We start from the raw sequence: 132,757 nt of genomic DNA, 5'->3' as shown, positions 1-132,757 counted from the left end.
TGTGAGTGAGCTGTCAGTCTGGCCAGGGGAAGCAGGAAGTGCTGGGTACTTGCTGGAGAAGCCTGCTGCTCGAGTCACTTAGCAAGTCAGGACGGAGCCCACCACACACGTCTGGTCTGGGAGGGCTTGGGGATGTTCTTCACTCCCGATGCTACCGATAAGGGTCCTTTGGTCCAGTTTTGTTGGTACAACAAAGACAATAAACAAACAAATGTTTTTTAGAAATAGTTGGGGGGGGCACGCCTGGGTGGTTCAGTCATTAAGCATCTGCCTTCGGTCCAGGTCATGATCCCGGGGACCTGGGATCGAGTCCTGCATGGGGCTTCCTGCTCTGCGGGAAGCCTGCTTCTCCCTCTGCCACTCCCTCTGCTTGTGTTCCCTCTCTCACTGTCTCTCTCTCTCTGTCAAATAAATAAATAAAATCTGAAAAAAGAAGAAAAGAAATAGTTGGGGGACATAATTAGGAAAGAAACAACCAAATTGTCTATATCACTGAACCTTTTCAAGGAAAGCCCTAGTGTTATTTTCAGATAAGCTACGGATGCTAACCAAGACTGAGCTCCTGTGTGTGCCCAGGCTGGGGTCCCTGCGGCTCCTGCTTCTCCAGTAGGTACCAGATCGAAGTCAAAAGTCGTTGCTCAGAGTTTATAAGCTAATTTGCACGGTTTGCTTAATAAGCACATTTGCCCAGTTTAAATGGTTTCCAAAGGACTTGAAAGCACTTTGGGTTCTTAACAAAGTTATAGAATTCCCTGCCATCTCATTTGCCCTGTGAATTGGTTCTGCAAACCATGTTTTTGTTTTGTTTTTGAAATCACGATCAGATGTTTATGTTTAGACTGCTGGCTCCAGTTAAAGACAGGCTTTTCGACTTCTCTGCCCAGCGTTGCTGTTGGGGGTGGGAAGGGGGGTTCTGGCCAGACTGGAGCCCTGTCCCCGGGGCCCTCCCCTGAGCTGCCTCCAGCGACTGGCTGCTCCCTTTACAGTCTCCTGTGGGGGAGGGGGCGGCCTTCTGGAAGGAAGGGAGTGGACTTCCTGGGCCAGTCTGCGAGGCCTCAAACTAGCCCTCTTCTTGTCCTGCTTGCGGGGTCCTGGCCTACTGGCTGAGGAGGCTAGAGAGAGGGAGAGAAGGAGGGTCCGCACGCCCAGCACTGTGCCCCACCCACAGAGACGCTCAGCAAATGCGTGCTTCCTGCTTTTCCTTCAAGCTTCCTAGAATTCCCAATCCAGGCTTCCCTACCCTCTTCCGGTCCAGAGGGTATGGCTCAGTGAGTACCCCTAGTTCCAGCCCCTGAAGAGCACTGTGCAGCCTGTGGGACTCACTTCCAAATGCCAAGGAGAGCAGAGGGCGTGGCCAGGGTCTCAGAGAACTTGCAGTGCAGAACTGACCAGGGCAGAGGGAGCCCTGAGGAAAAGGGGGGATCCCCCCATGGGAGGAAAGGAGAGATTTAGGGGGACGGGTACGGCCTCAGGTCTGGGTCTGCGGCAGCCAAGGGGCTTGTACCCAGGGAAGGCAGACTGGGAGGGGAGGCCTGGGGGCCGGTGCAGGACGTGTACTCTGGACCACTGGTAGCCCAGCCCGTGGTTCGAATCTTACCCTTCCCAACATTGTGGACAAGTTACCACACCTTCCTCAGACTCAGTTTCCTTATCTGTGAAGTGGGGCTCCTGGGAAAGCAAAATTAAATAATGCATGTTTACATGGGGCCTGCCCCATCTCGGGCACTTGAGTCGTGGTGGGTGAAGGTGAAAAACAGAAACCCCTAGAGTCCCAGACTCACCCTGGTGTTTACTAGGTGTTTGCACCCCTGGTGCCCCTATGCCTAAGGCCAGGGGCAGCTTGGCTGGCTCTGGGGGGTCCCTTTCTCCAAGTATATCAGTTTCCCACACCATCGAGGGGCAGTGGGGAGCCTGCTTCTCTGCCAGGGGAAGCCCCAGCGGGTGAAGATGGAGGAAGGCTTGGCTTTCTCTCCAACTAGCCCAGCCGCAGCCTTCCTTATCTGCTCTCTCGGGAGCTGGGCTCCAGGGCTCCTGTCTCAGCCACCCCCAGCTCGTAGTCCTTTGGGGGCAGAGATGCATGTCAACATGTGTCCACTCCCCAGTGTTTATTGAGTAACTACTATATGCCAGGTGCATATGAGGGGCTATGAAACCAGTTAGGATAAGACAGAGCGACTTGGCACACTAGGCCAGGGAATCTCGCCACCGAGGAACAGGTGCCCACCCACCCAGCTTTCTGCTCCTGCCCCTGCCCATTGGGGCTCCATGTTCTGTAGGGCGAAGGCAGAGTGGTGGGCAGAGCTGGGCCTGGAAAAGGTTGGTGTGGCCGTGGTCCTGCCATGAGTGTGAGGATGGTCTCCCCATGGCTGGACAGCTGAGCTGGATCTTTGCTCAAGTCCTGGTTTGAACAAAGGAAGGTCAGGGCAGACAATGGCGAAGAAGCTGGTGGCACGCTGTGGAGACAATTTGACAGTTTCTCAAAAGACTAAATGTAGAAATATCCATAGGACTCAGCAATTCCACTCCTCGGTAAACATCAAAAGAAGTGAAAACAGGGACTCAAACAGATACTTGCACCCCAATGTCATAGCAGTGTTGTTCACAGCAGTCAAAAAGCGGAAATGATCCAAGTGTCTGTCGACAGACGGCCGGATAAACAAAGTGAGAGGCACATAGGATGGAAAATTGTTCAGCTACATGAGGAGCTACAAGAGGTGCCCGACAGGCACCGTAATGTGGATGGATGTGGGAAACACTGCACTTAGCGAGAGAAGCCAGGCACAGGGGACAAACGTACGATCCCATTTGCGGGAGGCACCTAGAACAGGCAAATTCACAGTCAGAAAATTGAGTAGGGGTTACAGAGGCTGGGGGAGGGCAGAGGGGGAGTTACTGCTCACTGGGCACCGAGTTTTTGTTGGAGATACTGGAAAAGTTCCAAGCATAAATAGGAGTGAGGCTTATGGACACTGGGAATGTATTTAAAGCCACGGAACTGGGGCACCTCGGTGGCTCCGTGGGTTAAGTCTCTGCCTCTGGCTCAGGTCATGATCCCAGGGTCCTGAGAATGAGCCCTGCATCGGGCTCCCTGTTCAGCAGGGAGCCTGCTTCTCCCTCTCCCTCTGCCCCCTCCCCCAGCTCATGTGTGTGCGTGCGCGCTTTCTCTCCCTCTCAGATAACTCTCTCTCTCTCTCAAATAACTAAAGAAATAACATCTTTATAAAAAATAAATAAAGCCACAGAACTGTGCATTTACAAATGGTTAAAGTGTTAATACTATGCTACATATATTTTATGACCTTTCTAAAAAACCAGCAGCAGCATAGAGAGATTCCTCCCCCTGCGAGGACCCCCCCCCCCAAAGTGGGTCCCCTTCAGCCGCTCGGAGGCATGGAGATGGTCCTGAAGACTAGGAGGGGGCCACAGTGCAGACTCAGGAGTCGGACAGGGGCATGAGCGGAGAAGTTCGGATCGAAGGGGGCGGGCCTCAGCTTTCTGGGAGATGTCATTTCTAAAATGGGGCTAAGTCCGTCCCCCACCTGGGTTGCTGGGCAGATTAAATGCACCAACACATGTCTGGTCCTTCGGACACTACAGTAAGTGGCCCAGAAATGTTGTTTGTTAGCATTTCATTTGTGGCGTTGGTGGGGGGAAAGAATGGAAGGGAGGAGGCAAGGAGAGGCAGCGAGTCTCTCAATGCCTCCAGCTGGGAAAAATGCTTCGCAGAGTGAAATCATACCCTGTCCCCCATTCCCGTGGGAGAGGAGTAGGCGTGGATGGCACGATGTCCCTGCTGTCTCACTGCCTTGGGCAAAGGTCCTCCGTCCTAGAGGGGCTGATTCCTGCGAATACGGACAAAAGGTGGGGGGCAAAGACGTGTCCCGGGGTTGGGGGGGAGGTCAGTCTCATGGCAGGATGGTTGAGTCTCATGGGGAGTCTGGGTTTCCCAGAGGGAAAAGCCGGTGTCCTGCCAGCGAGCTGACGTCACTGCCCTTTTAAAAGGAAGCTGCGAACCAGCTGTTGTGCAGATTCACTGTGAGTCCAGATGTGCAGTGGGAGCCCTGCGGCACACAGATTCCGATACAACCCGCAAAACACTAGCAGCTGCCGTGAATCTGGCCGGCCAGGCTGTGTGTCTGGGCCTTTAGAAAGAGGAAGGCAAGCCGGGCCGGGCGGGGCTCCTTCGAGCATGGGGAGGCGCTGGTGCTCAGGGGGCACTCCCCAGGCACAGGGGGGCGGGGGGGGGGTGTTGGGCCCATCCGGCCACACCCATCGAGGGCCAAGGCCCAGCCCCTCCCTGCTGGAAAGTGGGGCAGAAATCAGGGTTCTAGTCCCTGTTTTGTAGCTGGGAACCATGGGATCCTGCAGGGGAGGGGGTTGCGTGATTGCAGGGAACTACGGAGAGCTCACTGAGGTTGAGACTCAATCTTGGCTCAAAATCAAGGTTCATATGATACGTCTCTGGCTAGTCTGGGCGAATGTGTGGCCAGGCTCAATTCATTTGTGGCCTGGCTTGGCTGGCAGTCCGTGGCTCTCAAGGGTCCTATCTGTGATGGGGGTTGATCACTTCTTTGTGGGTGACACTAACCCTAACCACCTGGTGAGAATCTCAGCGGCACCAGACCCATTCCCCACCCCATCCTGCATGGCATGAGGCTGGGCAGCTGCTCGGTCTGGTCCTGCCTGTGTGTGTGTGTGTGTGTGTGTGTGTGTGTGTGTGTGGCTGCTGGGGCTACGGAAGCCTTAGCTGGAAATGGCCTCATCAGGCAGCAGGGTTGGGAGCGTGGGGAGGGATCCCCGGAGCAGGTTAAGGGGGCGGGCCTGTCCTCCTGGGGTCACAACTTTCCTAGGCCAAGTGGGTACCTGTTGAGCTCAGAGGAAGAGCTGTCCCCCAGTTGGAACGTGCCCGGGCCATTGATAAGTGAGAGGTCGGGACCATCCGTCCCCATCCCCATCCATGAGAGGCTCTCGTTTCTATTTTCAGTGATAGAAAGGCAGCGGCCGGGCCAGCCCCTCCACCCGGCCCTGTGTGCTCCTTTGTGGCATTCTCCCAGAGGGAGGTGTGAGGGCAGCCGTGACTGGCACTGGAGTCAGCCCGGTGGTCTTTCTGCCCAACCCAGTGGCGGACGGGACGGGAGATTTAGATACACATAGGCCCTGATCTGCTGGTAGGGCTGCATGCTCTGAGAAGGCAGGTTCCTGTGTCACCTGATGGCTTGCTGTGAGAGCCCATCACAGACAAAAGAGCAACCTCGCAAGGTAAGGAGCCCCCTGCCTGTGGGAGAGTTGGAGAACAGGCTGGAAAGAGTCTTCGGTGGATTCCATTCATTCATTTATCCGTTACCCCTCTAATCACTCATCCAGCATTTTTCTTTCTTTCTTTCTTTCTTTCTTTCTTTCTTTTTTTTTTTAAAAAGATTTTATTTATTTATTTGAGAGAAAGAGAGAGACAGAGAAATAGAGCACAAGCAGGTGGAGGGGCAGAGGGAGAGAGAGAAGCAAACTCCCCATTGACCAGGGAGCCGGATGACATGGGACTTGATTCCAGGACCCCGGGACCATGATCAGAGCTGAAGGCAGGTGCTCAACTGACTGAGCCACCCTGCTGCCCCTCATCCAATATTTTTCAAGCGGCGAACTTATGCCAGGGGCTGGACTATTGATTCCACTCTGACTAAGATAGAAGTGGCCCTTGGCCTGACAGTGGGTCGTGACCTCAACTGGGAAATCAGGGAAGGCTTCCTGGAGGAAGCTGTCTTGGAAACTGAGGCCTGAAGGCTGAGGAGGACTTAGAGTGGTGGAGAAAAGTTGCAGAAAGAGGAGGTGACATGTGGGAGGGGCAAGAGAGACTGTGACCAGCAGAGGAGCCAGTAAGCTCGGTGAGGCAGGGTTTGGTGAGGTGCAGAGCTGAGTGCGAGGTCAGCACGTGGGTCACATTACAGGGTCTGAGCATTATCCCGGAAGCCACAAGAAACCAGTAAAGAGTTTTAAGCAATGACATAGTTGTGTGTCTTAGCTGATTTCTCCAGAAGTAAAGCTTGAGACAGGCGTTCACAAGCAGGTAGTTTCTGTGGAGGTTGATTACAGAAAATACCAGTAGGGGCGTGAGGGAATGAGACCAAAACGGAGGCCAGCCAAGAGAGCACGTGTGTTCAAACACGTGTGGTCACCTATGGGCACGGGAGCTTCACCCTGCTGGGGAACCCTGGGTGTCAGGGTTGAATATGTCTGTCCGAGTTATTCCCCCGATGGGAAGGAGCTGGAGGGCTTATGCGCCACCCGCCTCCCTTAGGCCATTGGGTGAAGGCGGTCCGGGATGGGTGGGGCGCGGACACTACGGCCTGGCTCTCCTGGCTTCCCGTGGGGGCAGGCAGAGCAGGCCTAGCTTAGGCCCCCGGGCAGTGATGTGGGGACCAGCTCAGAGAGGGCGGTGATGTGGGGGCCAGCTTGGAGTGGGCCAAGGGAAGGTGGGCTGGTGAGGCACAGAGAAGCAGACAGGTGCCCAGGGATCCATGAAGAGCCCACAAGAAGACATGTCTGGGAGATGTTGCTGTCCCAGGGAGGCTGTGGTTATGAGCAGAAGGGGACAGATTTGGGGTACAGAAATGCCTGGGCTGGATGACAGATGCAGGGGAATCAGGAGCACTGTGGAGAGCATGCACAGTCCCCCCAAAGCTACAAGGGCCTCTGTGCTCCCCAGAGGGCTCTCCCTGCCCCCACACTGCCTGTTCTCCAGCAGGTACCCCTCTGCAGCCTCTAGGACAGCGGGGGCACACCCCAGGGATCACTCAGTGTGTTTGAAGGGAGATGAAGGTGCGTGAAAAGGAACTGCGCAGTGCTGGCCCCAGGTCTGAGGAGAGAGCATCTGGACCTAGGATAGCGGATGAGAGAAAGGCAATGCAGCCGAGACTCCCCCATCCTGAATGCCTGCCGCTCCCCCCCCCCCACCTTATTCCCAGGGGGAGGCTGCCAGAGGGCAGGTGCTTATAACCATCTGGTATACAGCAGGTGCTTATAACCATCTGTTCAAGGATGGAACCTGTGAACGGTCCCAGTCATTCTGTGCTCTGTGCACCTGGGAAGGGGGTGCTGCTGGGGATAAGTGAACAGTGCTTCTAAGGACAGATGGGGGTGGAGGGACGGTTGGGAAAGGGGACAGAGTGTTGAAGTAGGGAGGGAGAAGGTGGGATGGTGTCATCAAGCCAGGGTTTTTATTTGCCAGAAAGAGAAGGCAAGTCTGGATCAAATCAGTCAAAAAAGAATGTAGCTCTAACCAGGAGGGGCCATACTGGCACCCGCTCCCCCCAGGCTGAGCTGGGGTAACTCTGAGGTACCAGTACTGTGTTCTTCGCTGGCTCTGGAGACTTGCTGAATGGCGGGCCACCATCCCTTCCCTGTCTCACTCGTCCCCTCCCCCGATGGGCTTTCTGGGATTGCCTCTCACATAAATCACTGTCCTTGAACCTTGAGCTTACCTCTGCTCTGGAACGGACCCCATACCGGGGGCAGGGGCCTCCCGTGGATGGAGCCCGGCACGTGTCCTTTCCAAGTTTCAGGGAAGGACGGGGAAGCAAGAGTTGGGCATTTCCAGCTGCTGGGGGTGGGGTGGGGGGTGTGTGGCTCTGCCTTCCACTGGGACTCAGGTGGTGTTGTCCCTATCGTTCCTTTGGGGCTGGTAGAACAAAATACCACAGACTGGGTGGCTTACACACAGGAGAAATACATTCCTCTCAGTTTTGGAGGCAGGAAGTCCCAGGTCAGGTGTCGGTGGATTCAGGGGCCTGTTTTCTGTTTGTAGAGTGCACCATCCCATGGGTCCTCCTACGGTGGAAGGGGCCTGGGATCTGTCTGGGGCCTCATTCGTGATGGCACTAATCCCGCTTACGTGCCCTCCCACAGCATCCCCTCCTGAGGCGATCGCCTTGGGGGTTACGATTCCAGCCTATGAATTTTGAGGGGACACAAACATCCAGGCCATAGCAGAAGCCAAGGGCGTATTTAAATGGTAACAATTTCGGGAAGGGTTGTTTATAAAGGGCCTGTGTGCAAAGGTGTGGGGGGGCTATGGAGAAACACAGGGGGAACGCGGTAACTCGGGATCAGTACAGTGAAGCTCCTACCATCCCTGAGTCTGAAGGGGTGAGAGGGGGCAGTTGCCTGGAGAGAGATTGGCAGAGGCCCCCTGGGGAGGAGCGGTGACCCAGCTAGACACGGCCACCTCACTGAGAGACCAGAGGGGAGCAAACGCTCTATCTCTGAAACTGCCCCCTACCCCATCTCCTGCCCCCTGACAGCGGGGGGCAGACAGGTCAGCCCCCAGGCCAGAGCAGGGTGCGACAGGGTGAGGACAGAACCTGAGGAGGGCCACTGGAGGCGACCTGGCCCAGGAGCGAGCTCCCCGAGCAAACAAGGGGCCTCGGGCTGACAGTCTTCCAATGTCTGTGTGGGGCGCAAGGGAAAATGTCACACTGGGTCTCGACTTAGGGCTGAGGGCAAGCTGTCCCTCAGCAGCATCGGCCCGTTCCTCCTCCTCCTTGGCCATCCCACGCCTTTTCACCCAAGGGCCGTTTTCTCTAGAATCCTGTTGGTCTCTCCAGCTTTGGGCCTTGGAGTGGCGTGCCCAGGACTCAGAGACCTGGCTCTGCCAGAAACTTCTGCAACCACAGTTACATCCTCTGGGTCCCGGCTTCCCTAGGTGGAGCACCAGGCGGGGTAACAAGATGACCTTTCAGTACCTTTTACGGAGCACTGACCTTCTAGAAAGCCTTGTGGCCCCCTTCCAAACAGTCCTGAAAAGGGAGAAAAACGAAGAGTATCCTTTTGGGGAAACCAAGGCCCAGGGAACAAGGCGATTGCCGGAGGTCACTGATCCTGTGGGCCCTTAAACGAGGCTCCCCTCTTTGGTCAGAGTGGCCCCCCGAGCCAGGCCTGCTTTCCCAGAGGGGTATGGCCCACACCCATGTTTATTTTCAATTAGTGCAGCAGCCAGCGTGACCTTTCAAGATTTTTCTTGTGCTCTTGTTTGTGCGCGTGGCTGTGAAGGGAAAGGTGTAAGAACATTGGCTTCAACCGGCCTTTTAGATTCGGGGTCAGTGTAATATGACTCCTGGGCTTTGAGAGTATGGGTCCACACAAACCTCCAAGGCCTTAATTTGCAGGGACTTTCAAAGGGAGTCAGGAAGCCAGGCCAGCAACTCTGAGCTCCTCTGACTTGGCAACCCTGCACCAATCCTGCCAGTTGGAGGAGGCTGCCTGGATCGTGCCGCCCACCCCCGTGGGCCTGTGTCCCAAACATACGAAACAAGGACCATTTCATTTGACCACAGAACTCAAAGACAGGAAGCCTCAGACACCCCCTTGTTGGAGCCACTGCCTTCCCCCCCTCCAACTGTGGGGGACAGGGGAGAGCTCTTCAGCCTGCCACATGGGTTCTGTTGAAATGACAGCTTCCTAGCCGTTGGCTGTGGATTGATTATGGCCTGTGCACACCTTCTCTTTGACTTGCACATAGGTTTATTTTTACAAAGTGAACTTCCTTGCCAACAATTAGAGAAGTTAATTTGGGGTTTCTAGCTACTTCCAGAAATTCTGAGCCCCGCCAGCCCTCCTGCCTGGGAGTGCTTCGTGGGGGCAGAGCTGCAGCCCCCACTTCCCCCCATCTAGGTAAATCACGTGTCCTTCAGCTCCCCATAGTCCTCACCATTCCCTGTGGCCACACGGCTGGGAGCTAAAAGTCTGTTGCCTTTGGTCCCCGAGTTGGTGCTGCTGGGTGTTGAATCAAGAGTTACGAGGGAAGTAAAATATTTTGGGTCCCCACGTTTCCAACAAAAGTAGAATGCCAGTTTGTTGATTCCTGGCCCGCTCCGGGGTGAGTCGCGAGTCCTACTGTATAGGGTTGCTGATGTAGATGTCGGTCTCTAGGACAGCGTTTGGTCCCGGCCCTCTCCCCGGCCACAACCACCACCATGATGGTCACCATCACAGCACACGTATCAGTCCTCTGTCAGGCTGGGCACCCACGAGGCCAATCCAGACGGTCCCTGATTTGGCTGAGGGGCAAAGCTGGGCAAAGAAGAGAGAGCAAGCAGAGCAGCTGGGACAGACAGGGTTGGACCCAGTGGGGTGAAGAAGTCCCCATGCTGGTAAAGGCTGCAGGGAAAGCAGCTTGTTTCCAGGACTCGAGAGTATCAGAGAGCTGCGGCAGTTTGGACAGCAGACTCAGGGCTGGCCTATAAATTCAGCTACTTCATTGGAAAAAAAAAATAAGCCTCAGTTTTCCATCTGTCTAATGGGAATATGAAGATAGGCCATGGGTCCCTCTGTGAGAACCCCATTCATTCCGGGCTCCCTAGTCCTCTCGAGCAAGGCCCACCGCGCTTACCACACTGGCCCGCTCCGGTTCCCCGGAGGCGCCCCCAGAAGGCCGTGGGGGGCGTACTGCTGGCAGGTGGCCCCCTCCAGGTGAGGCAAGCACTTGGCGTGGTAGGAGAATCTCAGGTGGCCGTGGTTCAGGTTGCACTTCACCTCGTGTGAGCCAGACTGCGCTTTCTGGTCACAGGTGCCGAGGAGGTCATCATCCCAGCCATGGTCTTCGTCCCATACCTGCACCCTCAGGGGCCCCCCCGTGGACAGGAGCACATCTCCGAAGTCCAGCCGCTCCGCCCACTTGGGGTGGTTGCTGTTCCACACCGTGCTGGTTCTCAGCTCCTGGCCTCCGAAGAAGACCTTCAGGTAGGCGTCCGTGGCTGTGATGCGGTCTCCCCACAGGCCTGTCGCCTGGAAGTTCATCACCTCCAAGTGGGCCAGGCCCCTCTGCCGGGGACAGCAGTCCTGGTTGGTGACCGCTGAGCTGTGGCACACACACTGGCACGGGTTGTGGGGGTTCTTGTGCTGCCCCGGGGGGCAGGGCCTGCCGCAGTCCTTCCACCGGGCCTTGTCCATCACGTACTTGCTCACGGCCTGCCTCAGCGCCTCCCGCCGTGGGTCCCGGCTCTCCACCAGCACGTGCAGAGGCTCCAAGGTGTAGTCCACCAGGCCGGGCCTGTCCAGCAGGGAGTTCATCCAGGTGGAGAACTGCTCTGGCCTGGCCCCGTCCCCAAACAGCAGGTCGCCCACCGCGGTGTGGTGACCACCGACTATCTGGGAAAAGCGTTCCCGGTAGGACTGGTGGAAGGAAGCCTCCATCTTGTGCTGCTTCTTCTTCTCCTCACACGCCTTGAATTTTGAGGAAAGGCTAGCTTGGCTGTTGATGCTGACCTGGGCCTCGACGTTCAGGCAGTCCTCCACCTCGTTGGCCGTGAGCCCGTTCAGGGCCAGCTCACAGGTGCGCAGGGCAGTGAGGGCCGAGACCCGGCCGCCCAGCTCCATGGACCGGATGAAGTGGGTGCCGTAGTTGGAGATGAGCCTGACGTACTCGGCCTCTGTAGAGGTGTTGAAGTCGGGGGGCAGGTCGCTGACAGCCTTCTGGAAGTTGGGGTGGAGTGGGGGAGAGTGTACCACGTGAAAACTGAAAGGGGAGAGAAACATCAGATGGGCCAGCCGTGGTTGGTTTTCCCCATTCAGCCATCCCTCAGGGTCGACCAAGGTCACATGTAAGTGATAGAGAACTTGAACCCAGGTGGCCTGGCTCCAGGCCCATAGCTCTGGCCTGTTGGGGAAACCTATTCTGTCTGTTGCTCCTTGGTGAACTAAGCATGATGAATTTCTGCTTTTCCTTTGCCAAGTATTTTCTTTTCTTCCTTCCTTCCTCTCTCTCTCTCTCTCTCTCTTTCTTTTAAAGATTTTATTTATTTATTTGACAGAGAGAGAGAGAGAGACAGTGAGAGAGGGAACACAAGCAGGGGGAGTAGGAGAGGGAGAAGCAGGCTTTCTACTCAGCAGTGACCCTGATGCGGGGCTTGATCCCAGGACTCTGGGATCATGACCTGAGCTGAAGGCTGATGCTTAATGACTGAGCCACCCAGGGGCCCCTCCTTTTTATTTTCTAATTATAAAAGTGATGATACGACATAGATAGTGACCGTCTCGCTTTGGAAACCAGTCCCGTGGCCTTGTCCGTCTGTCCCCTAGATTGGGCTCCTGACAGCTCTGGCCACAAGGCAGGAAGCGCCCTGTCTCACTGTGGGGGATGTCAGGGTGGGTGACTTGGGTCCTCCGTGGAGACCATGTGTTTCTGGGGTGTGGGACCCAGGTCCCTGAGGAGAGGGGTGTGGCTGCTGCTGTCTAGCTCTGTAGCCCTAATTCCCAGCACAGAGGCTGCTACATGACGGACACGATTGTGGTCGGACGTGTGAACGAGTCCAAGTGATGGGAAGTCTCCTGCCCACAGGACAGGGGGACTGGGCACTCAGTAGATCGAAATGGCATCATGTCGGGGTTCTCAGCACAGCCTTGCTCATTTCTCCTCCACCTGTTCTCTCCTGGGGCTCTTCCCTTTCAGGGGCCCCGGGGAGAAGGCCTGAGGGCACCACACCACCCAGCCTATGAGAACCAGTGCTGTGTATCCTCCTGGTGGACTCAGCCTCCAAGTCCCCGCCCTGCCATCTGAGCGCTCCTGACCACACCAAGTTTCCCAGCCCTTTCTCTGAGCTCCTCCTCCCCGACCCGCGGTGCTCACCTGTAGAAGCGACACTCCACCAAGTCAGTGCTGAAGCTGTATTGGTCCTGGTGGGTCTTTTGGGCAGCGAAGTTGGCCATCTTGGAGTGCGAGCCGGCCATGGTCACATGCACCTCGGCGCTGGGTTTGGGAGACACATCCAGCCCCACCTGCCAGTCGTTGCGGATATGGCTGGCTGCCTCCTTGGCCACGCCCTCAGTGGAGGTGGCCTTGGCCCTGACCACTTGGCGCTGGCAGCCTGAGCCCTGGGCGCGCCAGTGGGTCAGTGCCAGGGGCAGACGCTGGAGGGCGCCCTCCTGCAGGGAGTTCTGGCAGAGGGTGCAGGTGCCGTCCGGCCGCAGGTAGCTCTCTATGTCCACAGGGAAGGAGCCCGAGCGCTTGAGGCTGGTCACGTCCACGCCCTCCCCCGCTAGTGCCGCGCCAGGCACGAACCCTTGGTTGTGCCGGCACTCATTGCGGGTGCCTGTGCGGCAGGGGGCTGGGGTGGGCGTGGGCAGCAGCAGCAGCAGGAGGCCCAGGAAGAACAGGTGGGCACCCATGGAGCTGCGGAGGCACGGGGGCGTTTGGGCTCCGGAAGCTGTGGGCAGAGGAACGGAGGATGAACCATTGTGGCATACGGAATGGAGAGGGAACGAGATGTGCCGTTAGTCTCTGAAAGTCAGAGCGGCAGTGGCCTTTACAAATCTGGCCCATCCCCCCACCTGTACAAATGGGCCCAAGGATGGGAAGTGACTTGCCCAGGGTCACACAGCCAGGTGGATCCCCTTGCTAGGATTTCACTATTTATTTGTTTGTTTGTTTATTTGCTTATTTTTTAAAGATTTTATTTATTTATTTGACAGAGAGTAACACAGCCAGAGAGGGAACACAAGCAGGGGGAGTGGGAGAGGGAGAAGCAGGCTTCCCGCTGAGCAAGGAGCTCAGTGCAGGGCTCAATCCCAGGACCCTGGGGTCGTGACCTGAGCTGAAGGTAGATGCTTAATGACTGAGCCACCTAGGTGCCCCTAAGATTTCATTATTTAAGGCCTAATGGGGACCCAGACTGATGGCTTTGAACCCGGGACCATAGCTGCTACCGGTGGGGAAGGGGCTCTGCACACAGAAGAGGAGGCAGAGTGCACATAGAGCAAATTTGGGGAGGGATCTGGGACTCTAGAGAATCCTGGATTCTAGGGAATTATCAGTTTGGGCCTCAGAACAAGCCAGGCTTTTCCCACCCCACCTCTCTCATTCTGTATCTGTCTGGCCGTCTCCCATGAAGCCCTTAACAGAATTGGGAAAGAAATAACTTATTGCCCTTATGGTCCCCACCTTCCTGTTGGGCCCGCTCTCTGAGCCTTGTGGGAGAACAACCCGCATTCCAAACTCGAAGCTGCGCACGTGCCTCTGCCCTTACACCCTGTGTGGGGAGGCCTTTAGGTCCCCTCTCGGGATCTCCCGATGCCCACACCTGCTCTGCCATCCTCTGCCGTGCTCTGCAGAATTCCAGCAGCGCCACGAGCTACCTGTTGCCTACTGTTGGGCAACCATGGGCTAGAAATTTCTTTCCTATTTTGAGGTGGCTTCAAAACAGGGACCTGTTTAGAATCTGGAGTCTCCACACTCTCCCCCTATCTGAAGTGGACTCCTTGGAGGCTTGCCCCTTCCAGCATCTGCCAGGGGCCACAGCCTCTCTGGAGAAAAGCCCGTGGGTCATCCTACTTGGGAGGCCGGCACAGCTGACAACGTCAAACCACAGAGTTCCATCTCTAGCCTGGGCCTCATTAGGCTCCCTGAACTCCCAGGGAGCCCATTTCCAGTTTTCTTAAAGTTTTCCCTGTCAGCCTCTGAAGGGGCCTTACAGACAATGCCCTATAACGTTTCCCCTTTCTTTGTGAGGACGTTGAGACGCAGAGCGGGCATGAGGCCACCCAGTGAGTCGGTGACAGAGCATTCTCACGGGTCACAGCACTTCCTGTTCCATCAGGCTCTTCCCTGGATGGAGCAGCCCCACTCCCAGGCCTTCCTGTCCCCACCCGGGGGCTCACAGCCTCCCCGACGCCCGCCTTCCTCCCTACCTGGAGTCCTATGCGCAGACGCTCTACACAGACATTCTCTCCCCACAGGAGATGCTCCTGAAATGGTGCTGTCAGCCCCCAGCAGGCTCACCACACAGCTCATCACCCCGGCCACCGTTCACATCACTTCTGCTTCCTGTCCCGCCCCTCCAGCTGTGGTCATGGGTCCCCTCGGCTCTCCCCCTCCCACCAGCACCCATCCTGTCCTCACCTCCTCATCCGGGCCTTCTGACAGCCCTCCAGGAAGCAAAGCTATGAGGGCCAGCGTCTCCTCCCCCAGCAGAGGTGCCTGGGGCCCAGGGGCCCAGGCTGACAGGTGAGGCTTGGTGTGGAGCACACCCAGGGGCCTGGGGACTTTGGGATTCAACTCTGGGGTTGAGGAGCGGGCCAGCAAGGGGAATCCCCCTGCTTCTGATCTACAGCATCACGTGTTTGAGACCTAGGAGGGGGCACAGTATAGGAGCTCACCACAGGGTCTCTGGCTGTGTGACCTGGCAAGCTTCTTTAGCCTCTCTGGGCCTCAGTTTTCTCAGCTAAAAAGGGAGATAATAATAGTGTGGACCCTACAGATTGTGAAGAACGGGAGAGTCACTATGTGTGAAGTGCTTAGAACAGTGTCTGGTTCTCAGCAAATGTGAACTCCCGTGACCATTCCCCCCCTCCCCAGGCAGTGGGGAGAAATTAGCCTCCTGGCCCTCTTCCTACCCACACCTGCTTCCCAACCCGGCCCAGGCTCTAGACCCCAAACGATGTACCCCAGGACACACTTACCTGTTCCCCCTTTTGTGAGGAGAACCAGCAGCCACACTGGTCCGCAGCCCCTCCCCAACCCTGGCCTGAGGTTGCAGCCACGGAGTGGGTGGGTAGACAAAGGGGGAGAGAGATGTGGGTGGGACCAGAGGCCCAGGGTCTTCACCCTTTGTCTTACCTGAGGTCAGGGTGGGGTGAGGTTTCCATGGGTTGAGTGACTCATGGGGTGACTTCTGGGGGGCCAAAATCACACTGGTTTGAGGTGAGGACAGCTGGGTAAGTGGGGGGCTGTTTTCAAGAGTTCACACTCCAACTGGTGTACGTGACGGGAACAAATAGCCACAGGCCCCAGACCACGTGTGACACCATGGGGTGGCTCATCCCTTGAGTCTGTGTACCCCCCCCACCCCCCCGTGAGGGCCTTGCTATTACGGGAACAGGGGCTTAGGTTGCCTTCTGGGAACCTGGATGCAATCTCCTCCCCGCGGTGCCCCCCCACCCCGTCTGTGCCTAGTTTTGTCACATGGGCATAAACAAGAGTTGGGTCATTGTTTGCATGGCAGCACGATGACGTATATTAAAATCTTTGGAACTTTCCAGAGACTGTTACCAGGTAAGTGCTCTGTGTGCATTCGTATTTCTGGAGCGGCATTCCGAGAAATTTGTTTCATTTTTACAAGATTTACAAGGGAACCCGATTAAAATAGGTCGATACATCTCAACACCAGCTTCTCGAAACAAAATTCAGTTTAAACAGGGAGGAAAAGGCCCTACATGTCCAATAGTGTTGGTACCATCGCATGAATAAAATTACGTCTCTGCGTTTAAGGAAAGGGTAGGGACACGCCGTGTTTCCTTCAGGAACAGAAAACATATTTCCTTCAGGAACAGAAAACAGAATCTAGTCTGATTCAAAACGTGTCTGTTGAATGCCCATGTTACTGCTGCTGCCACCTTTGGACATAAAAATCATCTGTAAATAACTAAAAGGAAAAAAGAGGTCAGGTGGCCGAGGCTGTGAGTTTAGTTCTGGAGGAAGTGACAGGTGAGGGAGAGGGAACAGGCTGTAGACTCAGCTTGTGGGACACTTACTGAGTTTGAACCCATTCCCAGGCTAGTTTGCTCATTCTTAACATCCAACGGAGGACTTTGGGACTTCTAACAGTCCTTGGATTCTTTCTTTCTTTCTTTCTTTTTTTTTTTTTTAAGATTTATTTATTTATTTGACAGACAGAGATCACAAGTAGGCAGAGAGGCAGGCAGAGAGAGAGGAGGAAGCAGGCTCCCTGCTGAGCAAAGAGCCTGATGCGGAGCTCGATCCCAGGACCCTGGGATCATGACCTGAGCCGAAGGCAGAGGCTTTAACCCACTGAGCCACGCAGGCACCCCAGTCCTTGGATTCTTGAGGAAATGTGCATTTAACACTTTCCAAGTGTCATGTGAAGTCGCTACAGTCCAAGGATTCCTGGGGGTGGGGCGTGTGACCCATTAAAGAGCGAGGATGACATCGAGGTCTACGACGACCTTTTTTGACCCTTGTGCCTGTGACAGCTGTTCTTTCCGGGTGACATTTAGCACTTCAGAAGAGAGTTACACACACCTTTTCGTCTGAGATGTAAGTTTTCACAGTGTGTTCAATTGCCAGACGCCCCCTATATGGTTTATGAGTAGTCCCTTTGTTGAAATAGAACTCACATGTAATTCACGCATTGGAAGCATACAATTCAGGGATGCCTGGGTGGCTCCGTCAGTTAAGCGTCTGCCTTCGGCTCAGGTCAGGATCCCAGGGTCCTGGGATCGAGACCCGCATTGGGCTCCCTGCTCAGCGGGAGTCTGCTTCTTCCTCGGTCTCTCCCCCTGCTTGTAGTGTCTCTCTCGCTCACTCTCTCTCTCAAAAAAATTAGAGTGTACAGTTCAGTGGTTTTTAGTATATTCACAGAGTTGCGTACCCACCACCAGATCAATTTTCCAATGTGTTCATCACTCTGAAAAAGAAAGCCCATATCCATCAGTGGTCACTGTTCTTTTCACTAGACACTGATCTACTTTCCGTCTCTATGGATGGAAGACAGAAAGTGGAGGATATTTCGTATCAATGGAGTCATGCAAGAGGTGACCTATGTGTCTGGCTTATTTCATATAACATCATATTTCCAAGGTTTATCCAAGTTGTACCCTGTACCAGTCCTTTGTTCCTTTTCCTGGCTGGAGCACAGTCCCTTGTATGGAGTCACCACATTTTATTCATTCATTCATTGTGGCCATTGAGTTGTTTCCACTTTGGGGCTGTTAGGAGTAATGCTGCTATGAACAGTTGTGTACAAGTTTTTGTGTGGACCTGGGTTTTCATTTCTCTTGGATATATACCTAATCATGGAATTGCTGGGTCATAGGGTAACTCTACATTTAACTTTCCAGGAATTGTTTTCCTATGGGGTGGCACCATTTTACTTTGCCACCAGCAGTGTAGGATGCTTCTAACTTCTCCACATTGTTGTTGCTATTGGATGTTTTAATTACAGCCATTCTCGTCGATGTGAAGTGGTATCTCAGGGTGGTTTTGATTTGGATTTCCCCACTGGCTAAGGATGGTGAGCTTCTTCTCATTTGCTTATAGGTCATTTGTGGATGTTCTTTGGAGAAATGTCAGTTCAAGTCCTTTGCCAATTTTTGAATTGTGTTATTTGTCTTTTTGTTGTTGATTTGTAATAGCTCTTTATATATTTTGGATTTGAGACCCTTTTCAGATAGATGACTTACAAACATTTTCTCCTATTCTGGGTTATCTTTTCACTTCTTCTTTTTTTTTTTAAAGATTTTTATTTATTTATTTGAGAGAGGGACAGTGAGAGAGAGCATGAGAGGGGGAAGGTCAGAGGAAGAGACAGAATCCCCGTGGAGCTGGGAGCCTGATGAGGGACTCAATCCCGAAATCCCGGGATCATGACCTGAGCTGAAGGCAGTTGCTTAACCAACTGAGCCACCCAGGTGCCCATGTTTTCACTTCTTAAGGTTGTCCTTGGAAGCCCAAAATGTTTTTTGTTTTTGTTTTTTTTAATTTATTTATTTGTTTGACAGACAGATTACAAGTAGGCAGAGAGGCAGGCAGAGAGAGAGAGAGAGAGAGAGGAGGAGGCAGGCTCCCCACTGAGCAGGGAGCCCGTTGCGGGACTCGATCCCAGGACCCTGGGACCATGACCTGAGCAGAAGGCAGAGGCTTTAATCCACTGAGCCACCCAGGTGCCCCCCAAAACGTTTTAAACTTTAATGTAGCCCAAAGTATTTGTTTGTCACTTTGTTGCTTATATATATTTTAATGTCATACTTGAGAGGTCTTTGCCTAACCCAAGATCATAAAGATTTACTCCTGTACTTTCTTCTAAGAGTCTCCTGGTTCTATCTCTTACATTTAGGTATGCTCCACCTAGAGTTAATTTTTGTGTTCGGAAAGGGGTCCAACTTCATTCTTTGGCATGTGGATATGGTTTTGACGTCTGTTTTCCTAAGGTTACTACATATTTACCCTTGACAGAAAAGCTCCAAGGATACTCCATGCAGTACGCATGAAGAAACTCTGGGTCCTGATTTCATCTACTTACATAAACCCTCCCTACTCTACATGCTACACAGCTGAACCATAATCAGAGAGGTGCTTCGACAAAACAGACATGTAAATTGCAGTTGTGTCTATTTTGAAAATACCTAAGACAGTGACAGTAGCATTCCCTTTATCCTGTGATTTTTCTTGGTTCCCTCTTCCTCTGGGGTTCTTCATGGAAAGACCCAGGGAGTCTTTCCTCTTTTTCCATTCTATGGGACGCCGGCACCCAGTTTTTATACTCAGATTTTTAACACTGAGCCCATATCTTCAGCAGTGATGGCTCTATTCGGATTTTCTGGCTTTTTTTTTTTTTTTCTGGTATCAGTTTTGGCAAATTACATTTTTCTAGGAAAATTTCCAATCTGTCTGAAATTTCACTGTTGCAGCCATAAAGTTATATATAGCAGTCTCTCTTTCTCTCTCTCCTGCTCTTAGGAAAAATATCTTTCTGAATCCATTAGCAATGCCCTCTTTTTGATCATAGTTTTTTATCATTGTTTCTTTCTTTTTTTTTCTAGATCAGTCTCACTAAAGGTTTTTCTATTTTTAATTTTTTTTTCAAAGAACCTGTTCTTGGCTTTATTAATCCTTTCTACTGAATCATTATTTCCTATTTGATCAATTTCATTCTTACCTTTTCATTTCCTTCCCTTTTCCCGTATTCTTTGGGCTCCTATTGTACTTCTACTAACTTTTTATTTTTATTTTTTAAAAATTTTTTTTAAAAGATTTTATTTATTTGTTTGACAGATCACAAATAGGCAGAGAGGCAGGCAGAGAGACAGGAGGAAGCTGGTCCCTGCTGAGCAGAGAGCCCCATTCGGGGCTCGATCCCAGGACCCCAGGATCACGACCCGAGCCGAAGACAGAGGCTTTAACCCACTGAGCCACCCAGGCGCCCCTCTACTTTTTTTTTTTTTCCCCTCTACTAACTTTTTAATAAAAGATTTTATTTATCTATTTTAGAGAGAGCATGAGCAGGGGAAGGGGCAGGGGGAGAGAAAGTCTAAAGTAGACTCCATGTTGAGCATGGAGGCCCACACAGGGCTCAATCCCAAGACCGTGAGATCATGACCTGAACGGGCCACCCAGGCGCCCCTTACTAACTTCTTAAGTTAAGCCCTTAGCTCGTTAATTTTCATTTCCCTTCCTCTTTTTTTTTTTTTTTAAGATTTTATTTATTTATTTGTCAAAGAGAGAGAGAGAGCGAGCACAGGCAGACAGAATGGCAGCAGAGGCAGAGGGAGAAGCAGGCTCCCTGCCGAGCAAGGAGCTGGATGTGGGACTCGATCCCAGGACGCTGGGATCAGGACCTGAGCGAAGGCAGCCGCTTAACCAACTGAGCCACCCAGGTGTCCCTCCCTTCCTTTTTAATGTAAACACTTAAGGCTCTACATTGCCCTAAAAATCTTTTAAACTGCCTCTCTATAGTTTTGGTAGGAAGTCTTTCTTCATTACTCCCTGGTTTCTTAACACTTTCCAAATGTCCTGATGATTTTTTCTTTAACCTGTGAATTATTTAAAAGGATACTTTCTACATTTTCAGGAAAATGGGTTTTTTTTCTACATTTTCAGGAAAATGGGGTTTTACCATCACTTGGCTAGTGATTTCTAATATAGTCACACTGTAGCAGGACATGTCTGGATGAAAGCCATTCTTCGATGCTAGTTGAAATTTTCTCTGTGGTTTACTAAATGATTTCATAAATGTTCCTGTGTACGTGAGAAGAATACTTGTTGGCTGATTTTTTTTTTTTTTGATGCAAGTTGCTATGTTCAAACCTACAGTCTCGTGATATATTAACTACTAAGGAAATCATGTTAAAGTCTCACACTGGGAAGACAGATTGTTCAAGACCTATAGATTTTCTCCTGCAATGAGAGTTCTGTCAACTTTGGCTTTGTATGTTTAAGGCTATTTTATTAAACAAGTTTAGCATCGCTTTGTCTTCCTGGTGAATTAAATTCTTTAAATCTTCCCAAAGGATGCTTCTCCCCACAAAGATCAATTTAGTCTGATATTAATAGAGCTATTCCGATTTTCTTTTTTTAATATAATTATTTTTGATTGTGGTAAAATACACATAATGTGAGGTCTACCATCTAGACCATTGTCAATCTGCCAACCTTCTTTTGATTAGTCCTCATGGGAGATCTTCCATCTTCCTTTTAAATTCCCTTTGTTTTTATGTTACAGGTAGGTCTCTGTTAAACATAGTGCATTGGGTTTTGTGATGTCTCCCAGTCTGGGTAGCTGACAGTGTATCCTTGAATTAGGTCCATTGACATTTACTGTTCTGTGAGAGTTTATTTCTACTGGCATGTGTTTGATCAATTTCCTGCTTTCCGTGCTTTCTCCTCTCTTTTCCTGCCTTTTTCTTCTAAGATTTTATCTATGTATTGAGAGAGAGCACGCAAAAGCTGGGGGGAGTGGCAGAGGGAGAGGGCGAAGCAGGCTCCCCGCTGAGCGGAGAGACCCATATGGGGCTTGATCCCAGGAGTCTGGGATCATGACCTGAGCTGAAGGCAGACGCTGAACTGACTGAGCCACCCAGATGCCCCTTCTCCTGCCTATAGATTGACTAAACTTTTGAAAAGTCACATTCTTTTCTCTGTGCCGGTTGACTCTCAGAGCCTTTCTGATTCTTCAGTGGTTACCCATGAAAACGCTACCATGCATCCTTAGCAAGGTTGAAGTTTTCTCGTCGTTCTCCCTTCTAGGGATTTCGTGACCTTAGAATGCTGTCAACTAAAATCACCCTTTCTCATCCTCAGGGGTATTGTCGTCTGGGACTTTTGTTCGTTCTTCCTTTTCCTGTACGGACTTAGTCACGGGTGCCATCCCTGGATGCCGTCAACATTTGCTTATATTTATTCACACATTTGTCAATTTCTTTGCTCCTTAGTCTTTCATCCCCGAGCTTCCTGGATTGGTTTTTTGTTTTTTGGTTTTGTTTTTTTTTCCCTCTTAAAGTGCTATGCACTAGAAGTGCCTTTGGCAGCACCCGCTATCAGTTTCTGTTTGCTTGAAACGTCTTTATTGGTTTTGAATCATAATTTTAGCGAGTTGACACTTTGAAGTCCCTGATGGTTGACACCTCTCGGCATTTTGAGGTCATTTCACTGTTCCTGGCTTTCGTCATTGCTGTTGTTTACCTGTTATTCTGTGTAGTGAATTCATCTATTGGGGGCGGGGAGGAAGGACTGTTTCTAAGATCTTCTCATTTTTTATTTTTTGAAAGCTTGCTACAAAGTATGGATCTAGATATGACTTTCTTCTTAATTTATCCTTTTCAGGGTTTGTTCTTCCAGAATCTGAGGACTCACATCTTTCTAGATGCATATCCTGTCGCCCTGGCTCTCTCTAGTTTTGCCTTGTGGTCCATCCGGCAGGAATGCAACAAGACCCCCTCACTCTCTCCTCCTTGTCTGTTACGCTCTTTTTCTTGCTTCCTACTTTTTGTGTGTCTCTATGGTGTGCTCCTTGGTTTTTCTCCACTTCTTTGTTCCAGTTCCCTAATGCTTGTTTTCTCTGTGTTGAATCTGTGATTTAATCCATCCACGGAGTTTTTAGATGAGCTCATGCATCTAACAAGATGCAAACATCCAAACAATGTAAAAACATATTTAGTAAATAACTTCCTTCCTGGGGCACCTGGGTGGCTCAGTGGGTTAAGCCTCTGCCTTCGGCTCGGGTCATGATCTCAGGGTCCTGGGATTGAGCCCTGCATTGGGCGCTCTGCTTAGCAGGGAGCCTGCTTCTCTGCACTCCCCCCCCCCCCCCGGCCTGCCTCTCTGCCTACTTGTGATCTTTCTCTCTGTCAAATAAATAAATAAAATCTTAAAAAAAAAATAACCTCCCTCTTGCCCCCTTCCAATCTACCTCCTCAGGTGCCACTTTTTTCTCTTTTTTAGTTTCTTTGATGTCTTCTCAGAGTTATTCCCCCCATAAAAATATAAGTAAATACTAGTAAAAATATTTTCTTATTTTCTCCCTTCCTTATATAAAATGAAGCATGTTATACATCTTGCTTCGTGCTTTATTTTGTTTTAATATGGTATACTTCAGAGATATTTTCTTATCAAAATTAGGGAGTTTCCTCATTCTCTTATTTTTTAAATGGTTGCATAGTACTTCTTTTTTTTTTAGTTAACATATAATGTGTTATTTGTTTCAGGGGTACAGGTCTTTGATTCATCAGTCTAGTGTTTCATTCATCGAAGAAACATAATATATTTGACCAGCCTCCCACTGACGGCCCTTTGAGTTATTTAGTCTTTTGCTCTTAAAAACAATGTTGCAGTTGAGTAACTCATACATAAGGCATTTGCTGGATCAGAACACTATGAGTATTCAATTTTGTTGTGCATAAGACATATAAAAGTACACACACACAGGGGCACTTGGGTGGCTCAGTTGATTAAGCGTCTGACTCTTGATCTCAGCTCAGGTCTTGATCTCAGGGTCATGAGTTCAAGCCCCACATTGGGCTCCATGCTGGTTGCAGAGCCTACATAAAAATACACACACACACACACACACAATTTACATATATATATATATATATATAAATTTACATATATATATATACACACGCACACATGCGTATCTATACATACTTTACACATACACATATATAGTGTAAATATACATGCATATAGAAGAGTGTCTCTGTCCATACACACACACAAAACAGACACTCTCCATAGGGCTGGCATTCAATTTTCACTCTACCAGCAGTTCATGAGTGAGTTGGTTTTCCCTCCATCTTACCTTCAGAATGTGTGGTCTTCTAGATTTTTCTTCCATTAATTTTGACTTACAGTGATGTATTTTTTATTCACAAGATCTCTGTTTCACTCAGTTCCACATTGGTGATTCTGTTTTCATTCTGTTCTCAATTCTGTGATTATGCGTTGTGATTATATTCTTTAAAAAGTTTTAAAACATTCAAACACACTTATTTAAAATTTTACATCTAGGCATGCCATATCCGAAGACTTTGGTGCATCTGATTCTTTATCTTGTTGTATCAATGGACTCTGCCCTCCTGGTGGCTTGTATACCTGGGTGTTTTGCCTGGAGTTTGGGCTGCGTGCTCCTGCGTGGCTGCTCTTTATCTGTGGGAATCCTGCAAAGCCCCGGCTAAGAATATTCTTTTAAAGCAGGTTTGGACTTGCTTATTGAGACACCTCCCAGCTTCCCCCACCCACCTGTTTATGTTTATTTGTTGGCATGGCATAGTTTGCCCTATACCAGCAGTGTAAATTTGAGCCACAAATGTAGGGAAGGGAGGTCTGTGGTTATTAGGTTTTAAGAGAGTCTCTGTCCTTCTACTCAGATTTGTGACTGACACAAACAAATGTCTTTCTTGATTCCTTTTCCTAGTAAATAGATCTTTTTTTCTAGTCTACGCTTTCACTGACATTATTAGCCCATGGAGAATTTATTTAAGTTTTATGTGGGGTGATCTCAGCTCCCATTGCCCTTCCCCTCTCCCAAGACATTATTGCCTTTTCCTTCTGTGGTCATTATAACCGGGATCTGGTTTCCCTGGGTTGGCGTGTGCTTCAGGATATCCACGGCCGGTCAGCCTGCTTTTCTCTCTAGTTCTTATTTCTTCAGTTTTTGACCTCTTGGGATAGTTCTTACTTATTTTCAATTTCATCTGTGCTTTCGGATACGTGTCATACTCAACTCAGCCTTTCTAGGTGTTTTTGCAGCAGGGTAGATTTTAGGAAGAATTATTCTCTAATATTTGATCTCACAAAATATTATTTATTCAATAAATATTTCATTCAATAGCATTGAATGAAATAAACGTTTATTAATCACCTACTATGTGCTAGACTAACTATTCTATTCTATTTCATTCTAAAAGATTCAGAACACTGATTAAGTATAGCAACTACCAGTAAATTCACACACCATTAGATGAAGGGGAAATTTCTTCCTGTTTTAACAAAGAAGTCTTTAACCCATGGTGGATGATGGCTATGATCCATGTGGTGGTTACATGCTGACATTTAAAAAAAAAAAAGATTTATTTTTATTTGAGAGAGAGGGAGTGAAAGAGAATGCGTGAGCAATTTTATTTTATTTTATTTTATTTTTATTTAGATGGGGAGAAGGGCAGAGGAAGAGAATCTCAGGCAGACTCCCCACTGAGCGTGGAGTCCCATGCTGGGCTCCATCTCACAATCCTGAGATCAATTCCAGAGTCGAAAACAAAGGTTGGTCGCTTAACCGACTGTGCCACCCAGGCACCCCGACAACATTTTTATGTGAGATTGACCCTACCTAAGTGGCACTAAGAAGGCATTGGTCATACTCTTGGTTTGCAGTTTATCCCACCACATTAATCTCTATTGACTCATAGAACAAGACTCTAGATTACTAACATGCATGTCATGGAAATGAATGGTAGGAGTCAAATCTCTTGCTTTTAAAAAATCAATGAAAATAACAAGGTTGCTATAAGGGGAGCCTACTGTGGAAATCTCCCAGTGCCCGCATTCTGGGAAAGACATCAGGCTCCTCACTCCTCCTGTCCATTCTGTATTTCTCTTTCAGATGACATTGCCTTCCTCTCCTTTTCTTTCTCTGCTCCATTCTTCCCTTTTACCAGGCTGCCTTCTTGGCTCACCCATCAGCTTCAACGGTCCCATCATGGCTGTTGGAAAATGGCAGCGCAGCCTTTCCAATCGGCTCCAAGGCTTACCCTCGTGACTTTGTATGGCACAGACTTTTTAGCTTACAAAGACCTTCACATGCATTATTTTGTCTATGCCTAACAATGTTGTGATATGAACAGAATGTTGTTACCCCTGACACACACCCCTGATTATTTTTTAAATGAAAAAAGAAGAGAACCCACAAGAAGGGGTACTTGCCCAACATGACATAGCCAACAAGTGGCAGAGCAGGGACCAAACTCTGGTTTTCTGGCTCAAGGCCAACGCTTTCTAAGGAGCCCAGCTCACGTACAGCTGCCTAGTAAATCCACATCCAAGTGAAATTCCAACGTCTGGAAAAATTGGTTTCTAACTCATCAGTGAGTGTTCAATTTTCTGATATTTCTATTAAAGAACAGTTGGTCTGGGATTTCTCTGTGAGAGTGGTGGCTTCAGATAACAGAGCTCAGAAAGCTGGTGTGACTTTCGTGAATGTTCTCAGGGCTATGCCTGGCCATGTCTGGGAGTTTTGCGATGAGTTATTAGCAGCCAAGGGTTTGTGAAAACATAAACATCTCACTGAGCTCAAACCTGAATGGAAAAAAGAAAAAAAAAAAGAAATTCTGAGTAAGAGTCTGACTAATGACTTTTTGGAAGAAATTGAGCAGTGTCTGAGACTTTTCCATCTGCCTTTCAGCTAGAAAAGTTTCTTCCTAAAACCCCATGGCCCTGTGCATTTATGCAGCACAATGTACAATGCACATTCACCTACTGTGGTCAACGATGAAGTCTTTGCTGAGCACCTACTGTGTGCCAGGTGCTGCTGGAAACTGATGATTTACAAAGGCATATAAGCCAGGACTCCATCCTTGTTTTTTTTAAATTTTATTTATTTATTTGACAGAGAGTGATCACAAGTAGGCAGAGAGGCAGGCAGAGAGAGAGAGAGAGGGAAGCAGGCTCCCTGCTGAGCAGAGAGCCCGATGCGGGACTCAATCCCAGGATCCTAGGATCATGACCCGAGCCAAAGGCAGAGGCTTTAATCCACTGAGCCACCCAGGCACCCCCAGGACTCCATCCTTAATGGAGACTACAATCCATAAAGTTGTAACACTGTGATCATCTTATCATCTTGGGCATCAGAAAGTCTGGTCAAAACACCTGTTTTAGCACAACCAACAATCAACCTTGGGATAAGTATCTAATCTCTTTCAACCCCTGTGTCCATATATGTAAAAAAAGACCAATAATTTATCTACCCAATTAGGCCTATAATCAGGGTTTTGCTGTGGCGATTAAGAGGTAATATATGTGGTGTCGAATGAAAAATCTAAGTGAAAGTTAGGGCATTGGCATAAAATCTTAGACGAGGTTTGGGATGTGTGTCTTAGAAATGAGGAGCTGCTGTGGTCCAGAGTGGGAGCAGGGTCCAGATAGCCCACTCCTATAACCAGAATAGGATGCTCTGGAAGGATTGACAGGTGACCGAGATTGTGCAGAAGTTTTTCAGGGAAAGGAATAGCAGGAGCAGAGGCATGGAAGTGAGAAAGAGAGAGTGTTTAGGGGTAGGTGTGTTTAGGGGTAGGACTAGCATGTATGGTGCAAGGGGGTATGCATTAATAATTGTAACTATTATAAATATCCTATGTCTAATACCACCTGCCAGGCACCTTGGGGAGTGCTTTACAATCATGATGTAAATTAGTCCTCCCAAGAGCACATGCCATGCCCCCTATGAAATGTTGAAACTCATCAGCCAAATATCTCTTCTAGAACAAAGCCCTACACTGAGGGGAAATGGCTGGAAGTAAACAAGAAGACAGGGCAGAGCCAAGTAGGGAGAAGATCCAGATAAGTAGGAGACCCCAGTTTCTGTGAACACCTGCACGTACAATGCGCGCGCGCACACACACACACACACACACACACACAGTAGGGGAGAGTAACAGAGGAAACAGTTCGCAAGCTCCTCTGAAGCCCATCTCAAAGACATTTTTCAGTACAACAGAAGATGGAGCCCTAGAGTCATGAATCTTGGCCAAGAAATCCTCTCCCATTCTCCCCACTTCAGAGTACAAGGAAGCCTATCTCACTTAAACATGAGCAACAGAACAGGACTGCAGAGAAGGAACCCAGCTCCATTCAGAGTTCTTATAAGAAAAGAGATGAATGAGCATAATAATAGGCCATCAGATCATGATGGCCCCTAGAAAGACTTGCTCACAAAACAAATGAAATTTTTAATTTAATATTTCAAAATGAGCTAAAAGAATTTTTTTAATGATGGAAGCTATGAAATCAAAGCTTAACTCAGGATTATAAAAATTCATAAATGAGGTGATTGAACAAAAAGAAGACTTGAAAAGAGCTCACATATAATTAAGAAAGACAATCTTTCTTTTCTAAAAAGAAAAACCATTTCAGAAATGAAAAAAAAATGAGTAAATACAAGAGCAAAAAAATAACACAAATAATATCATAACAGAAGTAGATGAAAAGGAGGAAAATTAAAAAGCAATAAAAATAAACTGGGAAGTGAAAAAGAAAAGATATGGGAGAAAGTGATAGATATGGAAGACAGAGAAGATCCTACCTCCATGTAAAAGAGAACCTAAAGAAGAAAACTGAAGAAGTGGGACAGAGTAAATACCCGATCACAGTGAAACACTTTACCCTCCGTCTCTCTGTGACTGATGAAGTAAGTAGACAATAAAATCGGTGTTGATATAGAAGATTTGAACAACGTGATTGATAAGCATGACCTATTGAGGTGTATAGAGCATTGCATCCATGTGCTAAAGAAATACATCTTCTTTTCCAGTGCACATTAAGTATTTCTCTAAATTGGCCATATAATGGGCCATAAAATAAGTCTAGAAAATGAATTCAATTTCAAAAGATTGAAATTTTATAGACAGTATTCTATGACTCAGTGGATTAAGCTAGAATCAATTCTATGAACAAAATACAAAAGAAAATTCCCAAATGTTTGGGAATTAAATTCTTTTAAAATAACCCCAGTCAAGGAATAAATTGAAAAATACTTTCAACTGGATGATAATAATAACAGGACATACCAAAATATATGGGATGCAGTTAACATCATGCTTAGAGGAAAATTTATAGCCATAAATGCATACATCAAAAAAGGAGAGAAATATTTACTATCAATAATCAAAATAACCATTTCCAGGTGTTAAAAAGGACAACAGATTAAATCCAAACAGTGTGGGAAGGAAATAATGAAGAGAAGAAATTAATGAAACAGAAAGAAAATATACAATAAGAAAACCAATAGTCATAGCTTGGTTTTCAAAATGTTAAATAAAATTTATGAACCCTTAGCCAGACTAATATAGACAAAGAGAGGGAAAAGGCACAACTCGACGACATCAGGAATGAAAAAGTGCTATTGGTACAGAGCCGACATACATTAAAACAATCATAAGTTATTATGAATAACTGTATACCAATAAATTTGACAATATAAATAAAATCAATACATTTCCTTAAAGTAATATCTTACCAAAATTAACATGGAAAGAAATAAAATGTCTGAATAATCCCAAACCTAGAAAAAAATGTTTTTCCTTTTATTGTTGTTGTTGTATAAAATATTGTCTTTATATAGAAATCAACTGTTTTATTCCAGGTCAGTGTCTCCAATGTTATGCCTTCCTGAGAGATTTTAAAGAATAATTTGGATTATAAATCAATTTAACTCTACATAACAGCTGTAAATCTGTTTTTGATTTTTTTAAATTAAGATATACAAACCATAAAAGTCACTTTTTTAAAGTGTAAAATTTAGTAGTCTTAAGTACATGCACTATGTTGTGCAACCATCACTGCTATCTTGTGTCAGAACATTTTCATTACCCCAAAAGAAACTTCATATCTATTAACAGTCACTCCCCATTCTCTCCTCCCTTCCCTGTGCCAGTCCCTGGCAACAACTGATCCACTTTCCCTCTCTATGGGTTTGCCTATTCTGGAAATTTCATGCAAATGGAATCATATGACAAGTATGTGTATTCTTGTGTGTCCCAGGACATTTAATTAGCACAGGCTTTCAAAGTTTGTCCATGTAGTAACACTTATTAGTACTGTATTCTTTTTATGTCTAAATAATATTCCACTGTATAATTATACCACATTTTGTTCATTTAATTATCAGTTGATCAATTGTTTCTGCTTTTTGACTACTATGAACAATGGAGCTATCAGCATTCCTGTACAAGTTTTTGTGTGGATCTACATTTTCACTCCTTGTGGGTGTGGAATTGCTGGGTCATATGGTAACTCCAGGTTTAACTTTTTGAGGAATTGCCCAACCATTTTCCAAAGTAGTTGCACCATTTTACATTCCCACCAACACTATATGAATGTTCCAATTTCTCTACAACCTAGTCAACATTTGTAGCCATTTGTCATTTTGATTATACCATCCTAGTGCATGTGAAATGGCCTCTCATCGTGGTTTTGATTTGCATTTTACTAAGGTCTAATGATGTTGAACATCTTTTCATGTGCTTATTGGTCATTGTGTATACTTTCTTTGGAAAAATGTCTATTCAAGTACTTTGCCTCTTTAAAAAGTAAGTTATTTTTCTTATTGTTGGGTTGTAAAAGTTGTTTATATATTCTGGATAATAGACCCATTTTAGGTATATGAAAAGCACTTGATGCAATTTAATACCCATTCATGATAAAAACTCTTAATAATCTAAAAATAGATGAGATATACACCTGTCATCATACTTAATGGTGACATAGTAAAAGCTTTTCCTTGGAAAATGGGAACAAGACAAGTGTGTTTCCTTTCACTAACTTTGTTCAGCATTATATTGGAGGTTGTAGTTAGTACAGTAAGCAGGAAAAGGAAATAAAGGCATATGGTTGGAAAAAAAGAAAAATTATCACTTTATGAAAATGATGTATTGAGTACATTGAATATTGAAAAGACTCTAATCAATAAAATATTGGATTAACAATAAATTAGCAATGTCCCTGGATTCCAAGTCAGCGTACCTGCAATGATTATAAAATAAATTTTAAAAAATGATTCAATTTAACATAACATCATAGTACATCAAATTCCTAGGAAAAAGTTTAATGAAGTACAAAAACCTTCAAAAACAGTACTGAGGTAAATAATGTAATGGAAGGATATACCATGTTCATGAATTAGAAGAGTCAAGGTTGTAGAGGAGTCATTGCTTCCCAGTTTGATCTATAGATAAAATGCAATTCTACAAAATCCTGTTTTAATATGGAAATTTATGGGCCAACTCTAAAATCTATATGGAAATGCAAAAGGCCAAGGATAGTCAACAATATATAGAGGAAGAACAAAGCTGGAATGGAAAATTTTTACCACCAAATATAAAGTCTTACTGTAAAGCTATAGTAATGGAATCAATAAGGTGTTGTCATACATACAGAAAAATAGACCAATGGACAGAACAGGGTCCAGAAACAGACACACATATATGATCACCAGTTTCCAAGAAATGCGTCACTGAAATACAGTGAAAGAATGTTCTTCTCAATAAATGATATATGAAATTTGAATACCCATGTAGGAAAGACATGCATGTTGAATCTTACTGTACCTCATGTAAAAATAAATTCTAGATGTAGGTAGAATTAAATGAAAAAAATAGTAAGGCTTCTAAAAGACAACATAAGATATTATCTGTAAGACCTTGGTGAGGGAAAGATTTATTAAGTATGATTTAAAAAGGTTTACTAAAGGAAAAATGGATAAATTAGAGTTTATGAAAATGAAGAATTTCTGTTCATGAAGAGATATGAAGAGAGTAAAGAGCAAGAGACAGTAAAGCAGGAGAAATCCTTTTTTTTTTTTTTTTTTTTTAAATTTTTTAAGTAGGCTCCAAGCCCAGCATGGAGTCCAACATGGGGCTTGAATTCAACCCTGAGATCAAGACCTGAGCTGAAATCAAGAGTCAGACACTCAACCAACTGAGCCACCCAGGTGCCAGAGAAGAAACCTTTTTTAAAAAAGATTTTATTTATTTATTTGAGAGAGAGAACGAGAGAGAGAGAGAGAGAGAGAGCAAGCATGAGAAGAGGGAGGGTCAGAGGGAGAAGCAGACTCCCCACCAAGCAGGGAGCCTGATGTGGGACTTGATCCCCGGACTCCAGGATATGACCTGAGCTGAAGGCAGTTGCTTAACCAACTGAGCCACCCAGGCGCCCCAGAAGAAACCATTTTTAATAGACAGGTCCAACAAATGATTAAAATTCAGAATATAAATAAGCTTCTACAAATCCATAAGAAAAAGGCAGATGACCCATGGTCAAACCATTTAGATGACTATTTAGAAGTATCTTTTAAAGATTAACATACATATCCCATGGTGAGGTAATCCCGATCCTGGGAACATACCCCCCAGAAACGATTGCTCTGTCCAACCAAAGCTGCGTAAAAGAATGGTCATAGCAATGCTATTTCTAACAGCCCAGATGGAAACCACTCCAGTGTCTACTAATAATAGGATGGCTGAATGAACGATAGTATGTGGAATTCTACACAGCAACAAAATGGAGCCAACAACCAATACAGGAAACACTGACGGGTGACTCGTGCATGTAAAATGTTGAGTGAAGGAAACCAGACACAACAGAATATGAACTGTATGATTCCATGTATATGGAGTTTAAAATAGGGAAAACTAATCTCTGGTGGCAGAGGTCAGAATGGTGGTGATTTTGTGAAGGGTTAAGGAGGGGGAGACTACAGGGGGCGGTCATCTGGGGGGCTCACGGTGCTTTATTGCTTGGTCTGGGAAGTACTTACATGAGGTAAGGGTATATATTTCTCAGACAGAGATCACAAGTAGGCAGAGAGGCAGGCAGAGAGGGAGGGGGCGGAGAAGCAGGCTCCCTACTGAGCAGAGAGCCTGATGTGGGACTCGATCCCAGGACCCTGAGATCATGACCTGAGATGAAGGCAGAGACTTAACCCACTGAGCTACCCAGCCACCCCAGGGGTATATATTTCTTATATTTCTTGAGCCTGTGCTCTTCGTGCACTTTTCAGTATACATATATTACCCTTCAAAAAGAAATTTACGTTCTTTAAAGAGATCTTATATTTTAGAGATACACACTGAACACTTTGTAATTTTCCTCAGTATAATCCAGTGAGGATGGAGCGTGTGTGTGTGTGTGTGTATGTGTGTGTGTGTGTGTGTGTGTGTGTGTGTGTGTGTGTGTGTAGGGGAGTGGGGAATGTATAAATGAAGGAGATTAGCTACAAGTTAATTATTAAAGATGGTTTATGGGTACACAAGGGTTTATTATACTCTTTGCTTTTGCATATAATTGAAAAGTTTCATCTCCCGAAGTTAAAAGATAAAAGCAAAAAGTCCCAAACACCAGGGTTTGGCAAGGGACAAGATGGAGATGGAATTTGCATATCCATCCACCTTGGAGAGGAGGGGAAGTCACTGGAAGTGCCATTTGCGGAAGGACCCAGGATCCTACTGGGAGAATGTGTTTCGAGGGTAAGAGTTAAGTCCCTGGCACACAGGGGCTGGGGAGTTACATACAGAAGGGGTTGAAAATCAATCCTGTCCAGTAAGACAGTCAGCAAATTGCCCAGGAGTGAGAAAACCCTCTCAGAGGACAAGACCTCAGCTGCTAGGAGTCCGTGTTGTTTTAATTCTACCAACGAGCTTCTCTTCTGACTACGCTCGCCCCAGAGTCAGCCCAGCAACCCCCGTGGCTTCCGATGCCACCCAGAGGCTGATGATTCTCAGATCTCTCCTCGCCCAGGAATGCCAGGCATGGGTGCTCACTGCATGCCGGGCGCAGGCCCCCCTCGGTTGTCCCAGAAACTTCAAACTCACTTTTGTGAGTTTGTTCCAAAGGAGCTCTTCCCCCTCCCTCCTGATCTTCCCTTCTCCATTTCAGGGGATGCGTCCCACCCGCCCCCAGTCACTGTCTTTATGTGCTCCCCCTTCTCCTCCTAGCCTCTCCCCCGACTGCTGGGGACTGTCTAGCAGATTCGCCCAGCTTCTTCTCAGAGAGGCTGCCCTTTCCTAACCTGCGGCCAGCATCCTGGGCCAGACCCACCCCATCTCTCCCATGGCCGGCCACACAGCACCTGTCCAACCACCGTCCATGCCTAAGTGATAAATGTCCAATTTGGGAAGGGCGCCAATTAGGAGCTATGCATCTAGAAGGTACAGAATCATGGGGGCCAGGGAGCCGGGAGTGAGGGGAGGCTGCCTACTGTACATAGTGGGGGATAATAGGTCAGATTAAAAACTACTGTCCTGAGCATCTAACAGGGACAGACATGGCATTAAGCACTCAGTCTGCCCCTGCCATCCACCCATCAGGCCTCTCCCTTGTGCCTGACAGCCTATAGATGTGAGACACCACCAAGTTTGTGTTGAAGTTGTACTGGTCCTGGCATGTCTTCAGGGCCTCAAGGTTGGCTGCCTTGGAGTGGAGCCAGCCATGGCCATGGTCCCATGGAGCCCGGGCACCTGGGCTGTGTTCAGCTGGGCCTGCCAATCATTATGGATGCTTGCAGCCAAATCCTGGGCCACTTCTTCACTACAGCTGGGTGTGGCCCTGGCCAGGTAATGTTGGCAGCTGGGGAGGGCCGGGGCAGGTGCTGAAGGGCACCTTGTCGAAAGGGGTTGTAGTAGAGGACACAGGGGACATCAGGGTGCTGGAAGCACTGTGTGTCCCCCGGGAAGGAGCCCAAGCACTGGTGGCTGGTCACATCCTTGCTCTTCCCCACCAGGGAGTAGGGCAGCTGCAGGAGATCCATGTCTAGGAGAAGCATGGATCTGCAGAGATGGGGGTGCAGGGAGGGGGGAACACTAGCTCATGGAAAGCGGAGCCTGTAAAGGGAGCGGAAGGGACAGATCCCTATAGCTTCTTCCTCTCAACCTCCCCACTGCTGACTGGGCCACAAGGGCCCTCCTAGTGCACGGGGAGGTCTCCTAGACAACGGTGGAGTAGGGTGGGGTGCAGAGCGGGAGCGGAGAATGGCTCCACTGAGGCCACCCAGGGGTGCTCTGGAAGGGAATACGTCCCATCTGAAGCCAGTGGGTCTGGGTCACAAGCGTGTGACCAACCATGCCAGTGTGCCCAGGACAGGGGATGGCAATGCCCAACAGGAGAAGCTGCGCCAACCAGGACAAGCTGGTGACCCCTGCCACGCACCCAGCCCGCACTTACCCCGAGCTGTGAGCAGTCAGATGGAGGCCCTCTAGGTGCTGCCGAGCCAGCGGGCTCTGGCCACACGGTGGCCCCTGCCCCTGGGGGGACATAGGGTGCTCTGCTGGCTGGGTTCCAGTTCCGGACCCATGGAACCATGGCCCAGAGCCTTTTCTCACCTCTGTAAACAGGACTGACCCCCACCTGCCTGGCAGATCATATGGGGTCATGGTGAGTGTGAGAGAGTGTGGTGGGAGCCTCCATCAGACGGCTGCGCATGTTGTGGTCATCTCACTTTGGTGATGGACCCCAGAGGGACCCCAGAGAGCTGAGTCCAGCCGGTGGTTGCCGTGTCCTTCCCTGGTTGTGGCACTATGCACTCGCTCTGCTTACAGGCCTTTCTGACAGAAACACGTGGGTGAGCCACTTCATCGTGGTCAGCACCCCCCACCCCCACTGGCTCTCATTTGGAGCACAGAATCCGAAAAGCCCCCAGATCAGGTGTCTTCTTTTAGGATAATAACACTAAATGCGGTCAGAAGAACAGCTGACATTGGCTGAGTCCTTATCATGTGCCAGGCGCTGAGTACATGTGCACAGAGTATGTAAGTACTCTGCTTAGAGCAATCCTCACCACAGTCCCATAAACCAGCTCGGTGATTTTCCCATTTTGTAGATGGGGAAACTGAGGCTCAAAGGGGGTTAGGAAATGTTCTGCAAGTCACAAGCATTGCAGACTTCCCTGAAGCCCTTCTGGGCTGTGCATTTGATGGGATGAACCAGGGACAGTGTGTGGAATCCGCTTGGCAAGGCATCGACCACCCAAGGTGGAGGGTGCCAGGCGGCCAAGCGAGGTGGGAGACAAGGGGTGGAAGGAAGGAGGTGGGGCTGGTGGATCCGGCAGCCCCAGTTGGTGTGGGAGTCCTGGGAGGGAGGCTGGGGTACCTGGGTTGGAACACCACAGCTTATGTTCTCTTGCTGTGGGACCTTGGCCGGTCCACTTTCACTTTCTGCCTTTAGTTTTCCCACCAGAACAATCGCTGGGAGACCAGCGGTCACCATTCATGGTGCTGCCGCTTTGTGATAGCTTAGCACTCGCCGTGGATTGGTGGGTTAATCTTTACAAGATCTCTCATGAGTAGGTACCTCTAGTCTTTCAATTTTACATAGAAGGAAAGCGAGGCACTTGGGAGGTGAGGTGTCTTGCTCTGGGTCTGTGGCAACACTGGCCTTGAACCTGGGCCGGTCTGACACCTGGGCCCAAGGCTTTAACCTCTGGGCTAAATTTGGAGCCCTGGGCTTCCTACTGGCTGGATGAGCTCTGGATTCCCGGGGGTCTTCTCCATTGCTAGGATCAAGCAGTGAAGGAAATCTCAAGGGTAGGGGTCCTTCGGGGGTAGACACAAACAGGCCACCTAAGTCACAGGCTGGGCTCCTGTGCTCCCCTTATCACTTCGATGCCCATTCTGCAGCCTCCTTCCCTCTCTTGGACCCCAGGCACCTGGTTCCCCCACCAGCCTTCCCCTGGGTGTCTCAGACCCAGCTTCTCGCTGCTCTGGTCCGAGGCAGGGCTCAGCCAAGGGAGAAAAGGATGTTGCTCCGCGCTGCCTTTGCACTTAAGGAGGCAGGTGGCCTCTTCCTGCTCAGCTCACACGCATGCATCGTCTCCACCGTATCGGTTGGGACGTGATTCTAGGCAGTCTCTGTTCGTCTCCTGAATAGCTTTGGTTCTGGACCGCATTTTTGAGGACTTTTGCATAGCAGATGGCCCTGGAAGGTATTGACCGTGCCTCTCTCCAGGGCAGAGCCGTTTGCTAACACCTCCCTTAGAAGACAGGCATTTCCTAAGCGTGGGTTTCCTCAGCTGTGACACCAACCCACCGTGGGCCCAGCAGCCCCCGGGGCCTGCCTCCAACTTGGCCCCGTGAGACTCGGCCTGAGGGAACAAGAAGCTCGCTCAGCCCGCCACGCCATGAACAACGGAGTCTTTGGTCTCCAACCCGTGCGTTTAAGGTCTTCCTCTGGGAAAGAGGGTGAGCCTGCAAGGAGGGCAACATCTCAGACCTTCGTGACTCTTTACAGTTCTGGTGATGAGAGTGGGTGCTACAGAGACGTGGCTTTCTGAGAGAGGGAAGAGCGAGAGAGCCCCGCGGGGGCCATGACAAGGGACACAACACCCCATGGATACCACTCCCCTCGGTGGCGGCGGAGGGTTGAGGTGAAAGTGTCCCTCCTTGTCCTTCTTGTTACTGAGGCTGTGGGGCTGGAGGTCAGAGGGGAGCAAGCAGCCTGAGTATCACCTTACCTGTCGCTCACACTCCTGTAGCGAGGTGGAGGAGGAAGGACAGAGGAGTCCCCGGGACTGGCAGCTGATGGCTCTGGGCGGATCCAGTCTGACCCAGGCTGCCACAGGGCTGCTCGACCCCCAAGCCCACGTCGGGCAGCAACTCCTGACATGTCTCCTGGTGACCGATAAACCCATGTAGACTTGGAGCTAATCTGTGGCTTGTGTTTGGCTTTCTGGGCCATTTCCCTTTTGATAGGGGTGTCCCTTCGAAAGCTGCTCCGCAGGGACAATGGAGGGCCCAGCCTTCTGTGTCCCCCTGGTGCTCAGGGCTCAGTGGTGAGCTTTGAGGTCACAGGGTCTGGCTGCCTCCCGGGAGGGCTCATCTCTTAGCTGCTGTGCTCTCTGGGCCACGGGGCTGGAGACGTACGTGGACCTCTTTGGAACATTTGGCGGAGGTCAGTTGCGGCCGGGTGGGAGGAAGCTTTCTCTGGGCCAGCTGGAGTGGACTGGGGAGAGCACCCAGCTTGTAACATGCAATCTATGGCCCTTTTTTTAGCCCGCTCCGGATCTGGGTCTTCACCCTGTGCTTTAAATGCCCCATGCACTTTGCTCTCTCCGCGACCCGGTCTTCTCACAGCTCTTGGCACCCCCTCCACCCAAGGCTTGGCTCCGCTGGCCCGAAGTAGCTCTTTGGTGGCTGGGAGGGATTTCTGACCTGGTTCCCACCCCACAAACCTCCCAACTTCTCAGCTCTGGCTTGGCTAATTGATCTGGAGGCCTTGCCAAAAATCACCTCCGGGAGGCCTGTAGAGCATAAATGCGGGGGCAGGTGGAGGGCCTGCTGGCCTCAGCTGCCCGCAGTTATAAAAAGAACAGAAGTGCCTGTGGCGGGTGGGTGAGTAATGGTGACCGCAAGGTCTCATCGTCAGCTGTTGGGTGAGATGATGTGTTTCAAGCCTCCTTTGGTTCCTAAGGCCTGAGTGTCTCTGGAGGCTTCTGCCGTTGTTCACCTCACAGCCTTCATGGGGAGGGGTTCAAACCATCCGAAGTATAACAGCCCTCTGCAGACTGTGCTCACCCAGTGTGGAGGGCTAAGGGAGGGGACTTCGATGCTGTGCAATTCAGCGTGCTTTTATTGAGCACCTACTGTGTGCCTAGTCTCAGCAAGAGGGCACCCAAGCCCTGCCCTTAAGAAAATTGATAAGAGGGGTGCCTGAGGGCTCAGTCATTAAGGGTCTGCCTTTGGCTCAGATCATGGTCCCAGGGTCCTGGGATGGGGCCCCACACTGGGCTCCCTGTTCACCGGGAAGCCTGCTTCTCCTTCTCCTACTCTCCCTGCTTGTGTTCCCTCTGTTACTGTGTCTCTCTCTATCAAATAAATAAATAAAATCTTTTTAAAAATTTAATAAGAAATGCTTCACCAAGAAGTATGTGTCATAATGGGTTTGGGGAGGAGGTGTGTGCTGACAAAGGATCTGGAGGAGGAGTCATAGCTTGCCCGGAGTAGGTGGGAGAAAAGACACCTCAGCTCGGGACAGAGCCTGTGTGCAAAGCCCTGGGGGCTGAGTCATGGCGGGGGTTGGGGGAGCTCAGAGGCTTATCCATGTGCTTACAGTGCAGGGCTAGAAGGCACTGCCCAGAGCTCCCCAGCCCATTAGCAGCAGAGTCGTGACCAGACCCCAAACTCCCGACATCCCAGCTAAGGTTTTCCTCTTGCTGGGCAAATACTAGTAATCGTACAAAAGATCACTTTCGGCCCTGGAATCAAAAGCAGGCATACCTCTGGGTCACCCGAACTGAGTTCAAAGGTTATACACAAAGAGCAGAGCTGGAGGAGGGGACGTTTTCTGGGATCTGCGCAGTGCTTTTCACAGTACCCAGTACACAGTCGGTGCTCAATAAAGGCCTCTTCCTCTTTTGGGGGACACAGGACAACTATTGACTCATGACAATTTTGAAGCTAGGGCTTGTGAAAGCTCTGTGCCAATGGAAGGTGGGAATTCCATAGGCAAAGTGTGGGTGCCCGTGTGCCCCTTATACCCTGTCCCCGTTTGAAAGAGGGCGGGTCATCCTGGAAATAAGCAAATGTACCTTCACCTCCAATCTTTGAGTGGCAGACGGCGAGGCCTTTCAGTCTGAATGCTCCAAGCATTCAGTTTTAAGGACTAAAGAGGAAGCAAATTGCCAATAATATTTTGCCTCCTCTGCCCCAGCTCTTAATGGACTTCCAGATATATGGCTGGTCTTGTCCATCCTTGATGGGAGACAGATATTTCTAGTCTCCTTTTCCAGATTTAAAAGCTAGCTCCAAGATGAGCCATAGCCCAGAGCCATCTATTGGAGCAAAGGTGGCTTTGGGTGAAGAGGAAAAAGGAGCTACCCCGTGGTGTCATTCCAGGAGCTCAGTTTCATGATTAGAATGCCGCCCTGCTGTGACAATGAGCTTACCCATGACTCTGAGAATACAGACATACAGGAGTATTCTGTCTTCCTGAAATCCATCAGATGTATATCCAGATAGATATCTTTATATTTTACATTGATATATAATTTAATAACTCTATTATATATAAATTTTTATTAAATATGTAACAAATTATGTAGTTTATACATCATGATATAAGTATATACTTTATAGTATGTAATATATAATGCGTACATTGTACATTATTTTTTACTTTCAATTTTTTATTTAAATGCTAATTAACATACAGTGGATTATTAGGTTCAGAGGTAGAGTTCAGTGATTCATCAGTTGTATATAACACCCAGTGCCCATTACATCCCGTGCCCTTCTTAATGCTGTCACTGAGTTATGCCATCCCACCACCCCCTCCCCTCCAGAAACCCTCAGTTTGTTCATAAATTGTGCATTAAAATAGAGATTATATAATATGAAATATAAACATATTTCTATTAAAATATATAATATATATTATATAATTATATAATAATTAATATAATAATATTATAATTAATATTAATATAATATATCATATATAATATATTATATATTATATATAGTATATAAATATATATAATATATAAAATATATATAATATATAAAATATATATAATATATATAGATATATATATTTGACATATTTTGAAAAGACAAAATACTATTATAATCACCCCTTATACTGTATCCTAACGCCTTCACCCCAGTGAACAGCCATGGTTGACTCATGCCTCAGTGTGAGTGGGGAATCTGGTAGCATTTTCCTTCTCAAGCCTAACGCTGCTCCTGGCCCCTCAGAGAAGCTTCCAGGGGTTACAAGAGCGTTCTGGATGGACAAGATCACTTAACAGGGCTTTTCAACCCCTGAGAGGCGGGATCCTGCCCCACTCTCCCCACCAGCCCTTGGGTACCTCCCCCGACTGTGCAAAGGTGGGTCTGGCATCCCTTCTCCGGGCCCTCACAGCACCTGTGCCTCCTCCCTTCCCAGGCACACCCCCGGTGGCTGCTGAGCTCAGGGGGTGTGCTGTAGCCTCCTCTGGATCACTGGTATTGGGCACAGAACAAGGAGAGGGGCTGTGCCAAGGGTTTGTTAGATGCTGACTGGGAGTTGGCAGATGAAGCAAGGAGCATCTGTGTCCTGGGGGCGTAGGGGCACCCTGACTGGTTAAAGTCAGCTGAGGGAAACTCACAGCACTCCGGCATTTTGCCGAGTTGGTCCATTTTGGAAGGTTGGGCTCATCATCCTTGGTTCCCGTCCTAACCATTCACTCCCCTCCCTCCTTCCTGATTAGAAACCCAATTTCATTCATCCCGTGAACAGCCATGTGCTTCCGAGGAGGGCCTCAGCCCTCATCAGGGACTGGCTGCGGGAAATTCTGGGTATTGGGACTTGAGAGGCTACAGTGCAGTAGGCAGGCCTCTGGAAGCTTCTACCTGGCTCCTCAAAGGGGGCACCAGAAAATGCCGAATTCTGTGGGAGAAAGGTCCTCCTTTCTTCAACCCAAAAAATGGAGAGGAGAAAAAGAAGGAAAAGGGAAATTGTTTAGATTCAGGGTCATCAACCCTTTTCTGTAAAGGCCAAGTAATAAATATTCTAGTCTTGATGGCTCATCCTGGCACTGTGGAAATGACTCCATTCTGCTTTGCAGCATGAGATGAAGCCAAGAAACTGTAAACAAGCGAAGGTGGTAGGCTGTGTGTACAGAAGCAGGCCGTGGGCTGGGTTTGGCCCCACGTGTCCACCCACCCGTGGTCTAGATTAAAGGAGTCTTCTGAGACACAGCAGCCAAACGCATTGTGTGGACGTTGTTTGGACTCGATTTGAACAAACCCAAGTCTTCAAAACAAAAGAAAACAATTTCTGTGACCGAGAAATTCAAACTATGAGTGGATATAAGATGATTTTAAGGAATTGTGAATAATTTTGTTAGATGTGACATAGAAATATCTTTTGGTTGTTGATGTTGTTTTGTTTTTTTCTTTAAAGAAGAGAGAGTCTTTATCTATCAGCTACTGATCCGAAATGGGAGACGATGTCTGAGATTTGCTTTAAAATAACCCATGATGTATGGAGGGGAGGGGCAATGATAAAGTAAGACCCATCTTGGGCTAATAATGATAGAATCTGGGTTGTGGAGAAATGCAGAAGTTGTTGGGTGGGTGGGTAGTGGCTTCATACTACTCTGTCTTCATTTGTGTATGTTTGAAAATTTGTGTAATTTTTAAAAATTTTTAAAAAGAGGGGACAAGAAAGAACTCTTTTCCATTGCCTTGGTCACCATTGCGTTTGGTGAACATGTGCTTTAGGCTGGCACTAATGCAGCCATTTTGTGACTAAGAGGGGACAAGCCTGAGGACTAGACTAACCACAAACATGGCAGAGTGGAAGGAGGAAAGAAATGGGTTGCCAGATAATTCTGCTGGGCTGCCAAATTAACCAGGCAGGCAGAGGCATGTTTCAGTATTCCATATTATGTGGAGTAATACGTTAAGTTGTATTTATTTATTTATTTGGTTACGTGTAACCCACCTCACTGGAGAAAGGACCAGAATGGAGGCCTGGCCCATCTTTGCTGCAGGATGTCACCATGATTTGAAGAAAGGCTTGTGAGCAGTGAGTCCTTGCCAAATCTCTCTGAGACCTTCTATCACAACCAAGGGACTCCCGGAAATAGGAGAGGGTCTCTGCTTTCTGCCTGCCTCTCTTGAGCCCCAGAGGGCCAATGTCCGGACCTGCACTGGACTTTGGTTTGCAATTATAAACCTACAGTTTCTGGAAAGGAAATGGCAGACACGGAATTCCTGAAGGACAGCTGGCCTTTCTGGCATCCCTCCTTACAAGGACATGGAGACCTCCTCTCCCTGAACCCCTCAACATGCAGTAACCACAACCATATAGTGTCTATATACAGGGCACAAACAGCATTGTTTCTAACTGATCTCATGGTTCAGCCGGTCTCGGGGGTGTCAGCTGTTCCATAATATATGACAAATCACTGTGGTTAACTTAACCCGTCCGGGTCTCCTAGATACAGTCACTAGACAATTGCCAAGAAATGTGCAAAGGGAATGCTGGGGGGAGGGGTGGGGGATGGAGACGGGTGATGTGGAGAAGGACCAAGAGGCATGGTCTCTGGTTGTTCTAGATGCATCTGGAACTCTGTCCGGACCCAGACTTCAGATATAGCTTGAGGCCAGGCTTGAGGGACTGGCATAGGAGGTGAGCGTGGTAACCCTGAATGAGAAGCAGGTCACAGATCCTCAGTGAGCTTGTTCTCATCCTAATTTGGCCCTCGTTTGCAAGGCTTTGCTTAGAATAGTGATTCTTACATTTGAGCATGGTTAGAATCCCCGGAAGGTTTGCTAAAGCGCTGGTTGGGGGGCCCCACCCCCCTGACATTCTTGTTGAACAGGTCTGGGGCGGGCCGAGAATTCAAATTGATTGCAAATACCTAAGTGATGCTGCTTCTGCTGGTCCACAAGACCCTGATTCGAAAACCACTGACCTGGAACTTCTTATTGGGACCATGGGTCTCAGATATCAGGAAGAAGAGCTCCAAACCTTTCTTCTTCCCTTAGGAATGAGATTAAAATCAATGATGAGTAGCCAAAGGGCTAAGGTCCTGGGCGGGAGGGACTAACAGGGTGATGCTCTAGGATCGTCTGGCCAGGAGCTGGGAGTCTTGGGTTGTTATCCTGTCCCTGAACCAGCCCACTGTGTGGCCTTGGGGAAGTCACCTCTGTTTTCTGGGCCTCAGTTTACCCTGTGTAGAAAATGAGCAGAGAGCACTCTTCTTTGTGCCTCCTAGTTTTCACAACAGAAAGATTTTTAAAAAGAAAAAAGGAAGACAAGCTGACCCACATGACCTCTCAGGGAAGCCTGTGGGCTTTGGCTTGGACCCAGGTCTTCTACTAAACTTGTCAGGAACCCTTTTCTTTCTGGAATCCCTGTAGCCCTCACAGGTGACTCTGCTCCAAGGTGGGTTTTGCCCACCTTGGCCTGTGGAGGGGTTTCTGGTGCAGGAAGTGGAGGGTATTTTATTGAACACCTACTATCTCTTTCCCATTTTAATTGGTTTTCAGGCGTTCTCATTCACCTGTCGTGTCTTCCAATTGGCTGCTGACTGTGTGCCGTGCCAACTGTTTGCATTTCCCCCTCCTCTGCCGGGGCCTTGGACAGAAGGAGCATTGGATAAAAGCTGGAGGGCTGTCGGCAAGAGAAACATCCAAGCCGTACTCTACTGGGCAAGGATCCCAAGGTAAGAGACAGGGAACCCAGAACTTGCCTTCCTAGGAGCATTCCCAGCTGATGCCTGTAGATTTTTTTGCTTTGGCCCTGTGGACCTCTAGAAATGGGGCCTGCCCCTCGGCCATTTCCTCTACCTTCCGCCCAGACTCTGAATTATGCTCTCCTGTCCTCTCTTCCTAACAAAGGCTTCCTCAGTAGAAAAGAGCTTGGACATATAATACTTGCCAACAAAAGCAACCGTTGTAGCCCCAGGGAAGGGGGTGGGGGTAGAGAACCGGGGTGAGGTTTTGCTCTCTGCTTGCCAGGACTGACTCCGGGGAAGGCCCCAGCCCATTGCTCATGAGTCAGGCTGCTGGGGTCCCTCTTGACTTCCCAAGTTTAAGGCATGAAGAATGGGGCGGGGTTCAGGGAGGGGGCTAGGCGAGCTTTTGGGATGGCAAGGGGGAAAATCAGCGATCACTTTTCCATCTCCACAAGGCCCCCACTCTTCAGCTGGGAAAACTGAGACCCCGAGAAGGGAGGTCATTTTATCCTGAGGTCATTTAGTGGAATTGTGGAGGGCCAGATGGAGACAATTCCAGCCTGATCATCTCACAGCCTCTCCTCCAAGTTCCCACTGACACACACACACACACACACACACACACAAACCCCTCACATTCTTGCTCCATCTGCCCTCACACACAAAACCACAGTCTGGCTCTTAACTTCACAGCTCTTAAAGAACCAGAAAGAGGAGAAAAAGGAACTCTCTTTTGCCTGAACTTCATATAGATCAGTTTGGTGGTGCCATTTTCAAATAACTGGATGGTCTTGGTGTTGCTTGGAACAGAACACGCTCTGCATTTTCACAGGACCTCAGAGTTCGCCTGCGAGCCCTGTGAGCCTCCTGGTTTCTTCCCTTTGACAGATGAGGTACTGCAGCCCAAAAAGAAAGAGACTTGCCCTTGGTCACACAGACTATACTTGGCAAAGCTCAACCTAGGGTAGTCTACTGACCCCCGGTCTTGTCTCTTTTTCCGGCTCAGCACCAGACTCTGGATTCTGATCCCAGCTCTGTGGCAGACGTGCTGTGTGACCTGGGACACTGCTTCAGCTCTCTGAACCTGCCTTCATGAATGCGCTGCCCCTCCAAAGCCTCCTCGCTCTAGAAGCACTTCCTCTCAGGAGGCCCTGGGCCAAGGCCTGGAGCCACAGGGAGGAGGAATCCAGCTCTCTGCCCACAGGGCAGGAGCCTATTTGGAACCTAGCAAGGGTGCAGACCGGAAGGCCTCACATCCTCATAGGCAGAAGAGTGCAGGAAGCCAAGGCCTCTCTCTCAGGGGATCCAGAGTTTCCCAAGAGAAGTCTGGTTAGGGAATTTCCACCCACAAGCTGGTCTCCTTTCAAGAAGGCCCCACAACAAAATGTCTGGCATCAAAAGTGGAAAGATTAGGGGTCTTTATACTCTTTATACAAAGATTCTTTATTCCACAGTTCCTTAAACACACACACACGCGCGCACACACACACACACAACTCCTTTCTCCAATTCCCACCTCTGGCTTGCTTGAAATACGGTTTATTCGCAAACTGTTAGGAACACCTTTATACAGTGAAGCAGCCTCTGGGCTATTTGCCCTGACACTGCAAAACCAGCAATCCATTCTCATCCGTGACTCTTGGTTTTGCCCACCTCGGCCTGTGGAGGGGGTTACTGGTGCCGGAAGTGGAGGATATTTTATTGAACACCTACTATGTACTACCGTTCACACTCCAAGGGAGGCTCAGTGCTGGGATTTCTATCAGGGCCGTCTGAGCATAAAGCCCGGGCTCTCTCTCTTTCTTCCCCTTGTTCAGCCCCGTTTCTTGACTAGGACACAAGCTGCTCACTGCAACTGTGGGCACAGAGAGCTGCTGTCTGCGAAATGGGTAGATCCAAGAGGTCAAAGGTTAGTGTTGGGCGTCGAGGTCATGAAGAGAGAAAGGAGACACCCTCTCTTAGGGACGATGTCCAAACCTAGTTGGACATCCCTTCGACCCTGTGGCTCTGGAGAGTGGGCCCTGCGGTCAAGTTAGGGGAGCCGAGGGGACAAGGAAAGCGGCTACTCTGGGGGGAGCCCAGGCGCCTGGCTCCGCGTGGCACTTCCGATCCGGCTGGGCCGCACGCCGCTGCTCTCTCCGGCCCCGCGCTCCGCCCCGGCCGCGCGGCGCCCCCAGTCCGACCCGCGCCCGGCCCCGCCCCGCCCCGCCAGCGTGCCCACCCCCGGCCCGGCCCGGCCCGCCCCGCCGCCCCCTTGGCCGGCTCCTGCCGCGTCCCGGAGCGTCACCGCGCGGGCAGACCGAGCGGCTCGCGGCAGTTTGGCACGGCGGGCGCTGGCGCGTCGGCCGCTCCGCTCTCCTGCCGGCAGCCTCGGGCGCGCGGAGCCAGCGGTCCAGGCGGTGGCGCGGGGGGCCGGGAGCGGGCCGGCGGCGGCGGCGGCGGCGGAGCAGGCGGCGGCTGGCTGGCCCGCGCTCGGCAGTCCGGGGCGCGCTCCAGCCTTGCCGGCAGCCGGGAGCTGGGGGCTCGGGCGCCCTCCGGCCCGCTGCTTCTGCGCGCGGCCACATGGCTCGGCTCCGCGCGCTGCTGTCCTGCCTGCTGCCCCTGCACTATGCGCTCTGCGCCGCCGCGGGCAGCCGGACCCCAGGTGCGTGCAGGTCGGGCGCGCGGGGGGCGCGAGGGGCCCAGTGCCCGAGAGTCGGGCTGGTCCCTGGGGGCCGGAGGAGCCCGGCAGCATTCGAGCGAGTGGGAGTGGGAGGCGGTGCGCGCCCGGGGCTTGAGCTCATTTCTTCCCCTAGGTCCCCAGCGCTGACCCGCGATTGCTCTTCTTTTTTGGCACAAGAGGTAGAGAGAGACCCTGGGAGAGGTTTTGGGAATTTGGAGTCTCTTCTTCGGGGGTGTATATTGGTCTTTGTCTCTGTATTTCGCACTGTATTTCTCTAGTTTTCATATTCTCTCTCTCTCTCTCTCTCTCTCTCTCACACACACACACACACACACACACACACACACACACAATCGGTCTGTATCTGTCCTGTGTGTCTTTCACTTTTAGTGTCTTCTCCCTCTCCAACTTGTGTGCGTGTGTCTGTCTCATCCTTATGGAATTAGGCTGGCAGGTGGTAGCCCCACCCACCAGGGAGCACCTGGCACTTACACTCCTGCTTGGAAACACACGCCCAGCCCTCTCCTCCAGCATTCTTGGGCTCTGTGCAGACACCCTCCTTCTCACACACAGAGCAGACACCCTGCACACTCACCTGCTGTGGCTCTGAGCGTGGAGAAGGGGCTCTGGTCATTTCCAGATAGGCTCCCTGCTTGTCTGTGAGCTCTGTCTGTGTACTGAAGTGGATTCTCTCTAGCAGAAATCTTGGGGGTAATGGGTAAAACCAGAAGAGACTTCCCCCACTGGAAGTGCCTTAGGCATGGGAGGTTTCAGGAGACCTCGCTTTCTAGGCTTCATCAGTAGTGTGAAGGGGCCCAGGGAGGCAAGAGATAGAGCCATGTGGAAATGAAAATCCTTCCAAACTCCAGTCCTGAATCACCAAGCCTGGAAGCCAGCGAGCTGTCATTCCTGCTGGGCCTGGCTGGGCTCGGGGAGAGCTGTTCGAGGACCTCGCTGCTGGCATGCAGCCTAGAGCATGGGGCCATGACCTCACACTTAATTCAGTCCGAGTGGGCAGGTCACCCCGTGCGTCTCCTTTTATTTTTGAAGATCTATATTTACCGGGCTTGGTGCTGGGCCATGTAGAAATCTTAGCAGCCTCTGTTGACTTTAAAAATTTTTCTTTCTAAACTTGGAAAAATATAGAACCTGTATTCCCTCCCTCTCCTCTCCAGCTCCTCCTTTCCCCCTGACACGTGCCCAGGATCCCCTGGGTTTCTAGGTGTGTTTGTTTTGCCAGCTGTGTTCAGAGAGCTTGGCGAGGAGGAGGGGCCTACCCCAGGCTGGGCCGGTGACTTCAGCACAGGGGGTGGGGGGAGTTGGGGCAGATCCTGCCATCCCTCACTTTGCCCTGGGGGCTTTCGGGGAATCTCAGACCATTCCTCGGCAGTGCCCCAAATTGGAAGGCTCGTTGCTAGAGTGACAGACAGGACTCTGGCATCATTCTTTTCTTCTGTTAAGTTTAACAGGGCCTTGGGGACTACAGGAGCAAGTTAAGTCCACAGAGTACTTGAATGCCGTTGAGTCCAAGTGCAGAGATCCAGAGGCTCAGGAAGCCCTGGATGAGTCTTGGATGAACTTGGACTAAGGGGTCCCTCCAAGGTGACGCTCAGGGTTGCAGTGGGATTGCCAGTCTCCCTTTACCTTTGCACAGACTACGTTTCTATAACTCTGTTTGTTCCAGCAGAATTGCGTCTCTCTGGAAAGCTCCGTGACTATGGTGTGACAGTGCCATGCAGCACAGATTTTCGGGGACGCTTCCTCTCCCACGTGCTGTCTGGACCGGCAGCAGCCTCCGCAGGGAGCACCATAGCGGAGGGGCCCCCTGCACCGCAGTCACACTCGGGTCCCCTCCGGGTGGCCCGCAGCCTCCCGCGCCCAGAAGGAGCCACCCTGCAGCCTGGCCGGGTGGGGCGCCCCTCCCTCTACTTCAATGTTACGGTTTTTGGGGAGGAACTGCATCTGCGCCTGCGGCCCAACCGACGGCTGGTGGTGCCCGGAGCCTCGGTGGAGTGGCAGGAGGATTTTCGGGAGCTCTTCCGACAGCCCCTGCGGCGGGAGTGTGTCTACACTGGGGATGTCGTGGGCATGCCTGGGGCTGCTGTCGCCATCAGCAACTGCGATGGATTGGTAAGGACAAACCTTTCATCAAGCCGCTTTTTGCCCCTGACTCCAGGCCATCTGAGCCTGTCTGACACCGTTTCCTCCTTGGCTCCTCTGTGTTTGGGACTCCTATGGGCACAGTGTATGGTTTGGGCCATGTCCCGGGCTTCCCTGCCTTCAGAGAGCTCTGCATTTGCCCCGCTGGCCGCCAGGTTGCCGCTCTAGTGGGTGTGCAAGGCCTGGTGTGGAGGGTGTCTTGGTCATTCCGTCATGGTCCGTGGACACACGGGATGCCAGCTTGCCTAGCCCAGACACGTGCAAGGGTGAGGAAGGCAGGCTTGGCTGGGATTGAGTCCTGGCTGGGCCACTCACCTTCTCTGCGCTCCTTTCCCTTATGTGTGAAGTGAGGATTTATTCATAATGCACATATTTACCGTGTGTGTCCCTTGTGCCCAGCACCGTTCAGGCTCTGGGGGGTATGTCAGGGCCTGGGCACATGTGGTCCTTACCTTCACAGAGCGGACGTGGTAGCGATGATGATGGGACCTCCCTTACCGGGCAGCATGGGGTTGGGGGTCAGCACATACCCGGCATGGGGTCAAGGCTCTGGCAGAAGTAGCGGCTGTTAGGATTCTTACTGTTCGGTCCTCACTCATCCCCTGATGTCCTTTGGTCCTAAAGTCTGTCTGCTCTTTCCCAGGGCCCTGCTCTGGGAGCTCCCTTTCTCAGGACCTCTTCCCTCCTCCCAAGCTTGGAAGGCCCTGCTAGTTGGCTCACTATGGCAAACCAGAAAGCCACGGGTGGTTCCTGTCTGAGGCTTGACTCGTGCTGAGGTTCAAGTCCATCCCCCGGGGGTCAGGCCATCGTGAGCCTGTGTGGCGGGCCCAGGGCCCTGGTGGAGGTTCTTTCTGTGGCCTCTGCGTTGTCAGGTAGGAGCTGATGTGTCCCAGGAAAGGTCCCCCTTGCTTTGCCCTTTCACTTGAAGTGAAAGATGAGTCAGATTTGGGGGGATGGGAAAGGGGGTGTTTCCTCCCTAGCAGGGCTGGGAGCACCCCTCACTCCCCTTCCCTTGTGAAGTGTCATCCTGCTGATTGTCACATGACCTGTGTTTGGGCTGGTGCGTCTCGATCTTTCTTTTTCATTATCAGCCCCCTTCAAGTGTCTTTTTAGCCACTTTTTTCTCCAACTCCCCTCTTGAAATTTTAAGATCACAGATGGACTGCACATCTGTTTGTAAATTGTATGTGTATCTGTGCTTCATATATATATATATATAAAAAGAATACATTTTTTGCCTTCCAAAGAATGAGTTTTTGTCCACATTGGAGGTGATGGCGCCCTCCCCACCCACCGCCGGAGAGGCATGGTCTGGGCAGCGGTTGGCTCTCAAGGTTGAGCGTATGCTGGAATCACCTTGCATGCAAGTGTTCTATGAGACCGACTTTGAGAAGCCCAGTTGTGAGCACACTGCAGAAGGCTGAGGCCTTGTCCTGGGCGAGCCTTGGCTGCCACCCACCCCGGACCAGCAGGTTTATGCAGCAGAAGCCCGTTGGCCAGAGCTGTGCTGTGGCCACGGTTTGGCTTGAAAATCCAAAGGGATGCTTGTGGTTGCCCAGGGACGCAGTGTCTTTGCAAACGGAGAGACGGAACGTGCTAGAGCAGACCAGCGGCTTGACTGCATTGCATGAACCCCTACAGCTCTCGGCTGCAGAGGCTGCCGGCCATCTCAGGACTGTGCTGTGTCTCCCACTTCTTTCGCTACCCTTGTTAAAGTACTCTGGGCCCGACAGAGGTGTCAGTGGGTGATTAACACTGTCCCTGAGTAACTGTCCATGGTCTTTGCTTGCGACCGGGACACGGCTTCTGCTGTTGGCTGTCTCCTTAGCCAGTCCCCGGCCACAGCCCAGCACAGAGTCCTCCCCAGGGCAGGAATTTCCGTGTTTCCAGCCCATTCCAGAAAGCTACCTTGTGTCCCCTGAGAGCAAGGTGCTCTTTGCAGTGACCCAGCTGAGCTACCTTTGGATGCCAAGGCCACCGGGCAGCATCTCTGATAAGATTTAACTCTGCAATATGTGATCTTTGGCTCTCAATTCCATCCTCCTTGGCATTGCACGTCCCGAAGTCATTCCTTCCAAAAAATTATGCACACATAGAATGTCTCTATGCACACATAGAGACACATAGAATAGTAGCAGCCTGGAGTCCTTCCTGCAGCCCAGGCCCAGCCCAGACTGGATCCCCGCATTTGTTAACTTTGCTCGTTATGTAGCGGAGGAAACTGAGCCTCAGCGGGGAGAGCTGACGATAATGCAGACAAGCTTCTGTTCACACAGGACCGAAGAGTTGATAGAGCCCTTCAGTCACGTGTGGTGTGTATGTGGACATTGTCATCACCCTGCTTTGCAGAGAGTCCCATCCCTGCCCTCATGGAACTTGGGTGCCAAGCAGGAGAAACCCCTCTATGGTTTCAGCATTCTCTTGTTAGTTTTCCGGAGCCCGGAGGGGATGGTACTCGGTTGGTGGGAGTGACTGTTGTCTTTGGTGCTGGAGAAGGTGATATTGGAACTGGGTCTTGAAGGATGAGTAGAAGTTTGCTGGGGCCAGAGGAGGGTGGGGGGGGGGGTTGGTGTTCTGGGTAGAGGGAAGAGCAAGTGACGGCGCTGGATGGATCCGGGGAGGGGTTGCCAGGAGATACAGTGGGAAGGTGGGCTTTGGCCCGACCTTGAAGGAAGGCAGGATAGGAGAGAGGGCTTGCAGTGGGGGAGGGGCAGCCTAGTTTCTGGGAATTGGAGGCACAGGCTGTGTGTCCCTGAGCAAGCTGCCTTCCTTTTCTGGGCTCCACTTGCCTCTTGGGTACATCTCGAGGCTAGAATGGGAGGGCTCAGAGCCCCTTCCAGCTTCAACATTGGCGCTTTGTGACACAGGGCAGGCCTTGCCGAAGGAGTTTGAAGCCAGACCTCTCTAAACCTATAGTTGACACCTCCCTCCCTAGCTGGTCCTAGGATCTGCTTTGTGCTGGCTGGGGCTGCTTTGGAGGTACAGGGAGGGAAGACTCCAGCCCTGACCTTGACCCTCATGGCCAAGCAAAACTTCCAAGTGTGTGAAGGTCTTGAACAAAGACCTCTTTGTGTGGACAGGCTGCAGCCATTTGGATCTTAGCTGCTCTGGTGAGACGCACCATGTCTAAACTGGTGGCCTGACCCTCATTTCCTACTGGACCCTGCAGTGGGGGGCAGCGGGCATCGCTGCCTTTCCGTCTCCCGCCATCCCATAGAGTGCCGTGGGATGGAAACTGGGAGCTTTCTGTGCGCTGTGGTTAATTCCTGCTAAAACTGAGGAGTGAGTGCTTCCCCTCACTTCCCACCTGCTCTTCTGGAGGGTCTGGTGTGGCACAGCAGTGCAGAGGGGTCAGGAAGGACCTAGGAATGAGGAAGCCAGGACCTCTACCCTGGATGAGTTTGCAGGGTAACGGGGACCCAGACATAAAAGCAGACAAATGACATTCTTGTGTGATGCAGCAGCGGAAGGATCGATTTTTGGTTAGGGAATCTAGGAAACCTCCCTGAAAGAGGTGGCATTGGCTCAAGACTGATCAAACATTATAAAGATGAGAGAAGGTGCTGGGCCTCTGGCCAGCACAGGGAATGACTGACCCAGGGCAGGCTTGAGAAAGTTTGGCAGAAGGGAAGAAGGGATGTGGGGAGGCCACGTTCTATCTGCAGAGTGTTTCCTCTGGGGCCAGGGGCAGCTGTCAGACCCTAGGGTCCCCACCCGGGAATGTACCCAGGCAGCAGCTGCAACCTGATGGACCACCGTCCAGGGCCTTTTTCAGGGAACCCAACCAGTCAATGCAATGGTTCTCCTGACACTCCTGTGACCCCCCAGCCTCTGAGGGCCTCTGGGCTGGGAGGGCCTGTGCAACACCTCAGGACCCCTCCAGCTGGAGGCCAAGTGCAGAACAGACCCCCTATTAGTGATTATGGCTCTGAATTTCTGGGAGGAACATGGAGGCCTGGGTTCAGAGCCAGTTCTTTGTGGGTCCAGGAGGGATTGTGGGGTATAGGAATAGGGTCAGCAGAGTGGGGAACCCCATCTATCATCTAGAACCCAGACCAAAAGTCTCCCCCCACCACCACTGCCATCTCTGCCTCTCTGGTCCTGGGACTCGCTGCCCCTGCACTGGGGCGACGGGGACTTGGTTGTGCTGTTCATCCCCTCCTTTGCCTCCAGGACTCTGTGAGTCACCGGCCTGGTGTGGAAGCAAGGCACGTGTAAGCTTTGTCACCATCTGGTTCCATTTACCACCCTCTGCAGCTCATGCATATTCAATGGCTTACAGAGCAGACCCCTGGCAGGCCGTGGGAGGAGGAGCGCAGAGGGGAGGGTGAGTCTCAGCCCTGCTTCTTGCCCTCGCCTGCTGTACAAACCCCAGCAGCTTTGGAGCCTCAGTCCTTGTCTGTAGAATGGGATTACAGCGGGGGAGGGGGAGGGTGGGGATGGATGGTGACAAGGTCCGGGGTCTCGTGGTTTCATTAGGCGGTGATGATGAAATGTTCCAAAACAGACCACGGTGGTGATTGCATGACTGGTGCGTACACGAAATACCATTAAATTCTGCACTTTAAATGGGGGAACTGTTTGGTATATGAATGACATTTCAATAAAGCAGTTAGAAAATGTGGCTGGCCAGCAGTAAGGCCTGAGAGAGGCAGTGTTCGTAATTATGGGGAGACAGTCTAGGGTGGCGAAAAGTGTGGGGTCTCTTTGCTCGGGTCCAGATTAGCTGTGTGACCTTGGGTGAGTTTCTAAATTCCTCTGTGCTTAGACTCCTCATCTTTAAGGAGTGGGGGTCGGGAGGTGGGGCAGGGAGCAACCACCTGTAGAATTGTTCAGAGGATTAAATAAGATAATGTGAAAAAAAAAAGTGCCTTCTCTAGTATAGGCTGGAGTCTTAAAAGGGGAGCTTATTTCAGTGGTTCTTGGTAGTCATGCTTCTTACTTCTCTATAGTAATTGCTACCGTCACTATAGTTACTAGAAATAGTGGAAAACACTGTAAATATGGTTAGAGTCTGTTGTATTGCAACAATATATAGATTAGCAGGGTTCTCTGGGGCGGGTCTGAGGCTATCTCTAGTCTCCGGTGCCGGCCAAGCCCTGCTTTCCCTCTGCTTTGGCAATCTTCTCTGTCCAATCAGCCGATTGGCGCTTGCTCGAGGCGTGGAAGTGTGAGCCTCACGGCCCATCTGCGATAACCCCACATGCCCTCCAGGACAGGGATACTGAGAGGCTCAGGGGAGCACTGTGCTGACAAGCCAGAACCCTGGCCAGAACCCAACCCTTGACTAGGTCCTGGGGGTGCAGGGATGAAACTCGACCCTGGCTCTCTCCCCAGAAGCCCACAGCTGAAAGAGAAGGCAGATGTGTGCCGTGGACAGTGTGAAACAAGAGAGGCCGTCCTGAACTTGACCTTGTGGGAATGCAAGAAAGCAGAATGCCCTCGGTGGGTGGCCTGGAGGTGAACATTGCCAAGGAGAGGTGCTCAAGGAGGGCTTCCCAGGGAAGAGGACATTTGGGCCACATTTTAAAGCCACGGTAGGAGTTCTCAAAGCTGAGAGGTAGAAACTGTAGGCATTCTGCAGGGAAGGGAATCTTGTGTCTTCCCAGGATTCAGGAAATGGTGAGTCATCCCAGCTCTCCATGGGAGAGGGAGAGCAGTGAAAATGTGGGCTGGAAAATCTTTGCCTCCCCTTGGAGCTTAGACTTGTCGCTCTGGCCATAGGGAGCCACAGAAGGTTTGTAAGCTAGAGTTACGTTCACACTGGGGTAAGATGCTGATGCAACGCTGGAGATTTGCCTGTGGCTCACTGGTGCTCCTGTCAGCACCTGTTCTTGCCCCGGGGACTGCTCCTTGCTGGCTGGGGAGTGGGCTGACCTAGCAGCTCCTTGTGAAGCCCCCTTCTCTGCCCTGCCATCCACCCCTGCCCTGGGGATGTGGAATGTGAGGCCTAGAGTTCCAGAGGGACCCTCCTCCTGCCACCCAGCTGGCCTGTCTCTGTACATCGTGGTCTGTGGGCCGCCTGCCCTCACCCCAGTGTGCTGACAACTCTGGGAGGGATGGAAGGGGTCTGGCCTCATCTCCTTGCTCCCTGTGCCTCCCCAGCCTGGAGAGTGGCTTCTGCCCTGCAGACCCCCACCCCCACCCCAGCTGAGCTGATGTATTCACACCTTGCTCTGCAGCCCCCCACCTTTGCTCATGCCGTTCCTACCTCCCACAGTGCCTTTCCCTTCCCTCCACTTGATTCCTCCGTCTCAGTCACCCGGTTTTTAGGAACCGGAGACTGGCTTATACCTTCATTTATCTCAGCACGGAGCATAAGCTGGTCTCACGGAGCATAGGCTGGGCTCACGCAGCCCAGGAGGCCGTGGAGCAGGGAGGCACAGGAGAAGGAGAGAGGGCCAGGTATAGTAGGGGAGGTGGGACTATGCCCTGTTTAAAGTGAGTGCGGTCTGGCTTTGCGAGACCTTGAGTATTTGAAGGAGAAACTAGCAATAACGGTTCTTAAGCAAGGTGTTCTATTTGGTAAGATGGTGTGTGGGCCCAGCACAGTAGGACAATTAGCTAGAGGCCTCGGATCGCCAGTGGGGCAGTTCATGAGGCGATGGGAGCATGGCCCCTGCAACCGGATCACCTGGGTTGACATCCCAGCTCCGGCTTTTACGTGCTGTGTGGCCTTAGACAATTCCTGAGCCTCTCTGTGCCTCTGCGGCCTCGTCCATGAAGTGGGGATTATAATAGAAGTCACTTAGCCGAGTTGTCCTGCATGCAAAGGGGTTATGAGCATGGTACCTGTTCGCTGTTCACTGTTGCTGTGGAATGGTGTGAGCTTACGGGGTGAGTCTGCTGGGTTGGAGGGGCTGGGTGGTGGGAAAGAAGAAAAGTCAAGAGCATCTCATTAGTCTGCTTGACAACCCCGTGCCCTGGCCCAGAGGTCTCTGGGCTTTCAGCTGGGCAGCCAGAGCCCATCCCTTTCCTGACCCCACCAGGCCTGTTAGTTTTTCTCAGGCCGCACCCTGCTCCTGGCCTGGTTTGCCTTCTCACCGGAACAGTCCCACTGGGTTCGCAAAGGGTGGGGTCTGAGCTTAGTCACTGGTGTGTCCTTAGGACGCTGGTGCCCAGCCTGCCTCGAGGTGGGTTCTTGGTGGCCGTCGGCTGAGCTGACCCCAGGAGAGAAGGTGGCAGATTCGCTCCAAGGCGGCATAAAGCTTATGTTTGCATCTCCTAAGCCCATGAGATGAGGAGGGACAGCGCGTTTGTCACTCTCTCCGTGGCTGACTGTCCATCTGTCCCAGGCGGGCAGTGACAGATGTGGCACATGCGCCATCATTTGCCCTCCTGCACCCCTGGCCGAGATACCGGTCCTCTGGGGCACGCTGTCCCCCAAGCCCGTGTCCCCAGTATGTGGGGACTGAGGTCTGCAGAATGAAAGCAGGACATGGTCTCTCGGGAGGGAGAGGGCTCTCCTCACGACGCCCCTCACCAGGCCGACCTCGGATTGCCAGCTGGGAAGTGGCCCTGCCTGGACCTCGGCCGCATCCCAGGAGGCAGGCAGCCCAGGCGTTGCTGGGGAAACCGAGGGGCTGGACCAGTTACCCACGACTGTGTGACAAGCTGGCCTGGAACGGACATACTCACAGTGACCACACGTTCTTTCTCACTGCTCCAGTTGGCCGGGCTCTTCTTCTGCTGCTTGCTCCGGGCTCCCCTGTGGCTGCTCGCAGCTGGAGGGTGGGCTGGCCTGGAAGGCCCGAGCGGACCTCATTCCCACATCGGTGTCAGCGCTGGCCGGGCAGCGCTGCTCCCTCTACCCAGTGGGTACCACAGGCCTCCTACACGCTGTGTCAGGGGACACTCCGGGACAGCACGGTCACAAGCTACAGGGCCTCTCCAGGCCTAGTCTGCCAAGTTGCCTGACGTGGCTTTGGTGTGTTCTGCGGGTCAAGGTGAGCCACCAGGCCAGACTAGATTTTCCGATGGAGGGGAATGGATGCTGCCTCTGGAGGGCAGGGGCAGCAGAGTCTCACAGCAAAGAGGCGTGTGAACAGGGCCGGGAGGACAGCAGCCACCTTCGCAGGCATTCTCCCATACTGTGGGCAAGTCACTTGACCCCTCTGAGCCCCAGTTTCCACATCTGTAAAGTGGGCGTCCTACCTTGTAGTTTTATTCATTAGAAATCCAGCATGCCGCCATAGTGTCAGAATCATAAATGGTAGCTTTATCACGATCATCGATCTCCTGGGATAAATATGGAGACTGAGGCAGGATCCACAGCAGGTTTGTTTCCGGACCTCTGGTCACCGGTTCCAGTCCTCTTCCTGCCTCCCAGAAGGCCCTGTCCCATCAGGGCCTCTGTCTGTCTGAGCGGATGTGCAGGGTCTGGGTCCTGGGTAGTTTTCTTGTCTGGAAGGTGGTCTGGTCTTGCAGAATTTCACCTCCCTAGTCTCCCCACGGCTGGGTTGTGCTGTCTGCCCTGGATTAATAACTTATTTATGATATGGACTAAAAGCCAGACATCACCTCACTGCTGCTTCTCCCGAGCAGAGCCAGTGAGGGCTGGGCTGGGGGCTGGTTTTATTTGCCTTCCCCGGCATCCTCAGGCTGGCTTGTGGGAGGGCAGCCTCCGGGCTGGTGGGAGGGCAGCCTCCGGGCCGCTGAGTGTGGTGGGGGCTGTGCTTGCCTTCCCTCTGCCTCCCATGCTCAGTGGCTTAGAGGTCGGAGAGTGGGCTTTTGGAGGGGACCCAGGGCATTTGTGCCACGGGACGTTTCCAAGCCATCTGCCAGGCCTGGCATTCTGTTTTCAGCAGGTGGGCCTTGTCCTGCCTTCAGAGCCTGCGAAACAACAACAATGACCTGGACCACAACAATAACAGTAATCTTTGCAGGCTGCCTCAGCTCTAGTAGCCGAGTTTCCTCTTAGCACAAATAATCCTTGTGTTATGAAAACCTCCAGTGATGAGTTCAGCTCAGCATCGTTTGCCCAGATGACCTTGACTTTGGCCCAAGTGCAGACAGCTGTGGCCAAAGGAGGCTTTCAGGGCCTCTTGGTCCCCTCTTAGTTTTCTAGACGAGGAAGCTGAGGCTCAGGGAGGGGAAAAGACTCACCCAGGGTCACACAGCAACTGTCAGGACCCCTGGCTCCCTGTCCAGTGCTTCCCCACAATCCCACTCTTGGCCTCTCCTGAGTCAGTGGGCAAGGACCGAGTAAATGTTGACAGTGATTCAGGTCGTCAGCCCCGTGTGGGACAGAGATGCACGAGCCATGGCCACAACTTTAGAGCCCAAATGCTAAAGCAATGGGCCTGGCGGTTGCCTTCTGGGGTGCGTCCCGGCAGTCCTCGGGCCTGGGTCCCACCGCGAGGGCAGGACGCTGAACTTCTGCATGTCCTTGTTTCCCCGAAAACTGGGAAGCCAACTAAGAAAACACAGTGTCACCTGCCTGGTTAGCAGGATCTGAAGGTCGAACAGAACCTTCGGTGTTTCTTGGCCCTAAGTCAGTATTGCCACTGTTTCAGCCATTTTCGAAATACAGGAGGGCAGTGGGCTGCTAGTTTGCACACTTTACTTGTCAGAGAATATCAGACAGCCTGCAGTCTCCTTTTCTTTTGCTTTCCCTAATACAGCTGAGGGGTGGGTAGAACAGGCTCCTTTCAGAAAAATGTTTGATTTGAAGGTGGGAGTGTTTGTGGGGACACAGTTGGTCTGAATGCAAACCCTGTTCCCAGTGGGTTGTCTGAAGCCTTTTGTCAGCCTCTGCTTTTAAGCCGACCAAATATTTATAACTTGGATCTGTCCAGAAAATGCCCATACCCCCCAACCCCTCCCACCGCCCCCCCACCCCACCCTACAGTAGAGGTTCATTCTGCTCCTGGAGGCTAGCAGGAGCTCGAACTCTGAATGAGCAACTCTAGCCCAAAGAGGCCTTGTGTTCTGTAGCCCGACAGGCTGCTGGCCTGGGTGCGTTGAAAGCTTGGTGCTTTGTCACCTCATAATTCATCGCCCCTAGTGGGGACACTCTAGGTAAAACATGTTGTCCCCTCAGCCATGTCGACATTGTATGGGGAGCGGGTCCCTCATGAAGGCCCATATGCCCGAGGGAGTTTGTTAAGGGGGCTTGGCCCGAAGGATGCTTATTGAAGGAGGTTTGGTCCCAAAGTTGGGACCCTGGTGTGTCTCAGTATTTGTCCTCCTGAAGCTCACATTTCAAAGAGCAATAGAGAGGAATATCCCCTGGGTGGGGACAGAGCATGGCCACGAGCTACCAGGGTCACGGAGGAGGGAATGATGACAGGGTGACATCTGAGCTGGGCTGGAGGGGCAGTCCTGGCAGAGCTCACAGCAGCCACGAAGGTATGGAGGCCCACGTGTGAGCGGATGTGGTTCCAGGTGTGGAACTGGGTCTGTGTGGCTGCCATGGGAGGGGAGATTTTTGTTGCCAATAATTCCCAAAGAGAAACAAACAGGACTTGACAGGAAAAACAAGTTGCGGGGAGGTCCAGACACCACCCCTCTCTGGGGCGACAGTTGTGGCCTCCCTAACCGATGCCCTTGCCTCTATCCCTGCCCCTGTCTTCCATCACCACCAGCAGCCAGAGCAGTCTTGCTCAAGCCCAGCGCTCCCGTGACGCTCCTGTGGGGGGACCCAAGTAGTCTGGGGCTGTGGTCCCCCCTCCCCGTCCCCCTGGGACCCCTCCTCCTGTAGTGCTCCCCTGACTGCCCTCCTCTGGAGTCTTCCTCCTCCCCTCATCTCCCTCAGGCATTTGCTCAAATGTCATCTTCTGCGTAACCTCTTTCCTGACTCCATTCTTGAAAATTTCAGATCCCACTTCTCTCCTCTGCTTAAGTACCCTCCCCCGGCACCCCCCCACCCCGCTCTGGCTCCTTCCATCTGGTATGCCATGGTTTTACTGATCACCTGTATCACCGTGTAGAAGGTGAGCTTGAGGTGAGGAAGGGGTTGGAGGCTGTGTCCCCAGCATCTAGAACGGGTCCTGCTCAGTACGCAGCTCAGGAATGAGTGAGTGACGGGGGGAACCATACCAGACAGAGGTTTAGGCGAAGGGCAAGTGCAGAGACTGAACAGGACTCGGGTGCCTGGCGAGTGGCCCACATGGCTGGGGTGTGAGCACTTGCATTGCTAGTAACTGACAGGGTTTCGCACAGACAAGGTTTGGTGACCTGTCAGAGTTCTGAGAATTCTAGAGAACATGTTCATGGTGCCAGGTACAGGTCAGGAGCAAGGGCAGTAACGTGCCCCAGCTAATTGGGCTTCCTCCCCACGGAGGGCAGTGAGGGCATGTGTGGCCAGGGGCCGCTTGTGGCTGGAGCTCGGCCCTTCACGGGACTCTCCATGACTAAGCCCACTCCTACTTCCATCCTGCCATGCCTACCCGCCTTGCGTAGGGAGCCTTCCCTGCCACCGCCGCATCCCTCATTTATCACCCGCTGCGGCCCTGCTGTGTATCCGTCTCAGTGGTAAACATTTTACATGTGTGACCTCGTTATAGGGAGCATGGCTAAAAACCAGGTCGGCTGCCCCTCTGGGCCACGGTGTTGTCAGATGGACCACAGGGGAGGTCTGGCTAGGACAAGTGAGCTGAGAGGGGCTGGCCCTCAGCTCTTGTGGGGGGACTGGCTCACCTCTTCCGGGAGCCACCCTGCGGTCAGCTGCCTTGCTTTTGAGCTGTGGGGCTCCAACTGCAGGGCCTTAGGTGCAGGGAGGCCCTCCTTGGCAGGGCCCGGCAGCCGCACTCCCTCCTGACAGCTCTCCCACTGCTTCCTGTCTCCTTGTCCCGAAGCTGCTGCCACCGCCAGGACTCAGGGCCAAGCAAGGGGCGGCCAGGTAGAGCTCCCAGCCCGAGCTTGGTGTGCTATGGTGGTGATGGGGGGACACTTCAGAGCCACATGGCTTCTGGGCACAGGGAATGGAAATTGAGGGTGGCTACCAGCCTGGCAAGGGCTGCCTTGAACTCTGGCTGGGCTCCAGGGTGGGGGTTTGCTGTAGACGGGGACTCTGAGCACCTGCACCTGTGAGGCCCTGCCCTGTCCCTGGGTCAGGACCTCTACTGCTGGGGGGGTGGGGGCAGTGTCATAAAAAGTGACACTGTTCCTTTAAGAATATTTACCAAGCTTTTGAAGGCCTAAGCAACTGCTGTCCACAGTGCCAGAGGACAGAATCGATCATCACCTTCGTCATCATCAGAGGCCCTGCTACTAATTTTCTCACCCTCCTCACTGTGGACTCCCCAGCTTGGGCAGCTGTGACATCATTGACTTGCCACTGGCCACCCAGCAGATCACAGCCCCCCCCCCCCCCCACCGTACCTCCCCTCACCCAGCTCAGGGCAAACTTGGTGAATTATCCTTCACTCCCAGTGGAGTCACCCCTGGAGGGAAGGAGCTGGTTAGGTTCTCAGACCAGATAGATGCCATGTGGACCGTCCTTGGTCAGGCTCAGCCCAGGGACAGGCTCACGACCCAAGGCATGCAGTAATGCGGCTGCCCACACCCCCTGCCCAGCCACCCTCTCGTTCACGGCCCGTTTTCATTCTCCTCCCCTTCTCTCTCTGTCTTGCCCATTTCCTGCATTACGGCAAATGGATTCTGGTCGGACGACTACAGTTGATAATACTCTGTGAAACGCCCATGATCCCTTAAACATTCCATTGTCCAGAAGCTTCCCGAGTCCAGATCAGTGGTTCCCAGCCCTGGCGGCACACGACAGTCACCTGGGCAGCTCAGAGAACCTCCCGATGCCTGGGCTGCACCCGCTGAGATTTGATCCGTTGGCTTGGGGTGTCGTCTCAGCGCTGGAAATTCTGCAAATGCCCCTGGTGATTCAAATGGGCATCTGGCGGGGCGGCCCACTGCTGTGTGCTTCTGGAAAAGTCTACTGTGTGTTTGGTAGAAAAGTCAGGGTCAGGTCGGGGGTTTCGGGAGGGCCAGCCGAGAGAAGGACAGAACGGAAGAGGCTGCCCCCCCGCCGTGGGCCACGCCTCAGAAGGACCTTGGCACGTCGTGACTTCAGTCCATCCTGCCAGTAACCCTTTGTTTTTACACGGGACTCTGAGACTTGGGGAGGGCCTGACTCCCAGCTGCAGCCTCTACACCCCTGGCAGGGAAATGGAGGACTTCATGGGGTTGGTTTCCTTTTTTTAAACTGTGTTTTAAATGCTTCTCATATAATGATGCCTCGCTCGTTGCAGCGGACCGACATTCCGTGCAGAACTGACTTCCCTTTTCAGATGGGCAATTGTAGAAAAGTCAGAAAACACCTCAGAGTTTAAAGAGAAGGAAGTTGCCGCAATTTCACCACCCAGAGACAGGTCTCTAGCAGCTGGGTGTGCTCCACCAATCTTGTGCGACCTTTGTCATCTTTGAAATTACCCTGCACCGGTACAGCCACTTCTTGGGAAGGAAGTTTCCCCTCAAGGATGCTCAACCCATGGTATCTTTTTCCTCTGGGATTTCTTCCCGTGTGTGGACAGGGATCCGAGTGGGGTAAAGCCAGGTCACGGTGGGACCCAGAGTTTGAGGCTAACCATCCCATGGTTCCAGAATGCAGCTCCTGGAGCCATCTGCTCCCTTCCTGATCCACAGGGACTCCCAGGCACATGGTAAATGAGGCGGATGATAATCCTGGCAGCCAGTGGGAACACCGGCATAGTCCTTGCCGTGCGCCTGGACCCTACTAGCCGCTCTGTGCACGTTCCTCAGTGCAAGCCCCCAGGATTGGTGCTGGTATAATCTGGAGACACGGGGATGTGGGAGCAACTTGTCCAAGACGATAGGGCGTGAGAGTGGCAGCGCCCAGGGATGCTGGGTGGCTCCTTGCATTTGACCCACCACACCTACCACAGCCCTTCTCCCCCGAGAAGGATCCCGGCTGCAGATGGCCTGGAAAGCTTGTCCCCTAGCGCCTCCCAGGGTGTGGGGCCTGCGGAGGTCCTGAGCTCAGCTGAAGACCTCCAGCTGGTGGAGGCGGTCGGCTTCCTGGTGTTTCTTCCGAGACTCTGGCCTGTTCTGGGAGTTCTCCGGCTGCGCATGTGGGGCAGGCAGGGCCGGGCACACCGGCTGAGGACGAGCCCTTCAGCTCTCGCTCTGGCCTCCGAGGGCTCCTTCCTCTCGCCTGTCCCCAGAGCGGCAGCTCAGGAAGAATCAGCTTTCAGACTCGCCTTGGCCGGGGCCCAGGCCTTGGCAGCAGAGCTCCCGCGGCCTGGAGCTCTCACAGCAGGTTTGAATGACCCGGGATCGCAGCCTCCTCGGGCCTTGGTCCCAGCCGCGCTGACTCACGCTTCCGCGGCCCTGCGCGGCTCGTGTGCGAGTGTCCTCGGCGTGCGTGCGTGCGTGCGTGTCCGCCGGCACGCGGGGGGTGCCATCCCTTGAGGGGCCTTGCGGTGCGTGCGTGGCCCTGTGGTACGCCTGCATGCGGTCTCTCATTTCTGTAAATGTGCATCCTGTTTAATAGGTTTTTTGAGATACAGGTCCCGTACTGTGTGGTTCTACCCAATGTAAAGTGTACAATGCAGTGAATTTTTATGATGTACATGGATTTGGGTAATTATTGCCACATTCAGTGTGAGACCGTTTTTACTATCCCAGAAAGAAGCCTTGTGCCCTTTTGTGGTCACCCTTTACCACCCCTTCCCCTAATCTATGACCCCAGCCCTTGGCAACTGCTCATATTTCTCTGTCTGTATCTGTCTATAGACTTTTCTCCATTCTGGATGTTTCCTATGGATGGAATCGTATACTGTGTGGCCTGTCGTGCCTGGCTTCTTTGACTCAGCAGGACGTGTTCGAGATTCATCTGTGTTTCGGCATGCATCAGTTTTTTGCTTTTGTTTTTCTGTTCATCCATTCATCTGTTGGAGTGGAATTGTGGGGTCCTGTGGTCACCGTTTCGTATTTTGTGGGGCTGCTAGAGTGCTGTCCAGAGTGGCCACATCACCAGCTGTGTCCGGTATGGAGGGGAGCAGAGACTCTGGCAGTAGCCGGCCAGGGCTGGTGAGGGGAGGGAGTTTCCCAGGTAGGGGATCCCTGAGGGCATGCGCATGCCAGCAAGAATGTTCCAAGAGAGCATGAGCATGGTGATGCCAGAAAGAGGGGTGCTAATTTCAGGAGCTAAGTTCTGGAGAGGGAGAGAGGGAGGGGAGCCGGAGATGAGGACGGGCACAGCTGGAGGAAGTTCATAGGGTGGTGACAGGGTAGGGAAGAGCCTGCCTGATGGTGCCTGTTTCTCTTTGAAAATAGGACAAGAAGAGCTGGGGACCGTGGTAGGAGTCTCAGCCATCGGGAGAGCTGGGATGCAGATGTAGCAGGGAAATGCAGCCGCTGATTCCAAGTGAGATCAGTGGGCACTGCGTGCGTTTCTCTCTCGGTATGCAGCCCTGGAGAGGGTGGTTAGGTGGGTCGAACCAGGGCAGTGGGAAGGAAGGAAAGGCAGGGAGAGAGAGCTATGGGTGTTCACAGAAGTATTATGCATCTAGACTGAGAAGTCCAAGGTGGGAGGAAGGGACGCGAGGACGTGGCAGGGGCGGGTGGTAATGGTGGAGGTATGGACAGTGATGGAGCAGTGAGGTCACGCACTGGAGGTCTTGGTGATGCTTGGTGACAGCTGGAGCCAGAGTGCAGGGGTTGGGTGAGTAGGACGGTGGTGGGAAGGAAGTAGACACCTGCAGTGGGGGCTTTTGAGTTCTGGCCAGTGATGTGGTCTAGGCCGGGGATAGAAGCAGGTTGCTGGGTTGGGGCGGGGAGTGGGGGGACCTGAGGGAAGCCATTTCAGGTTCTCTTACTGCCCCCAGCTGTGTGCATCACCCCTGGCCTCCACTTGCTGGGCTTCCTTTCGTTTTCTACAGTGGAAGAGTTTTAAGCTGGGTTTGCTGGAAGCCTAGAACCTGAGGCAGCACAGCCGGCAGTAAAACCTTGGTAATGGAATTTCCAGAAAACGTTTGGGCCCAAGAATGTGCTCTCCTTGGGAGGTGGTGGGATGGTTGGATGGGTTGGAGGCCTGCTCTGCTCCTTTATCCTCTGGGGAGGCCCTGCTTAGGCTCACCTTGGAAGAAAAAGCAGGAGGGGACCTGGCTTACCCCTTACCTGGCTTCATTGGGGCTGTCATCTTGAAATAGGTCCTCCTGGGCATTCTGCAAAGGTTAGTGAATCTGAGGGCACAGCAAGGGGGCTCTGGATTACACTTTGCTAGAGAGAGGGTGTATGGCTGTCCTCTCAGAGTTCTGCCACTTACCAGTGCCTGGACCCCAGGCCAAGTCCTTGCTCACTGTCTCTGCACTTGACCTTGCACAGACGGAGTGCTTTCCTGTCTCAGCCCAGACTTCAGCACCTGCAGGGACACATATGTCAGTCTTTGAGGGTCTCTTCTAGGAGAAGTGTTGCCTTATCGTACCCTTGCCTCACAGTTTATGTGCAAATACGTGCAATGTCAGAATAAACACGTTTATGTATACACATGTACACAGATGTCTAATTCTAAAATAACATGGCTTCAGTTACCTGCTAAAATATGTGGGACCTCATCCTGATGGTAGACAGCTACCAATGACCAGCTGAACTTGCTCAGTTATGACCTGTGGCAGGAGACAAGGATAAGCCAGTGCCTGTGTCCTCCAACACCACATGACCCCGTCTCCTTCAGGCGCCCCAGACTTGCCCTCTGGACCTGGGGGCTTCCCCTGCAGGGAGGCTGGGCTGAGGCCTCTGGATGAAGACACAGCAGAAGGCATTACCTTTGCAGCTGACATGATGTCATGATGCCATATTGGAGATGTCAGACAGGTCCCCTTTGGCCACGCACCTCCCAAGAAAGGCCTCTCAGTAGCAGCCATAGGAAAGGGGTCCAGAGCCTGGCTGCTGGTGGCCAGGCCTGTGCCTTGGAGAGTTTCCATTTGGAGAAGTGGCCTGAGGGCCTGCCCAGTGTGTGGCTCAGCGGGCTCTAAGCAGCTGTGTGTTGTCGCTGTCTGTGCTGCATGAAGACCCTTTCTCATGCATGTTTCCATGGAGTTACAATTTCCACGAGAAGAAGGAACCAGTGAAAACAGATAGGGCCGACCTTTATTTTCCAGAAACTTAAGTTCCCCCTTTTCTGGATGTCTTATACAGAAATTTGATTTGATTTGAGTCCTTTAAAATTAGCCACCACTTTTCAGAAATATAAACATCTCGTAAATTGAGAGACGGGAGTTATTTGGCAGGGAGGCAGAGAGCCAGAATGTTCCCATTGCCAGTCTGTCTGCCCCAAGTGGTGCCTGGTTTCCTGGCCAGGGCAGAGCAGGAGATGGTCCGCCAAACATCTCACGATGCAGATGGGGAAACCGAAGGCCATGGGGGAGGGACCTGCCCAGTCTACCCCCTGATCGTGGCCGAGCCTGCCCACCCATCCCCTCTCTAGGAGGAGGGTCTCAGAGGTTGAGGTCTGTCAAGGCCAGACGCAATGCCCAAAATGGACCAGGAACATTGCTGGCAAGTTCTGTCCTTGACCCCAGGGGTTTGGTGGGATCGATAGTCACAGAGAGGTTTGAAACTTCTTTCCCAGGTTGTGTATTACAGGGCTTGGGTCTTTGCCCTCCCCAGTTAACCGGGATAGGGAAATAAGGGTTCACTAACTTCCCTGGGGAGAGGCCTGTGCTGTCACTTACTTACTGGGTGACTGGGCATGTTTCTTACCCATTCTGATGGAGCCTGTTTCCTGATCTGTGAAATGGGTCTAATATTTGCGTCTGTCTTCTAAAGCTGTTGTAAAGTTGAAATGAGATATGTAAACAAAGTGGCAGATAGTGTTACCATCAGTGATAAGAAGGCTGTTTACAAAGGGTGGAGTGTAGGGAAGTGTGTTGCAGCTCAGTAAAACCTTACGAGTGTCCCTGCACAGAACAGGTTACATCTTGAAGAAGGGAGCTCTGTGTTGCTGGAGGCATCCAAAAAGTGAAGAACTCCCCTGAGTAGGGAGGTGGTTGACGGATTGACTGAAGCTTCAGACTGGGGCACACGTGGCGATCTTGAAAGGTCCATGATTGTGGGCAGGAGGGGTGAGACAGATGGCAGTGCCTTGCAGTCCAGCCTGCTGCCATGCGGATCATTCCAGAGCCTGCGTCCCTCGTGGGAGGCCCTGAGATCTGGTGGCCACGTGGGGCAGGGAATGCCAGAATTCGAGGAGCTGCGGTAGCTGTGGCTGGAAGAGGACTGATGGCAGGAGGTCTTAGAGGACGTTGTCTCAGAACAGGCTGCGGTGGGGATATTGGTGGCATTTGGCTGCGTAAAGTCACAGCTGCTTTAAAAAGAGTCTTCTATTCAAGTGGAGAAGGTCCGATAGTTTGATAAGAATGGTTTCTTCTCACACTGCCTGGTGTTCACAGCTGCATTCCCAGTGTCTGGAGCGGTGCTGATATACAGCAGGCACTTAATAGATAGTTGTTGAATGAGTGAAGGAATTCAACAAATATATATTCCTTTAGAACTGCCTAATGTTTTTCAGGTACTGTGGTGGGTGGGCTTGTCTGACTGCTTTCTAGAGCTGGCGAGGGTGGGAGGATGGGGGAGATGACGGAGGATGGGGGGGTGGGGGAGGTGAGGGGTGGTGGGGGGAGGGCGGGAGCTTGTGCAACCCAACCCACGTCTTCACACACATCACATTACAAGTCTCGTTGGCCCCCGTGATTATTGCCTTCATTGGGGGCTAATAACACGCTTGCCGGCCTTGGCCAAGGTTATATTTTTAATGTTTTCATTTCCAAGGCCAACACTTGATTATTTTTACAGGCATATCTTGATGCAGGCGAAAAATTAGATTAAAAACAGGGCATGCATTCCTGTGCCCTACCCTGGCTCTTTCGTTGTCGGCGAACATTAGCGGCTGTCCCGGGTGTAGACGCACACATGCTTTAAATCTGAAATAATAGCCCTTTGTATGGGAGTGGGGGAGCAAGCACCCATGTGAGGCATAATTAACCTTTACCAGTAGGACTCTCCCCTCCCCCGCCGCCGTCTGCCCCGTAGGTAAAGGCAGCTCTTCGGGATGGTGCTTTGGGGTTGGAATTCTGCACACTCATGGGGTTCCACAGCACAGGAAAAGTGGATCCGCTCTGCTGGAAATGGGCATGCCCTCCACCCCTTGCTGGCGTCCTCCCACCCACTCGCCCCTCCCCGCCCTCGAGGAGGGGTCTGTACCCGGGGACTCATACACGTGTGTGTGCGTTCCCATATGCTCGCCTGTTGTGTGCGGTGTATTCACACTTCTTCTCTCTCCCCCTTTGCTCCTCCGGCTGGCCGGGGCCTGGTTCAGGCGGGCCTCATCCGCACGGACAGCAGCGACTTCTTCATAGAGCCCCTGGAGTGGGGGCAGCAGGAGCAGGAGGCCAGCGGGAGGACGCACGTGGTGTACCGCCGGGAGGTCCGCAGGCAAGAGTGGGCCGAGCCCGGCGGGGACCTTCACAATGAAGGTAGGCACTGGGCAGGTCCCTGAGCTCTACCTCGGCGTGGACCTGCGGTATTTCTAGGTCATTTTGGACCTTAATCTCTGGAGCCTTGGCCTCAGTCTTCTCATCTGTAAAGTGGGACTGGAGCATGTATACCAGCAGAGAAACCCCAGTGGTTTTTAGAGGCTACTACAGCTGGCTGGAGTTGGGAGCCAGGCGAATGACTCGGGTCCCCTGAACTGAGGCCCTGGGGACTCCAGAGGTCTCTGCGCAGCCCTACATTTCTTTGGAAGGTGATTTCCCGGCCTAGCAGAAGGTGCAATGGTTCCAGTTAGCTCTTTCCCTCCTTAAAAATCAGCTCAGCCCTTGGGAGCCAGAGGAAGGAAGGTCTTAGGGCACCCATAGGGGGAACTGCTGCGTATCAGGGCATCGGGGTCCACTTTGGGTCCAACAGACCATTTTTAAATCCTATGTCCAACACTGTTGGCTGTGAGACCCTAACCAAGTTACTTAACATCTCTGAACCTTGTTTTCCAATCTGTAAGGTGGGGGCAACTGTGGCTGTCTCTGGCCGCGTGTATTAGCGATTGTCCATATAGAACTCCCATAATGGGGCTTGGCACGTAGCAGGTGTTTGATAAATGATTTGCTCTTACTCCAGTATTGTTATTAGGGTAAGTACTGAGCAGTTAAGTGAGAGGCCCCCAGGAGCAGGGGTAGCCTTGCAGCCTGGGGATGGGCACAGGAGCCTGCACACCAGCAGCCCTTAGGACCCATGCTCGTGGGAGTGAAGCAGGGAGGCAGGGAGTGCTGGTCATGGGCCCATGTCCAGCCGCACTGTCCAGCTTAGCTTTGCCATGAAGCCCCTTGGGCCAAGAGGACACGAGAAGGCCTTGGGTGGAATCTGGCCTTGAATGGACCACACCCTCCTGCCAGGGCCCTGGTGGGGTGGGGCGGAGCGAGAAGGAATGCTTGGAAACCAGTTGTCCCCACACACGAGGCCTCCTCTGAGGCTCCAGCTGCTGCCCAGTGTTGTTCATAGGAGTGGCCGAGCTGGGTGGTGGAGGGCTCTGCAGGCCTGGGATGGGGTGGGGGGCAGGGACTCATGGAGCCTCAGGGAGGGGGGGAGCTGGAGTGGATTTCAGGGGCAGCCTGGGACAGCACCATGTGGCTGGGAAGAAGGACGTGTCTCCCTGGGCTCCATTTTATCTGAGGCCAGTTCTGAACAAAAGACCATTAATACCCCTTTTTGGGGAGACCCTGGGGAAGTTCTGCTCCACGGCCGTGAGCCTGGAACCAACCACATTGCTTGCCGTCATGGTCAGTGGCTGGGAAGCCCAGACCATTGAGCTCACAGAGTTGGCACTCAGGCTGGGGAAGGCTGGTGGGGCTCCCTGTCATCGGGGGAGTCTTGGGCCTGTGGGGGATGCCATGCTCTGGGCCCACCTGTGTCCCTCCTTAGAAAGACGAGCGGTAGTGGAGAGCTTTCTTGGAAACCTGTGACATTCACTGTTACTTTAAGATCACTGGTGGGTCTGGGCCCAGGGAGTATATTAGCATTTCTGGGTGTGCCTATCTCTATTTATCGTTCTTGATAAAGTCGAACGGTTTCACCTCACATATATGGGTATACCTCTTAGCCCTCAGAGAAATGCCTCAGAGGCCTAGGCCAGAGACTGCTTAGCTGCCAATAAATGGGCTTTTGAGAAATCTGCCTCAGCCTGAGCTCTTTCTCCGTCTCTGTCTGCCCCCATGCCCCATGCCGCCCAAGTGTCAGCCCAGCTCAGTGGTCCCCTTTCCTGGATCGCTGAGCCCTCTGGATTTCGCCTGGGACTGTCTTCTTGTCCCAGATAGGCTGGGGATTCCTGGAGGACAGGTACTACGTCTTCATGATCTTTCTTCCTTACATGGCCTCTGCCACCCCACAGGGTCTGGCTTTCCTCGAGGAAGGAGAGGAGGCATCAGAAGACCCATCAGATTGATTTTCTAGCTGAGCTGTGGCCTGTGAAGGGGCCTCCGCCCCCTGGGCGCCACTGTAGGAGTATCTGACACGCACCGATGAACTTGGGGACAGAGGGGACTCTTCTTGGCACTCAGGGTGTGGCCTTGACGGCTGCTTCCTGAAAAGCATGCGTGTCCCCACAGACTCACCCACTCATACGGAGCACACACTCACACGTGCACACTCACGCACCTCACACACTCATCCACTCATCCGTAACACACTACATTCGGAGTCTGAAGGTAGAAATTCCCCTGGCCGGACCGCCACAGGGACTGCCCTGTGGACCCTGCTTGGCCTCAGGGCCTGTGTCCCAGATGCAGCCATGCTCCTAAGGCTGCGCTTTCCCTCCTCACCCCACGCCCTGCTCTCATGAATTAACAACCAGTCCCCTTTGCCCCCTCCCCAGCCCCTGGGCAGCCACCTATCTACCTCCTCTCTCCATGGATATGCCTGTACTGGGCGTCTTATGTAAAGGGAATCAGGCAACATGTGACCTTTTGTGACTGGCTTCTGTCACTCAGCCTGTGCGTTCCATCCGTGTAGCGTGTGTCAGTCCTTCCCTGTGTGTGGCCGGTGATACCCCAATTGCACGAACAGACCACATTTTCTTTATCTCACCATCTGTTGACGGATGTTTGGGTTGTTTCCATTTTTTGGTTATGACGATAACGCCGCTACGAGCGTTCATGGACAAGTTTCTGTGTGGACGTGTGTTTTCAATTCTTTTGGGTATAGAGCTTGGAGTGGAATTGCTGGGTCCTGTGGTAACACTGTATTTAACTTCTGGGGCAACTGCCAGGCTGTTTTTCAGAGCAGCCGCACCATGTCATACTCTCAGGGGGCTTCTTGGGTGGGCTCCTGGAAAGCTTCCCAGGGGCCCTGCTTCTCCCACCCCCCTACTTGGAAGGTTACCTAGGTCTGGCCCAAAGAATGAGAGACAGAAGAGGGTGTGGGTGGCACCTCCCCAGGGCCTGTGGTGACGTCAGCAGGTCCTCCCCGTGGCCCCTTGCTATCTTTGCTGTGAGGGAAGTCTGGGTGGGCCCTGAGAGGGTGTGACCACGGGAGAGCCGGAGCCCTGGGTTTGCTTTTGTTCTGGGCTTTGGCCATTAACCTGCTGTGTGACCTGGGAGGCATCCGGGACCCTCTCTGAGCCTCCCTTTGACAGACGTGGCTGGGAGAGCTGCCAAGGTTCTAGCTGCACATTTTACTCGCAGTTGGTAAATCTATGGGCCCTGCTCATGTGTTGTGTTGGGAGTGACTGTCGTTTAATGTCCCCACTCCAGGGGGAGAATGCCTGCCCCCTGTCCTCCCCTCCTCTCTCCTAGACATTTGCCTCTGGGCAGCTATACTCACCCCTGGGCTCAGGTGCCAGGTCGAGTGAGGGCGACAGCAGCTGGAGCCCCGCTCCCCAGCCTGTGCGTCACTCAGAGGGCTGGCTGCATGCTTCTGCTTTCCCCATGGGCCAGTGGGCACGTTTTTCCAACCCTTTAGTCTAGTGCTTTCCCTCCTTGGCACTTGCGGGCCGCTAACCAAAGGGAAGAGAAAAAGAAACAGCAGAGTCCCATGGTTCCCCCTGTTGTCTGTCCTCAGATTTCAGGTCCTGAAGTGCCCGTGTCCATAGCAGCTGAGAGGCAGGACTTGCGTCTCTGCCGAGGGACCGGTGGAACCCTCCACAAGGGTTACCCACACTGTGGCCGGCGTCACCCCATACTTGCTCACAGTGGATTTTGCCAGTGTCCTTCCCTCTGCTCGGGATCCTCCATTCCCCAAGCTCCAGCAGGTTGTCTCCTATTCCCGGTCTGGCCCAGCTTAAATGTCCTCTCCTCCAGAAGCTTCTGTCAATTCCCCAGTCCTGGTTTGTGTCTCCGGTGTGGCAACCTTCCCTAGTCAGTCCTCCTGTAGGCCTTGAAGTTTTCATAATACTATCTTCTGGTTCCTTCTCTGTCACCTGGGGCAGGCAGTGGGGCTTGAGGGGAGGGGACCCTGCCTTCATCACCTACCCAGCGTCCACCCACCTCATAAGTTTGGGTCCCTCCTGCAGCCACACCCCTTGATACATGCTGGGCGTGCACTGGTGGCATTTTTCTATCCTTAGCCTCTGTCCCACTCTTTGGGAGATTCTCACATAACTGGATATTCATAGAAATCAGTGGTACAAGGATCAGAACTTCAGGATAGGATGGTGGGGAAATCATGAAATGTTAAGGCTTTGGAGCTTTCTCAAGAGACCCCAGGCTCCTATCTTGCTTCCTTAGTGTGGGGGAGGAGAAATAAATTTCCCTTTACCCTTCTAGGTTCTTGGCTGAGGCACCCTGTAATAAAAGATAAGCAAGAATAAAGCAAACAGAGGTTTAACTACATGGATACCTCCTGTATACATGGGAGAGCCCCAGGGAGACTGAGTAACCCCCCAAATGGTCGAAGCCACCACCTTAACATCTTCAGCTAAAGACAACAGAAGATGTCGGTGGGTGGAGAGGAGGAGTGGGTTATGGGACGTTACCAAGGAAAGCACAGTAAACAAGGGGAAGGTTATGTGGATTTAGGTCATTTCCTTCTTTATCGATAAGAGTTTCCTGAGATTTAAAGTCATCCTCCTTTTCCTGGTAGAGACAGGGAGACACCCTTACAAATGGGGATTTTCCTTCTACATGAAAACGTCTCTTGACAAAAGGCTCACTTCTATGCAATTTCCAGAGCTTTCCCTGTGTCTACTATTTCTGAAAAATAATCCATCTAAAATAACCCTCATGCCACAGAGATGTATTTTGGGGTGGCAAACTGTGCCCCCCTTCATTAGTTTTTCCCACAGTGTCCTCAGGAACCCTTAACTTGACGCCCCAACCAATGTTGCTCTGGTCTATTCAGACTAGGATGTAGATGACTGATATCTGCTTTGGGTGCTACTTTTTTCGGTAGTAGCCCCCATGATGACGTTTCCAAGCCTGCTCTCTTGATTGGGACAGACCAGGACAAGCTTCTCTGGACCTCAGTATGTTGACCTGTATATTGGAGCAGTGACCTGAGAGTTGTTAAGGATTGGATTGGACTCAGGCTAGGGGTTTGCAAACTAAGACCCACCACATATTTCTGGAACTTAAGTTTTATTGGGACAGACATACTTGTCTGCTTATATATTGTCTATGGGCACTTGTATGCCAGATTGAATTGCTGAGACAGAGACGGTATGACTCACAAAGCCAGAAATACTTACTATCTGGTCCTCTACAGAAAATGTTTGAGAACTCCTAGATTACATCATACAAGTTCATGATCCTAGTTAAATAAATATTTTTGCTTTTTGCCAAAAAGGCAAAGTGGTGGTGATGACATTTTGGGTTGCTAGCAGTGACCTGGAGGGAGGGGATCTGGGGGTGGGGGTGGACATACACCAGGGATTTCTGCATGGGCTTGCTTCTATCCACTGTCACCTTTGATTTTTATAGCCAGGTCCTGGGTAAGAAATTAAGGATGGTTCATCCCCACATCACAGGAGGGGAAGCGGGGGCTTGGACGGGTGAATGGGCCAGGCTAGGGCACACAGGGAGGTAGCGCTGCGTGAGAACTGGGACCTAGGCTCAGGATTCCCAGCCAGATCCCCCTTCTCTGCTGTTCATCGCCTCAAAGATGGAGCCGTGGCGTGGTGCTCGGCAAAGGGCTTGTGCCCCCCGATTCCACCATGTGGAAGGAACCCTCATGCTAAGTTGGCTTCCAGAGGCAGGAAGAGGGCCCACGTGATGGGGCTGGGTGGGCCGGTGGGCGGCATCCGAGCCACAGCCACTCCCATGGGTCTGACCTCTGTCCCTCTTCCTGTCCTGGTTGGCAGCCTTCGGCCTGGGCGACCTCCCCAACCTGCTGGGCCTGGTGGGGCAGCCGCTGGGCGACGGGGAGCGGAAGCGGCGGCACGCGAAGGCGGGCAGTTACAGCATCGAGGTGCTGCTGGTGGTCGATGACTCGGTGGTGCGTTTCCACGGCAAGGAGCACGTGCAGAACTACGTCCTCACCCTCATGAACATCGTGAGTGTCCCTGCATCCCGGGGTGTTGGGGTGGGGCCCACCACCGGTCTTGGTCCTAGCAGCCCATTTCTCTCGGGCCCGGTGTTTCCCGGTGGAGTTTTCCCAGCAGTGAGACAGGCCTGAGCAGGTGTGCTGTCCACTCCAGACCAAGGCTGGTCTTCACTGTGCACGGCTGTGCCGAGGAGTCCCTTGGCCATCAGTGCCAGCCCCTGGCAAGCTGGCATCCCGGGGACAGTGGCTTCAGGGCGGGGACACATTCAGAGCCCCAGGCAGGGGTGGTGGTGGTGGGAGCAGCTCACGAGGCTTGGAGTTGCAGACTTCGCTGAGATGCCCATCTGCAGAAAATGCCCGATCCCAGGAGGGAAGGCTGGCCAGCTAGTTGTGAGTCGGCCGTGGGGTGGGGATGGGGGCAGATCCCAGGCCTGGAAGGTGGGCCTTTGATGTTCACTGAGAACAGAAACACCCTTCTGCAGATTTAGGTCTTTGGCTCCATTGGTAAGAGTTTCCAGAGCTTGAAACATCCCCTTCTGGTACCGCTGGGGAGACACCCTTACAAATACAGTTCCCTTACCCCTGTCAATGTCTCCTACAAAAGGGTAGCTTCCACTGGGGTTGGCAGGGCTTCTCATATGTCCAGAATTTCTTAAAAATAACCAGCTTCAAACAATCAGTATGCCAAAGAGGCATCTCTTGGGGGTGACAAAACCTTCCACCCTTCCTTGTTCTTACAGCTCTGTTGTCTGTGTGTGTATATAAGTACTCCCTTGTCTAACCCCTGAAGCTGGGGTTCTGAGGTGGGGGCTTTGTCTTAACACTTTTTTTGATGCTCCAAGTGCACAGCACACAGTGCCCAACCCCCGATAGGTGATGGGTAAATCTGGAAGCCAGCGGCATCTATGGGAGAGGCAGGGGGCCAGCATCCGCTGAGAAGGAGCAAGGAAGGCAGCAGATTTGCTTCTGCAACTCAGGTGTAAGGAAAAGCGGGGCTAGAAATCCGATCCAATTACAAGGAGCCTTGGGGGAGGGGAGGGGTGCCCGAAAGTATTGTCCCCCTCCCTGCCTCTTTGTTTGGATATTAATTCTTCCATCCCTTAAGGAACCTGCGGTTTGGGACTCAGGGAGCAAAGGCTACCAATTGGGGCTGTTCATGAGGGAGGGGGGATAACTGTGAATATGGACCACCCACCCTGGCTCTAGAGATTGCTAGCCTAACCTCAGGCACACAGGCCAGTATGAATCCCATCAGTGCGAGAGCAGGGTTAGCCAGAGCCCGCAGGCAGGTGGAGAATGGGAGTGGCGGGGCGGGGACAGGGGGCCCTCAGATGCTGGGAGCCTGGGTCCTGGGTCGAGACCGAGGGCTATAGACCTCAGGAGTGTGACCCTGTGAGCCAGGCTCTATTCAGTCCCAGAGTCCTTCAGTTTGTTAAAGGATAATTTTCAGGAAAAGGTAAAACCAGGACTCTCGTACAGAAATAAAAATAGCCAAGTGTTACAGGTTTTGTTTCACTCACTAATCAATGAGAGGACCAGGCAAATGTGATAACGCTTTCAAAAGAGAACTCCAAGAATGGAAACATTTATAATCAGGCATTTTGAAATAAAGGTGCAAACAGAGAACAGAATTGGCTGTCTCCCAGGGCGGAGGACAAGACCGAATTTGTGCAGCTGTGGACAAGAATTGTGCATTGTTGTCACGCGTTGAGCTCTCAGTCGTAAAGCAGCTTCCGTGGAATTGGGTTCAGATGAGGCTTAAAGGTGTGCTATGGACAAGGCTGTTTCCATCAAAGCACCTGTTACAATTATTCTCGCAGTTTGAGGCCTGATCAGGGTCTCCGGTAGAGAGCCTATCCCGGGGACGGCAGGGAGTCTGGTGGCCCATCTGATGTACCGGCTGCGTCCCTGTCCCTGGAGTTGGGAGTGTAGCAGCCTCGCTCAGGACACACCCCCGGGTGCTGGCTGTGTGACCATCCAAGCGACTGAATGGTCGAGGTCTTTGATGAATCATATAAGGAAATACTGTTTTCTGTAGAGCAAAGTATACTTTTGGAACTGTTTTCCAAAGGCTTGCCCAGACGGAGATGGGATTCCTTCAGAAGGGTCTCGTTAAATCTCTGGGTTCTGAAGCTGTATGGAGGGTGGAGGCCAGTGCGTGGGAAGCGCCACCAAGGTCTTGGTGTTCCCGACGTGGAAGCCAGTCGCCTAGTAGTCCTCCTTCCCTGGCGTCCCTCCCCATGTCCTCTGAACTTTATTGGGGACCTTTATTGGAGAAAAGTAAGCCTGTGTCCCGCTCAGGCTCTCTTGACCTCGGACTCATGACTCAGCCTTGGCCAGGGAGCACCTCTGCTTCGACCTCACCGAACACTGTGCCCCTGGGGCCTGCCTTGGAGACTATTATTTCCAAAGGCTTGGTTCCAAGTTCCTTCTCCTTACAGCCTACCGGAAAGTGGGTGGGGAGAGTAAATGTCTTCCAGAAGTTCCCGAAGGCTGCTTAAGTCTGATTCTTCTGCTTACTGCTGGCTTACCCTATGGGATTTGGAAACAGAAGGGGAAGTTGAGGCAGAGCTTCTCCACTCCACCAGGGGCCTGTTCCTCTGGGGGAGGGAGGCTCGCCATGCTGAGGAGATGTTGTGTGTGGACCTACAGCTGCCTTGGGGTCTGTGAGTGGTGGGCTCCTGACTTCCTAGCTGCAGAGTTCTGGCCACCTTTCCTCCCAGGGGACCCACAGCTCAGCCCTTGCATTGTGTGGGGAGTTTATCTGGCTGGGATGCTGGAAACACTAATTTCCTGTGGGATTTCATGAAGCTGGTGAGAAGGGTGTCCCGTGCTGTCCCCTTGGAGCGCCTGCCTGCCTGCCTGTGACCATTTCTGATCTTGATTTGTGGGACCAGGCCTGTCCTGGTAAGACCAGGGAGGGATCTGGTTCCCGGGATGTATGGTCCCTTTGTGCTAATCCTGGAGGAGGGGCCAAAGCCATCAGTGAAACCCTCCAACCCATCTGATCAGGCCCAGCTCTCAGGCTGAGCTCAGGGCATCCTGCCTCTCACTTTCCTCTTGCATTACCCTGGGGATGTGCTGTACGTATTCATGAAGCTGCAGCTGATGGCCTGACTCCCTCCTCTCCTCCCGACATGCCGCGTGGGCTGCGTGGACATGCTGACACCTGATGGACTTCATTTGCCTGTGCCTCGGTTTACCCATCCGAACCAGGCCACTTTCCTTAAAGCATCTTCACATCTCAGGACTGGGGAACCATTTTGAGAGCTTTGAAACAGAAGGAGCAGCTGTGTTCAGCAGGTAGTGAGTGCCTGGTGTATGCCCAGGATGACAGACAGGCTCACATTCTAGAAGCTTTGGTCTGGCTGCAAAGATAAGCCTCGGCTCCTGGAATGATTTGGGGGCGGTGCTGAAGGAGCTTAGAGGAGGCAGCCCTCCCTGTGGACTCGGGGGAGAGGATTTCTGGAGTGGTTTGGAGCTGAGGCTGCCTCAGGCTGGGGGTGGAGGGGTTTGGTGATGTGGAGCGTGCAGGCCCGGTGAGCATGCCACCGTGCACAGCGGGGTTGCAGATGCAGGAATGAGGGGACAGCCAGGTTGGCAGAGGTTCCCAAGGCAGTAGCTGGGCCCTGGCACAGACAGGAGTGCCGAACAGCGCCTGACAGGGAGATTTGACAGCGTAGATTTGAAGGAGGAGAGGATAGGCCCCAGGGCCAGCTGAGGCTGTGACGGGCCCACAGGAAGACTCTGAGGACAGGGACTCTGCACTTTCTCAAATACCACAGTATCATTCCAGTACCTACCACATGTCAGGCACAGGGCTGAGAACCTCGGAGACAGGCGCTGTGAATCCTTACTGTGGCCTCAGGCCAGCGGCATTCCTTTGACAGCTGTGGCTCTGAGAAGCCAAGTGACTTGGCTCAGACTAATGAGTGGCTGAGTTAGGATTCAAACCCAGATCTGTCTGATCCCGAAGTTCGTGCTTTCCCCCCACTGCTGCTATGGTAGAACATGGGGGGAGCAGCTCTGAGGAGGAGGCGGGGGTGGATCTCAGCCTCCTGGCCTGGGAGGTAGAGACGGTGCTGCCTGTCCCCCCAGATGGATCTCTGTATCCGAGTCAGGATTCTGAGGCTTCACCCCTGGGCTGGCTTCCTCCTCTTGGCTCCTAGCCATGGCCAGATGTGCCGGCCAGGGCCCCGGAGAGAGGCAGGCGCTGTCAGGGGCCCTCTCCTTGCCTGGGACGACACACCCAATCTCTGGGGCGAGGACATCCTTGGACAGGGGGTTCCTCTGAGGGCAGAGCAGAGGGAGGGCGAGGAGACAGAGAAGCCCTTCCGTCGGTCCTCACCAAGCCGGTCTATAGTGGGACCCCCAGCCCACTCAGGGGGCGGCAGGCTCGTTGCCCACCTTGTTCTCCGCCCTGCCGGGCCAGGCTGCCACCACAAAGGTGTTGGACATGGTTGCTGGAGAGACATTGCCTGGTGTCTCTGAGAGGGTCCCCCCGCTCTGACCTGCTTTGGGGCCCCTTCCTGAGGCCTCCCAGAGGCTCTGCTGGGAAAGCAGGGTCCAGATGGCTATCAGACCAGGGCCTTGGGGTCTATCAGACCTCAGCCCGGGAGGGTGGCATTCTCTTGGCACATCACTGTGTTAAATATTCATCATAAAGGCCGGTTTGGAACAACACCACGGAAACACCGTTTTCGTGCCGAGAGAACGTTGTTTCGCCAGCCCTCCTCCATTTGGGGATACGCCAGCCTCCAGAGCAGCTCGTCTCCCTGCTCACTAGAAGGACACAAATCCTCCCCCTCCCTCTCTTGTGGATCGTTTCTCTTCTCTTGTCTCTCTCTCTCCAAAAAGCTTTCCACTGCTCCTTCAGGGCACTCAGAGACCCCCCCAAAACAGAAAGCAAAAATCTTCTTACTTTAAGGTCATGGTTCTCCGTGGGGGCAGTGTTGCCTCCCAGGGGATGCTTGGGAGGGTTTGGAGATATTTTTTGGTTATCCCAGCCGGAGGGGATGGGAGGTGTCTGACATCCCCGAGGAGCCCGTGCTGGCTGTTTAAATCCTAAAATGCACGGGACAACCCCAGCCTGAGTGGCCCTGGGGACCAAGGGGCCAGCCCAGAGGTGTTAGAGCCAGTTCCCACATGCTGGCATTCACTTTTCCAGAGTAGGCCCCCCGGGCAGAGGACGGTGCGTCGCACAGAAGCACCAATGCTGGGGTTCTGAGCCCTAATGACCATGAGCATCCCTCACAGTGGGGAGAGCTTTGTGGTCGGCAGCCTGGCATCTCAGCTGCTGGAGGGGAGGTCACACGCCTAGAATCCCCTTCCCGGGCTGGCCTGATGGACCTGTTCTCGCCTCCCAAAGCTGGAAGCGGAGGTTCTAAACCGACTGAGAGATGCCACTGATTGATCACATCCAGGTTCCAGGTGCTGTCCCAGACGCTTGACGTTGGCCTCATCTTCTGTTCTCCGGGGCTTCTCTGCAAGGTTTGTTTGTCTACACTCGGGCGAGAGAGTCGGGCTCGCTGGGTGAGGTCATGGGCACTTCAGGTCTTTCCAGGTCTCCATGGTGCCTCTTTTCACTCTCCAAGAGGCTGACCCGGGACAGAGAGGCTGCTGTGTTTTGGAGACAGGTCGTGGAGGGTACGTGCTGAGCACTGAGGACCCGTGAAAGGGGCTCTGCGGGGCTGGGTGTCTGTCCCCATGCGACCTGGAGTCCTCCTGCCCAAGCAGCCAGCCTGTGAGGTGGGCTGAGTGGCCGAGTGGCTCAGGCCAGCCTGCAGGCCCTGGGACCCTCAGTCTCCAAGATCTCGCTGGGGACCTCTGAGTCAGGGCCTGCCCACGGGGTATGGGAGTGAGCGCAGTGCACTGGCTGGGACTCAGCCTCCCAGCCCCGGGGAGAAACCGGGGCCCAATTCTGGCCATTGCCTGGGTCAGCCCTATGCTGGGGGCTCTGGGCAGCAGGGATCCTGGGCGCAGGCCGCGGAGGATTACTGATACACAGCCCCACACAGTGCACACCCCACAGAGAGAAGGCTTGTTTCCACGCATGCGTGTGTACAAGCGCCCACATCTGGTCACCTGTGTGTTTAACACAGATGTGTGTGTGTGTGTGTAGATACGTGTACCAAATCACATGAGCACACACATCATGCGTGGGGCACGTACTTGCCATATTTCATCAAAATTGAACCCATCAATTGTCAGATGCTCTTGTTACTCTATGTAGTTAAGAAACAGAAAAGGTGGGGCGCCTGGGTGGCTCAGTTGCTTAAGCATCTGCCTTCGGCTCAGGTCATGAACTCGGGGTCCTGGGATTGAGTCCCGTGTCGGACTCTGTGCTTGGCAGGGCGTCTGCTTCTGGATTGTCTCTCCCTCTACCCCTCCCCCTGCTCACATGTGCTCACTCCCTCTCTCTCTAAAATAAATAAATAAATCTTAAAAAAAAAAAGTACTACCTATTAAACTCTGATAAAGATGTTTCCTTATCATGTAGAATGTTTATTTGCACATTTTGGAAGATCCCTTTTAACTTGATGGAGACTTAGGTATTTATCACGTATTACTTGTGTACACACATAGACGTGACACGTGGGAGAGTAAGGAGTTCCCTTCGCTTCCTCCCTTCGGAGCATTCCTTGTCCAAGTCCCTTTCCGCACAGAGCCATCCAAGTGTGTGCTTCCCCGCAGAGCATCTCCCGGTGCCATCTGGAGTGCCGGCGAGGCTGCAGGCGCGCCCCACACTTATCTTTGGGATTTCCTCCAAGCCGGAACCTGTTCCAAACCCCTGTTTGAAACGGGGATGACTCCTTGATTTTACTGGAAGGTGGCGGTGGAGGTTTTCAGTCAACCAGGACCCACATTCCTTCCTCAGATCTCCCCTAAACGGTCCACTGCCAGCAACGGCAAGGGGTTGTGGTGTCCAGGGAAGACCCCGGGAATGACGTGAGATTCTTGCTCGTGGGAGCAGTGCCAACACGATCTCAGTGCCTCCGACCCGCTGTGATGGGGAATGGGGGAAGAAGAGGTCTGAGACATGTGCGGTGGACAGAGTTGCTGCATCCCCTCTTGTTGGAAGGGTCAGGACTGGGGGATGGAGGGCCGGTCCTGGGGCCTGAGGCTGAGGAAAGGGCGGGACAGGTGACTGTGGCCGGCCTGTCTTCCCAGCAGGGCTGCGCCCACTCCGTTTGGGTTCAGAGCCGTAAGTGACCCGGGAAGGCACGTGAGCAGAGGCTGGACGTGAACTCCAACGGCAGCTGTGCTCCGGCGGGCTCCGCCATCACTACAGGCCTGCTCTTCTCTGGTCAGAAGAGTAATGGGCCACGCTCCTTGGAGCTCCTGCGAGGAATGGCTGACCCTTAGAACCGGAGTGGAGAGTGTCCAAGATGAGCACCCCGTAGTCCCAGAAAGGAAGTGCTCAGCAAACACCACCCAAACACCCCAGAACTGACAGCGGGGGTGTGTTAAAGGGACACAGTAGCCAACTGAGAGAGCTCCCGGGGGCCAAAGCTGGGACAATTGGTGCAACAAAATCAATAATGTAGCATTGAATTATAACCCACAGTGTGAAGTCCATATCCACGGGTTCACACTGATAAATAAAGGACAGAATAAATAGACAAATGGGAGAAGAATTCCAAATAATTGATGGAGATACTCTGTCCCCAGGAAGGTGGATTTGAACTCCCACTCCTGCAGCAGGGGCCGTGCACAGTGACTTTGTCCTGAAGAGCACAGCACGGGGGTGGCCGCTGTCCCAGCAGGCAGTGGAGGTCAGCCTCGCCAGGGACGGGTCCTGCCGGCACCAGGTGCCCTGACATCACGTGGGGAAGGGGACACTTCAACTCTGTGGCCTTCCTCTCCTCGGCCCGTGCCCCCCATCTAACCGTGAGACAGACATCAGATATGCCCACGTTGACGGACCGTCTGCTCAACGCCTCACCGGAATTCCTCGAAGCCGTTGGGATCGTCAAAACTCAAGGAAGTCTGAGGACCCATCAGGGGGAACAGTCTGGAGCAGCCCAAGGGGGTGTGGTGACAAAGTGTAACCTGGGGACCTAGATGTGGTCTCAGAGCAGAAACAAAGGACATTAGGAGGAAACCAGGGAAATCTGAAACAAACATGGGCTTTCGTTACCAATAACATGTCCTCTTGGTTCAGTCGTTGTGGCAAATGTCCTGCGGTCATGGCTGACGTTAATCACAGGGGAATCAGGGCCTGGGGCCCTCGGAAGCTCTCTGGACTCTGCTGGCAGCTTTTCTGGAAATCTAAAGCTGTTCTAAAATGAAAAGTATACTAATTAGAAAGAAAAGAAGGAATAGTGCTTCCTTCGGAGAAGGTGGCTGGGAGGATCCCGTGAGGTGGGCAGGGGCTGTGGCGGCATCAGCCCTTCCGTGGCAGTTCATGTCCTCTCTTGTCTGAGCAGGGGGTGGGCTCGAGACCTCGGGGTTGCTCTGTCCCAGCACGGCCACTCCCATCTGGGACCTGGCTGCACCTGGCTGACCGGCAGGTGGACATGCCTCCCCAGAGCTCCTTGGGAACTGCGTTCTCTAGCAATGTGGGAACTCGGAGCTGGCCAGGTACCATTCTGCACTGGACCCCGTCTCTGCACAGACAAGGAGAAGCCCATCTGGTCCTGGTCCAGAAGGGAAGGCTGCCAGCTGCCCTCCCTTGGGCTCCCCGGGGGTCTAGCTCTCCCTTCCAGCCCTAGACAGCGGCCCAGGCATTTCTGCTGGAGCAACCCAGAGTCTGTCCCTCCCTTTGGACAGGAAAACACATGCAGCACTCCCACCCCAATTAGACCCTCTTTTGCTTCTTCTTACTCCCTGGGCTTGACCACAAAGCTCCTCCCCACCCCCCACTCCGGGAGGCCTCCCATGCTTACAGGAGAACAGGGAAGGGGCTCTTGCTGCCTCTCCCTACCTAACGGTGTTGCTGTTTACTGGGTGTGGAAACCCACTTTCCCATCTCCTCTCCCAGGTCAGAGAAAGCCCACTGCAGCCAGCCTCCACAGGGACTGGTTCTGGAAAGCAGCTGGGTTTTAGTGGCAAGAGTCACAAATATCTGAGCGTAAATCTGAGCCTTCCCAGCTGGGTGGAGTTACTCAGTTGGAGTTACTGGGTTGCTAGAGTACTGGAGTTACTGGAGTTACTCAGTTACTCTGGAGTTTCTGGGTGCAGCCATGGGCGAGTTACTCAGCCTCTCTGAGCCCCAGCTTTGTCACCTGTGAAAAGGGAACAATTCCTCTCTGCATAAGGTTGGTATGAGGTTGTATGCAAGCCCTCAGCATGACGCCTGACACATAGTAGGTGTTCAATGAACAGCAGCTCTTCCTGCAAGCCTAGTGGTTTCTGGCTTCTGCTATGTTATCGCATAGCTTCTCCCTTCTTCTCTTTTGTCTCCCCTTGGCCAGAGAGAGTCCTGACCTTTGCCTGTGTTTCTAGTATATACCCAGGCGCTGTCCTCAGCCAATACCTGAGGTGGAACCCTAACCCGGGGGTCTTGGCAGATGATGTTGAACTTGGCTGAGGTAGGGAAGCAAGGAGATCAGACACAGGGTTCTCTTTTGCCCTGTGGGTGTGTCTGGCTGCTGTCACACTGGGGTCCACCACCAGGGGAAGCGATTCCTGGTCTCCCCAGAGCTGGCACGCTGGCCTGACCGCTGGCATTCGGGAGGCAGCCGTCTGCGGAGGGCAGAGGCTGACAGAGCCAGTTCTTGATCGCCCAGCCAGACCAGAGCCTGTCCGGGAGCCGCCTGTGGGTGTGAGCCAGCGGTCCTGGGCCTCTCAGGTAGCCGTGCCTCCCATGGCTGTGGTCCCAGCATCCGCTGGCTCACGGCTGTGGCTGGGACCCGCGTGCCAGGCTGCTTCTGTGGTTCTGGGGGGACATGGCAGCCCCGTCCAGCCGCCTCCTCGGCCTGGGCAAGCGGTCAGGACAGCTTCAGCTGAACCCAAGCCCTAAGGTCCTGCTCAAGGGCTGGGGCTGATCAGGATGTGTGCAAATGAGCGTGCCAGGGCCCCAGAGACGGACCAGACCAGGGGATGTGGAGTGGCAGGGCTAACCCCACCTTTTTTTTTTTTTTTTGTAAAATAGAATGACTTTATTTTCAGCACCCTTATGTAGTATAAGAAAAGACTAGACTATCTATCGTTCATGGCTGGACCGTGCTTCTCTACCCCCTTCAGAGCCATTTGTCCGTTCTTGTGCCTTGGGCCACCTTTTGGAGATCGCTTTCCATCTTCCTTTGCTGCAGACCCCTCAATGGGGTCTGTGTAACTGTCTCGGCTTCTGTTTCCTTGATAATGTCTTCTTTCATCATGGTTCTTAAAAGCCGGTTTCCGGCGTCCAGGACCATGGGCGGGCGGGTTCTTTTATTTTGGTGCTTTGACGGTATTACTTCAGTGACTCCCCTTGTCGTTGTTGAAAACCTACTCCTAACCAGATGGCCCTTCCTTGGCAAGTGGCCTGTCTTCTCTCTTCTTGGCGCCAGGAAGGTTTTGTCTGTGACTGACGTGAGCATGGGGGGATGGCCCCCAGAGACCATGGCCACCATCTCACCCCAGGAAGAGAGCGGGTATGCTCAATGGGACTTCCAGAGAGAGACTTGAGGCCAGTGGAAGAGACTGAATGGGGCTCATGGCACCCAGAATTTTCCAAAGGGCTAGCACGTGCATTGCCGGAAGTGTGCCAGCATGAGCTGGGAAGAAATTCTCCATCCCGGGTGGGGCTGGCCTCAGCTTCCTTGATCGCCACTGGCCTCAGGGCTCTCTTGCTGGCTCCATAGGATTCCTGCTTTTCTCTCTCCTGCACCAAACCTTGGCCCAGCTTCTCCAAAGGGCCACAGCCTTCTTGGGTGAGGCTCTTTCTGGGTTCTCCGGAAAGCCCTCCCTACCCCCTCCAGCCCATGTATACCCCATCTCCTTTTCTACCAGCTCCCAGGGTCTGGGTCCACCCGTCACCTGAAACATTTGGTCGCTAGATTATTTCAGAGTGCTGTGCTGTGCCGAGCAAGGTCTTTCTGGATGGAGAGACCTTGTCTCTGTCCCTTTCTGCTCACTCAGTATTGCATTTAGGCCAGTTACCCCGGAGTGGGAGGTGGCATCACGAGGCCCCACTCAGTCCCCACCAGTGTTGGACACTCGGGCTCTGATGCTACCTCCCTTTCAGAGAGGTGGCAGCCTCCTCCCCATTCGCACGTGAGGACCTCCCAGTGTCCTGGGCTGGAGATGCCAGTCACGGGAGCAGGAGTCACTGGAGGCTTTGATGGGTGGGTTTGTCCTGCCAAGTGTGGGGACAGCCGTGAAGGATATGGCCAGATCCTGGCAGGGATCTGCCTGGCCCGCTTTGGAGCGAGACGGAGCAGGAAGACGATGGCCCTGAGAATTTCCAAATGCCCAGAGGCCTTACAGATGCCTCCACCCAAGCATTCCAGGGACTGCTCTCTTTTCCGGCCCCGGGGCAACCAGTGGGTTTACACGTGTCCATGTGGGGCGCAGATGTGTCTTTGGTGTGTGTGCTTACAGGGCAGGTCAGGGGGTCTGAGACTCTGACTGCACCCCATGTAGGAGAAAAGCCACGTTCCGAGTCGGAGGGGCTGAGATGTGAAGGTTTGGGTAAGAGTTACCTTGCGGCAGGTTGAGGATGATTTCAGCAGAATTCTTAGGTTGGAATTCTGATAGGGAGAAAATGTACATATGGCCGATTGCCCATCCCCCATGGAACGCCCCTCCACCACACAGTTCTCCTAGGATAAGTCAGGGGCACGTAGGTTGAGAAGGACATCGTCTCTTTCTGCATTTGGACACTCTGCCCCTGAGATGTGTGCTGAGGAGCGGAGGAGGGTGGAAGGGAACGCCGCTGCCCGGTGGATTTTCCAGCATTCCCTATGCTGGGGTGTTAGCGGGGGCTGTGTTCCACGGCAGGCACTGGTGTTTGTTCTCAGCTGGGTCCAGACATGGGTGCCAGCTAGTCCCTGGCGGAAGGAAGCCAGACACAGTCTGCTCTGAAGTCCCCACACTCCTGAGTTGGGGCAGCTTCCTGTTCTGGGGGAGTGGGTGGGGGGCTGTTTGGCGTACCCGGCTTCGATTGCCAGAGACCTGCTCTGTCTTTGGCTGGCCCCAGATCAGGCCTCCAGTCGCCTCCTGGCTTTCCCCTCCCTGTGGGACTCTCACATACAGGCTTGGCAGTGCTGTTGCTCTCCATTGGGCAGACAGCAGTCCCTTTGTGGGTTGTAGGCTGGTTCCTTTGCTCATGGGCGGAAGTGGGGAGAACAGGGCCACGTATGAAATGCCCTCCAGTTCCTGGGAAGACGTGCGGGCAGGCGTCAAAGGCTGGGACTCACTTCTGCCTCTCTCTGTGTGTGGCCCACTCATCGTTCCCAGATGTGTTGTTGGCATGAGAGGTCCATGTGCCAGCCCTAGGATGGCCATTAGGATCCCCACTCTACAGAAACAGAAACAAGTCCTAGGAAGTTGCCTGATGTACCCTGAGTCTCCCAGCGTCCGGGGCAGAGGTAGGATTTGAACCCAGGACTCCGGCCCCAGTAACTGCATTGCTTTACCAGTTCTGTGTGCCGACACCGACTTTGTGAGCGAGTCACTCCTCCCCCTGGGGTTGCGTCTAACTAGGCAATCAGTTCCGTAAGTCGTGGCCCATCACACACAGACATTGGGGATGATGCTTTTTAAATATGCGGAACAATGTTTCATGAAAGAAACGACATATAAGCAGTATATTCAGGATGATTACGATTTTGTAAAATGAGCTCACGCGCGTGCACGTACACACATGCACACACACACACACACACACGTGTGCACATGGTGAGAAGAGCGATAACTGTGGTTATCCTCTATCTGGCCGATGGTTGATTTTCTTTCACCATTTTTGTACTTTCCAAAGTTCATAGGGCAAAGTGTCTTCAGAAAAAAAAGTTACAACAAAACAGCTGGGATTGTTCAAGGGGCATCCTCAGGAGATGGACCTTCAGGAGAGAGAGGGCTTCCTGTCCTTGGGGGTGGGCAGGCTGAGGCTTGTCCATCTGTCATGGACACTGTACTGAGGGTGTCCTGAATAGGGGAGTGGAAGGGACAGCACTCTTTGGTGGACGGTGCCTGGCACGGCCCCACGGCTCCCTCGGGCTGTGGGAGAAGGGAGTTTCCCGAAGCCGTGCTCCTCGACTTGACCGTGGCCGAGAATCCCTGGGGACTGTGGTTGTATCGCAGGCTCTGACTTGGGAGGCGGGCCTAAGACTCTGCATTTTCAAGAGTTTCCCTTGGATCTGCTCTGAAAAAGTTCCCCGGGCCCTGCAGAACGGACGATTCCAGTGGCGACTAGAGGGGTACACAGGCCTGTGAGGATGAGCAACCTGGCCCGGGTGACGTTTGTGGAAGGACCTTCCCAGCCGTGGAAAATGAGTGTCTGGCAGAGGGCTGAGTGAGACCAGGGGGCCCCTCACCCTTGGCTTCACTGAGAGAGTGCTCAGGCGGAACCAGGAGGGCCAGGATCTGAATGCCAGCTCTGCTGCTCCTTAGCTGTGTGTCCCGGGGAAGGCCATTTTGCCTCTCTCTGCCTCAGTTTCTTCATAGGTACAGTAGGGCTAAGAATGCTGCCGCGAAGGCCGTGGGGAGGATGGGTTGGGATGGCGTCCTGGTGGTCAGCCGGTCCGGTACCCGGCTCAGGATCCACTCTGTGGTCGGCTCTTAACCCACGCTTGCTTCCCCTCAAATTGCCCGCTCGCTTCTCCTGGCAGGTGGATGAGATTTACCACGATGAGTCTCTGGGAACCCACATAAACATTGCACTGGTCCGCTTGATCATGGTTGGCTACCGGCAGGTAAGCCCCCCCCCCCCCCGACAGGCAGGGTCTGGGGGGAGAAGGGGTGTGGGGCCGGTGCATTGGCCTGGCTGTGGGGTGGGGCGGCGTTGGTCAGCGTCTAGGAAGCATTTTGTTTCCAGAATCAGAACCCTGAGACCGTTAGAACTGAGGCTTCGGAAGCAGGGGCATTTGGGGGTGTTACACAGGGACTGAGGGATTCCCTCCAAACTCCTAAACGGACAGTCCTACAGCCTTACAGCTGGAGAGTCCTCTCCCCAAGGAATCGATGTGGAGATGGACTCAGAGCGGGGCAGTGACTGAGACAGGGCCTGTTCTGGTTGGACACTGGGGCCCTGGGGCTCTGCAGTCTTAGACTCTCTCATTCTCCCCCGAACAGGGGGTAGCAACAGAACTTTCCTCCAGGGGCTGTGGTGAGGATAAAATGAGACCGTGAACTTAAAGTCTGGAAGAAACGCTCAGCTCAACACCTGCCTTGCGAGTCGGTTGAGGGATGAGAGAGCATGCGTGTTGAGCTCTCGGCGGACAGGCGGCCCAGCACAGGGCCTGAGCTCCCTAAAGGGGGAGGTCTGTGTGCCAACAGCTGGAGTTGGGGCTCCTGGTGACCCAGAATCCTCTCTGCAGTCCCATGGGCCTCAGTGTCCTCTACCGGTGGGAGGGGAGCGATGGGTGACCCCTGCGTTCTGGGGGCTACAGCGATCACTCCTCTACTGACGTTCTGGGCCCCTGCAGTCTCTGAGCCTGATTGAGCGTGGGAACCCGTCTCGCAGCCTGGAGCAGGTGTGTCGCTGGGCGCACTCTCAGCAGCGCCAGGACCCCAGCCACGCGGAGCACCACGACCACGTGGTCTTCCTCACCCGGCAGGACTTCGGGCCCTCAGGTACGCCACGTGTGGTATTAGCTGTGGCCGGGTGTGCGCAGCTGTAGGGCTGAGGCCCAGGCTTGGGGCTGGGCACTCTGGAGCCCCCAGGGTGGTTCGAGGGGCCAGGCTCCCTGTCAACAAAGAGAGTCCTGGGACTCTGGAGATAGGACCTGGCCGGACAGGCGGACAAGCTTGAAGTGGTTCCTGGAGATCAGGGGAAGTGAACGGGTCCCCATTCTGGTCCCTGCGGTCTTGACTGAGCCTACTGGTGGCTGTGAGCGGCGTGTGTTTGGTGACTGACCGACTGACTGGCTGGCTGGAGGGACAAAGCGTGGAAGTCAGGTGTGTGCTTGGGGCATCTGGAAATCTCACTGCCTCGATCAGAGGAGGGGATGCCAGAGGCCTGGAAGCTGCAGGGGAGCTGTAGAGCTTTACGATGTGGGAGCATTATGACATGGGGAGGGGATGGACTTTGCAAAGATCTTTCGTCCTCTAGGCACTCTTTGGCAGCGACCACGTCACATGTCCCTACAGTGGCTGGCTGGGCCCAGACCTCGCTGAGTCCTGCCTTGCTTTCCTGTGACTTCCCTCTGCCCCCTCTCCCTCTCCCCGGCAGGGTATGCGCCTGTCACCGGCATGTGCCACCCCCTGAGAAGCTGTACCCTCAACCACGAGGACGGCTTCTCCTCAGCCTTCGTGGTGGCCCATGAGACTGGCCACGTGTAAGTGTGTGTAAGCGGCACTGGGAAGGTGGGCTGCACCGTGAGCACTGAGTTCTACGGGGGTGGGTGGCTTCGTCTCAGATGGGGCTCCCATCCCAGGGTCCTGGGAGAGGCCAGGGGAGATGCCCATGTGTTGAGGCCCAGCTGTGATGGCCGGAGACCTGGGGGCCCAGATGGTGATTCTGGGCCTGCCTTGGGACTGGCCCTCAAATCCCAGGGCCATGGAAAACCAGATGTGGCCCCACCTTTGGGCAGGTCGATGCTGTGTCCCATCCTAGACAGTGGTCTGTTCTCTGGATGGTCTCTATCACTCATCCCATCCATTACTTGAGACCGTTCTGATAGCTGTCCCGGCCCACACTGCTGCTCGGCGCACACTGCAGGGCTCGCCTGAACCCATCATAAACAGGCACTCAGAGCCTCAGGCCCTGGGCCAGGCTGGCAGCTGGCTCGCTTGGTCTTTGGACCTGGCTTTTGTTTAGATCATAGCCATTCATGCCTTCAACCAATATTTCTCGAGCATGCACTGTGTGCCAGGCCCTGTGGTAGGACTGGATTGCCATGGAGAATAGGACAGAGAAGCTCCATTCTGGGAGAAAGCAAATCCGCCACTGTCATCCAGGTTTTCCTTTGGTAACTTGCACCTGCGTAGTCGTGCCTCCTGGCCTCGTCTGCCCACTGGGCAGAACTGAGGGACGCACTCCCCGCCCCTCCGCAGCGCATGCATGTGGAGTGAGGGCTCCTTCCTGCCGGGGGAAGGACCTGGGCAGGAGGAGGGTGCTGGGCCATCCCGGAGAGGGTCTGCCCCTGCTGTCTCCCATGCCCCTCTCCATGCCAGCCCCATCCGCCCAGGAGGCCCGTGGGGACTCCATGCCAGCTCCGCCCCTCACTGGGGCCCCAGCTTCCTCCTCTCCCATGTGGAGGCTGACACACAGGAATCCTCAGGGTCCCCTTGCGCCCTGGAAGCCCATGGGTCCACATATTTTAGAGCTGGGAGTTTGTCTTCCTGTGTGTGGGAGGTGTGGGGGGGTGGCCCATGCTTCATGGAGCAGAGCCTCTCCCTGTGGAGAGACAAGGACAGCCTTAGTAGTCCGTGTGTCTGTCTGGTGGTCAAGGCCAGATGCCGCCGCCTGGAAGTATTTGAGAATTTAGAGCCTCTGGGCTTTGGCATTCAATAGCAATGATAAAAAACCAGACTTCACAATTTAAACTATCACTATGGTAGGTGCGTACCACGTGTAAAGCTCTGTGCTCTGTACTCTGGGGTCTTGGAGAAGCTTAAAAGCTGGCGTGGAGACACTCGGGAAATGAGGTTGAACTGAACCAAATGAGTGAGACCTGGCCTTTGCACCTTGCAGGCCTTGGATCTGGTGGGGAGACGTGGAGGGCATGCGAGTTGCTAGTGGCGGGACAGCTGGCTTCTGCTGTGGGAGGTCGGCCCTCGGGCAGGGTGGCCAGGGAGCGCGTCCCCGGTAGGAGTGGGGCTTGAGCTGGCCTCGGAACCTGTGAGGATATGGCTGGAGTTTGAGGAGAGCGCAGGAGGGCAGAATGAGTCCAGCCCCATTGGGGAGCAGGGTGGGGCTTCAGCTTCCATCCAGAGGGGTGGTCCTCGCCCCTGCACGGTGGGGAAACTGAGGCCAGGAGGAACAGTCTGAAGCCTGGCCAGGGCATGCTGTCCTATTGCTGGCCCGCCTGCCTGTCTTCACAGGTGTGAAGTGCCCTGGTGTGACTCGGGGCTCCCTTCTGTACCCCATCCTCCCCCTCCAGGCTTGGCATGGAGCATGACGGCCAGGGGAACGGCTGTGCCGACGAGACCAGCCTGGGCAGCGTCATGGCACCCCTGGTGCAGGCCGCCTTCCACCGTTTCCACTGGTCCCGCTGCAGCAAATTGGAACTCAGCCGCTACCTCCCGTAGGTCGCCGCCACCTCCCGGCTGGGGACAGGGGAGCTTGCAGCCTGCCACCTTACCTCCCCCTGCCCCCAGGCATCTCTGTCACCGTACCACCCTGACCCTGACACGTGTGCTGGATTCCCAGCCTTGCTGCTCAGCTCCTGGGCCTCCAGGGACGTTGAGGCCAAGGACAAGCTTTAGATCCAGGAGCTCAAGGCCGGGCGGGGCAGGTGTGGGCCGAGATGCTGTCACTAACCTCATGCGGCAGCTGGCCAGGGTTCTGAGTAATGTGGGGCGGGCTGCCTTTCCTTCCCTCCATGCAGTGAGCCCTCTGATTGCCCAGGAACCGGCCCTTCCTCCCAGGAAGACACAGCGCCTAGCTCAGGGCAGCAGGGGCCGGTTCCTGCAAGCTGTCTTTGCTCCTTAAAGCCCTTACCTCCTTGTCTCCACCGGCAGCTCCTACGACTGCCTCCTCGATGACCCGTTTGCGCCCACCTGGCCCCGGCCCCAGGAGCTGCCAGGTGTCGACTACTCAATGGACGAGCAATGCCGCTTTGACTTTGGCTCTGGATACCACACCTGCTCTGCGGTGAGTTCCTGCTGGCCTCTGTCTGCTGGAGTGTCCGGGCTGTGTCCTCCAGTGACCCTGACTGGGCCTCCACAGGGCACCTTCCTCCCAGCTGGCCGGGTGGTCTAGTGATGGGCCTGCAGGCTTGGTGTTACCTGCCACGGTGGGGGGGTGGTGCAGGGGGATCAGGGCCCGACCCTGCCTCCGTCTGCCACATACCTGCCCCACCCAGTCCTACCTTTGGAGGCAGGTGTGTGCTGTGGCTAGAGGATGCTTTAGTCCTGGGAAAGATGGAACAGAGTAGAACAGAGAGAACAGGTGGGTGATGGGGTCCTGGCTGGACGGGTTCCTGGGGAGCACATCTGCAGGACAGTCCCTCTGTCAGATCAGGCGCTGGGCTCTGGCCTACTGGAGGACTAGCTGCCTCCATCTACCTTCCAGGGATTTGATAGGATGTTTGGGCCAATTTGTCACTCTAGTTCAAATCTCCTATGTCCCCACATCCCCACATAATTTCTCTCCAGAGGGTCAATTGCATGCTCCTCCCTCCCCACCCCATGTTTAGGAGATCAATACAAGGGAGCATAGCCTTTCCTTACCCTGCAGGACAGGGAAGGGGGAGTCTGGCGCTGGGGAGCCCTCCCCCCGCCCAGGGAGAATCAAACAGCCACTGGCCAGGGCCCAGGCAGAGGCTCACAGCTTGCAGGACCAGGAGTCATGGTCCTGTCATGGCCACCTTCCTATTACTCAGGCCACATGGGGACACAGGGTCTCTGAGCTAGGCGAGGAGAAAGCCTGGGATGTGAGATTTCAGGGCTTGGGAGGGCTGTATCTGTAGGACACTGCTCTGGCTGGCAGGGGGTCTCCTGGACAGCATGAAACAGGAGATCACCAACATCTGGCATAGCCTGGTGAGACCAGACCAGAGGTGGGGTAGGAGTCCTGGCCATGCCTGGGTGCCTAGGGCTCTGGGCCAGACCGGAAGCCCCTTGAAATCCCGACATGCACTGGGCTCATGGGGTGGGCAGGCCCAAGCGTTCCAGAGCCTCAAACCCTAGTCCCTGCCCAGTGGCACGGCGGCTTCTGCAAAGGCAGGGAGGGAGGCCTGGGGAGGCAACAAAGGAATTATGGGCTGTGGCCTGTCCCGTTTTGGCACCCCGGCGGAGAGAGGAGGGGTCTCTGGAGGCCATGGGAGTGGGGTCCAGTTTGGGGGTGTGGACCCTCCTGCTTCCCTGACCATATTCTGGCCCCAGCATCCACCACAGCCCTCCCCTCTCTCTGTCACTCCCCTTGGCCGCCCGCCGGACAGCTTGGAGCCTAAGTGCCGGTGTGGCGGGTGGCCACTCTCCCCTTCCACGCAGTTCCAGACCTTCGAGCCCTGTAAACAGCTATGGTGCAGCCGCCCCGACAACCCGTACTTCTGCAAGACAAAGAAGGGGCCCCCCCTGGACGGGACTGAGTGTGCGCCTGGCCAGGTACGTGGGGCCCGGGGCTGTGGCAGGACTGTGCGGGTCCCTGGGAGCCCCCACCCCCGCCAGGCGTGTGTGCTCAGGAGGTGTGCATGGGGCCCCCCTCCCCTGGCCTGTGAACTCCTATGTTCACACTCTCCCTCCCATACCAGTCGCCTGCTTCCTCCGTGTGCAGAGTTGGCATTCTCTTCCAGCCCTTCTGGCAGGAAGGCTTACTCCCATTTTACAGATGAGAAGAATGAGGGACGGGTGGGCAGGCAAAGGAACTTGGGAAGTCAAAGAAAGGGTGAGGGAAGATTCCAGGTGTCCTGCCTGCCCTCCCCGGCCCCCCACACTGTTTCTCCCACACACGTTTTGCCTCCCCTGCCCCAGAACCCCCCTTCCACATACATGCTGGCGTGTGTTTCCCCCCTTGAGCGTGTGTGCGTGTCAAGGCTTCATTTGTCCCAGAGGGCCTTGTGGCCGGGTCTGAAGGCCTTGACCTGGGGTCTGAAACCCACCTCTGCTCTCTCGCTGGCTCTGAGCCAGATCTCTGTGCTGCCCCTGGGCCATTTGTGGCACTTCTCTGGGTCCTGCTGACCCCGATCAAGTGGCCTTCCCATGCCTCAGGTAGTTCTGAGGTCAGCGTGAGAGCCAAGGGCAGAAGCAGGGTGCTGAGAGAGGCTCCAGGCTTATTCAGCATCAGCTGGGAGCCCAGCCACAGATCTGCCCACTAGCCTGCCCTGTGCCCTGTGCCCTCACCAGGCTCCACCCGCCCAGCACAGGTGGTGGTTGGGGTCCGCCCTTCTCAGATGGATGGGGCTTCCCAGGGCCTTGCACGGGCCCAGCAGACTCCATGTCTGTTAGGCTCTTATCCTGGAGACTTGGTGGACCTGCTCCAGAGTTCCAGGTCTTTCTGTCACCATTTCACATGACGGTTAATCCATGGCTCTCAGTTTGTGCTGCATATTGGAACCATTTGGGGAGATTTCCAAGTCCCCACCCCCCAGGACAGGGAGAGACTGCAGTTGGGCACGAGAGAGCTCTCTGGGCGATGGAAATGTTCTAGAATTGGACGTGGTGACAGTTGTACAAGGCTGTAAGTTATGAAAACTTACTGACTTGTACCCTTGATCTGAGCGATTTTAATGATGCAGGAGGTATCTGCTGTGTCTTAAAAAAAATCCTGACCCCTTGGGGCACCTGGTGGTTCCGTCGTTAAGCATCTGCCTTCAGCTCAGGTCATGATCTCAGGGTCCTGGGATCGAGCCCTGCGTCGGGCCCCCTACTCAGTGGGGAGCCTGCTTCTCCCCTCTCCCACTCCCCCTGCTTGTGTTCCCTCTCTCGCTGTGTCTCTCTCTGTCAAATAAATAAAGTCTTCAAAAAGAATCCCTACCCCTAGAGATCCTGATCAGTTGGTCTGGGATGGAGTTTTAAGAAGTTGCCCAGATGACTCTTAGGCTGAGAACCACTCTGTTGTCTCTTGAAAAAGATCCGGGGAGATTTGCTGTTTTCTCACATGTTGTCCTGCGGGAGAAGGGAAGGGAGTCACTTTGGTTGAGTACACCTTTGTGCCTGGCCCTGAGCTAGGGCCTTTGTAGGTGTTCTTGTTTTCAGTGGTTAGAACAGTCCCATTTAGCAGATGAGCACACCGAGGCTCAGCAAGGGGAAGTTATGCCAAAGCCTCACATAGCTAGTAATGGCTGAGCTGGGATTCAAACCTGGGCCCCTTGGACTCGATTCATATACTCCCTCCATTTGTGCATTTATAGACCTCCCCGTGGGGCTGGCTTGCCTCCCACAAGCACACCTGCCTGCGGTCCTTGCAAGGGGATTTCAAGGTACAGAGTGAAGATCAACTCTAGATGGCATGGAAAGATTGTGTCTTCTATCCCCGATCAGCTCTTTTTTTTTCTCCAGGAGTGGTTATCTTCCTTGATAATACTGCTTGCCGTTTTTGGAGGGCCATGTGTGCCAGGCATGGTCTCCTTGAAGTCTCCTGGCAGCCCTATGGGTGGGCGCTGTTACCCACACTGTACAGTGGAGGGATAGGCTCAGAAAGGGGAGCCCTTTACTGAAGGTTACTTGGCTGATGGTAGGGGTGGGATTCTGTGCAGTCCTGAGGCTCGTGCTCTCAATGTCCCTTTCTCTGGTCTCACCTGGGTGCCCCCCAGCTGTGCCACGTGCGCCGTCGGGCACTCTCCTTCACGGGCTGGGCAGCCGTGGCCCCAGGGTAACCTCATTCCCTCTGCTCCCTCCCAGTGGTGCTTTAAAGGTCACTGCATCTGGAAGTCGCTGGAGCAGACTTACGGCCAGGATGGAGGCTGGAGCTCCTGGACCAAGTTCGGGTCATGTTCGAGGTCATGTGGGGGCGGGGTTCGATCCCGCAGCCGGAGCTGTGACAATCCCCCGTGAGTGCTCTTGGCTGAGGTGGGCAGGGTGGACACCCTCTCCCCATAGGGCTGAGGAGCTGGGAGAAGAAGGCACATGAGTAGGGAAGGGGGCAGGACACTAGAGAGAAGGACCCCTGCAGGTGGTTTGTATTCTTTTTGTGGGAACCCAAAAATGTTGGTGGGGGGTGGGGCTGGATCCCTTCCACCCGGGTCTGGCATCTCCCGTCAGGTGTGGCGTCTGAGAATTGATCCGAACCAGTGATTCTCAAACTCCGGTGTGCGGAAGATTCTGAATCGGGTCAGGACTCTTGATCCTCCGGCTAAGCTTTGAGAAGACACTGATCTAAATGCCCAGGAGCCATGTTTGCTTTCTTGCCCCATGAAGCAGAACTTCCGTGATATTTTCTTAGCTTACCTCTTTCTGTCATCAAATCCTGCCTTGCACTAAGTTCCAGGAGTCTGGGGGAACAGTCTTGTGTCTCTCCCTTTTATTCTCTCTGTAGGGGATCCCTCTCATTGCTTTCGGAGCTTCTGAGTGCTAGCTGGCTCCGGCTTCCGGGTCCCAGGCTGAAGCCACCTGGTCAGAATGGCCTCAGGCTAGACGGGCGCCAGCTGGGGGCGGCATGGGGGTCAGCGGGCTCCAGGAACCAGGGGTATCCAGCCTCCGCAGAACAGCAGTGCTCTTGGCTGCTGTGGCTCGGTAGTGGCCATCTTCCCTCGCATCCTCAGGAGGGGTCCTTCGTACTCTGCTGTTTACCTCCAGGGATGGGAGGCTCACTACCGCCTGGAGCAGCCTATTCCCGTGTCCGCTGGCTGCGCTCACTTTTTGCAAATATGAGCCCAAACAAATGGCCCTGTAACTTCCACCTGTTGAGGGTGTGAAAGCCCAGGTCAGAGCAGGACCCAGTGGGGCCCACTCTGAGTAAACCACCTTCCAGTGAGGACGGACGGTTATCCCCTGGATCAAAGCTGCCATCTAGCGAACTACTCTGTAATCGTCTCTTTCTATGGTCTGAGGCTTAAGTGACGTAACATGGGTGCTCTCAGCACCGTGCCCAGCCCAGATTAAGCACTAACGAACGGCAGCTGGGATGCTGAGCACGTCTGTGCACACACCCGTGTGGCGCCCCCGGCTCTGTGAGCGCTGTACCAGGAGCCTATGCTTGGAGGCTTTGCATCGATTAATCCTACCCAATCTTCTTCATGTAACAGAGAAGAGAATACAGATCGCTTTAAATACCTTTTCTTATTTATTCTTCACAGACACACCAGGAGGTGGGCAAGAGAAGCTGTACCCCAGTCCCACCTTTAAAGAGGGTATTAAGGAGGGCACATGTTGTGATGAGCACTGGGTGTTGTACGTCATTAATGAATCATTGAACACGACACCAAAAACCTATGTTGTACTATACAGTGGCTAACCGAACGTAATAAAAAATAAACAAAAAGAAAAAAAGAGGAAATCATGGTGCAGCAAGGCTGGGTGACCCGGCCGAGATTTGCATGGACGGGACTTGGGGTTAGATCTAGCCGCAATCTTCTGGTTCCAGACCCATGTCTCTCTCTACCGCTCCGTAGTTTATCATGAGGTGAAGCGGAAGTGGGTGCGAACTGGAATTGTGGAGGCATGCTTTGAGTGCCGACTGTGTGCCAGGCCCTGTGCAGTGGTTGAAAGATGAGTACAAAGATGAGTAAGACCGTTTTGTTTCCCAGCCAGTCGGCGAGTCAGTTGTCCCTGTCCCCGCCCTGTTTCTCAGCTCACCATGCCCCACCCCCCAACAGTGGAACAGGGGGCACGTGCCCGAGGGGTGAGGCAAGAGGAATCTGGGAGGGCTCTGAGCCCAGCAGCCCCCACCATGGGGATTCTTCGCTAGTTGTTAAGTTACAAGTGTTCCTCTCAAAGCCTGAGCTGCCAGCAGTGGCCATGTGGGAAGCCTGGCCCTCCCCAGCCTTCCAGCAAGGTCACCCAGTCCCTCTGTGCCCTCTGCAGCCCAGCCTACGGAGGCCGCCTGTGTTCAGGGCCCGAGTTCCAGTACCAGATATGCAACAGCGAGGAGTGCCCTGGGCCCTATGAGGACTTCCGGGCCCAGCAGTGTGCCAAGCGCAACTCCTACTACATCCACCAGAACTCCAAGCACAGCTGGCTCCCCTACGAGCCTGAGGACGGTGAGTGAGCCTCTCCCCCGACCCCTGCATGTCCTTGCGTATCTGCTGGGTCCCTGTCTTCCTGGGGGCGGGGGCCTCCCATGTCTGGGGCTGCCAGTGGAGGTGGAGGGACAGTCGGGGCACCATAAGGGACATGCAGTAGGCAGGCCCTTGTGCTGTGTGCCTTGGGGCCAGCAGTCCTCATTAAAGCCATCCCTGATTTGTGCATTTATGCTGACTGTTCTCTGGCAGGGAAAACCCCTCGAACCATGGACCCTTCACCCCGGGGTGCCGTTGAGGCCGGCAGCAGTGTTGGCCATTGGGTTGGTGCCCCTGACATGGGTCCGTATGTGTACAAGAAGGCACTCTACGGGTGCAGGTGCCCTGGCTTTGTGTGACCACCGTCCCGAAAGGCTCTGCCCTAGTACCTACTGTGTTTCTAGGTTTTACTGATGGTGCTACTATTCGAGCAGTTGATGAAGAGGATTTGAAAGGCAGGCAGATGAGAGTCCCTGGGATCCTGATACTGACTCCCTCCTGGCTGCTCTGGGATAGACACAGGCCCCAGGACTCATGCAGAGGAACTGAGTTTTGGGACCAAGTGCCAGGGCCAGGACCTTTCCACTGATGGCTCTCCTAGAGGCAGAGAGATGCCAGTGAAGGGCTGAGGTTCGAGGCGTCTTAGAGCCTTCAGGCTGGAAGGACCCTTCATGGGCCTCTGTGTCCTCTCTGCCTGAAAGGCTCTCCATGGTCCTAGATAGACAACCCCTGCCACACAGCCCTCGGCCTCAGATGGCACCTACTAGAATGGCCTTTCCTCTCCTGAGCCCCAGGCCACCTCTTTGTAGCCCTGATTCCAAAGGAATAATTACAAGACCCTTGATAGTTCAGCATAGTTAGAATGACAGTCTTCATGCTGGAAGGGAACTCAAAGGCCTGTCCATTGCACACCAGGGCACAGATTTCTCTGGAACATGATGATAGAGAGTATTTTCCCTCTGCTTTGAATTCCTCCCACACTAGGGAGTTTGCCAGTCCCTTGAGACTGTTGGCTGGCTTTCACGCTGCCCAGAGAGCTGCCGGCCTGGGGCACACTGGTCAGGGGTCCCTAACCCTTCAGGAAGGTTAGGGTCTCCTATGCCTCTCCCCCTGGCTCAGATCCCACCAGGAATCTGGCTCTTGTGCATGAAATCCGAAGTGTTATTGGAAGCTATGGTTCTGGATTGAGCCCTGAGTACTGGGGCAAGATGTATCCTGGGAGCTCAGGGACCAGAAGGAGGGAGCCAGATGGTTCCTTAAAAATTAAGCTAAGGGGCTGGCTTGCTTTGAAAGTCTTGCAGATCCATTCAGATCCAAACAAGCCCCCTTCGAGGCCCCTGGGGCAGCTGGACTTTGGGTTTTCCCAGGACTTTTCACAAATTCCAGAAAGTTAGTTAAGTCCCAGCCTCACTTTTTCTAAGAAACAAAGCAGATGTTTATAGGTTCTCTGGAACCTTCTTTTAAGACATCAATGGTCCAGAGAGAGAAGAGAACAATCAGTTGTTAGTATTACAAGGACCCCCTTTCCTCTCTCACTGCAGCTTCATTTGGAAAATGCAAACCCAGATCACTGTTCTGCCTTACCTTCACACAACCTCCTAATGTTGACAAACATGTAAAGATACATCATCAAACATGTGGCTGGGGAAGTGTAGGGAGAGGTCAGTTTGGGACTCAAGCCAGACTGCTTAGGTTAGAATCCTGGCTCTTCTACTTAGCATGTTGCTGTGTGGCCTTGAGCAAATTTCTTAACCTCTCTGGTCCTTGGTTTCCTCCTCTGTAATGCTAGAACTTTCTTCCTTGGGGTATTGAAAAACTTAAATGAGTTCATTCACAAAAGACATTTGAAGTTTTATATCCAGAGTGTGTAGGAGCACCTGGCTGGCTTGGTCAGTAGAGCACATGACTCTTGATCTCAGGATTGTGAGTTCAATCCCCACCTTGGGCATGGAGCCTACTTACAAAGAAAAAAAAAAAGAAAGAAAGAAAATAGTGTGTGAAGGTTTTGGAAGCATCTGGCACATAGTTAGCATTCACTAAGTGTTGGTTTATTATTATTGCTATTGTTTTATCGCTTGATTTTCTTTAACATCCTGTGTGGCATTTTACTGATCAGGGATAAGGAACTGAGGCTCAGAGAGGTCTGATAATTTGCCCAGGGTCACTACGCAGGGATTTTAAGTCCCAGCTCCACCCCCAGGTCTCCCCGCAGCGCCCCAGAGCTGGCCAGGGAGCTTCCTGCTTGGGATGGGAGCTGGCGTCCTCCTGGGCCAGCCCACGTTCTCTGAGCACTACGGGGAATTCGGCATGGTCTCTGTCCACAGATGCCCAGAAGTGTGAGCTGATCTGCCGGTCGGAAGACACAGGGGATGTGGTCTTCATGAACCAGGTGGTCCACGATGGGACACGCTGTAGCTACCGGGACCTGTATAGCGTCTGTGCCCGCGGCGAGTGTGTGGTAAGTGTCCTGCTCCGGGCCCCCCACCTTCTGGCTTCCCTGGGGAGACTGGAGGGCTGCACTGCCTGCCCCTCTTCCCGCTCTCTGGGGAGACCTGCGTCGCCTCGCCTGCCCCACCCATGACACACTTGGGTCTCACATAATCCCGGGATGCTGGAAAGGGATTATGTCCCCAGCCCCACTCAAGGGAATAAGATCTGTGCGTGTCACATGGCGAGTTTGTGGAAGAGACCTGTCCAGGAGTGCCTCTTGGTCCCTGGTCAACTTGTGGGGCCTTGGGACTGGGGAGGGAGTCAGGGGCTGCTAGCATGGGGACGGTAGCAGGGGGAATGGGAGCCTTCCCCTGCTGACCCCACCTCTGGCCTCAGCCCGTCGGCTGTGACAAGGAGGTGGGATCCATGAAGGCAGATGACAAGTGTGGGGTCTGTGGCGGCGACAACTCTCACTGCAGGACTGTGAAGGGGACACTGGGCAAGGCCTCCAAGCAGGCAGGTGAGCAGCCTGGGGCTGGGGAGATGACCAGGACTGGCTGGGGTTCTGGCCTGGCCAGAGTCCCTTGAGCCTGAGTCCCTCAGGTGGACCCTCCTTCCTCTGCTGGGCCACAGTTCAGGCTCGGGGGTGGGGGTGGTGGAGTGGGGGAGGCACCTGGAGCCTGCCTCTAGACCTTCCCAGACTGCCCGGGGCAGCTGAGTTCAGAGCTACAGCTGGCCGCCCCCTCTTCCAGGGCGTTCTGCCTGCGTTTGGGCCTGGGAGCTCAGAAGCATTTTTCTGCCATCTAGTGTGGGATAATAGGAGCTCAGCCATCTCTTTGACCCAAGGACTGCTGGGGGCAGTGAGAGCTCAGACAGGTCTGAAGAGGTAGCCCAGACTGGACTGGAATGTTTTTTTCTCTTCCCTCCCTCCCTTCTTTGGTAAACTTGTGGCACCTCCTGCTTTGAACTCCTGGTACCTTGAGTTCCCTGACTTCCCTCCCCATCTTCAGTCTGGCCACACCTGCCTGATGAAAAGGACCAGGTGTTAGTCCTTTACACTCGAGGATGAATTAGGTCCATTTCCCCTTTGAGAGTGTCACAGCTTTGCCTCACCTCTCCTTGTGGGGGCAGGGTTGGCAGCTTCTCGAGAGGTTTGTTTCCAGGGCTGGGATTGGGAGCAGAGAAGCCGCGCTGGATCTTCATCTAGACCCCTTAAGGTGTGAGAAGAAAGGGGGGAGACATCAGGAGAGAAAAGGAGGCTCAGGAAAGTGAGGAGTAATAGTACCTAACACGCATGCATGCTTACCCACACACGCAGCCCTTGGACTTGATAAAGCATTTAAGCACTAGGATCTCATTTGCCCCTCTCAACACCTTGTGGACAAGGGCCCGTTCCTCTTTTACAGATGAAGAAACAGGTTCTTGGGTACGTGCTAGGGGCGGGGGGCAGACCGCTGGGCAGAGAGGCCACCAGTTCGAGATGCCCATGGATCCTTCTCTGTGGCAGGAGCTCTCAAACTGGTACAGATCCCAGCGGGTGCTCGGCACATCCAGATTGAGGAGCTGGAGAAGGTCCCCCACCACATTGGTGAGTGCCGGGGAGCTGGGAGAGGGGCCGCCAGGCCCTGGGGTCTGCCCTGAGCTGTGGAGAAGCTGGGAGGGCAGAGGAAAGCATTCTAAAGCAGGGGAGATTTCACAAATTTGAATGATGGCAGGGAACCCTTAATTTTTTTAACTTATGTTGAATAGACAACCTGTTCCATGGTTCCAGTTTCAGAAGGTGTGAGAGGGGATCCAGCAAAGATTCCCCTACCACCCCTGCCCACCCGGAGCAGTTTGTTTTCCCAGGGGGCAGCCACTGTTAATTAATTGTACATCTCTTTTGAAGGAAAACCATTTTTGTAGAATGTATCAGTTACCTTTTACTGTGTAACATACCATCCCCAAACTTTGTGGTTTCAAACAAGTGTTTATATTAGCTTATGGTTCTGTGGGCCATCAGTCTGAGCTGGGCTCCTCTCATGTTGCTTCTACTTCTCTGCCTGGACTCCCCCATGCAAAGGCAGCATTGGGTCAGTCCATTAGATACTGGTTGGTATTGGCAGTTAACCAGTGTGAGGGAGGAGACAGGGCCATGTCCCCAGCTGGTTAGCCTGGGATTTTTCACATGGTGTCTGTCACATGGTCCCCAGTGGGGGCAGGAGCAGGCAAGTACTTGCCAGGTCTCTGCTTGTATCATGCTTGGTAATATCCTGTTGGCCCAAGCAGTCTCATGGCCAAGACTACCCCGGACTCAGGGGATAGCATGGTATCTTGGTGGAAAGTATGGTAGAGTCACAGTGCAAGGAGGCGTGCACACTGGCACAGGAGGAATTTGTAGCCGTTTTTGCAGTCTGCCACATGGACCCTTAAATTATTCTTTTTTTAAAAAATATTTTATTTATTTATTTGACAGAGATCACAAGTAGGCAGAGAGGCAGAGAGAGAGGAGGAAGCAGGCTCCCTGCGGAGCAGAGAGCCCAATGTGGGGCTCAATCCCAGGACCCTGGAGTCATGACCTGAGCCGAAGGCAGAGGCTTTAACCCACTGAGCCACCCAGGCACCTCAATTATTCTTATTATAATGACACTTAAACACAATCACTAAATCACTCCTTATAGTAGTTATACAACTACAAAGCCAAGAGAGATTAAAAATTAGGGCCCCCAAATAAATCGACAAAGTTCAAATTGAGAACATTAATGTAACGGGAGAGATTTTTGTGTTCATCTGTTCTCTGTGTTCTGTTTGTGCTGAAACCAAGTTGGTGGCCAAAAAAATGAATGTGTCCAGAACAGGCAAATCCAGAGAGACAGGAAGGCAGACTCGTGGTACCCAGGGGCCAGTGGTGGGGGGCACGGGAGGGTCTGCAAATGGGGGTGATGACGTGTCTTCAGGAATCGGATAGTGGTCAAATAGTCACTGAATTCCACACTTTAAAAGGCCAAGTGTGTAGTATGTAAATTACATGTCAATTTAAACCGCACAAGCATGGTTTGGAACAGGGTCTCAATGGGCAAGCAGAGAACGCTACCGCCCCGACACTGGGTAGTGGCTGGGCTCTCCCACACTTGTCTGTGTTCAGACCCCTCATAGAGGGCATGTACACCATGATGTTGCTGGGCCTCAGCATATCCCAGAGACCCCTCTTACCTCTTATGCCCACCTGGTCACACTGCTTGTCACCAGCTCTTCCTAAACACGAAAGCAAAACATAACGTATCTGGGCAGGCTCATCTATTACAGAAATGCTGATACCCCTATTTTTAGGTTATCACCAAAATAATAGAAAATGTTTTAAAGCATCCTGAGGAAATTCCACCCCTCGGGGAATACACCTGCATTCACACAGCTGTAATAGAGCCAGGCTGCTCTGGAAGGCACCTGAGAGGGCACAGTGCAAATAGGCAAGAAGCACAAGGGGAAACCGAGGCCCACAGTGGCTCGTGGGTCCTCTGTGTTCCCCGACTCACCCACGCAGTGAGCCAGTCTGGGCTGTCTGCCAGCCCAATGCCCTTGCCTACCACGCTGCTCTGCACCAGGAGTGAGAGTCTGGAGGCCTTGGCTTGGCTTGGCCAACTCCCTGCCTGCCTGCCTGTCCAGCTCTGGGGTATTTTGCGGGAACAGGGGCCAGGAGAGGGGAAGGAGGCAAGGAGGGAAGGGTCATTTACTCCAAGAAGAAGGTGGACCTTGCAGACACTCCTCCTATCCCACCCCTCAGATGAGTCCATAATACCAGCAGCCCCTTGGGCCTCCTTGGCCTGCCCCTTCTGCCAGGCCACCACCCACCCCCCACTGCTGCCCCAGCCCTCACCCCTGCCTGCAGAAGTCTACTCCTCCATCCTCTAGAGGTGAGGAGTGCTCTATGAGGGAGGCTGCACAAAGACTCCTGTAGGGGTCCAGACAGAAGCTTCTAGAACCCAGGACAGGGGTTTTTGTCCTTGGGCCGCTTGGGCAGGCTTGCCTGTGTGTTTACTGGGTGAGTTCCCCTGAGAGGTCTAGAGCTCCACAGGAGCTGGGCAGGGAGGGGAGTGGAACTGAGACCCGACGTTGCCACACACATCGTGTGATTACACATGGGTGAGGTCCACGGCGTGCCCCCAGTGAAAACGTGCAGGGTGTGTATGCATGAGTGAGTGAGTGTGTGCATGCGTGCCTGCCTGTCGGGGCACGCGCTCTCTGGAGAAGTCCAGGACGGGTGGCAATGTTGGCAACAAAGGCCAAGGTCCTGCCCAAACTCGTTAGACTCTCCGAGAATCTGGGAACGTGGACTCTTTGAAAGGAAATGAGGGGAGGAGAAGCCGGCAGTTACTGTCTCCCCTGTGCTCGCCTCGACCTGGGGCTTTTCCTCTGGCACCGCCCATCAGCCTCGTGATGATCATGGAGGCTCCTCTCTAGCCATGCAAGGCCTCGATGGCATCTTTCAGGAGGAGACTGTCGTATCTACATTGAAAAATCTGTTGTTGGGCTTAGCCACCTTCATGAATGATCTCAGCTGGGTCTTCTGGGTAACTCTCTGCAGCTTCTCCATCAGCACTCGCTGCCTTACCTTCCGCTTCTTTGTTATGGGGTCCGGCTTCTTAAACCTCAAGAACCAACCTCTCTTAGCTTCCAGCCTTTCTTCTACAGCTTCTTCCCCTCTCTCAGCCTTCACAGAATTGAAGAGCGTTAGGGCCTTGCTCTGGGATAGACTCTGGCTTAAGGGGATGTTGTGGCTGGTTTGATCTTGCATTCAGACCACTTTCCCCATATTGGCAATAAGGCTGTCATTCGTGTGTTCACTGGAGGAGCACATTCCTTCAAGAACCTTTCCTTTGCCTTCACAACTGGGCTGAATGTTTAGTACAACATGCCTATCTTTTGGCCTGTCTCGGCTTTGGACATGCGTTCTGCACCAAGCTTCACCATTTCCAGCTTTTTTTTTTTTTTAAAGATTTTTAAAAAATCTTATTTATTTGACAGACAGAGATCACAAGTAGGCAGAGAGGCAGGCAGAGAGAAAGGGGGAAGCAGGCTCCCTGCTGAGCAGAGAGCCTGATGCGGGGCTCGATCCCAGGACCCTGAGATCATGACCCGAGCCAAAGGCAGAAGCTTTAACCCACTGAGCCACCCAGGCGCCCCCATTTCCAGCTTTTGATGTAAAGTGAGAGACAGTGACTGCTCCCTTCACTGGAACACTTAGTGGTCATTGAAGGGTTATTTGTTGACCTGATTTAATATTGTCTCAGGGCATAAGCAGGCTCGAGGACAGGGACAGAGACAGGGGATGGGCCCGTCCATGGAGCAGTCAGGACATGCATGACATTGATCTGTGAATTTCCCTGCGCTATGTGGCCTCAGTGCTTGGTGCCCCAAAACAATTCCAGTAGGAACACCAGGATACCATTGACCACAGATCACCAGAACAAGTATCATACTGAAAATGTCTGAAATACTGCAAGAATTACCAAAATGGGACACAGATGTGAAGTGAGCAACTGCTGTTGGAAAAAATGTCACCGATAGACTTGCTTGAGGCCCGGTTGCCACAGATGTTCAGTTTGTAGAAAATGCAGTATCTGAAAAGCACAATGAAGTGAAGGTCAGTCAAACGAGGGACACCCGTGGTCGCTCTGGGTACAGTGTGGGTCAGTGGTCAGGCCAGGACTCACAGGCAAGTGTGGGTTGTAACATCCCCAAGGAGCCCAGCCCACCGCCCCTGGAATGAGGGGTGTACAGCCTGGGGAGGGGAGTGGCAACTGCCAAGAGGTGTTGGAGCAGACAAGGTGGTGGGAAGATTTGGGGCTGGGCCTGGCCCGAGGAGCTGCCGGGCTCCCGCCCCAGGTCTGGCGATTTCTGGGGGCTAAGAGAGATCGGGCAATGAGAAATGAGGGGTATCTTTCCTCCTCCTGCTTGCTAGGGAGGCTGGTGCCCTGGAGAGCTGGGCCACCAGCCCTCTGTGCATCTGGGACAAGCCCTTGCCCCTCGGGGAACTCTGACTCTCCATGTGGGCTTGTGGTAGCACCAGCCTTGGGACATGTGTGAGGAGTCCACAGGGGCAGGTAGCAGAGCGACCGGTGCGTGGTTAATGCTGTGATCGTTGGCTTTTGGGTTGCATAATTACGCAGAATGGTTTTCATCCTCACCAAGCGGGGACACGCCCAGGCTCTGGAGACTTTGCTGTCCTACCTACCTGAGAGGCTTGGGTCCCTGGCTGCAGCTCTACCCTGACCTGCTGCTTCCAGGGTGGCCAAGGCTGTGACACCAGGGTCTTTCCCTGGGGGGGGCTGTGACACCTCTCGCCCCCCTGCCAGGCACTTTCAGGACCAAACTGCAAGTTACTCACTGACGGGACCTTAGGCGGTAGAAATATACAGATGTTTTTAAAACTCTCCCTCTAGGCCAGGCCCCAAGAACACCAAGATGAAGGTGACAGACTGTGGGGGGGACGGGACATCTGTAAGGACAACAGTGCCAAGTATCAGGCCCTGTACTGATGATAATAATAGCGCTTACCATTTATTGAGTGCCAGCAGCATACCACGCATGCTGCCTAGTTCTTTACATATATGAACTCTTTTAACTGTTGCCGGAGCCCCATGGAGCATAGGTGGGGGTGGGGTGCTGCAGTTATCCTCGTGGGGCAGCAGCCCTATGAGCAAGGTATAGTTAGGATTCCCATTTTATGGATGGTGAAACTGAGGCAACACAGGGACGCTAAGTAACTTCCCCAGATCTGACTCCAGAGCCTGTATTTTTAGCCTTAGGGTTCTCCTATAGAAGTCTTAGGGGGTGGGAGGGACAAATTCTTGAGGACGGAGAAATCAAAGAAGGCTTCCTGGAGGAGGGGAGAATTATGCTGAGCCTTACATATGAGTGCAGATTAGTCAGGCAGGAGGAAGGGAAGGGAGGACAGGGTGGGGTGCACCAGGGTCCAGAGGCAGGGAAGCTGTCTGCCGTCAGTGGTGACTCATCTGACTGCTGAGCCTCCGGTGGAAAGGAGTAACGGGTCACAGGGAGCACCAAGGGGTTCACTAGGAAAGTCTTGGTGCCCCAGAGGAGGTCTGGCTAGTGCTCCTGTGAAGGGGAATAGAAATCTGTGTGACCCTCTCCCCATGGCCAGCGGTGAAGAACCAGGTCACAGGCAGCTTCATCCTCAACCCCAAGGGCAAGGAAGCAATGAGCCGGACCTTTACTGCAATGGGCCTGGAGTGGGAGTACGTGGTGGAGGACGCCAAGGAGAGCCTCAAGACCACTGGGCCCCTGCCTGAAGCCATTGCTGTCCTGGTGAGCCCCCACCCTGCATGGTAGTCCCTGTCCACTCCCTTGGTGCCCCAGCCCTGGCTCCCCCAGCTCAGTGTCTTCACTGTTGAGCCAGCACCGACCTGGTGGAGTCCTCCTGTTGCAGTGTTTTCAGCAGCCGGGGCAAGGCCAAGGCCAAGGTGCCCTCTGTGCTTTAAGGCAAGCAGGCTGGCAAATGATGAAGGAGAAAGAAGTGGTTGTCTTCCTGTCAGAGGGACTCTCCTTAATGCAGTGTCAGAAATAGGGCCTAGGAATGAGCAGGAGGCCCCTAGATCGGTTCCCCATGTTGTCCTGGCATCCTCTGGTGTCTGCTGGCATTATGGCCTTGCCAACCAGTGACCTGGGGGTGCTGTCTCATGCTGCCAGCTTCCTGTGAGGGGGATGAGGTCACTGTCCTTGCTGGGGCCACCTCTGCCCACACTCCCTCTTCCTAGACCATAGACCAGGGCTTATAGAGCAGGGACTGTTAATGCAGGACATCAGACCAGGAGGGGCTTTGTCTGCAGGCCCTTGACACTGGCTGGTGGCAGGGATACCGGGAACAGGTTTTGTTCCTGGTGTTGCCCTCACTAGTCAGAAGGTCCAAGAGGGAAGGGTCTGAAGCCTGTTGGGGCCGGCATATTAATTCAATCTAAGTGTATTTTCTCTTTACCCTAATTTGCTGACTCCCCATACACCTATGGCCAGTGCTTTTCAGCGAGGGTACCAAGACCATTCAGTGGGCAAAGAATAAATCTCTTCAACTACAATGGTGCTGGGACAACTGGATTGTCCACATGTAAAAGAATGCAGTTGAATCCCTACCTCACACCATATACACAAAGGCGCTCCAAATAGATCAAATACCCAAATACAAGAGCTAAAAAGCTAGAACTCTTAGAGAAAACAGAGGGCTCAATCCCATGACTTCAGATCATAGTTGTGATACCCAAAGCATGAGCAATAGAAGAAAAATAGGTTAATTGGTCTTTGTGGAAACTGAGAACTTTTGTGCATCAGAAGACATGAGGACATCTGTGAGAAGACAAGCCAAACAGGTTGGGAGAAACCATTGGCCATCCTATGTCCCATAAGAGTCTACCTTATAGACCATCTTCTGGAGTCAGGTAGCGTGTGGCTGCCTTGGTGAGGAGGACCAGCTGACAGACATGGTTCCTACCCTCATTAGAACTTAGGTCTGTGGGAGGCAGGTGTGTAGCCCGAGTCTGCTGCGCGGCTGCTGATGTGAATGGCCTCCCAGGCCAGGCTGGGTGCTGAGCCCACATCCTTCCCTTTGACTCCTCCTCCCTGGCCCCCCCCACCCTGTGCTGGCCTTGCCTCTCTGCTCTCCAGTCCTGTGCCACCTCTTCTGTCTCTCCTCAGGTGCTCCCCCCAGCCGAGGGGGGCCCCCGTAGCAGCCTGGCCTACAAGTACGTCATCCATGAGGACCTGCTGCCTCTCATCGGGAGCAACAACGTGCTTCTGGAGGAGACGGACACCTACGAGTGGGCCCTCAAGAGCTGGGCCCCTTGCACCAAGTCCTGTGGAGGAGGTACTGGCCTGTCTGGCCGTCTGGTGGCCTCATCAGGGCAGCCCAGGGCTTTTTAGAGGAGGAGCAGGAGTGTCTGGGGGCCAGCATTGTCTCCACTTGATCTGTCCCTAGCTTGTGCCTCACTGACTCCTCAAAGATGTCTCAGGTGTGACAGCCTGTCTGGGCAGGGCCGTGGGGAGGGGACTGGGATGCTGGAGCGGTGGTGAGGCTGGGCCTGCGCCCTGCGAGGGCTCCCCAGCTTGGCAGAGAGGCAGCCCTCCAGCAAGGCCCCCTCCTCCCTCACCCAGGGACACGGGAGATGGACAGATCAAGGCTTCTATAGAAAGCGACTGGGGCGGGAGGGGTGCAAAGGCACAGAGGGAGGTAGGTTTCGCACTCCAGGCTTTCCAGAGTTTGGCATCCCCGAGGCCCCGGCAGAGAAGTAGGGGCCTGGGGGGACCAGGCCCAAGTCAGCCTGCCCTCCCCACAGGGATCCAGTTTACCAAATATGGCTGCCGGCGCCGGCGTGACCACCACATGGTCCAGCGGCACCTGTGTGACCACAGAAAGAGGCCCAAGCCCATCCGCCGGCGCTGCAACCAGCACCCGTGTGCCCAGCCCGCGTGAGTGTCCCAGAGGAGCGACTGCATTTCCAGGGGTGTTGCTGACCCTCCCTTGGCTAGAAGGGGGAGCTGCCGGGCCCGCTTCCTCTAGCCCCAGAGTGTGGAGGCACACGGCCCTTTGTCTCGGGCTCCCCGGGCAGAGCAGCCCACTCGGCAGACCCTGCCCGAGGCCCATGCTGCCCTCCTTGCCCTCCTGTCCCCTGTGGGCCTTCGGGGTTAACTTCTACTCCCGGAAGAAGGATGGTGCTCCCTTTGTTCTGCCCCTTCTAGCGTTCTTTAGCAGTTGGGGAAACCAAGGCCCACTTTGGGGACATCGCTTTCCCTCAACGATCTGAGGGGTCTGTGAGGTGAGGTGGATTTCAGTGCTTGTAGGCTCCAGGCCATAGGCCATAGCCACAGCTGCGGTCTAGCCCCCACTGGGGTTCCCTGGACTGAGGAGACAGGTTCATTAGAGCACAAGGTCATATTCTTGGGGCTATTTGGAGGGGGCTTTATGGAGACGAAGAGCTATGACTTGTCAGAGATTCAATGTCTGGCCTTGAGCCTGTCACAGAGGTGGCCCCAGCATCTCCTCTGCCCCCAGGCAGAGAGCTGAGGCCTTTCTCCAGCCTCCTCAGGAATCCTTGGGGGTCCGAACAGTCTAACTTGGCCTTGCTGACTCAAAGCAGCTCTGCTCCCTCAGGCTGGGGGAGCCTCGGGGCCGGGGGAGGGGGAGCTGGTGACTGGCACGGAACCCACAGTGGCCTCCCTGTGCCAGGCCTGGGCTGGGATACTCTGCCCCTCAACCCTCTGCACATCCCTTTCATGCCATATGCAGACCGTTTTCCCACCAACGTCCATGGCCATAGAGCACGTGGTGCTCACTCCACTGTGGTTGTGGGCGGGTCACCCCACCTGGCTTCTCGTCTGTAAAGTTAAGTTTGGGCCCTTTTTGTTTTTTGTCTTTTAAAGGAAGGGGTTGGCCGAAAGAGCCCTCATTCACTAAAAGATGTCTCAGGAAACAGGGGAGTAGGGGTTGGGGGCTGCCTCCCACCCTGCTAACCCTCCCAACCCCTGTTTGGTCTTTGTCTAACTCAGCCAGCAGCGTCGTCTCCTTTTCGTGTTCTTGGGGGCTGCTCTGGGCTAGAAGACATTGGAGACCACCAGCTTAGCCGATCAGCACCAAAACTCCGCAGGTGCTGATGGTGATAATAATAGTATCTGCATTTATTATGCGCCTACTGTGTGCACACACTCTGCCAAGTGCTCTAAGTATACAAGTCCTTTTAATTGTTCCAGAAGGCCCAGGGGAGAGGCTTCAATTCTACAAGCTGCCACTCTGTTTTGCGTCCTGCCGTAGCTCAGCACCTAGGACAGTACCTGCCCACGGGAGACACTCTGCTAGTTACCAGGTGTTGAAGGAATCCTGATGTGAAGATGAGGCAGCTGAGTTCGTAGACGTTAATAGCTTGCCTGCAAACATGCAGGGTGCCAGATTTCAAGATGCATTATACCCATTTTTCAGATGAGGAAACAGAGGAGAGAGTAAGTGACCTCCATAAGGGCACACATCCTGGCAGCTGCAGACCCAGGCGGGTGGTTGTCTTGGCTCCCAAGCATTCTGAAACTCAAACCCACTCTCCAGCTCCAGCCTGCAGTGATTCAAGGGGGTGGGAGTGACCCTGCGAGAAAGTGTCCCCCTAGTCCCTCATCTCCTCCACCTTTTGCCTTGTCTGTCTCCAGGTGGGTGACGGAGGAGTGGGGTGCCTGCAGCCGGAGCTGTGGGAAGCTGGGGGTGCAGACCCGAGAGGTGCAGTGCCTGTTGCCCCTCTCCAACGGTACCCACAAGGCCATGCCGGCCAAGGCCTGCCCTGGGGACCGGCCTGAGGCCCGGCGGCCCTGCTTCCGTGTGCCCTGTCCAGCACAGTGGCGCATGGGAGCCTGGTCCCAGGTGAGTTGTTCACAGAGGGTGGGAGGGGCTGGACCAGCAGGCACCTTCTCTGGGGAGTCCTAAAAAAGGCCAGTGGCTCTGGGTGAGGCATTGCTAAAAGGTGTGACGCTCCCTGCAGGCAGAGTCTCTGACTGCATTTCTTTCCCTCATCTGATCTGATCCCATCTGATCTTTCTCAAAACTAAGTCCAACAGCTCCCACGTCTGCTGGGCCAGGTTTCTGGGCTAGCCTTTCTATTCATTCACTCTCCGCTTTGACCTAGATCTGGGTCAGAACTAGGAGGCGTGGGCTAATATCCTCGTGTCACAGGTGAGCAAACAGAAGCACTTTCTTGCACTCAAGAAATATTTACTGAGTGCCAACTACATGTCAGGCATACTGTACTAGGAATGTCTGGAATCCATTGTTGACTAGACGTGATCCTTGGCCTCGTGTAGCATCTAGTCCAGTAAGAGAGAAGGAAGAGATAAGTAAACCAATAACACAAGCATTAACAGGTTGCAGTTGGAGCTGTGTGGAAGTAAACGGGGGTGATGTATCTGGGAGGGCTTCCTTGTGGAGGTGACATTTGAGCTGAGACCTGATGGATGAGCCCCAGAAGGACCCTGTGGCAGGAGCAACCTTGCCATGTTCCAGAAACCAGAAGGATAGTGGGACTGGAGCTGAATGGAAGGGATGGGGGCTACAGGATGATGGAGAGGCAGGCAGGGGTCAGTGCTATGGGGGCTTTGTAAAGTAGAATATATCCTAAGAGCAGTGAGAAACTGTTGAGGGGTTTTCATGTGGGCATTCCAAGCTCTGATTCCAGGTGTAAAAGATCACCTAGCAGCCCTGAAGAAAGTTCGCTGTTGGAAGGCCAGGGTAGGAAAGGAGAGACCATAAGAAGGAGTATTCAGTCCTAGTTCTCCTAGCTAAGCCCTCGAAGTGGACACGGGGAAATTTTCTGCCTTGAGTTTTCTCTTAAAAGTTCATCTGATGCAAACCTTGAACATGTTATGCTAAGGGAAACCAGCCAGACATGAAGTGACAAATGCTGTGTGATTTCACTTACCCACATTCATAGGGATGCGGAGTAGGAGTGTGGGTGCCCAGGGCTAGGGGAGGGGGTGGGGGAGTTTGTGTTTAGAGGGGACAGGTCTCAGTTTAGGAGGAAGGAGAAAGTTCTGGGCGTGGAGGTAGAGATGGTCATACCACAATGAGAATGCCCTTGTCGCCGCTGAACTGGACACTTACAAAGGGTTAAAATAGTAAATGTTACGGTATCTATGTTTTCCCATAATTTTTAAAACCTCATTTGGTCACAAGGATAAGGACAACAGTGCTTATTGTAATAGCGGAATTTCAGGAAATACTCTAACTGCCCATCTGCAGGGAATTGGACCCCCAAATCAGGGTCTGTTCATACAGTAAAATAGCCCAGACGGAGAAAAATAAATAAGCTTGAACTGTACTTAAGCGAGACAGGTAAACCTCAGAAGAACAGGGGTTAGAGGAAAGTACGGGAGTACGGAGAATGATCACTTCCAATGGAATGGAGTGCATCGAAAGTTTAAGAAGGCGCCACACAGTTTTTGAAAACATGCCCGAATGCTGATTTATGAAAGCTGGTGTTGGTATTTGAACAGGCTGTCATGACCGACTTTCCAATACTTTTCCGTATGCTGGAAACATTACATAATAAAGGGTATTTTTAAATAATCCCAAATCCCTGCACGACTTATGCAGACTTTAGTTTCTTCTCCCTAACATATAGCTTTATTTGTTTTAATATAAAACAGACAGCTGGTCTACAGAAAACGCTTTCAAGAAAACTGACAGCAGGGGGATGGCGGGTTGGGGAGGGGGGAGGGAGAGTGGAAGTTCGTTGCCCTGGTAAGACTGACCCCTCAAGGGCTACTGTCATTCTTCATCCTGGGGGGTGGGAATGAGATATGTCATCCCACAGTCTGTGTGGCCCTCAGTGCCTGTGTCTCCCTTGGGCCCCAGCAGGAGAAGTACACGTCTGTAAGGTCTTCCCCATCCCACTAGGAAAGGCAGGGAGCAGTGCTGACCAAGCCATGTGACCCGGTCACGCCGGGTGGCCTTGCTCTTTGGGAGCCGCTGCCACCAGCCTCCATCTCTCAGAGGAGGTGATGCCTGGGAATTGAGGTGCACAGCGACCCTTGGAGACCGTGCTCCCGTGCCTCGCCCTCTCCGGGAAGAAGACACTTCCAAGCCCGCCTCTGCCGGCTGAGTTTCAGTACACGGAGTCAGAGTCTTTGAATGTCAGAGCTAGAGGGGTCCGGGGCGCCGGTGTCACCCAGCTCGCTCAGCCAAGAGAGTGTTGCAATCCAGTTCCCTCCATCCTGTTACTAAGATACCATCGAGCGAGTGGACCTGCCCCAGGTCCCTCAGGCTGGTGATTGCAACAAGGGGGTTGAACAGAATGATACCCAAAGTATTTCAGGCCCTGGAAGCACAGACCAGACATGGTGGGACCAAGCAGAAGGGCTGGAATGGGGTGTCCAAGGTCCTCTCCTGAGCTGCTTAGGTGACATAAAGGGTCTGGGGGCTCTGAGCGGAAGAGTACTGACGTGAGCCCTCTGTCCTGGTGAGGCTCTTCACTGCCGTCTTCCCATGTCCCTTGGGTCAAATAAAAACTCAGCGCCTTTGCACCTTTCTGTCCTGGGCATTGGCTGGACTCTGGAGCTCACCGCCCCTTTCCTCTTGTCTTTCCACCTGTCCCCCCGCCTCCGGCTGCTGGGACCTGGCCTGCCTTCCCGGCCCAGTGCTCTGCCACCTGTGGAGAGGGCATCCAGCAGCGACAGGTGGTGTGTCGGACCAACGCCAACAGTCTTGGGCAGTGTGAGGGGGACAAGCCGGACACCGTTCAGGTCTGCAGCCTGCCCGCCTGTGCAGGTGAGCTGGATAGGATGAGGGGTAGGCCCGGCTCCTCCGGCCGAGGCCTGAAACCCAGCCCAGCTGGCATCCTGGCCCCCTCGAAATCCCAAACCCCAGAGCTGCTTCTCCCTGCTCCCAGGAACTTTCCAGAACTCTACAGTGAACACTGACATCCAGAAACCTGTGACCCCGGAAGAAGAGTGGGTGCCACAGTCTGGGCCCCTACATCCCGTGAACAAAATATCATCAAGTAAGTGTATCTCGGGACCCCACTTCCTCCCCAGACCTTCCTGTGGTTGTAATGTCATGAGCACGGGCTGTGGGTTGGGGGGGGGACAGCCCCAGCTTCCAGTCCACATAACCTTAGCCTCCTGGAACCTTCGATTCCTCAGCTGTGAGCTGCAGGTCCTGCCCATACTGGTCCACAGACCCTTACTTGCACTGCCAAAATGTTGAAAGCTGAAAATGTTTCCCTAAATTTGGTGCAAACTCATCAAATCTGGCCTGATGCAAGAGATCAGTTTTCTTTTGCTATAGAAACATTGCCGTAGTTACAAGGGGATGTCGCACTCTGCACTCAGGATTGTTCTGTAACATGAAGAATACTTCTCAAACTTCAGAAGTTCTGAATTATAAATCCTATCTGGTTTCAAGATTTTGGATAAGCAATTATAGATCTGAGCTGTCTTCATAGGGCTATTGAGAGAGTTAAATGAGACAGTCATGCACTCCTGCCTAGCTGTCAGCTAACATCAAAATAATAATAGTAGTGCTTTCTCTCTGCCTCATGATCAGGAGCTCATTAGTCCACCCTCCCATCTATCCATCCATCCACCCACCTATCCATCCATCCATCTATCCATCCATCCACGCATCGGCCCATCTACCCATCCATCCGTCATCCATCCATCCATCCATCCATCGACCCATCGATTAATATTGACTGGGCACCTGCCAAGAACCAAGCCCTGTGTTCTATGCTTCCTTCCTAGATTTTTTTCCTTCATGTTCAGTTCCTCATCTTCTCAAGGACCAGGGTCTGATAAGACAAGTAGCAGAAAAATCATAGACCTTAATTTCTAGTGGAGGACCAGCTGACTGTGTGACCCTATGCAAATCCCTAAACCTCTCTAAACTCAATGGTCTCATTTGTAAAAAAAAAAAAAAAAAAGAAAGAAAGAAAGAAAGAAAAGAAAAGAAAAGAAGAGTGGGGACTTACTAGATGTGCTCAGAGTATCTTCTAGCTCCCTCCTTACTGCTGTTCTGCGCCCCCTGCCAGGCTGCTCAAGTGCCCCCCTCCCCCAGTACAGGTTGGGCTCCGAATTCTGGTCCTGGAATTCTGGCGCCATCTAGAGGCCACTGGCTTTCCATTCCCCCCCAATCTCTCGTGTTCCCCAAAACCAGCCCCAGCCCCTTCCCCATCCTACCCCTGCAGCCTCCCCTCCATGCCCTGGGGCAAAAATTAGTAGAAAGCAGATCTCCTGCCTTCATATGGTCTGGAGAGACCTACCTGGAATTATCACAGCAACACGAAAACATTTTTAGATGCTATTTGAACCAAAGTTAATGAAACTAGTGTAGAGGGCAGCTCTGTGTGCCAGGAACTTCATAAATGGTATTTGTCATCATAAAGTTATTATTCATTGGCAGATGTCTAGTATTATTCCATTTTATAGGAGAAAAAACAGGGTTGGAGAGTTTAAATGCCTCGCCCAAGGGCTCATGCTTTTTAAGCAGCAGAGCCTCAGTTGGATCCCCGATCTGCTTGATTCTGGATTTATTGGTGGAGGTCTTCAGATGCCTGTTGACGGGTACCAAGATGTTTCATCTGCTTGTCCCATGTGTGGGTTCGCCGGGCACTGCCTGGCCCTGGCCCGAGGGGATCATATCCTTTGGGTTGATAGGGAGGGGCTGAGGGTTCCCACTTCTTCGAGAGCAGGGTTCCCAAGCTTTGCTGCAGGTCACAACCCCCCAGTGCCCAGGCCACACTGACCGTCCGGTCTCTCTGGGCAGTGGCTCTTTGTCAAGCCCCCTTCCCCGCCCTGGGGGTTCCACTTCTCAGCCAAGTCTGATGACTGGTGATGTAGGGTTGTGATTCTCAGGTTTCTCCCTGCCTTGGAATCACCCCAAAGGTTTTGTTAAAATCCGGAGCTGGGCCCCACCTCCCGAATTTCTGATTTGGTCCGTCTGGATGGGGCCTGAGAATCAGTATTTCCAACAAGCTTCCGGGTGACGCTGCTTCGTGTGTGGGGACCCTCCTTGGAGAACTGCTGCTCTAGGGGGTTTTAATTCCTCTTCCATAGAATAAAGGTTCTGACTCTGGCCAGTGTCTCCCTCAGGCAGCACTGTGGCACGCTCCGGGAAAGAGCTTTAGAGCGGGTCCCGCGAGGGCGGGAGCTGGAGGGCCTGCCGTTGCTGGGCGGAGTGGGGGGTGGAGGCCTCCTCCCGGCATCGGTCCTTGTGCTGTGTGTGCAGCAGAGCCGTGCACGGGGGACCGGTCCATCTTCTGCCGGATGGAAGTTCTCGATCGCTACTGCTCCATCCCCGGCTATCACCGGCTCTGCTGTGAGTCCTGTACCAAGAGGGCCCTGGGCCCCGACGCCAGCCCGGACCCGCGCCTGACCTCACCACCACCCTTCTCCACCCCCGGGAGCCCTCTGCCAGGACCCGAGGCCCCTTCAGTTGCCGTGGAGCCCACTGTGGGGCCGACAGGAGCAGATGACCATCAGCGTGGCCGGCCCACACAGCTCTCGAGGCCTCTGGGCACCAGCTCCCCGGTGACTCAGCACCACTCTCCTCCTCAGAATCTAAGCCCTCGGGCGTCCTGGGGCACTTCCCCCAGCGCCCCCCGGGGACTGCCCTGGGGCTGGACTAGGGCACCTGTGCCCGTCTCCGAGGATAAAGGACAGCTCAGGGAAGCCCCGAAGCCCCCAGGCACCGGCCTCCCCACCACGTCCCTGGTCACATGAGCCTCTCTTTGCCTCTCCCACCGGTCAAGTTTACAGTGCGTGCTGCCTCAGAGACAGCGGGCTCAGAGCACGCACCGCGGGACAGGGCAAACACAGGCTGCCTTTTAAATTACTTGCCTTCTTCTTGTTCTAGTTTAGGGTTATGGCACTTCACCCCATGATGTGGGTGTGCGAGGACAAAAAAGATCAGAGAAAGCCCCTAACCGGAGACCCGGGGGCGACACAGCCAAATTTCTCAGGGGCTCCTGTCTGTCTCCTGGCGAGACTGAGGGTCGTCTGGCCCCTCTTCCTCACGGCCACACTTTGGGCCCCATGCTGGATCCCTCCAGCTGCCTGCCTTTGCCAGCACGTGTGGGGACCACTGTGGAGGCCTGGTCTGTCCGGCCCCTCTGCCCAGAGAGGCGAAGTGGGGCAGGGAAGGTGAGGAGGAGCGTTCTCAGGGCAGTCCATGGGGAAAGGGGCGCGGGTGCGTGTGGTCACGAGGCTCTGGCTGCAGGGCTTGGGGGGTTGGTGGGGAGGCAAGTTCATCTCAGGCCCAGCTCTTCTTAGCAAGAGCTCCACACAGCTCCTCCTGCCAAGGCCAAGAGGCAGAGTCCAGCTCACCTCTGCCGACTGGAAGGCAGTGTTGACCACCTCTGCCCTTGCCGAGGGCATTTCCTGTTCCTTCTGGTGCTTCCCAACTTCACTCAGCCCAGCCCAGAGAAGGGGGCTCTGGACTCTCTGGAATGTGTGTCCCCCTCATCCAGGGCCAGCTGGTGCTAGCCTGCTCGCTGAAGCAGGAGTGTCAACTTTGGCTGTCACGCTGGGGCATGAAGGGAGGCTGACCTGGAAGGTCACTTTGTGGGACACAGATACGGGAGTTCTCAGGTCGTGTCCCATCAAGCCTTGTTCTCTGCCAAAGACCAGCTCCTCCTAGAGTCAGGGGTCTTCTCCCGCATGGCTCGAGCTGGGCCAGAGGTTAGTGGTGCTAGGGCAAGGGGGTATGGTCATGTCCCCCGGCTGAGGACCAGAGTCCCCCCGCAACAGGCCCAGTGGCCCTGGGCAGGATGTGAGCCTTGCTCCGTGCTCGAGTGGGGAGTGAGACGTGACCCACAGTGCTGTGGGGCCTCAGCCGCCCTCCGTGTTACCGTCAAAGACAGGTAACTTCTCTAGACCTCTCAGGAAGCCTCCTGGTTTCCCAGGAATTCTCCCAAGAGTCCTTACTCCCAGTCATGCGAGGGTCTCCCAGACTCCACAACGGGTGCTAGAGGCACTTGCCAGGCTTCCTTCCCAGGGGTGGGGGCCGGGGGCTGTTCTGAGCAGGCTGGAGGACTAGGAGCAGCGGGTCCCTGTCTGCAACCCCTGGAGAATAGCGGCCCTGGAGGGGCCTCCCTTGTGCCCTCTCCACCCGCTGCTGCCCCTCCCTGGGATGCTGGGACACATGCTGAGTCATTCCTGTGAGCCCCAGCCTGCCTACATTAGGGACACATGTTCTTGTGCCTCTGAGATCCAGATACCTACATTTTTATGTATTTATTAACACTGTCATTGGTGTTTTGCTTTGGACCCCAAAGTGTCATGTTGTGTTTTTCTTGTTCTCTCTGTTCTAGAGGAAAAGGTCTGTGAAGCAACTTTCTTATGTGCTCTGCTGGGCAAAATAAGTAGGGGGAGGGGATGGACTGGGGGGGTGGGCAGACCCTCAGCCCCCCGCCTTGGCCTCACTCGTTCTGGGGTTCCTCTGAGCACCAGCTCAGCGTGGAGACACAAGAACAGGGCCACGGGCCTGGGGATTCTTCCATCGAGTCGTTCTGTGGCCTTGGGCAGGTCACCATCCGGAATCTGATCCAAAGGGTAGACATGCCTGGGAGGTGGTTTTGGGGTGTGCTTAGGGAAGAATGTTCTAATTAGCGGAGCTGTTCAGACATGCAAAGGGTGGCTTCTGTAGACAGTGGGGGCGGGGGAGCTGAGGACTCTTTCCCCAGAAAAGTCCAGGCAGAACGAGAGTGCCAGACAGGAGGGAGAAGGAACGTGACCCGCCTGGGTGAGCAGGAAGAGCTGACACGGAGCTTGTAGAGCTTAAAGCCGTCCATCCATGCCTCATACCTTGCTGGGTCACACATCGCTAATCCACCACCACACTTTTTTTTTTTTTTTTTTTTTTTTTTTTTTAAGAGCGAGAGAGGTGTGGGGAGGGGCAGAGGGAGAGAGAATCTTAAGCCGGCTCCACAGCCAGCGTGGAACCCAAAGCAGGGCTCGATCTTATGACCCTGAGATCATGACCTGAACTGAAATCAAGAGTTGGACGCTTAACCGACGGAGCCACCCTGGCGCCTGCGACCCCTGTCCGCTCGACCATGGTCTTTTAATGAATATACCCCTGGCCCTTCCCTGCCAGTTGTAGGGCTCAGAATTGGGCACAGAGACCCCCTCCAGGCCTCACCTGCCTGCCTGTGGACAGTCTAGCCTGCAAGTCTGAACTCCCTTTATATCCGTCTGCAAACAGCCTCCCCCTGGGAACGACCTGTTCTAAACATACTGCTGGAGCCTAGGGCTGCACACACAGTGACCTGTCACTCCTTAGGGGGGCCTAGGGAGAGGCCAGCTCAGGCCCTACAGTTGCTCTCATGACTGTTCAGAAAGGAAATTCTGTGGGCCGAGGCACCCAGAGTGTTGTTCGAAAGAGCGGGATCCTGGGGCCTGGGTGGGCCTGTGTCCTTGGCTTGGGGGAAGTGGGGGGCCCCCTAAGAGCCCTAGCACCCCAGCTCTGATAGTGGGCAGGTATTACACCTGGGCATGTGTGCAGAGGTGCCCCATTTGTGTGCCGTGGCAGACACTGCCAGGCGGTGGCCGCACTGAGCCTGGGCTGCTGTAGGAATCCTTCCTAAAGTTGCCATCATCAGGATAAGGAGCAGTGCCGTTGGGCTGAATGGGTAATTCGAACACCGTCGGGAACCCGTATTCAGCCATCTCAGGCAGAAGTGCCATATCTCAAAGCAGGTCTGCAGAGCTCCAGTCCAGGCAGAGAGACCCAGAAGCCAGCCCTGAGGAAACTCCACTGGTCTTTAGGGCCCCACAGAGCCTAGTGCAGGGTGAGATCGCTTTAGAGAGCATTTGGGCCCTAAGATTCTGCGGGACACGACCCCTCTGCTCATCTGAAAAATGGTAGTGAAAGCATTTGCCCTGCCTGCCAGTGAAAACAGCGGAAACAACCTGACCGGGAAATGCAAGGGACGACGGGGAGGGTGTCTCCCAGGGATGGCATTGACCCTGGCGAGTTCCTGCCATGGAACTTAGGCGACCCGCTCCTCCTGGGGGATCAGATGAGCTGTTGGCTGTGCCATAGGAGTGGGCCAGAGTCAGAGTCCGGGCTCCTGAAAAAGCCCCAGACCTCCACCTGAGGAGTCTTACCCCTTCTCCAGTCTCCCTATGGCCCTTCCGTCCATGGAAGTGTTGGCCAGGGCCTGGTAAGCCCAAGCCACGCTTTTTTTTTTTTTCTTTTTAAGATTTTATTTATTTTAGAGGGGGGAAGAGCATAGGGAGAGGGAGAGAGAAACTCTAACAGACTCCGTGCTGTGCACCTGGCTCAACAGGAGGCTCGATCTCAAGACCCTGAGATCATGACCTGAGCGGGAACCAAGAGTTGGATGCTTAACTGACTTAGCCCCCCAGGCGCCCCTTCAAAGTGGTACTTTCTTAGCTCCTCAGAGGGTTGAGCTTCCATGGCAAGCAGATGAACTAAATTCCAGAGCCCCTATCAGCTGAGAGGGTGTAGGGAAGAAGGGGTCAACAGAGGGGCAGGTAAGAAAATACAAGTGAAATTTTAACAGATTTGTAAATGTTAGTGTGACAGTTTAGAATCATTGGGCACCCTGTGCACAAGGCAGGGGTTGGGGAGTGCAGCTCTATACGTCCTCATCAGCTCGTGTCCATCGGCCTCTGCTGGATGTATGGGAGAAAGATCTAGGGCTCCAGCCTCAGGGCTCCAGCCAAGTTGGAGAATGCAAATGGAGGAGGAAATCAATAAACATCAAAATATCTCTCCACAGAAAACCATAAGAATATCTAACGGTAGATTGTTTACGAATCACAAGACTCAGTGTTGGTAAGATGTCAATTACTGGTGATTGACAATTACAGTCCCATAGTGATCTACAAATTTAATGGTATTTCAATCAAAATTTCAGCAGACTGTTTTTTGTTTGCTTTAGAATTGGAAAAAGTCATTACGTTTTTATGGAAATAAAGAGGATCTAGAACAGAATAGCCAAAACAATTCTGAAAAAGCACTGAGTGGTCGAACTTACACTACCTGATTTCACAACCGTGAAATCACCACCACACAACCATGGTGCTCAGATAATTCAATTAGGATAGGTGAGTCTTTTCGATAAATGATCCGAGAAATCGGAGACTCCACAGAACAAAAATAAACCTCAACCCTCGTATCCTATACAGAGATTGACTCGGTCCAAATGGGCAATCCACTTAAAGGTATGAACCAAAACAGTAACACTTCCAGAAGGAAACATTAAAAAAAAACCTTTGTGACTTCGGGTGAGACAGAGATAACAAGGAAGGTACTCACCGCAAAAGAAAGAATGGACACATTGGACAGGTCAAAACTAAGAGCTTCGATTCCTTGAAAAGCAGTGGCAAGAAAGACAAAACACCAGAAAGTCTTTCCACATGTATATCTGAAATTGGACCCGCAACCAAAATACATAATGAACTCTCCCACAACCCGATAAAAAAATAGGCAAAGGGCTCGGACATTTTGCCAGAGATGTACAATGACTAGTAAGCCCATGAAGAGGGTGCCCCGTATCATGAGTCATTAGTGAAATGCAAGTTCAAACCACAGAGGGATACTACCTCACACCTACAGGAAGCATTAAAATGGAAAAGAAGGATCACATCCAGGGTCGGGACGTCATTAGGCAACTGGAACTCTTTACTTGGCAGTGGGGACGCAAAGTGGTACAACCGCGTCGGAAAACATTTTGACAGATTTTTATAAGGTTAAACACACACTTATCCTCAACCTAGCAATGCCTCCACTGTGTTGTATCCACACGATGGAAAGGGAAACGTCTGCCCACAAAAGGACCTGTGTGCAAATGTCCACGGCAACTTTATTTGACGTCTCCTCCACCTGGAAACCACCAGATGTACCACGTCTACCAAACAGTGAATGGAGAGATGAATTGTGCCATATCCATACAACAGAATTGTACTCAACAATAAAAAGGCATAAGCCACTCATATATTCATGCATATGTTGACTTGGCTGGATCTAAAAAGTTCGTGCTTCGTGAAAAAAAAGCCAGGCCCCCAAAGACCACACGCTGAGCAGTTCCACTCATAGGCTATTCTGATAAACTGTAAGGACAGAAAGCAGATCCCTCATGGCCAGGGCTGGTGGTGGGAGAGAGGGTTGGCTGGGAGAGGGTACAAGGGAACTTTCGGGAGTGAGAGAGATGCTTTCACTCTTGATGATGTTGGTGCTGCACATCATTGTCACACACTTTAAAATGGGCTTTCTTGTGTGCAAATCAAATTGCAGTTAAAAAAAATTGAAATCGAGGCACCTGCGTGGCTCAGTCCCTTAAGCATCTGACTCTTGGTTTTGGAGTCTGCTTGAGATTCCTTCCCCCTCCCTTTCCCTCCTCCTCTGCACCTCCCTCTGCTTGCATACACTCTCTCTTTCTTTTTCACCCTCTCAAAATAAATAAGTAAAATCTTTAAAAAACGTTTAAGTCACATAACCAAGGCAACGGGAGACACTCTGTCCGCCCCAGATCTCTGAGATCACGCTGCCCTGTGTCCCTGGTGGAAAACGTCTCCCCGCCCCTCATGGGACATGGATTCGTTTGATTCCCAGCCTCCCATTTGCGACCTGGATAGATTGGGAAAAGTCATTTTGCCTCTCTGAGACCTAGACCCTCTCCTCTGTAAAATGGGCACAATTCTTACCTAACGGATTGATGATCATTATGGAAGGTGCTGAGTGCTGCATCTGGCACAGAATTATTACATTATAAGTAAAAATTATTCCTTATCATTTTTAACATATTTGACTCGGCCGACCAAGGCTGTCGGCAGCCAGCTGGGAAGTTCTTTTTGTATTTCTATTTTTTCCTCCCTGCCCCTTGACCCCGCAAAGGCAGCAACAAGGACCCCGGGACTCCCTGCCCCACCACGCTCACGGCCCTGCCGGCCTCCGCTCCCTCGTTTGCGAGACAGGGGTGTGGAGCTGTTCACAGGACTGATTTGGAGCAAAGGAAACCGCGTCTATGACTATGTTTAGCAGGTGAGGGGTTATTACTGTTCCTAAAAATATGACGATGAAGAATAAAGCCAAAGAATGATGCCAAGACAAAGCTGGGGAGACTGGCTTGGGGCTCATTCAGTTCTGCCTCGTGGGGGCCCGGCCCGGCTTGTGAGGTGATCTCCGGTCACTGAAGAAGCCTGTCTGTCCCCGGGCCGTGCACCCCTTCAGGGTGGCTCTTGTCTCGTGAATGCATTATTTACAGGGTAGATAAACAGCAGTGCCCAGAGATGGCGGGTTCTCTGCCTCCCTTGAAGGCCCCACAGGGCTCTCGTCCCCTCACTAGGCCCTCCCTGGGGGCCAGGCCCTGGAAACCCAGAGGCAGCTGGAAGCCAGGGGAGGCGGGCCGCCCACTGGGTCTTGGAGCTGGTTTCAGTCTGGGAGACAGTGTCTTCCTTGCAGGAGCCTGTCACTGGCTGGATCTGTAAGAGGGCACTTGACGCCTTCTGTTCATACAAGATTAGCTGCAGGAGAATGTGCAGACAGGTCCGATCTCCTTGTACAAGTAGGGAAACTGAGGCCCAGAGAAAACAAATGATTCTTCCCAACCCAAATCTCGTGGTGGCAAGGTCCAGGCGGGAATTCAGGGCTCCGTCTCCAGTTCATAGATGTTTCTGCGACTCTGGGAACTCGGTGTCACAGGGCCTGTGGGAGGGAGGGCCTTAGGCTGCATGGTGCGCCCCCCGTGCTGGGGGAGGAGCTGGCAGCCTTGTAGACAGGACCGGTGGAGCACCCTGTGGCCTTGTAGACACACGGTGGAGCACTGCCAGGATGATGTCGGGGACCAGTGAAGCCCTCCCTGTGAAGGAGAGCGAGGGAGAAGGTGGTCCAGCCTGTAGGAGGGTCCACGTCCTGCCCCTGTGGGCGGAAAGAAGCCAGGCTTCAGGAAGTGGCCCCCTGAGCTCTCCAAGAGAGGCCCCACTTCCCCAAGACCTCTGCCTCCCTCCCAGTCTTGGTCCACCAGCCTGCCATGAGGTCTACTGATTTCCTCGGCAGTGTCGGCCTCCAGCACTCTCCTCCCCCAACACACACCTGATTATCTCATCAGAAATGATTCTGATTTGGCCCGTCCTTCCTTCCTGCCCCTGGTCTGTCCCAGGCTGCTGCCAGGAGGAGCCTGGGAGAGCTGGCCAGCCTCTGCCCACCCCAGTCCTGCCCCCCGCAGTGCCATCCCTGCAGGGAGCCCTGCTAGTGGCAGGTAGAGTGTGGTCATTGGAGCCACCACAGGGGCCAGATCCCAGCTCACAGCCTAGTTGCTGGAACACCTTCTTTGAGCCTCAGTCTCCCCCTTGTAGAGCTGAGAGGGGCTCTGAATGAGCTCGGGCTTTGCAGGACTGGGAACAGTTAGCGTTTCCCAGGCTTCTTCCTCTATGAAGCCCTCAAGGCCCCTCCTGAGCCTGCAGGAGGCCAGCCCGCCCTGTGTGCATTTCTTTCTCTCCCCCGGGGCCTGCACTTTTCTTTCTGAGCTCAGCATGAGCCCCACATTAGAAGAGGGCAACAAGTTCTGCTAGATGTGTTTCTTCCCATCCCAGAATTCCCTGGGAAAGAAGATAGAAGGTATTGTGGGCCAAAGTGAGGGCAGAAAGGCTACTCTTGCTTGAAGCCTGGTCTGGATATTAACTCTTCCAGCCCCCATCACAGCTGCCTCAGCTGGCCCTTCTGCCTGCTCCTACAGCACCGAGGGCATCCATCTTGGGTGTGATGCATCGGTCTTCAACGCTAACCCGAGAAGCCCCGAGAACCCGGCTGGCAGCTCAGAGCCCGGCATTCAGTAAGCACATAGTAAATACTTGTGGAATGGTGAGTGGATGCATGAAGCACAGATTGGGCCATTCTGGGAGAGTTTCCATCAGATCCTGGTGTGGGCCAAAGGGTCCTGGGGTTCCCCCTCAGCCCTGAAGGACGTCTCCCCCTCCCACAGCGGCGGACCCTGGTGCACAGCGCTGGCCGACGCTGCCACGGCCACATCCAAGGCTGTGGGTGACCACATCCAGCTGGGCTGTCAACTCAGCACCCCTGTGAAAGGCAGCCACAGAGAACAGGAAGTATGTTTTTGGGGCAGCACCCAAGGGGGATGTCTCTCATTTTGGGGCTCCTGCTCACTCACATGGAACGATTATCCAGATCATCGGGGCCTCACCCTGTGCCTCGGCCAAGCATTTGCTGAGAAGAAGCTGAAAGAAATCCAGGAACCCCACCACCCATGTGGGGACAGGCTTGAGGAGAATCCGTTCCTGTGGGGGCTCAGGAACTCCATCCCCAACCTCAGGCACCAGACTTTCCTGGGTTTTGGTTTTCAGTTTCTGTGCCCAGGGGCTCACGTGGACTGGACACATCTGATGCAAGGTGCTCGCACGTTCATCACAGCCCTGGAGCACTCACCACAGTCGTGGCGGTGGGGGGGGGGGTGCTCAGGTGGTTCCCCCCCGCTACAGGCCCAGGCTCATGTAGTTCCCCCACCTTTCCCTTACTCCTCTTTCAGGACTGGGCCCCGATGTTGCTTCCCCTGGGAAGCGCAGGTGAGTTCACGATGCCCTTCTCCCATGTGCAGGCCGAGCTGTCTTTACGGGCCCTGCCTTCACGTTCCTCACTGTCTCATGAGTGTCGCCTGACTATGTCCCCTCCTGGGCTGGGGCTTCTTGAGGGCAGGAGCCTGGTCTTCATTCAATCAGCATATATTGAGTACCTACTGTGTGCACCAGGGCCACGCAGAGGTGGGCAAGACAGATGGGGTCCTTCCCTGCCTGGAGTTTATAGTTTGATGGGGAAGGCAGATGGCAAACACATTAGGAATGAAGTTGGGAAGGTCCTTACAGGTTGTTGAAGTGCTAGGAGGAAGAAATGGGTCATCTGTCCTTGAGGAGGATGAGAAGGGGTCTCTTGGAGGGAGCGGTGACTGTGCTGAGACCCGAGCATAAGAAGCAGCAGTAGGTGGGGCCCCTGGGTGGCTCAGTGGGCTAAAGCCTCTGCTTTCAGCTCAGGTCATGATCTTAGGGCCTGGGATTAAGCCCCGCATCGGGCTCTCTGCTCGGCGGGGAGCCTGCGTACCCCCACCCCCGCATGTGTCTCTGCCTACTTGTGATCTCTCTCTCTGTCAAATAAATAAGTACAATTTTGAAAAAGAAGAAGGAGCAGCAGGCAAGCTCCAGAAGAGCATCCCCGCAGGCTGTGGGAATGGCATGAGCAGGGGCTCTGCGGTGGGAGCGGGACCGTGGCTCCACGACCATCCAGGAGACGCGCGCGTCATTGGGGAGAGAACCAGAGGAGGTCCTCACAAAGAAATGGGATGATGGCCACAGCTGGGCCTATGGCTGGGGCAGAGTGTGGGGCCAAGAAACGATGGGATCTGGTTTGCATTTTCAAGTCGGCTTTGCAGGGAACAGGGAGGAAGATGGGAGCAAGGACGCTGCCATCAGCCCAGAAATGTTGCTGGCCTGGACCAGGTCACCTGCAGCGGAAGTGGGTCCAAGAGTCAGATGGTGGAGATGGATTGGCTGTGGGGTCAAGGAGAGCCCCCAGGTTGCTGAGCCTTTGGGTGAATGAGGGGCTGTGCTGGAAGAGCACTACCCAGCGGACATACTCGGTTTGAGGTGCTGGGAGCCCTGAAGTGGAGACATTGGAAGGCAGCAGCTCAGAGCAGAGGACAGGCCTGGGCAGGCAGGTGTGAGGGCTCTCCGTTTATTGGGATGTCTTATGAGGAAGCTGGAAGGATGGCCACCAGGGACAGAGCCGTTGTGGGGGAGCAGATGGCCCAGGCAGGAGCCCAGTGGGGCTCTGACAGTTAAAATTCAGGCACCTAAGTCATGCATGTTGGCCCAGTGCAGGGCACTTCGGGTCGTGAATCGAGAGTGAGGACGAGCTGGGCCTGAAAGGCCTCACACGTGTGTTGTGGGTTGAATTGTGTCCCCCCATTCATACGTTGAACACCTAACCTCAGTAGCCCAGAAGATGTCCTTATTTGGAAACAGCCTTGTTGTAGAAGTAATTAGGTAATGAGAGGTCATACCAGAGCCTCTAATCCTCATTACTAGGGTACTTATAAAAAGAGGAAATTTGGATACGGAGACACATATAGAGAAAGGCCATGTGAACATGAAGGCAGAGATCAGATGAGGCATCTTTAAGCCAAGGAATGCCAGAGATTGCCATCGAACCACCAAAAGCTAGGGGAGCACCTGGAAGAGACTGTCTCATGCAGCCCTCGGCAGGAACCCACCCACTGACACCTCGTTCTCAGACGTCTGGGCTCTAGAACGGGGAGACCATAAATTCCTGTTGTTGCAGTCACCCAGCTTGTGGGACTTGAGTTATGGCAGCCCTAGAAAAGTAACAAACTGGCCAAGGAATTCAGGAAAAAAAAAAGTCACATGCCAATTGTCCGTAAACCTGACACAGAGCCCACGGTGTGAACTTGGGCAAATCACATGGCCTCTCTGGGCCATTCCAACTATGCCACACTGATGAATGGTTATGACGGAGCATGTGCTGAGTGGAGGAAGGCCACCAAGGAAGAAGGGGGGCTGGGTAGATGGGGGAAGTCCAGGCAACGAGGAAGGAGCCAGAAGGGAAAGCAGCAGATGCCGGGAGCCAGAGCGAGACTGGGCATTACAAGGTCAGTGACATAGCAGGTGTGGAACTGCTCCAAGGGGGCTGCAGCCCCGGCTGTCCCCCAGCTCTGCCCCTGGCTGTGTTCAGGGTGGTGCAAGAGGAGGGGCTTAGCACCAGAGAGGTGGCTGTCCCTCGGGGTCAGCAGGTTCAGCCTCTGTCACTTTGCTGTGCCTGCCTGCAGCTGGGAAATGGTCTGGCTCACCAGAGCCCACCTCTCTGCAGTCCCTCCCGAGGGCCCAGGACAGCTGCAGACAGGAGTGACTCCAGCAGAGTGCCCTGCTCCGGGGCTGCGGACGTCCGGGAGCTCTGCGGGTGGCCAGGGAGGCCTCTGAGTGAGCAGAGGTGGCTGTGCCCACCCAGAAGGGGCAGGGGAGGGGAGGGGCAGGCGAGGCCTGGGATGAGGTCACACTGTGGGGATGGAGAAGGTGGAAGGAAGGGCACAGGTCAGTAACAGAGGCTCTCAGCCCTGTAAGGATTCTGATGGACCACCCTCTGGGGCTGTCAAGGTCCCGGCCCAGCGGCAAATCCTAGGGAAAAGGAACTGGGGGATTGCTTTGTCTGTCTCTGAGAATTAGATGGAGGGAGGGGCCTCTTAGGGAGAGGGCTTGGTAATGCCACTTGGGGAGTCACGGATGCAAGGCCAGTGTCCCCCGGTACTAAGACTGCCAAAGGCTGGGAGCTTCTGTTCCGGAGCAAGGGTTGGTCTCTAAGGGCTCCTGCAGAGCAGACGGAGAGACGGCCATGGGGAGACCATGGTAGGAATGCCACCATAAGAATGCAAAACGCAGAGATCCCCTGCACACATTACGATTGGACTCCTCATTGCAATTTGTGTAGGAGCCAAATTCTGTATCTGGGTTAACACGAGGGACAGAGCAGGGGGTCCGAGATTCAGTCTGCAAGAGCCCCAGAAATCTGTAGACTATGGGAGTTGGGACAGTTCAAGGATGTCTGCCCTGGAGTGCCATGCCAGCGGGACAGAGGGCCACAGAGCCACATGGGACTAAATGCTGGGTAGGGCCCTGGACCAGGAGCCTGGGATGCTATTTTCTACTGCGTGTATTAATACTGTCCTTGGGCCTGACGCTGGCAGTTTGCCAGTTCACAAGGGGCTTTCATGAAATAATTTCATTGTTATGTTTGCCCACTTTCTGTGTGTGGACACTGGTGGATTGAGAAGTAAAGGGACCTGCCCCCAGGAAGGCATTCAGAGCTGGGACAGGAACCCAAGCATGGGTCTGGTCCCAGAGCATCTGGATCTTATCCCTTGAGGCCAGGGAGTGAAAGGACTTGGCTGAGCCCCTGGACAAGAGACACGCAGGTGGTGGGCGTTCTGCACTATCTGATCGAGACTCCCAAGGGCTGTTCTGAGAAGTACCTTCTCCCTCCCTCACTTCAGGTGCCAGAGGGCTTGGAGGAAGGCAGAGGTGTGCCCAGGTTTGAGGGTATGGGGAAGAGAAGGGGAGGCAGGGACCCAGCTCCTACTGTCTAGGTAATCCCAGGGCCTACACCTCAAGTCTTTTTCTTTAAAAAATTTACACAATAAATTACATGCTTGTTATTGAAAACAAATCTAAAAACCTAATGAGAAAAGAAAATCCATTTTTCTACTTAGCAGTAGCCTCTGTTAACCGTTTAGTTATCCTTCTAGACATATGCAGATCTGTGCACGGATGTACACACTTGCACACGCGCACACACCTGGGCGTCACATGCATGCCGTTGGAAACTTGCTTCCCTCCCCCTCCGGCCCTGCAACAAAAGAAGATGGGCATCTTGGGGCCCTAGGTGGTTCAGGTGGTTAAGTGTCTGCCTTCAGCTCAGGTCATGATCTCAGGGTCTTGGGATCGAGTCCCGCATCGAGCTCCCTGCTCAGTGGAGAGTCTGCTTCTCCCTCCCTCTGCCTCTTCCCTGGCTTATCTCTCTGTCTCTCAAATAAATAAATAGAATCTTTAGAAAAAAAGACGAAGAAGAAGAAGAAGAAGAAGAAGAAGAAGAAGAAGAAGAAGAACATATTTCCAACCTGAAATATGTCGAGGTGTGTCTTCATTCTCAATGATACCTCCTACCCCATCATATGGCTAGATAATCCCTTATTTAACCATATCCTCTAGTACTGTAAATTGACGTTGTTTCTAAATTTTAGCATAAAAAATGATGGAAGGTAAATCTATTTCGGCTTACCTGGTTTTTCTTAGGAAACTTCTGGTTTCCAGAAATGCATTTGAGTGAAAAATGTACCAAAGCCACATTCTGAAGGCCCTTGACGTACATTTCCTTGACGTACATTTCCCAATTAAGGCAACTGGGATAGGTTGATCCGGAAAGGTTTTAGTCTCTTCCATGGTGTAATAGGATGACAGCCCAAATATTCTAAATTTTGGTTTATACCATCTACTCTCAAAACACTTCAAAAAGTCTTAAGCATCCAAATGGACGACCCTACCAGAACTTTTTGACTTTGCTGTCTACTTGGCAAGAATCTGGCATTCCTAATGATGCTCCCAGGGGCCTAGCACATTCGAGGGACCTTCTGGCATCATCTCAGCTGATTGTCTTGCTAAATGGTCAGGAGGATGTAGGGGACAGAACACTGGTTTGGGAGGCAGAAGACACAGATTCTAGCCCAACTCTGCCCTCTTTGTGTCTGACTTGAGCGTTCTGTGGGTGGATGTGGTGATGGTTGCACAGTGTGCATGCATAAGTAGGGAACTGGACTCTCGGCAATGGGTAGGATGCTAAGTGTTATGTTAAAAATGCATACAAATCAACTATAAGAAGTAATTTTAAGGACACATATAATAGGGAGGCATGGGGGACAATTAGGGGCTGCAGGTGTGACCGATGCTTTGTCCCCTTGGAATGATGATGACCAATGATGGCATCTTCACAAAGGCCAATATTCCCCTCCCTCCACCTCAATCCAAGGATTGGCCAAGTCCAAGTCTGTGATTGGCTCAGCTTGGGTCACATGCTTATCTTACCCCGGAACCAGTCACTGTGCCCAGGGATGGGGTGCTGTGGTTTGGATAGAGCTAGGTTTAGGCCTACCCTGGGAGGAGGATGGGGGACATCCTGGACAGCCCCAAACAATGGCTACCACAGTGCCTAAGGAGATTGGATCCCAAGAAGGACCCAGAGCCATCTGGGAGAGGATTGGAAAGGAAAAATATGTCCTCATGCTTCAGGCAGACAGGCAGAAGTTAGGGAGAAATTTCGAGCCAGGAGAAACTTTCTCCTGGAGCCAGGAGAAACTTAAGAGTGTCCTAGAAGGGGCCATGAAGGTCAAATGGGCGTCCAGCCACTGCCACCAGGGGGCGCTGCTAAGCAAAGCATAGAGACTGCAGGGCCCTTAGGGGCCACAGCCCGGGAACCAGTCTGGCCTCCAACCCACATAGGATCTGGGGACACAGGTGGCCTGGGGCAGGTGACGAGGAAGACAGCCTGGATGCCACTCACATTTCGCCACTCACATTTCCAAGAAGGCCAGTGACAACTCTGACCCGTGTACAGGTCTGGAACCTTCAAGTGCCCCCAGTTGGCTATCTCCCTGGGATTTAGCAATAATTCCCTTAAAACCTAGGAAGAGGATGGGGCCCTGATGAGGGGCTTTGAAGAGAGTCAGAGAGTGAGTGAGAGGAAACCCTGACATGCTCTCTGATCTGAGAGACTGGGGGAAGAGGAAGCAGGAGGCGGGGAGAGGGGTGAGTGGCTGGAAATGAGAGACAAGCAAGCTGGGGGTGGGGAGAGCGGCGGGGAAGGTGGCAGGGGAGCACTGACTGAGAAGCCCAACAACCCTGGATTCGATCCACTGTTTATTGGCTGTGTGAACTTCAACATGTTACTTTTCCTCTAAGCCTCGGATTTCCCACCTGTAAGATGTGGGTGAGGACACCTGCCTTACAGGTTATCGTGAGTGCTGAATGAGGTCAGGTCATCTGTGCAGGCCCAGCTCGACCGTCCCCATGTCTGCACGATGGCAGTGTCCCATGGGTGTGTATCACAGGGCTCTTTTCCACACTGTCCTTACGTGTGCATGCGTCCGCTCAGTCCCTTTGCCTTTCTTCCTCCCGATAGACGGCAGGGCTGT

General features: G+C 53.1%; 2 protein-coding genes across 3 annotated transcripts; one reads left to right on the top strand and one right to left on the bottom strand.

Moving 5' to 3' along the window:
• Positions 1-9,497: 9,497 nt before the first annotated feature.
• On the bottom strand, positions 9,498-14,798 carry PRF1 (perforin 1). Its single transcript, XM_080823236.1, has 3 exons — positions 14,674-14,798; positions 12,617-13,193; positions 9,498-11,506 (listed from the first exon to the last, which is right to left on the bottom strand). Exons 1-3 carry the CDS (start codon positions 14,774-14,776, stop codon positions 10,378-10,380), a joined length of 1,809 nt encoding a protein of 602 aa, XP_080679362.1. The 5' UTR covers positions 14,777-14,798; the 3' UTR covers positions 9,498-10,377.
• A 31,686-nt stretch (positions 14,799-46,484) lies between these two features.
• On the top strand, positions 46,485-119,297 carry ADAMTS14 (ADAM metallopeptidase with thrombospondin type 1 motif 14; the record flags this gene model as incomplete). 2 transcript variants are annotated; one of them, XM_080822468.1, is made up of 22 exons in its annotated part: positions 46,485-46,566; positions 48,272-48,714; positions 68,039-68,195; positions 74,003-74,193; positions 87,939-88,022; positions 88,755-88,902; positions 89,501-89,606; positions 91,374-91,517; positions 91,954-92,086; positions 93,427-93,540; positions 95,776-95,924; positions 97,897-98,072; positions 100,415-100,548; positions 100,917-101,040; positions 102,028-102,108; positions 107,662-107,825; positions 109,203-109,371; positions 109,841-109,973; positions 111,696-111,903; positions 114,672-114,801; positions 114,923-115,033; positions 117,259-119,297. In XM_080822468.1, 22 exons carry the CDS (start codon positions 46,485-46,487, stop codon positions 117,750-117,752), a joined length of 3,675 nt encoding a protein of 1,224 aa, XP_080678594.1. In that variant the 3' UTR covers positions 117,753-119,297. The 2 variants fall into 2 exon arrangements, with proteins under 2 accessions (XP_080678594.1, XP_080678593.1); XM_080822467.1 differs by having other exon boundaries at positions 88,755-88,911.
• Positions 119,298-132,757: the final 13,460 nt, after the last annotated feature.

Source organism: Martes martes (assembly GCF_963455335.1).
Source record: "Martes martes genome assembly, chromosome: 14".
Classification (NCBI taxonomy): Eukaryota; Metazoa; Chordata; class Mammalia; order Carnivora; family Mustelidae; genus Martes; species Martes martes.
This window is presented reverse-complemented; position numbering and strand designations above follow the sequence as displayed.

Coding starts and splice junctions, on each gene's coding strand:
- PRF1 (XM_080823236.1), bottom strand. CDS start 14,776: ATGAGCTGTGTGGTGAGCCTGCTGGGGGCTGACAGCACCATTTCAGGA. Junction 13,194..14,673: donor GTCTGCGCATAGGACTCCAG/GTAGGGAGGAAG, acceptor CTCTGCCCACAG/CTTCCGGAGCCCAAACGCCC. Junction 11,507..12,616: donor GTGGAGTGTCGCTTCTACAG/GTGAGCACCGCG, acceptor CTCCCCTTTCAG/TTTTCACGTGGTACACTCTC.